At 41.0% G+C, this 144,179-nt stretch overlaps 1 protein-coding gene across 5 annotated transcripts; it reads right to left on the bottom strand.

Annotated features, from left to right (window-relative positions):
• Nucleotides 1–18,630: 18,630 nt before the first annotated feature.
• On the bottom strand, nucleotides 18,631–112,312 carry LOC139462398 (epidermal growth factor receptor kinase substrate 8-like protein 1). 5 transcript variants are annotated; one of them, XM_071244087.1, is made up of 25 exons: nucleotides 112,184–112,312; nucleotides 92,758–92,863; nucleotides 89,159–89,188; nucleotides 87,166–87,302; nucleotides 77,925–78,017; nucleotides 76,945–77,072; nucleotides 71,904–72,071; nucleotides 68,731–68,792; nucleotides 66,793–66,866; nucleotides 64,412–64,506; nucleotides 62,668–62,800; nucleotides 60,277–60,365; nucleotides 59,315–59,553; nucleotides 58,556–58,661; nucleotides 55,719–55,870; nucleotides 54,295–54,387; nucleotides 53,325–53,400; nucleotides 52,785–52,892; nucleotides 48,329–48,449; nucleotides 36,180–36,314; nucleotides 34,833–35,025; nucleotides 33,985–34,120; nucleotides 32,585–32,729; nucleotides 31,566–31,586; nucleotides 18,631–27,360 (listed from the first exon to the last, which is right to left on the bottom strand). In XM_071244087.1, the coding sequence occupies exons 2-25, from the start codon at nucleotides 92,841–92,843 to the stop codon at nucleotides 27,242–27,244; spliced, it is 2,739 nt and encodes a 912-aa protein (XP_071100188.1). In that variant the 5' UTR covers nucleotides 92,844–92,863; nucleotides 112,184–112,312; the 3' UTR covers nucleotides 18,631–27,241. The 5 variants fall into 5 exon arrangements, with proteins under 5 accessions (XP_071100188.1, XP_071100186.1, XP_071100184.1 ...); XM_071244085.1 differs by lacking the exon at nucleotides 31,566–31,586 and adding an exon at nucleotides 30,543–30,557 and having other exon boundaries at nucleotides 58,478–58,661; XM_071244083.1 differs by having other exon boundaries at nucleotides 58,478–58,661.
• Between the last annotated feature and the right edge of the window lie 31,867 nt (nucleotides 112,313–144,179).

The following is a 144,179-nucleotide window of genomic DNA, read 5'->3' on the forward strand; positions in this document are numbered from 1 at the left end:
TAAAACCTCCCGAACGAAAAAAACCCTCATAACAGGTTTTACTTTGAAAGTAAAACCTCACAATAGGTTTCAATGCCTATAGAAAGAACTCTCTTACTTAATAGAGATCCCAATGAATAGGTTTATAAATAGTTATAACAGCAGCCGATCACTTGTTGATAAGGACCGATCCTCACGAACCGTAGTTTGATAAACGTACTTGTGTTACGATTAACCTAGCCTTGCTTCAAGGCTGTACTGAATATAAGTCCATGGATGTATAGTAATTCTAATCTCATACTAGGCAAGTCTAGATAAACGCATGGTAGTTTTTTGTAGGCACATCTACTTATTATTTATATAATATAGGGTTTGTGAATTAAACTATTCCTTAGAGACTTTGTAAGTCTACAATTCACCGCACGTTAGGTACACCACGACATCCCGTGTCCCGATGCCAGAATATCCATTCACATCTTCACGAGGCAAGCGTGTCCACGATCCTATTTCAGAGCCTAGACTGGAAAGCAGACTTCGATAAATTGGCTAGTGGACGCCGTTGCCTCGGGAATATGATCCATCCACCGCATACAAGTATATATATGGGTAACGTGTAAATGGTATGAATATACATAGTAAAATACTAAAACACATTGTGTACAAGGGGTATGGGGCTACTGTTTCACTGAATGACTTAGTTTGCTAAATGTGCTTTAGTTGGACTACTGCTACTGATTTCTTTTGACGACGGAAACATTTCAGTGTCGAGTGTTAGTATTGTTCATCATGTCGCAACGAAGGTTATGGTTACAATACAATGTTTGTTTTCTTGTTTATCCGACATTGTTGGTTGCATGTGATTATGTCGGATTAACGAGTATGTCGGATAAACGAAATTAGTTAGCATCAAACTTCGTGATCGAAAATCGGAAAACTACATGATAGATAGATAGTGAGTGAGTGAGTGAGTTGGGTTTAACGCCGCTTTTAACAGTATTCCAGTTATATCGCGGCGTGTCAGCTTAATGTGGGAGGAAAGCCCGAAGTGATGCAGGTCTCAGATGTTTACCACTTCGGTGAAACCCACGAGCACGGGTATGGTGCTGACAAACCTAGAAACATAATCGGGGCGAACCGGGATTCGAACCCACAATCATAAGTTTCTGGCGTGTCCAAGGGACGCAACTCTGCACAGCGAATCGCGGCGCCTTAGACGACTGGGCCACCCGTGCCCCCTACACGATAGATAACGATTTAAACACGTTATAGTAAAGAAAGAGGAAAAGGGCAATATTCATGTTGTTATGTTACATTGTTAGTGGAATATGTTTTCTAATCATATGTTTCCAATGTATGACTGATTCAAAATACTTTTTAAAGCATGGTCTGGAATGGAAGTCGCCAATTTGAAACTAGTGCCGCAATGTTGAAGAAAGCTGCTTTCTTAGTGGCTTATGTTGACTTCCTGTATGACGACAGCCTGTAAATGATGGATTCTGGACCTGAAAATCCAGTGATTGATATCAGGACCAACGCTCCACGCCGTCGGGGTACGATGACACGCTGTCAACCAAGTCACCGAGGCTGACCAGGTCGCCTCTATACGACTAGCACTGGTTGATGTATTGGGGACCTGCCCTAACCCGGACCCCACACGTGAGCGCTGCAACACATTACAACACTAAAACGTAAAGGAGGGCGACTTTCATTTCAGAATTATCTCCCTTGTCTAACTGCTGGTCAAGCTCCTCACAGCGATAGTACGTTCCCGGAGCTCTCTATACTATCGCTGCCACCAGTCAAAACTCCCCACTGTGAATAGGTGGCCACAACCATGCTTGGAGTTGAACTCGCAACCGAATGACCGTTATGTTTACAAACAAGTGACGACTGTCGTGACGCCGAATACACTTACCCCTGCTAAATTACTTTCTTTGTTTGTCAATTTGAATTTATGTTTCATTATAACTATCGTGTTATTGATATAGTAAGAATGTAAGGGAGAAGTTTTCCGTTAGTCTGCAATCTCGAACCAATCTGATTATTAAAACAACAAAGTAAATTCATCTGGAAAACATGGTCAGTCGTAAACCTTTTCAAAATGAAATATCATGGCATTCCCAAAGACATCAACAAAAGTATCAACGTTACTACATTTGGGGTTAGAGGGCAAATTTCGAGATTCTTGTAATGGCTGCGCCTACACTGGTGGCAGCGATGTTACGAGAGTGTAACGAAGGTATCGTGCTGGGAAGGAGCTTGACTGCGCGTGATGAGGATTCGGATCTTAATTACGTCTGTTGATACTTTACACCAAAGCGGTTTTGCCACAAGCAGGACAATTGTGCAATACGGGATGAAACACGATGCATGAATACAATCTATAACAATACTTAGAAGGGATACCATAGATCCAAAATTGCCATTTATGTAAAGAACGCAACACAGTCACGAAAGCAATTAAACTAGTTTCCATCTTATTTTGCGGAGACGCTAGGGAGTCTCATATTATATGCGATGTCAGTTGGTAAATCGCACTTCTGTTTAGTAGTGATAACGGTTGTGTTTATTGATGCAATGCTGAACAGATGTTCGCTATCAGTGTTATATGGGACGTGAATAATTTTTTTTTATCTCAATATGTATTCACCTCATTGATCTAGGCTGTAGATAACATAGGGCACACTTACAGGGCATATTCTCAAACGTTATACGAGTCAGGGATTGAGCGAGTAATTGTGTCTTGTGCCGCAGTCAGCAAGGCAAAACCACGGCGGCCTGTCAAGGATCGAGTCTGGGCCAGACAGACAGGTGACGGATTACTTGAGCAACGATCCGGGAATCTGTGGCAATGATAAGCGACAACGGAGTCAGTGACCTACTATGACAACGATGAGTATCCATGACAACGACAATGAGTATCCATGACAACGACAATTTGTATTCTTTGACGACAATGAGTATCCATGATAACGATGAGCATCCATGACAACGACAACGAGTATACATGGCAACGACAATGACTATCCATGGCAACGACAATGTGTATCCACTAAAACGACGACGTGTATACATGGCAACGACAATCGTATTTACGTCAAATATTCCCATAACAACAACAATGGTCATCAGCCTTGACAATGACCATATATAACAACTATCATAGCTAAAATGGATAGAATTATCATAAAAACGTAGGGCAGTTAATGGAAGACCTCGGGCTTCTGCAAATGATAATGCCCTGAAAAATAGCGTTACCGTTATATTATAATCATTCATTAACTACTTGTGTAGAACATACATCAAGATCAGAATCAGCATTTTTGTATCTGTGTGTCAGTTATCTCTCATGTAGTATGTAACGTATACGGCCAATGGGATGCCGTTGACAGCACCCGTGAAGATCCGGGGTAGAGAAGGTCTTCAACAACCCATGCCTCCCGTAAAAGGCGACTATGCTTGTCGTGAGAGGCGACTATGCTTGTCGTGAGAGGCGACTAACGGGATCGGGTGGTCAGGCTCGGTGACTTGGTTTATGCATGTCATCGCATCCCAGTTGCGTGGATCAATGCTCACAATGTCAATCACTGGATTGTCTGGTTCCAGACTCGATTATTTACAGACCGCCGTTATATAGCTGGAATATTGCTGAGTGCGACGTTAAACAATATACAAACAAACTGTTGACAATCATCCAAGGAAGGAGAGTTACTCAGATCTGCACGGGACTGACACATCCCTGGGAGACAAGGGGGAAGGAAGCAACCTCTTAAAGCATCCCCTCCCCTCCGTCCCCGCGCGTCCCATGCAGCTGATAACATCTATATGGAGCAGGTCACCCCGCCCTAGGGATGTCACGTGACAGCTCTATAACCAAGACACAGGTTCAATATTACTCGCGCCATATTGCGGCACTCATGCATGTGTATAGCTCATTTAGCATTGATTACAGATTGGACCGACAGTTCTCTTTGTAGGTTGTCATGTGACACGATATTATAGCTGTAGTTCACGATGTTTCTACGGGAATGTTAGCCAGGTAGTACTTGGTAACACTTTGACTAGGATTACTAATAACACGTGTCTGGACTTAGGCCTGTTATGTTTGATGCTTTCAAAGAGTACACCATGTCACTGTGAGTGAGTGAGTTGGTTTAACGCCGCTTTGAACAGTATTCCAGTTATATCACGGGCATAAGCTTATACTGTGGGAGGAAAGCCTGACGTGATGCAGGTCTCAAACGTTTACCACTTGGCGAAACCGACCAGCAAGGGTATATGGTGCTGACAGATCTTGAAACATAATCAGGGGGAATCGGAATTCTACACCACGATCATAGGATCCTAGCGTGCCCAAGGGACACAACTCTTCACAGCGAATCGTGGCGCCTTAGATGACTGGGCCACCCGTGCCCCTACTTGTCACTGTAGTGGCTTCTTTGTGTTGATCATCACCAATACTTCAAACGTGTGAAACATTGACGTTTTGTGTTGATGTGTTGATGAGGGAACATTTTAAATGTGATCATTTTTTACTCAAATGAATAAACATGCTTCAATGTACGAACGTACGCGCGCACACATGCTGTAATAAACACTATATAGACATGTAAGGAGGCTGCACGCTGGACATCTCTTGTGTATGGATGTTACAGGCGATTAGTATGACCGGTATAGTTTGAAATTGACTCAGAAAAACGTGAAGGAAATCAAGCAAAAACAAAGACAAACCCGTGGTTTATAAATAGAGGATAAATCACGAGTGTTTGTTTAATACGGGAAATATCAACCGAGTTTTAGTCAATCGGTATTTGCCGATCATGTTTTAATGTCATAAGATTATGTCATTGATAAATGCTTTAGTTAAATGATAAAATGAACAACGACACCTCCGTCATACCAGACAAACCAGTGGTTGATGACATGAACAACGACACTACCGTCATACCAGACAAACCAGTGGTTGATAAAATGAATAACGACACCGCCGTCATACCAGACAAACCAGTGGTTGATACAATTAACAACGACACTACCGTCATACCAGACAAACCAGTGGTTGATACAATTAACAACGATACCGCCGTCATACCAGACAAACCAGTGGTTGATAAAATGAACAACGACACCGCCGTCATACCAGACAAACCAGTGGTTGATAAAATGAACAACGACACCGCCGTCATACCAGACAAACCAGTGGTTGATAAAATTAACAACGACACTACCGTCATACCAGACAAACCAGTGGTTGATAAAATGAACAACGAAACCGCCGTCATACCGGACAAACCAGTGGTTGATAAAATGAACGACACCGCCGTCATACAAGACAAACCAGTGGTTGATAAAATGAACAACGATCCCGCCGTCATACCAAACAAACCAGTGGTTGATAAAATTAACAACGATACCACGTCATACCCGACTTCAGAAGTTGATAAAATGAACAACGATAGCACGTCATACCAGACAAACCAGTGGTTGAGAAAATCAACAACGACACCGCCGTCGGGTTAAATATCCAGTATCAGCCAGGTCATCTCAACTCAACGGATCATAACACTGAGAAGGACCAGGTTTACTTACTATACTTACCGACCGCCTCCGTGGTCTAGTGGTAGAGCGTCCGCCCGGAGAGCGGAAGGTCCGGGGTTCGATCCCCTGCCGCGTCATACCAAAAGACGTTAATAGATAGTACTTATTGTTACCCTGTCTGACGCTCGGCATTAAGGGACTAAAACAAGGACTGCGCGGCTCGGAGTCAGTATACTGTGTCCGAGTGGGGTATCCATGTTAAACTGCGGCAAGGTGTCTCAGTGGGCTAGCAATATAAATCGGCATCAGTCCGGACTAGTACAAGCAGCCAAACACACACACACACACGTGCATGCACGTCGGTATAGAAGTGCAATAATCTTGGACGCGACGTCAACGGTAAGGACACAATACTGTCACCCAGTCTGTGTTCTTTCCGTTGACAGCCAGTATCGGCTGGTTGTCAGCTTATAGTCTTTTTTCAGCGTACATTATCACGGTATTGCTCAACAGACGTTATGTAACAAACGCCCTGAAGAAATTTATTAGAGGTAATACATCATTATTGAAGGCGCTGAAGTAATTTGCGTGAGTAGAATACATTTGGTTAATGATTTACGACAGATGCGGCATTTGACGTGTTCGGCGTCTGGCGGTCAAACACAATAGCACAATCATGACTAATGATATCTGTTGGAGATAAAAGCATATTTACCCATTCATACAAATGTTTACCCTGGGGTTTCGGGGATTTAGGCATTGGTTTCTTCTTGTTTACCCGAGGTTTTACCCTCACGGAGAGCGGAAGGTCGGGGTTCGATCCTCTGCTCGCGTCATACCAAAAGACGTTAAAAGATGGTACTTGTTGTTACCCTGTCTGGCGCTCGGCATCGAGGTGCTAAGACAAAGACTGGTCGACCCGGAGTCAGAATAATGTGTCTGAGTCGGCTAGTTAAAAAGGGCTAGGACTATAAAATAGGAATCCAGAACCTTCAGCTCTCCAGGTGGACGCTCTACCACTAGACCAAGGAGGGGGTCAAGTGGAGTGGGTGGGGGAGTGGGTGAATGAGTATATATCCGATAGTCAAGTTATTCAATCTTTGACAGGTCAACTAGTTCAACTTTTATCTGTTTCTTTGTTTGGATCTGTTTCTGTTTCTGTTTCTGTCAGGTATCTAGAGTGAGTGAGTGAGTGGTTGAGCGAGCGAGCGAGTGAGTGGTTGAGTGAGTTAGTGAGTGATTGTGTGGTTGAGTGGTTGAGTGAGTGGTTGAGTGAGTGAGTGAGTGGGTGGGTGGGTGCGTGAGTGAGTGAGTGAGTGAGTGAGTGAGAGTGATATCTCGCAGTCAGCGATACATTTAAGACATTTCCTGGGGGCCAGTTCATTATCACGTTGGGACAAGGCATACCAGTGACTGAGAGTACGAGCAGCAATCTACACCATGCGCATTACAATGACATGCACTCAACCAAGCCACAGACCACCCAATTCCCATTTGACTCATACAACAATCATGAGATACTGGGGACCAGAGTTTCCACAGAGTGAGTGAGTGTGATGATACACAGTCAGCAAGGTCATGCGTAGCAGACACCCGATCAACATTCTACAAAATATCGTCGGATCATTGACACACACAGGGACAGCCTCTTGACCCTCGCCGAGGGGTGCCTGATAGCGCCTGGTGTTCATCGTGAGAACAGTACGCGTGTCTTAAAGGGGTATTTACATATGAGCTTGTAAGTTGAAGTATCCATTTTAGTGGGATCTTAAAAAAATATATTGGTCTAAACCACGGAGAGCAGGAATTTCTCAGGGCTTGGCAACGATGTACTTTATAAAAGAGTAAGTGGCAATACTTCCATAAAGAATGGCTAGATTATATCGTGTACTATTTCTGTCAGTGAAAACGCCCAACTTTTCACCGATATATTTACCTACTAAGCTTCTGTATGTCAATGTATGAGTTATGAAACCTTGACACCGAGGCAAACACTCGGGACCTTTACAGCGTCTTTCACATCCATGTCTTGTCTGCATTACCTGGTACTGGAAGTTAATGTACCACCGACTGTAATAAACCCATCCCTAATTCACGAACTATGCGCGTGACAGTATCGGTAGAGTGAGATGGGTTTTACTCCTCTTTTACAATAATACCCAATATCAAAACCCTTTCCGTAGTCATACGAAATATGTGCTGACAGCGGAGTCCGTTGTACGATCCCGATCACCACTGCATGCATGGTCTAACACATCACTGTATGCATGGTCTAACAGATCACTGCATGCGTGGTCTAACAGATCACTGCATGCATGGTCTAACACATCACTGTATGCATGGTCTAACACAGCACTGTATGCATGGTCTAACACAGCACTGTATGCATGGTCTAACACATCACTGTATGCATGGTCTAACACATCACTGTATGCATGGTCTAACAGATCACTGCATGCGTGGTCTAACATCACTACATGCATGGTCTAACACATCACTGTATGCATGGTCTAACACAGCACTGTATGCATGGTCTAACACATCACTGTATGCATGGTCTAACACGTCACTGTATGCATGGTCTAACACGTCACTGTATGCATGGTCTAACATCACTGTATGCATGGTCTAACACATCACTACATGCATGGTCTAACACATCACTGTATGCATGGTCTAACACATCACTACATGCATGGTCTAACATATCACTGTATGCATGGTCTAACAGATCACTGCATGCGTGATCTAACACATCACTACATGCATGGTCTAGTACATCACTGTAAGCATGGTCTTACACATCACTGTATGCATGGTCTAACACATCACGGCATGCATGGTCTAGTACATCACTGTATGCATGGTCTAGCACATCAGTGTATGCATGGTCTAACACATCAGTGTATGCATGGTCTAACACATCACTACATGCATGGTCTAACACATCACTGTATGCATGGTCTAACACATCACTGTATGCATGGTCTAACACGTCACTGTATGCATGGTCTAACACGTCACGGCATGCATGGTCTAACATATCACTGCATGCATGGTCTAACACGTCACTGCATGCATGGTCTAACACATCACTGTATGCATGGTCTAACACATCACTGCATGCATGGTCTAACACATCACTGTATGCATGGTCTAACATGTCACTGTATGCATGGTCTAAAACGTCACTGTATGCATGGTCTAACACATCACTGCATGCATGGTCTATCAAATCATCGCATGCATGGTCTAACACATCACTGTATGCATGGTCTAACATATCACTGTATGCATGGTCTATCAAATCATCGCATGCATGGTCTAACACATCACTGTATGCATGGTCTAACACGTCACTGTATGCATGGTCTAACACGTCACTGTATGCATGGTCTAACACATCACTGCATGCATGGTCTATCAAATCATCGCATGCATGGTCTAACACATCACTGCATGCATGGTCTAACGCATCACTGTATGCATGGTCTATCAAATCATCGCATGCATGGTCTAACACATCACTGTATGCATGGTCTAACGCATCACTGTATGCATGGTCTAACACATCACTGTATTCATGGTCTAACACATTACTGCATGCGTGGTCTAACAGATCACTGCATGCATTGTCTAACCCCTCACTACATGCATGGTCTAACACATCATTGTATGCATTGTCTATCAAATCATCGCATGAATGGTCTAACACATCACTGCATGCATGGTCTAACACATCACTGTATGCATGGTCTAACACAGTACTGTATGCATGGTATAACACATCACTGTATGCATGGTAGAACACATCACTGTATGCATGGTCTAACACATCACTGTATGCATGGTCTAACACGTCACGGTATGCATGGGGAAACACTTTACTGCATGCATGGTCTAACACATCACTGTATGCATGGTCTAACACATCACTACATGCACGGTCTAACACATCACTGTATGCATGGTCTAACACATCACTGTATGCATGGTCTAACACATCACTACATGCATGGTCTAACACATCACTGTATGCATGGTCTAACACATCACTACATGCACGGTCTAACACATCACTGTATGCATGGTCTAACACATCACTGTATGCATGGTCTAACACATCACTACATGCATGGTCTAACACATCACTGTATGCATGGTCTAACACATCACTGTATGCATGGTCTAACACATCACTGCAAGCCTAGAAACGACCTCTGACTTATAGTTCGAATATTGCACAATGCACATTCTGTGTGTGACTTGACCTAAGTGCTTTTCCCAGGTCGTTCCCTTCGAATATCTTCATTTGAAACACAAACAGATTTCTTTTCTGTGTAAAACAGCCAATTCTAATATTTATCAACACCGAACTGTAATTCATTATGTACAAAGTGTTTAAAATAAATATTTGTTTTTAAAGTTTACAAATTCAACAAGAGCTTGATATGAAGGCAATGTACAAGCCCGGGTCACGTTTAAATCTTTGTACAGCAAATCAGTTGACATGGCACACGAAAAAGAAAGTATAACAAGGAGTTGTGAAGAACAAATAATATTTGATTTCTGTCAAGAAGACGCAATTCGCATATTTTCACATTTTAATTGAAGACTTTTAAGTATAAGGAGGACCAAATAGAATTACCATCACCCTATATTAACATGGGTTTTTTCTTTAAAAAAATTTAAATACGTCTTAAAGTATTTTCACAGCGTTATCGACAAACAGGTCAAAGTCCTTCCCTGTAACGCCCAAGCGAAAGTGTTACGGTAAGCAAGGCATGTGAATACCCTGTCAGTGTATTGATGAACTCTGCGGTGCACTGCCTGGGTCTGGGTTTACCGACCGTCTACGGCTGCCTCTATATCCATGAATAGATGTTGACACTGACGCGTTGTGAATGTAAACTGTTTTTCTATCTGCGCTACCGTGGAGTATCTTTTATTTACCAGTCCAGCTTAATGCCGATGTCTATATACCGTCCATACGCGGTTATGTTGAAAGGGACCTAGCGTCATTCGTTGTTTGGTTATTACAGCGCGCTCGTACTGTTATGTGTGGTCGATAGTTACAGCAGTTGGTTTGCTTGCGCCAGAGAATTATTTCATATAGATGCATGCATGCTCACACATATCCCTGCTTCCACGGTCTGACATATTGCTGTGTGCACGGTCTGACATATTGCTGTGTGCACGGTCTGACATATTGCTGTGTGCATGGTCTGACATATTGCTGTGTACATGGTCTCGCATATTGCTGTGTGCACGGTCTGACATATTGGCTTGGTCTGACATATTGCTGTGTGCACGGTCTAACATATTGCCGTGTACGTGGTCTGACATGTTGCTGTGTACATGGTCTGACATATTGCTGTGTGCACGGTCTGACATATTGCCGTGTACGTGGTCTGACATATTGCTGTGTGCACGGTCTGTGATATTGCTGTGTACATGGTCTCGCATATTGCTGTGTGCACGGTCTGACATATTGGCTTGGTCTGACATATTGCTGTGTGCACGGTCTAACATATTGCCGTGTACGTGGTCTGACATGTTGCTGTGTACATGGTCTGACATATTGCTGTGTGCACGGTCTGACATATTGCCGTGTACGTGGTCTGACATATTGCTATGTGCACGGTCTGACATATTGGCTTGGTCTGACATATTGCTGTGTGGACGGTCTAACATATTGCCGTGTACGTGGTCTGACATATTGCTGTGTGCACGGTCTGACATATTGGCATGGTCTGACATATTGCTGTGTGCACAGTCTAACATATTGCCGTGTACGTGGTCTGACATGTTGCTGTGTACATGGTCTGACATATTGCTGTGTGCACGGTCTAACATATTGCTGTGTACGTGGTCTGACATATTGCTGTGTGCACGGTCTGACATATTGGCTTGGTCTGACATATTGCTGTGTGCACGGTCTGACATATTGGCATGGTCTGACATATTGCTGTGTGCACGGTCTAACATATTGCCGTGTACGTGGTCTGACATGTTGCTGTGTACATGGTCTGACATATTGCTGTGTGCACGGTCTGACATATTGCAGTGTACATGGTCTGACATATTGCTGTGTACATGGTCTGACATATTGCTGTGTACATGGTCTGACATATTGCTGTGTGCATAGTCTCACATGTTGCTGTGTGCACGGTCTCACATGTTGCTGTGTGCACGGTCTGACATATTGCCGTGTACGTGGTCTGACATATTGCTGTGTGCACGGTCTGACATATTGCTGTGTGCATGGTCTGACATATTGTTGTGTGCATGGTCTGACATATTGCTGTGTGCACGGTCTGACATATTGATGTGTGCATGGTCTGACATATTGCTGTGTGCACGGTCTGACATATTGATGTGTGCATGGTCTCACATATTGCTGTGTGCACGGTCTCACATATTGCTGCGTGCACGGTGTCACATATTGCTGTGTGTAGTAGTCCCTTTGAGTTCGTTATAATCGTAGTTTATTGTATGTTTATTCCTATTTTAATATAACATAAGTATTTAAACTCAAATGTGTCATGTTCTCATTCCTGATTCTGAAGGTACCACATGCAAATTACAATGTGTTTCACCTTTTGGAATACACACGTGTGCTGTGTGACAGTAGAGGTACTTGCAGGTATGCTACAAAAGCTCTTCGCGCCCTCTTGATCCCCGGCGCAAAGTTACCTTGTCTAAACTAGTCATAAGGCAACTAAATAGTTTAGGTGCATCGTCAGAATCAGTTACTTGCGTGTCACTGTAACCCGACGGCCGACTCGGGACGTGGCTCATTCTATCAATCACGGGTTTGCCTAGTCCCGACTTGATTATTTACAGCCCGGCGTCAAATATCTGCTATATTACTTAGTGAAGTGCTAAACAACAGACAAACAAGCATCCGATTACTGTCTATGTATTTTCCTATATTAAAACGAATATCCAACTATATTAAGTGTTAAATGTGTTAATACCATTTTCCTGAGGCAAAGGCGTTAACTGCCTCGGGAAATGCTTAAATTCATGTTTTAATATGTTGAAAATAACAAATGATATTTATTATGTTTTAAATGAAGTTTAACTAATTTCAAATCTGTCTAAAGCCAATTACTCCCATGTCTATACTAAACTTCCTAATCAAATAATGAAATTGACTTTACTGTTAGTGATACCTTCTTCCCAGCTCGGAGACAAATATCAGTTCAGGTCAATCGGTGGATAGTGTAAACTTCCACGGATCTTAAAGACTCACCCTCACAGTCAGAGAAAAAACACAACATTTATAATCTCATATATTTTTTCTACATCCAAAATTATCGTAATATTTCACACAAGTGACGCACAGTTAAATGCTTTGCCCACGGGCGACAACTGCAGAAAAAATTGAGTTTCCAACTTGTCTAGCTGTCTCACAGTTCCTGAACCATATTATCTTCCCTTCCGGCTAGCCCTTACTGTAATGCTATAGCTCTAAATGAACCAAGTGTAGATTTTCCCGCAAGGTCTGAATTTCCCATCTCACTGGGTCTCCTTTTCAATTTAAAAGAACTTGTTTGTTTCTTACAAAATTCTATATTTAATACTTAAAATTCTATATTTAAGTGTTTATCTACCCTCCAACGACACCGTTCATAGTCGCTGACAACAATCCTCCTGTCAACCTTTACCACTCATCTCGCCCCACAATTGAGGTATTGCGGTAGTACTAAAGGAAGATTAAGCAAGACCTTATTCAAATATTACAGGCCGGCCCAGTAAGCGGTACCGGATTCCCTGGCTGCGATAAGCCACCCGATCGACACCCTCACTGACCTGATATATATATAGCAGCGTCCGGGGCGACTTATATAGCCTTATATGGAAACGCATATCATATACATGAGTAGGGCTGTGCTCGAGGCGACAGGTGGTGTGATCTGTGACCCAATGTGTGCTTTACACACACACACACACACGCACACGCACACGCACACACACACACGGGGGTAGCGGAGCAGTGTGGCAATACAGTACACGTATATGCATGTACATGTTGAAGTCACGCAGTGCGTCTATATGCATATACTTGCAGATACTTCCTGGTGTATGCCGGCTTCTTGTACCCTAGATGGATATTCCTCTTAATGTCAAATAGGCATGCTTGGTTACCTTATATGGGCTAAGCATTTTGCACATGCGTGTGTCACGGCGTGTGACCTGGTGTGTGACCTGTTGTGTGTGTCACAGTGTGTGACCTGTTGTGTGTGACCTGGATGACTGTTTGTCGCAGTGTGTGACCTGGATGATTGTGTGTGACAGTGTGTGGCCTGGTGTGTGTCACAGTGTGTGACGTGGTGTGTGACTTGGGTGATTAGGTGTCGCTGTGAGTGACCTGGTGTGTGACCTGGCGTGTGTCACGGTGTGTGACCTGGATGATTGTGTGTGACAGTGTGTGGCCTGGATGATTGTGTGTGAGTGTGTGTCGCAGTGAGTGACGTGGTGTGTGTCATAGTGTGTGACTTGGCTGATTAGGTGTCGCAATGAGTGACGTGGTGTGTGTCACAGTGTGTGACCTGGATGATTGTTAATTGTCGATGGTGGGGCACGGGTGTCCCAGTCGTCGCAATTCATTGCATCGTACAGAGTTGCGTCCCTTGGGCACCTATGATTATGAGTTCGAATCCCTGTTCGCCCCGATTATGTCTCTAGGTCCGTAAGCACCATACCCATACTTGTGGGTTTCACCAAAGTGGTGAACATCTGAGACCCGCATCACTTTCCTCCCACATTTAGCTGACACGCCGTGATATAACTGGAATACTGTTCACAGAGGCGTTAAACCCAACTTACAACTCACGCACTCATTGTCTGTGGCCAGTAGTCAAGTTCGGATTAGACGAAGTCTCATATAACAAGATAAATTTTTATCCCATCAGTGGAAATTATCGTTCTCATGCACGTGTAGAAATCTCAAACTTCTCGGGAACATTCTGTACGTAACACGAGTGGTGATTAAGGAGAAATGCAGACTGACATTATCATTGCGGAGGAGAAATTAGTTTCCGCCATCGTTCGTATCTCCCCGGAACAAACATCTCCAGCCGACATAATTCCCATGATGCACTACGAGGATAGTGTTAATGCGGTTATCATTAATCATCTCATCTCTCATTTATCAACACTATTATTGTATCCAATATATAAACAAAAATATTTTTTAATTCTTATCTGATTTACGTAATAATCTCACCCCTTCAAGGACGAGTTGTGAGCAGTGTTATGCAACAGTTAATATCAACAGACAAATATAAATAATTATCAGTGGTGTGCGTGCGTGCGTGCGTGTACCGCATCTATCTCTTCATATGACATATTGACATTGTCTCAAATATGGCTTGAGACGTTGGTGAACATTAATTTGGTCCAACATGGCGTAAATATTCTGTATCTCCACTGCCTGGTGTTATATGCAGCTCAGACAACGGATGATCTGGACATAACGTCACATGCTTATAGAAAACAACACAGTGACACGAGAAAGCTGCAACACCACGACGTGATGTCTGCGGGCAACACGAATAGAGATTTTACTGGCGCTTCTATCTCTACCGTGCTTTATATAACTGCAGCTAAAGTAAACCATCTGATCCTATATTGCTTTACACGTGTGCATTATATGCTACACAAAGAAGTTAAAGATAACCCTATCCTTTCAGATTACTACAGTTAATCTCTAGTTAAAGAAAATCCGATCCTTTAATATTACTAAAGTTAATCTCTAGTCAGAGAAAACCCGATCCTTCCATATTACTATAGTTAATCTCTACTCAGAGAAAACCCGATCCTTTCATAATACTACGGTACGGAGTACAGTCGTCCCATCGAGACAATATTGAACAAACGAAATCAACAGGCGTCAATCGATTGAATTTTTCTTACTTATTAGAAACAATCCTCTCTGAGAAGGTGACCTACTGAAATTGCACGAGTAGCTTTCAGATCCCACCTTCTCCTGGGCGTATTGGGTGACGTAAAAACGACGCCAATATCACGGTTACTTTCCCTCCATGTCGGAAGTGCACTTTTAGGCAACATGTCCTTATTCCCCAAGTCGTCTACGACGCCGCAATTCGCTGTGCAGAGTTGCGCGCCACGGGCATGCCAGAAACCTATGATTCGGGTTCGAATCCCGGTTTGCCCTGATTAGGTTTCAAGTTTTGTCGGTGGGTTTCACCAAAGTAGTGAACGTCTAAGACCTGCATCACTTCAGGCTTTGCTCCCACATTAAGCCGACACGCCGTAATATAACTGGAATATTGTTCAAAGCTGAGTAAAATCCATTTCAATCACTCACTGATTGCACTTTATAAATACATGTCATGAAGTATACCGGTAACATTATGTCCGTGTGCCGTTCCCTGTGACTCCATGTCCGGGTAATTCGGTTTCTACCCGGACAATACATTGTATCTACCTCATACAGGAATCTGTGTGAGCCCCCATACTCCCTTCTTTGAAAGAGATAATGTCAGCTGTGGTACGCATTTAGTCATGCGTTGTCTCAAACGTGACACACCGGTCCCGTGAAGACTCCGGGTTAGAATAGGTCTTCAGCAAACCCATGCTTGTCGTAAGAGGCAGCTAACGGGATCGGGTGGTCAGGCTCGCTGACTTGGTTGATGCGTGTCATCGTATCCCAATTGCGTGGACCGACGCTCATGATGTCAATCACTGGATTGTCTGGTCCTGACTCGATTATGTACAGACCGCCGTCAAATAGATGTAATATTGCTGAGAGCGGCATTAAACAAAAAAACAAAAACAAAGTAAAAACTTCTTTGAAAGAGATACTTATAGCTGTATTACGCATGCGTTAATGCGTTGTTTAAAACGTGACACACCGGTTGCACGAGATTATACAAGAGACCATAACATTATTCTTCGTACAAGGCGGAAGAGATTTGAAGAAGTGTCGTGTCTGGTCGAGGAGAGGGTGATGTAACTGACTAGCTGACAAGTACTTCGTAACGCACTTACAAGTGGAACACGTCCGCGGGTCATGGCGTTGCGGAAGTCTCGGATCCGGTGGTGTGAGTACCCGGATGTCATATTGCTCTCACACCATGTCGCATTCGTGACCAACTCGTGTCGACCCGGGACAGGTTACGGAAAGGGGCGAGTGGTGACGAATGGTCGGTGTCCCGAGTCGCCATTGCAATCCGTCGACACCTTAGTTGTGACATTTATAACAGAGGTCAATATTTTGGGGATAACAATTTTGACTGCACATGTGGTGCAAGTGAGTTTGTTCAAAATGTGCCTCTGTTCTCGGTAGGAGTGAGTGAGTGAGTGAGTGAGTGAGTATGGTTTTACGTGGCTCTTAGTCACTTGATGACTCCGGTAAAACAACATGGGCATCACACATCAGGAATATCCTGTTTCAACATGGATTTGGTTTTATTTGGATAAATCAGGAATGCGGTGATAGCAAATTATTGATGATGAAATTTAAACAGAGGCTGTATGACCGTCTTTCTCAAAACTGGCTTCTCTCCACAGAGCTCTCATCTAAATGCAAATATTACTCACAGTACAAATCTCTCCTTAATGTAGAAAAATACTTATTATCATGTGAAATCTCTGCATATTACAAAAGATTAATATGTATGTTCAGGTGTAACAACTTTAAACTTGCAGTTGAAACTGGAAGACATTCTAAAATCCCATATGAAGAACGTGTGTGCGTGTATTGCCACTCCAAAGGTTTAACTCTAACTGAGGATGAGTATCATGTATTGTCAATCTGTGACAGATACCGAACTGCAAGAAGAGAATGCTTTGCTGAAAGTGAAATCAACTTTACCACATTTCAACAGTTTTTAAACCTTATGTCAACAAACTCCACAAGAACTTTAAAACACATTGGACTATTCCTATCTAAAGTTATGAATATATGTAACTCGTGACTGTTCTAACGTATTCTAGAACTATTTGTCTTAACATAACGCCATAGTATATAAGCATGTATGATCTACATTGTGTTAACATGTATTATGGACTGGAGGCCTGATTACTGAATAAATCTGTCTCTGTCTGTCTGTCTGTCTTAGCAATATTCCAGGAATATCACGGCAGGGAAACCAGAAATGGGCTTCACACATTGTACCCAGAGAGATGGGTTAAACGCTCCTTTGAACAGCATTTCATTTATATCACGGTCTGTCAGTTTCATGTAGGTGGAAAACCAGAAGTCTTATACATTACCACTTGTTTGTTTGTTGTTTAACGCCGCACTCAGCATTATTCAAGCTGAATGACCGCGGTCTGTAAATAATCGCGACTGGACCAGACAATCCAGTGATTGACTTCATGAACTTCGATCCACGTAACTGGCATACAATGACACGCAGCAACCAAGTCGCCCAAGAAATGTTTCAGGAAGTCGCTGTTGTGAAAACATATTACTAGTTTTGTTTTCGTGTTTGTTTTCTACTTTTACATGGCATAAATATTTAAACTAAATGTGCCATATTCATGATATTCTCATTCCTGATTATGAAGGTACCACATAAAAATTACAATTTGTTTTACCTTCTGGGGTACCCATGGCCCGTTGTGACAGTACAGGTACTTGCATCAATAGGTAGGTACACTACAAAATGCCTTTGCGTCGTGTTATCTTTCAATATACTAGTATATTTCTTAACATCCTTTCTTAAGCGAGCACTTTTCATGTAACACATTGTGTTCCGGCAAGAGAGTTGTCTCCCTTATATTACAAAATGCACAGCCGTTCCAGGTCCGAACCACGATACTACAATATTTCGACAAGATAGTAAACCTTAAGGGGGTTCACACGAGGAACATCAGTTTGCAAACTCCAAATGTTCACCAAATTGTATTTTCACACGCCAAATGTGTGTTGTTGTTGTTGTTGTTACTTAGGTCCTAAGTAACTCAAACGCCAACGCCAATTTTTTGAAGAAAAGCATGTGATATATTTACATATCTAGTGATATGTAGTTAGGGTGGTGTTGAGTTGGGGAGGGGAAGTTGGGGGGAAATAAATTATTCTAATCAGGTAAGGTTAACAAAATCACACATTCTGAAAGAAAACAACTAGATGTACATGTTAATTAACAGTAGAATATTTATTCGTAAAAATACATTTAACCTTGATATTACAGCTGTCACTGTAACCATGGTAATTGCACTGACTTATCTTAGCAAATTATGCACTTTGAAAAGGTAACAAAATTGGAAGTGATATAAAAACCATCACTTGTCAAACTTATCAAAACAAATAACAATTAATGGAAGAAAGTTATCAGCAGATAAAATTATCAAAAACCATATGACTAGATCACTAGACCCTACAGAATATCAATGTTTTATATCACTACCAGAATTAAATTGACTTGAAACCCAAAGAAGAAAATGACAATTAGCATATTAAAAAACAAACACTTTTCAGTTATATTTATTAAAATATAATATTCAGAAATATTTATTTGTAAACAACTCTGAGACAAGGAAAATGTGAAAATTGAAAACTAAATAGTTCAAATAATTAAATTAATTTTCAATAAAAAAATTACATATTATTCATACAATCTTTATCAAGGTCAAGGAGACTAACCATTCATCAAACAAAGATTATTATCATATTCATTCAATATGGCACAATGGTTGATCATAAATTATAATGTGAAAAGAAATAAACTAAATTCATCATAACCAAATATTAAACATGTTAAAGTGAAATGGAATTTATGGTGATCCCTTGTATGGTGTCCAGTTCAACAAGATTTTCCTATGTATTCAAGTCTAGGCCTGCTAAGACTATGAGGAAGATATTTATGTATCATGTAAACATAACTCATGAAGTTTAAACAATTCACAACCATGTATCAAGTGATCCATTACCAAACTACATCAATAGTTGGTAAAGGGATTGGAGGCTACCTTGTGTAAATCATAGCTTTGGCAGATCAAGTAGCAGCAACATTGTAGCTACATTTGGTGCTCCACTGCAAGTGATTCATGATATAAGATTATATTCACCCATCAAACAAACAATTACTCTCATCTACACCGAGCATGATAGCAGGATATAGGCACTACCCGGCTACCGCACACAGATCAGTTGAACTTTGTTATTTGAACCTACTGTAGTTTATGCAGAAGCTGACAAGAAATTGTGTCTCGTTTTTTGTTCGGTATACAGTAAACTACAGTTATAACGAATTCAAAGGGACCACTAATTTTAATTTGTTATAACCGTAGATCGTTATAAGCAAATGTATGGAATATATACAGCAAAAAGACAGGACCCCAAAAATGGTTCGTTATATCCGTCAGTTCGTTATAAGCGTGTTCGTTATAACCGTAGTTACTGTATTACTAAGTTAGTGCAGTTTACTAACCTCTACAATATGTTCCTCACCATGTGTTGCTGGTAACACACTGACACTCAAGTATCAGATTCTCAACAATATTCATAACTGGTAGTTCCTACAAATGTATGTTACAAGTTCGCTACTAATTACAAATGAATAAAACACTGCATGATGCTGTGAACAAATTCCCAAAGCTCTACTTGATTCTCATTTAGCATGTCAATGTTGAACATTCCCAAATATAACCTACGATCATTAGAATTTGCAAAGACTACCAGTAAATGGGACCAAAGCAAGTCTATCAGCTCCAAGTTCCACAAAGCAATCTTAGCGCTAAGACGATCGAACTTTGACATACTTACAATAATCATAGCGCTAAGATCCCTTTGTGCAATGGGCCAGATATGCTAATATCAAATGCATTCTAACTTGACCTAGTTTAGTCTATTAACAAAATTAAAAAAACTTGTAAATCTTTAATGTGAAAAACAAACAAACTTGTACCCATACTACTATCATACTGTTTCAATGCTTAACACAAAATTTGAATTTGAAAGTGTGATCATCATATGTTAACATAAAATTATTTCCTTGAATAATAAAGTTTCATTACCATGGTGACAAATAATATTCTTTTTTTCTGGTTATAATGAAACTGTATGCAGAATATGTCCTTATGATAAAGTATATAGAACACTCAAGATGTATGTAACAGACATGTTTTATATCAACTTATGAAAATTAAGGAATAAATCTAAAAATGTTTAAAAGAATCATCAACCAACTTTTGTTATGATTTATAGCACTATATTGTCAGATGAGTACTGTCTTGGTCTTAAGTCTATATACTGTTATTGAATACATGTGGTTATTATAATTAATTGATATAAATTTTACACATGAACAACATTTTTTTAAACAATTCTTTACACACAAGGGATTCAAGGTAGAGCCATAGTCTCTGTAGCTCACTTCAATTTTGTGTTTTTAGTAAAATGCTAAGCTTTTAAGAATCATACTGGTTATCAAACATTCAAAACTCAAAATATGCCCAAAGAAATATATGTTCCTGTATTATTGGCAAAATCACTGTTTATCACTCACAAAAACAACAGCTTCATGAAAATAAATTCATAGCTTGATCTATGGCTGATTTACACGGAAGCGCCAAACCTAAATATGCTAATTCACGTAACATATTATGTTAAGGTAGACATACTTTTGGACCTACGCTGCTTTCAGAGAAGATGTTAAAAGTTACGTAATGAGTTGGGCTTTATCAGTATTCCAGTTGTATATCATGCCATGTCAGCTTAATGTGGGAGGAAAGCCTGACGTGATGCAGGTCTCAGACGTTAACCACTTTGGTGAAACCCACAAGCATGGGTATGGTGCTGACAAACCTACAAACATAATATGGGCGAACCAGGATACGAACCCACAATCATAGATTTCTGGCGTGCCCAAGGGACACAACTCTGTACAGTGAACTGCAGCACCTTAGACAACTTGGACAACTGGATCAAGGAGGGACAACATACCAAGACAATAACTCACATGAAAATCTCGTTCAGGTGAGCTGGAAATAGAGTTTTACATTTCCTAAAAACTTCTTATTTGTCTAGACATGTGCAATTTATTCAATAATTCTTGGGTAACGAGAAAACTATCTTGAGAGTACAAATGGATTTGGAAAAAGATGTCCCCATGTCCCCATGTCTGTGTCCTGTCTCAGGTGATTCTTGGAACAAGCTTAACGAGCCACAGAACTGCAGGAAGGGACGACTACCACACTGCTGGGATTTTGTCGGTTAAAGCTTACAAAAGTATAAAAAATCCACAAAAAACATGGCACTGACTATTCTAGTGTAAAGATACAAGAGTATAACTGATTCCTCTAATAAATGCCTCTAATAAGTACACTGTTTGTTAAAAAAAATAATACCTAAAATATAAAATACTTCCTGTTCACTGTTTTTTTCAAATTGGATGAAAATCTAATAATCAAATTTCTATGGCCTAAGGATTCTATTTTCATCTGTCAGTATACTATCGACTGTCAAGACTTAAATACTGAACAAAACAATTAAGTATCAAGAATATTTTTGGGGAATATGTTTTTTAATGTGAAGACTTAACAAAAATATCCAAAAAAATATTTACAATCCTTAACATTCTTTGTTCAGTATATACACCATAGGGTAGCAGCACTAATGATTTATTTCATAGCCATGTGAGGAAAATATTTTTACCAACTCATTCAGTTGTTTTTCTTCTATATGTTTGGTTAAAACTGACTTTTCAATACTCCTGCATTATACACCAGGCATTTATTAGAGGAAGTATGGCATCTGCATGGAATACAGCATAATCTTGTGCAGCTGTGTATGTAATACTATGTGTAACACTGTATTATGCATAGCTCTATTTATATATACTACATGGTCTGTACATATATCACATTCTATATGGGACTACAACGCAGGATTTGGCAACATTGTGTGATCGATCACTGAACACAACCAACGACAACACACAACACTAAACACATTACATAGAAGAATATTTTGAGTAAATTTGTTTGGTTACAGAATTTTCTATAGAATTGTTAGTTTTGCAGGTTAACAGCAGAGAATATGAGAGTTACTCCCCTTTTCGGAAGCAACAGAATATCAAGTCCTGTTGGTAAACAGTACAGAATATGAGAGTTACTCCCCTTTATGCAGCAACAGATGAATTTGTCCTATTGGTTAATGGAATAGATTGTAAGAGTTATTCCCCCTTTTCAAGAACAGAATATCTGTTTCTAAGGGTTAAAAGTACATAATGTAAGAAGTATTCCCCTTTTTAACTAAAGTTACTTTAATTTCTTTAAAGAATTTGTCATCAGGTGTTACAGTAACATCTTTATCAGTAGTATTGTCAAGGTAACTGCAAGAGTCATTAATTCTTGTGGTATAAGCCTGTGTGTGTTAATAAGACTACCCTAGAATATGTAGCCAGCAGACCACCCTCACAGTTAACCCTCTCCTTGTTAAATAGTTCCATGATCAATGAAAAACAGGAGTCCAGGTGCCCCCCATTTTGAAAACCAAATGTTGTGGGCAGTAAAATTATCTGAGGGAGGATTTTGGTATTTTGGACCCCTCCCTTTAACGAATCCTGGATCTGTCCTTGTGCATTCCCCATTCCCCTTTTCAAAATCCAGGACCCGCCTCATTATCATGTGGACATCTGAGTGCTTTGCATAAAACATTTCACAAATATAAAATACTATAATGGGTTAAGCTAGGATAGATGTAGGTATTCTTCTGCTTAAAATTGTCATTGTCACTATAATATTTGTGGCTTTCATTAGTATCAAATTGAAGATGAGCTACCTAACACATGCTTCAGTTATCGTCAACACGATATACACAGTAAATCTGTTTGTAACATCCTATGGTCAGAACCTTATCAAGGAAAGCAGTCTTGGTTTTGCAACCTATTAATGTTAGTTGTAGGGAAGTAGGACTGGAATGAACATAACAAAATTGGGAAAGTATTATCAGGGAAGGATTTCCTCTTTAGCACTGGTATAAAAGAAACAATTCTTCACCTCCGACATGAGGGAGGCATGAAGGGATGCTATTAATAGATCGGATTGTCACAAAACTCCAAAATGAACGGTACAACTTTCTGACATCTTCCTCATGACTTCCTGTGAAACAAAATGACACCACAGGTATACAACATGTTATGTTGGTAATGAGTGAGTGAGTATGGTTTTACGCCACTTTTAGCAATATTCCAGCAATATCACGGCAGGGGACCCCAGAAATGGGCTTCACACATTGTAACCATGTCGGGAATCGAACCCAGGTCTTCGGCGTGACGAGCGAACGCTTTAAACCCTAGGCTACCTGACTGCCCTCTGTTAGTCAGGAAACTAATTGTCATGTACCATGTCAGCTACATTTTCTTCATAATAAACACTAGTCGCAGATTACTGCCCGTGGATCCATGTCAATGTATCGGTCAATAATAAGGCCATTCTGAAGATCATAATGTCTAAACAAGCCTTCCTATCAATCTGGGTAGAGTCTAGTAAAAATATGAAGAGGATTAAAAGATGAGCTGAAGAAAGTATACCAAGTTGATTCATTAAACAATTGTTTTGGCAAAGTATCAATAAACAATTGGTAAGATTGAATACCAGTAAATGTGATTCAGTCCCGACGTTTGATGTCCTATGCCTGGCTGAGGCTATACAGTCCTCTCACCAAAGACATGTCAGATACAGAAAACAGTACATACAACAATTAAAATCTGGTTAAAATAGAAAAGTGCAAAACTTGAATACAAACATGTCTATTTACATTTATTTCTTCAAAAGGGAAAACCTGAATTGTTTTGGGGGCAAGAAGCTAAATGTTGGAACCAGTGTATAAACAAAAAACAAATATATTTGACAAAATTCAAGTCTATATACAAACACCTTTGATTGTCTTTAGGTAAGGAGGGTTGTTGAAGATTTTTAATAATTAGAAAAATTCATGCCGGTAGTTTAGTGGCAACATGTGACGGCAGCCATAGCTACCATTTTGATATTCGGCAACATTGGACGTGTTCACTGCCAGTGATATTTGGTATACTCAGTATTTTGTTTCAACCATCACCATGGTTACAGATATAAATCTCCTATTGACATTTCAAGCAGTTTGAGGTCCTCCAATAGTGGTATTACAAGCTGACTAGGATATTTGTTGATGCAAGCAGTAACGGTTATCTAGAAACTACTTCCCTGTTGACTATTTCTAAACGTCACAGAGACTATAGTGCAGGTGTGAAGAATAAACGGCTAATTTCATTAAATCTTAAAATCTCTCTACCATTTTTACACATGTGAAATAAAATGAATTATTGAGTAGTCTTTTTTTCTGATTCATTAGTCCTTAAAAAATCCCTTGAAGTAGGCCAACATACGAGACAAAATAATCATTTGACTTTTGATTTGAAAACACACTTTTGACACTTATTACTTTGTAAAACAAATAAGAAAAATATATTTTAATAAATATTTTAATAAATTGTTTTGATGATGCACTAACAGACTGGGGACAACTCAACCAGCCAGGCTGTAAAAAATGAGTGTCATTGTTTTGTTTCCAGAGTATACAAGGGTGTTTCTATGGTTACCAAGGAACCACAATGTCCTTATAGCAACAAAACCTCGCAATTCTTTGGCCTTACTTGGTGCTAGCTAGTCTACACGAGTTTGATTAAAACTATACTGATTCTCCAATGCATGTTATTTACATAAATATGACTAAGGCTTAATAAAAATAAAAGAATTGGTTCTCAGGCAATGACTTTTGAAAATATAGTGCAGGCGGGTGATGTTTTTTTTTGTTGCTTGTTGAAACTAGTATGTAACGAAATAAACAGTTGTGTACCATCAACCTGGGAATGGTCCTCCCTACATAAACAAACCTTCAAACTCATTACTACCATGACTATAACACGCGATGCGCAGTAATGCAGTGTGCATGTAAAGGGAAGTAACTGTGTGCTATATTGGATCACATTGTGTTTAGTGAGTGAGTATGGTTTACGCCGCTTTTAGCAATATTCCAGCTATATCACGGCGGGGGGACACCAGAAATGGGCTTCACACATTGTACCCATGTCGGGAATCGAACCCGGGTCTTCGGCGTGACGAGCGAACGCTTTAACCACTAGGCTACCCGACCGCCCTCACATTGTGTTTAAGTATTAGGATTTTTATATTATTTGGAAAATGGAACAACACAACGTAGGGCAGACTTTGTGATGATAGTTGTGGTGCCTGAGAACCAAGACTATTTTTTTTAGCCTAATTGAGTACATTATGAGTGTACCACACCTGTAGTATACAGACTACATTAGCATTACTTTTTGGCAAGTTTATCGCTGAGCAAAACTGAAAACCATATATTATATGAGCAAAGTATTTGAGACAATAATGTCAACATGCCTAATTTTAATCAAAGTTTAAGCAATAAGTTGTCAACCAATCCTGAATAATTATTCACTTAACTTCCTTTTGACAAGACATTTTTAAAGCACATTATACCAAGTCTAAATATTTTCATCAACAGAACAAGTTCATGTATATTTAGATAAAAATGATTCTGAAAGTATCTGAAGCAACTATGCATAAATAGATTCAGGGAGGAGTAGATATGTGTCATCCTTATTTGAAGCATACTAATCATGTTTACCTATAACATACAACTTACAGCTAAATCATCTGGTGGCATTGTGGAAGCAAAACTAAAAATTACTGGACAATATTTGGCGAATAAACACAAATTGTTTCCCGAATTATGTGCTAGGATTTTGGTATTTTAAGTGCACCCCTTTTCCCCTAAAGCTGTACACCCCTCCTTTCAAAATCCATGCTTGCTATATATGCAAATCTGGGGTATTCATGCTATACAAGTATATTGTTATCTAACACGGTATATTGTATTCATACAATGGTTAGATCAAAACTTTTCTCAGAATGGTTCTGAAGCATCCCCTGAACACACAGGTACTCCAGTGATACAAGCATATTATTCATAAAACAAGGTATTTTCTATTTGTACGATGGTTTTCTCAGAATGTTTCTGAAGCAACCATTGTACACATAGGTTTTCATGTGAAAAAGCATAATATTTATATAACAAGGTATTTGGTATCCAAATGATGGTTTTCTCAGAATGTTTCTGGAGCAACCATTGTACACATAGGTTTTCATGTGAAAAAGCATATTATTTATATAACAAGGTATTTGGTATCCAAATGATGGTTTTCTCAGAACGGTTCTGAAGCATCCTTTCTACACACAGGTACTCTAGTGATACAAGCATATTATTTATATAATAGGGTATTTTGTATTCACTGGTACTGGTACTCCTTTCAAACAAATCAGACATATTACACCAACGACCTCACTTTATACAACCATGTTGGTCTTGTCATAAATTGCGCATATGTGCATACAGTCATTATGTCATTATGGACAGGTGTTGTATAGCTGGGTATAAATTATCAACGTAATTAGTATAGTTGTTTATTTCATATTTGGACCAAGGGCAATATTCCAATATGTTTGATACACAACCCAAAAGGTAAAACAAAGATTCATACCATTTGATATAAAGTAAATACATACATGGACATATTCTAAGTAGGAGACTAAATACTTGGGGCATCCCCCCGCACAGGTTTTAACTTGTGTGCGCTGCAACAAACCCAGTCATTAACATTTATATTTTATGCACCATTGGAGAAGAGTTATCTCCCTTCTTCATCCATGCCAGAGTAGCCTCCCCTCAGTGGTGATGTCCCGGGTTGTCGAACACATTGTTTTCCATGATTTTCTTGCGTTGTCTGATCAGCAGATCTCGGAGAGTTTTGCCAGTTTCTGCTAAGTGCGGATCATTGGATGAATCTGAAACAAGACAACCACAATAAATACTGGATATTGTCCACATGCAAAACAAATATTTTTTTATGAGTTAAATATCTTTTATTTTCATGTAATCTCACAATTAATATTTGCTGGAGAAGATAAGGGTACTTATCCTATAAAAAGTGAAATGGCAATAAACTTAAATCATAATAACATGTATTAATAACATAAATCATGGATGTCATGGATATATAGAACAGCTTTGACTCTTTGATAGGCATTTAAAAGTTGGTGAGGTGAAACTGGGGTTAACGTCGTGTCCAAGATTATTGCACTTATATAGCGACCTGCATGCACATGTGTGTGTGTGTGTGTGTGTGTGGCTGCTTGTACTAGTCCGGACTGATGCCGATTTATAGTGCTAGCACACTGAGATACCATGCCACAGTTTAACATGAATACCTCATTCAGACACAGTATACTGACTCCGAGCCGACCAGTCCTTGTTTTAGCCCCTTAATGCAGAGCGCCAGACAGGGTAACAACAAGTATGGTCTTTTAAAGTCTTTTGGTATGATGCGGCCGGGGATCGAACCCCGGACCTTCTGCTCTCCGGGCGGACGCTCCACCTCTAGACAATGGAGGCAGTCTTTAGAAGTTGGTAGAAAAAGAAGAAATGAAACATTAAGGATTTATTATAACTTCATTATTTGAAACAACCTTTCAGAGCTATTTCTTGCCCTGTCATCGTGAATCGTACACCTGAAATATCGTTACAAATAAAAACAGCTTCATTATCCTCAGCTGTTTCATGTAATGATGCAACTAAGTGAATTATCTGATCTGAGTCTTGAGGCCATGTTTATATGACAGTCTTACTGTGCATATCCCACGTCACGTGTCAGAACATACGGCACAATAAACAATGTTCAGCTCTTGAAATCCTCAATAATGCTTTATCTGTACTGTGTATAAAATGTCAAACATTTTTACCTGTTTACCTACCAACTGATCCTAATTTTTTAAGTCAATGTAGTCAGAAATACAACATTTATTTCCATAAAGACAACCAAGTTCCTGTTTCCCATGGCTGGAAGGAAATATTTGATCAATCTCATTAAAATCAGATCCTTACTCTAGGTATGATAGCTCTGTGTGTCAAGACCCCACAACACTTAGAGAAGGTTACGTCAGATGACTACTGAGAGACTGACCAATCGTAATTAAGGATGTGTGGGATTTGGAGCCAATGAGATGTTCACTTTCTAAAAAGATTCTTTACCACCTCGGTTTACAAATATGGAGGTTAGCAAACAGCTTTATGTTTCAGCATTTGGAACTCCCTGATTATATTCATTTTCAAGACATAGGAGAATTAGCTGACTGAGAGGTCACCTGACCCGACCTCCTGTGGAGGTGTGAAATCTTCACATAGAGAGCTATTGTGATGGAGTACAAGATCTGATTGTAATGGATTTGTCTTTTTAGCTTTTAGCTGCTGACTATACACTAGCTATGGCAGTGTGGGTGTTACACTACTGAACTACGGTGAGGCAGTGAAGTACCATCTCCAAATGCTGTGACAGATCTCAGGCTAGCGTGATCTACATCAGTGCACATTAACATTGACACACCAAGAATCCATCATGGGTTAGACCACCCATGCCAGATTATTATGAAATGACTTGCCAGACATCTACACATGCATCCGTGAACAGGCATCCCTTGACAGAAATCTCCATCAGACATTCATGGACAGGCACTTGTCACATCTCTTACGAGACATCCATAGTTGGCCATCCCTAGACATACACGTCTCTAGTCACACATTCCTCGACAGACGTCGATGGACAGCCACATCAAGATAGACACATCTAAACATTCATATCTAGGCATATCCATAGGGGATCCAGGGGGTAGAGACCCACCCCTTTTGAAAACCAAATGTAGTATGTATGCAGTAAAATTGACTGAGAGGATTTTTATATTTTGGACCCCCACCCCCACCCTCCCATTTAAAACTACTTGATCCCCCTTGCATCCACAGACAGACATCAATAGACATACATGTCTGGACACATACTCCAGTCACATATCCACAGACAGACATTTCTAGACATACACGTCTAGACAGACACTCTAGCCACATATCCATAGACAGACATTTCTAGACAAGCAAATCTCCAAACAAACACTCTCATCACACATCCCTAAACAGACATCACTAACACAGACATCCCATGACAGAAATCTATCGACAGACACGTCTAGACAGAAATCTATTGACAGACACGTCTAGACAGAAATCTATTGACAGACACGTCTAGACAGAAATCTATTGACAGACACGTCTAGACAGAAATCTATTGACAGACACGTTTAGACAGAAATCTATCGACAGACACGTCTAGACAGAAATCTATTGACAGACACGTCTAGACAGAAATCTATCGACAGACACGTCTAGACAGAAATCTATTGACAGACACGTCTAGACAGAAATGCTAGAGAGATATCTGCTGTCAGAAACATCAAGAACCCTTTAGGATTCTGGGTAAGAGTTTGTCCCCAGCAACCTATGATTGTCGTAAGAGTCAACTAACTTGGGTGGTCAGGTTTGGTGGCTTGGTTGACTGAGTGTCATAGTTCACTAACTGTGTGGATCAATACTCATGATGATAATCACTGGTTGCCAGGTGGTGACTAGAGTATTTACAGATCGCCTTCATATAGCTGGAATATTGCTGAGTGTGGCATTACACAAAAAACGGACACCTCTTGACAGACATTCCCGATAAACATCAAAAGACAGACACTCTAGACATGTATCTCTAGACAGATAGATTTTAGAAGTAGTGTTATAAGACAACATTCTTGTGGTAAATGTGTTAATGTGTGTTTAAATTATTGAAATGAAAAACAGATATGTGAACTTCAAAACAAAGATAGATTCTAATATTTTTTTATTGTGAAAAACTTGGCAAACCCAGCTAATTATGTGTCATTTCTTATCATGCTTATACAGGTATAAAAATGTGAGTGAAAATTTTCAATTATTTTATTAACAAACAACATTCCAGATGAACGTGTTGCGAGGTGTACAAATAAATAACTTGATATAGTACAACACTGTCTTACAAATATAATCTTTTTCCGGTAGCCTGTTATAAGAGTAAAAATAAAACAGATGAAGAGGAATTCAATTCTACCCAGTAACTCACCATTGTCTGAGTCTTCTGTAAGGCAAGGAAATACATGCAGCTAACACTAGCATCATGCAGTATACCGGCGCCACTCACTCACTCTTGCCAAATACCGGCGCCACTCACACACTCACGATCACTCATGCAGTCCCTTGATGTTGTCTCTAACTCAATCAGCAGAAACACATTGCACTGCCAGACAAGGCTATTGAGAGACAAGTTGCTCCGTTTTCAAATTCTATTCCAGCATCCATGATACATGACAACCAAATACATATTCAACGTATTAACGCCTTTGTTCTTTGAAAACTGAGGTGTACTCGTTTAAACCATACACGATACAAATTTGTGTTCAGCTATTTAGTGAGTGAGTGAGTGAGTATGGTTTTATGCCGCTTCTAGCAATATTCCTGTAATATCACGGCGGGGGACACCAGAAATGGGCTTCACACATTGTACCCATGTCGGTAATCGAACCCGGGTCTTCAGCGTGATGAGCAAACGCTTTAACCACTAGGCTACCCGACCACCCTGTTCAGCTATTGAGCCAGCCACCTCTTCTGTTCTCCATTTCTTCACTCTTGTCTCCAATATCTTACACTCAAACTGCTTTTTAAAGGCCCTCCCCAAAATGTAGTTTCATCCTAAACCCCTCCCCAACCCTGTCATGTTTAATTACCCTCAACCCCTCCCCACTCACAAACCCACCCACGCTCCATCCCCAGCCTATCTGCCTCAAACCTGACTGAGGGCATTGTGGTAGCCTAGTGGTTCAAGCATTACTTGTTATGCCTAAAATCTGGATTCGATTCCCAGCATGAAGCTCATATCTGCCCCCTACCACAATCATGACATGGGTTGACAATTGCAAAAAGTGGCATAAAGCCCAACTCACTCACTAACCCAACTGGGCTCTAGCAGCTATGCTAGTTATTTCCCTAGGGGGCAGTTACGTCTCAACAAGAACCTTGTCTATACCCCACCCGATACCAAGTGTAGCAGCAGGGTTTGCATGTGAACATGATTGTGTGTAAAATTTACCATCGGCGCCATCGACAAACACTGAGAGAAGAGGGGTGAATGTGTAATGTTACCTGTCTTACATGTTGAAATACATACAGACATAGATGTGCAGATAGAGGAGACATGATAGATATCACAAGACATGAGGCCCAATACCTTTTGGCTTGGTTTAGGGATATGCTGACATCGAAACGTCTGACAAAAAATCAAATCAGAATGACAAGGTTTTTTTTCAAACTGCCAAACTTAAAAGTGCTTTGATAATCAAAATAAACAGAATTTTTTCCAATGATAGATCATAATTGCTTTTTATCATTTCACCGATCCAAATAAAAATTTAAGAGGATTTTAAAAATCCTGTATAAATGCATTTCTATATTTAGATATTTTTTCAAACCTACTGATAATTTTTTAACTCTCATAATCCGTAAACCAAAAAGGAAACAATGGTCTGGCCATTATTAAATAAATAAGATGAATAGATGAGAGATAACTGTATCCTGCATTGATTGATTGATTGAGTGAGTATGGTTTTACGCCGCTTTTAGCAATATTCCAGCAATATCACGGCGGGGGACACCACAAATGGGCTTCACATGGGTCATTGGCGTGACGAGCATACGCTATAACCACTAGGCTCCCCGACCGCCCCAGCATTGATTGAATAGTGACACCTGATCACAGAAAGTGTTCATGAAATGACAAACAGAAGCAGTTGAATTCTCATTGGTACAACTGAATCCATGATGGCGTCAAATAAAATATTTATCCCATGCACAATGGTCTCAGAATACCAGTTCTTCATAGGTCTTTCATACAGTACTTGAGAAAATTAATTTTCAATTTTGGGAATGTTAAACTTCAAGTTTACAAATCCTTTTGGTATTTGTGGATATTAATAAATAAAATCTCTTTGCATATATACACAAGACTAAACTACACAACTGATAAACAGGTCAGTATTGTGTACCAAGTCAGCAAATGGCTGCCAAAGACCAACCACAGAAATACACATTATCACATGACTCTGTCCTTACCGTCTGAGTCCTCATCATCCGAGGGTGTGATTGGTCGGAATCCTGGAGGATGCCCCATGGCAGCTTCTTCATTGGCGCTAGTGGCTGCTCGCTCCTTCCGCCGCTGTAGGATATCCCGCAGTTCCTTGCCACCCCGTGTCTCGAACTACACAACATGTTCCAGTGTTACGTACAGTCACACTCATGGACAAACATATTAACAACCAACATGTTCATTAGGAAAAGCAGTGTATCTTTACCTGGAATATCAGTCTGACAGTAAGCTAAGTTATGTGATCCCGGTACTATTTTTTTATGGATCAACGTTTTTAATTTGGGTCTGTCCCAAAGTAGAACTAGGACAAAAATGTTCCAAAATAGGATCTGCAAACCTAGATCCGGGTTAGAAAAGATCTTCAGCAACCCATGCTTGCTGTAAAAGGCAACTATGATTGTTGTAAGAGGCATCTAACGGGATTGGGTGTTCAGGCTTGCTGACTTGGTTGATGCATGTCAACGTGTCCCAATGGCGTGGATTAATGCTCATGACATCAATCACTAGATCGTCTGGTCCAGACTCGATTATGTACAGACAGCCGTCATAAAGCTGGAATATTGCTAAGAGCAGCGTTAAACAACAAACAAACAAATCATATCAATCAGTATCCCATACTTCATTTTCCCGTATGTCATATAACCATTCTATTATGATAAATACCCTGGAGCCATTCACCCCCATAGATTCATTTCAAATCCAGTTAATGCTGTCAGCCATCAAATCAAAATGCACTGAATTTTCGTGAATGAAACGAACAGTGATATCACCAGTCACTCGATTTGCCTTATTGCAGGATGCAACTTAGAATGCCTTGTCGTAAAAGGACTTTGCTCTTCTCTCAAAATTCATGAAAATAACTTTTTAAGGAAAAAATATTCATTTATGTGTTCTGATTCAATTATATATACTTCACAAACAAAGCTAAAGAAACACCCAATTCTTTCATATTATTATAGTTAACGTGTCAGGGCATATATTATTATAGTTAATCTGTCATGGCAAACCTATAGCAATATGAAAGAATTCTGTGTTCTTTAACTTCTTTTGAAGAGTACATATCAAGGGCTTACCTGTACAAGACATATTTATAGAAATCGACATCTACGCCAAATTAGCATTCAGAAGGGCATTAGATTGTTGTTAATTTATAATACATGGGCGAGAGAAATAGTAATACGAGTCTTGAAGAAGGTGATGCTACTTTGGAAAAAATGGCGGTGAGTGTGACTTGGGAATACATCATATTGGATGGAGATAAAATACCCTGAATAATCGAGGACGATCCCCCCACTTCAGTCTTAGGTGCCCTAAATGTGTAGTGTTTAGTCTGACAGTGTTGAGATGAGTTGGTTGTGGCACTTACCCCGGATGTTTTCTTCTGTAAGGTGAGCTGACCATCCAGCCTCACGGCCTCCTCATGTCCGATGAATCTCTCAAAGTCTCGCTTCTTCAGCTGGAACAACTCCTGTGCACTGTAGCCATGCAGAGTCTTGATACATCTGGAGACACAGAAAACATAGGAGCAATGGTTTTAGATGCTGCACAAAATGTAATGAATCATCCTACCCTTGACACTGATACATCTGGAGACACAGAAAACATAGGAGCAATGGTTTTAGATGCTGCACAAAATGTAATGAATCATCCTACCCTTGACACTGATACATCTGGAGACACAGAAAACATAGGAGCAATGGTTTTAGATGCTGCACAAAATGTAATGAATCATCCTACCCTTGACACTGATACATCTGGAGACACAACAAACATAGGACCAATGGTTTTAGATGCTGCACAAAATGTAATGAATGATCCTACCCTTGACACTGATACATCTGGAGACACAGAAAACATAGGAGCAATGGTTTTAGATGCTGCACAAAATGTAATGAATCATCCTACCCTTGACACTGATACATCTCGACACACAACAAACATAGGAGCAATGGTTTTAGATGCTGCACAAAATGTAATGAATCATCCTACCCTTGACACTGATACATCTGGAGACACAGAAAACACAGCAATATCAAATCCATATCACGGCGGGGAACACCAGAAATGAGCTTCACACATTGTACCCATGTTGAAAATGAAACCCTGGCCTTGGGTGTGACAAGCGAACACTTTAACCACTTGACAAGCGCACATGCCGAATTAGATGATGTACCGTAATTACTTCCTAATAAAATTTAATAAGATTCTTCTTACAAGTCTGAGAATCCTTTAGCTTCCAGCCATTCCTTGACCTCACTGGGCGAAGAGCGCCGGGTGATGTAGACATTGGCAGCTTGAGGGCGGAGCTTGAGAGGGGGCACCTGCTGCTGCTGTAGGATACCCTTGGAGTTCATCTTCTCTCTCAGCTCATCATGGAGGATGTCCTGGTGGGTCTTATCTCTCGACCCTGACAGAATCAATGAGCGAGTGAGTTAATAAATAACACCACAGTCTGCAGTATTCCAGCCATATGAAGCAAACCAGTAATTGATCACATGATCAATAATGACACACAACCAGTCCCAGATCCTGACCATCCAATTCTCATTGGTCAGCTCTAAACAAGTATGAGATATGGAGAATCTGTTCTCACCTGGAACCCCACGAGAGGCAAGCCACTGAAATGAGTTTCACGTCAATCAACACTGTAACATACAGATTAATGGCCCTTGGAAAAACAAACCAGTGGTTGACAGCATGACCATCAACCTACATATTTTAACTTGAGTGAGTGAGTATGGTTTTACACCGCTTTTAGCAATATTCCAGCAATATTACGGCAGGGACATTGTACCCATGTGGGGAATTGAATCCAGGTATTCAGCGTGACGAGCGAATGATTTAACCAGAAGGCTACACCGGTGTCATTCTAATGTAAATTAAGGATTTCTGTAACACATGCTTTGGTCAATTACCAGTCAGCCAGCCCAGTAGCATATCCACTAGGACTGGGACGAGTCCAAATTTTCTACCCGGGTACCCACACCCCTATTACCCGACCCTACCCCGGTACCCGCTGTTGGTGGCAAGAGATACAAAAGAGGTACAAAACATCTAATTTGGAATAGTTTGACAGTAGCCCTGGCAAAATGTATTTAGACACGTATACAACGATCAGGTCATGCATACACTGAAGTTGACTGAAGTTTTAGCTTTGTTCAAACATATATAAGTCAGAAGGAACGTGTTCATAGTCATGAAGAAATGAGAACATTAGAGACTTAAAATTGTTGTGTAGCCATTTAGTTATATAGTGGATTTTTGTCATGAAACAATATATCACATGACTAACCACGGGTCCGGGTAGTCCTGTGGGTACCTGGGTCCTACTCAGTACCCACCCGACCTGAGTTCTCGCGTTACCCATCCAAGCCCTCACATCCAGGGATGTTCGTGGGATTTGATGCCCCTCCCCATTCTGGACCCACTACAATTCATCACTTTCCACAATTTTTCGATTCAAAACTCAATGAACCTCCCAAATACACAGTTAATCCTTAATTAATCCTCTTCTTTGCCATATTAAACATATCAATCTTGACATAACGGCTATGTTCTTACTTGGTCGTCCATTTGGCATGGGTGGCTGGAAGGCTGATATCTCCGCGGGCGAGGCCTGCTGGCGGGCGGAGCGGTCGTGTTGGATGGGGGGCGGCGTGGTGTTGTCAAGGTCGTCGTCGTAGTAGTAGTCATCCTCTGGAACAGGGTTAGTACGGTTAGGGTGTTAGCCAGTTAGCTGCTACCTATTGTTAAGAAGGACACTTCACGTTCCTTGTTGCCAGAACCAACATGGTGGACGTAATTAGTGAGTGAATACACGCTTGTGGAGACAATGGTCAAGAGTTGGGCTCGTGACATCTTGTTTTGAACTCGGATGCCGACTTGTAAACTGTGATTCTGTCTCGGTGTACACAGATGTACCCTGAATGAGTGAGTGAGTTATTTCAGTGCCAACATAACGTGAGAGTAAAGCCCCGAGTTCTTGAGGAACTTGAATCCCGGCTAAGTAAATAATCATCTGGGACTTGCCGAACTAGGCTGGAATTTCTGGGCTCGATTGAACAAGGCTGGAAATTCTGAGCTTGATCGTAGCGCCACCAGGGGCTATTGTGGGTTATTTCCCTTCTATGTCCTTCCTATTGACCAAAAGTCATAAGTTCATTAATTTCAGTCTTCTGATTTGATTCAAGATATTGAGGACCTGATGACATAAGACTACAAGTTTGAACACATTTCTATGCTGAACTTGTGTTCAGGGTGATGTTTGAAATAAACTCAAAACTCCAAAAGACCCTTAAGTGTTACTGCCCCCATTCAGACATTATATATATTTAAAAAATGAGAGACAAATCAATTCTTGATTCAGTTGAAATAATGCAAACAATTAATTGAGAATCTACAAGGGGTTATAATAAAACTGAAAACTGACAGAAAAGTTACCAGCCATAGGCTGGCTGGTAGGTGGGCATGTGGACAGGTGGTCAGGTGGTCAGGCGGGCAGGCGGACAGGTGGTCAGGTGGTCAGGAGGTCAGGTGGTCAGGTGGGTAGGCTGGTAGGTGGGCAGGTGGTCAGGTGGGTAGGCGGTCAGGTGGGTAGGCTGGTAGGCGGGCAGGCGGGCAGGCGGACAGGCGGACAGGTGGTCAGGTGGGCAGGCGGTCAGGTGGTCAGGTGGGCAGGCGGTCAGGTGGTCAGGCGGGCAGGAGGTCAGGTGGTCAGGTGGGCAGGCGGTCAGGTGGTCAGGCGGGTAGGCGGTCAGGTGGTCAGGTGGGTAGGCTGGTAGGCGGGCAGGCGGACAGGTGGTCAGGCGAGCAGGTGGTCAAGTGGGTTGGCTGGTATGTGGACAGGCGGACAGGCGGGCAGGCAGGCAGGGGGTCAGGCAGGCAGGTGGTCAGGTGGGTAGGCTTTTAGGCGGGCAGGTGGGCAGGCGGACAGGTGGGCAGGCGGACAGGTGGACAGGCAGGCAGGTGGTCAGGTGGGTAGGCTGGTAGGCGGGCAGGCGGACAGGTGGACAGGCGGGTAGGTGGTCTGGTGGGTAGGCTGGTAGGCGGGCAGGCAGACAGGTGGACAGGCGGGCAGGTGGTCAGGTGGTCAGGTGGGTAGGCAGGCAGGTGGTCAGGTGGTCAGGCAGGCAGGTGGTCAGGTGGGTAGGCAGGTGGGTAGGCAGGCAGGTGGTCAGGCGGGGTGGTCAGGCGGTCAGGCGGGCAGGCGGTCAGGCGGGCAGGTGGTCAGGCAGGCAGGCGGGCAGGCGGGCAGGTGGTCAGGCGGGCAGGTGGTCAGGTGGTCAGGCAGTCAGGTGGTCAGGCGGGCAGGTGGTCAGGCGGTCAAGTGGGCAGGTGGTCAGGCAGGCAGGTGGGCAGGGGGGCAGGCAGCTATTTCAGACACTGGTTCAGAAGATGGATTTTGATTGATCATTGATACCAAGCTGATGAGCAGAAGATAATCTGTGCAAAGTGAGTGATCATCCAGATGTTAATGTCCCTCCCAAAATAAAGCTATGGTGGCGGATAGGTCCTATGTATATAGAAGGAAGACATAACACACTGGATAAAGGAGGATGGGTCATGCAATTAGTGAAAGATGTTGGGTCAAAGCTGCTCTTTATGGTATTAGTCATGGTCAGAAATATTGACATTGTCAAAGGACTGTCATACGTGAAAGAAGTTGTATATATACTGAACAAAAAGGATCTTGATTATTTTGGGGGATATATTGTGTGCTCCCTTATATCAAGGAAAATATCCCTATGACAATGGAGTTGCATATTAACCCTGTGTAAAACGCACAAACGCGGGTTTGGGTTGACAAACCAAGGATCAAGTGCCGGCCAGAAAGTCAACAACTCAGAGCTGTACTAGACATAGTAGGCACTCATTGTGGCCAACTGATGAGTATTTATCTCACATGATTACTTAGTAAACTTCTGTGTCCAACTTGTCTTGAAGGTCATAAAGTCGAATGTCATTGTATAAGTCGTCATTTCTCACGTTACTGTCGTTTGCTTCAGTACATACATCATGACAAGATTAGCACATCACAATGCCCTGGTCTCTAGTTACTGAGTGAGTATGGTTTTACGCCGTTTAACAATATTCCAGCAATATCACGGCGGGGGACACTAGAAATGGGCTTCACATATTGTATCCATGTCGGGAATCGAACCTGGGTCTTTGGTGTGACGAGCAAACACTTTAACCACAAGGCTACCCGACCGCCCCTAGACTGTACTGTCCCCTTATCTAGACTTTCTATTGGGAGGAAAGAATTACGACACATCCATGGACTTTTCTTTCAGTACAGCATGAGGAGCAAGGCTAGGTCTCTAGCCAGCAGCAGGTGGGGCTGTCTCGCCCTATGTCATACACAGTCCTACCTGCAGGGCACTGGGGGATGTACAGCCATCTTCAGCCTCACTCCATGTCACAACACAGTGTAACACTGTAACATACACGCTTACATGCAATACCCACAGGTATATAGGCCAGACAGTCATGCCCTAAAGGGTATATAGCCCACACTGTCATGCCCTTAAGGGTATATAGGAAAAACAGTCATGCCCTAAAGGATATATAGGAAAAACTGTCATGCCCTAAAGATATATAGGCCATACTGTCATGCCCTAAAAGATATGTAAGCCACAGCTGCAGGTCACACAGTCATGCCCTAAAGGATATATAAGCCACAGCTTCAGGTCACACAGTCATGCCCTAAAGGATATATAGGCCACAGCTTCAGGTCACACTGTCATGCCCTAAAGGATATACAGGACACAGCTTCAGGTCACACTGTCATGCCCTAAAGGATATGTAGGTCACAGTCATACCCTAAGGGAAATATAGGCTACAGGTGCAGGTGACACAGTCATGCCCTTAAGGGAAGATAGGTCACACAGTCATGCCCTAAAGGATACATAAGCCACACAGTCATGCCCTAAAGGATATACAGGCCACACTGTCATGCCCTAAAGGATACATAGGCCACACAGTCATGCCCTAAAGGATATACAGGCCACACAGTCATGCCCTAAAGGATATACAGGCCACACAGTCATGCCCTAAAGGATATACAGGCCACACAGTCATGCCCTAAAGGATATACAGGCCACAAAGTCATGCCCTAAAGGATATATAGGCCACAAAGTCATGCCTTAAAGGATATACAGGCCACACAGTCATGCCCTAAAGGATATACAGGCCACAAAGTCATGCCCTAAAGGATATATAGGCCACAGCTTCAGGTCACACTGTCATGCCCTATAGGATATATAGGCCACAGCTGCAGGTCACACTGTCATGCCCTAAAGGATATGTAGGCCACAAAGTCATGCCCTGAAGGATATATAGGCCACAGCTTCAGTTCACACAGTCATGCCCTAAAGGATATATAAGGCCACAGCTACAGTTCAGACAGTTATGCCCTAAAGGATATATAGGCCACAGCTTCAGGTCACACTGTCATGCCCTAAAGGATATATAGGCCACAGCTACAGTTCACACAGTCATGCCCTAAAGGATATATAAGGCCACAGGTTCAGGTCACACTGTCATGCCCTAAAGGATATATAGGCCACAGCTACAGTTCACACAGTCATGCCCTAAAGGATATATAAGGCCACAGGTTCAGGTCACACTGTCATGCCCTAAAGGGAATATAGGCCACAGCTTCAGGTCACACAGTCATGCCCTAAAGGGAATATAGGCCACACAGTCATGCCCTAAAGGATATACAGGCCACAGCTGCAGGTCCCACAGTCATGCCCTAACGGATGTCTATGCTGCTTAATCAGTTCACATTGTCTTGCTCCAAAGGATATAAATACAGCAATTATAGGTCACTGTCATGCCTTGATATCAATGTATATGTGTCAAGTGTATATTGTTCATAATTGTATAATATTGCTGTATGTGTATTGATTGTTTTTTAAAGGCCCATATCAGACAAATAGTATGGAACAGTAAGTGTGAACAGGGTGACACGAAAGGGACATCATGTTGATGTCATGTTATCAGCACACGCTGGCCGGCTCACTGGTATGGGACTGTACAAGATGGCAATGGCTAATCAGATAGCTAGATTCTTTTACAAGCACTGATACACACTTATACAGGCATAATCCTCAGTTTGAATCCAAACCAGACACCAACAGGCCCCCAAGCTCGGAACAAAATTTTGAAAGTCATGTTTGAATTGTATGGACACTATGGGGAAACCTCTGAAGGTTAATCCTGAAACATGAAATCTACACAGAATCTCACCCATGTTTCCTTTGATCTCACATATCAACAAGAGTTGCTAAAAGTATAAAACCCAGACGCTTGCGTTAATGGTGGGCGAAGAGAAATGGGGTCTAATGTTGCACAAAGATTATTTCACTGTATACAGCTAAGTAAGGATGAAATATGTGGATGAACATATTACAATTAGGAGCGACCTTCAGATGAAGGTTCTAACACTGTTATCAAACAATCATAACGGTGTTAGTACCTACACCAAAACGTCGCTCCTAATTGTAATAAAGAAGTTGTTCATCCATATATCTTAACCTTACTTAGTACTCCAACTTCTAAATGCCTATCAAAGAAGTTGTATATAGCAATGCACATGCATGTGTGTGGCTGCTTGTATAAGTCTTTGTAATGCTAGCCCACCAAGATACCATGTCGAAGTCATCAACTTAATGTTGAGCGCCAGACATGGTGACAAGGACCATCTTGTAACATCCTTGGTATGATATGGCCAGGAGATGGAACCACCAACACAATGTGAAGGGCACTAATGAGATGTAGGGCACTAATGAGGTATATCCAATACCTCAGTATCCAATCAGAAGATTGGTAGAAAACACAAGGCGACTAGGAAGATAAGGCATCCCTTGCAATCTGTCATGTGTACACAACTTGACATTCTTATATTGGCAACACATAACGTTACTTCTTTCAGTAAACAAGAGTTTGGACGTACAGTAAACTATGTTTATAAGTGAGTGAGTGAGTAAGTATGGTTTAACGCCGCTTTTAGCAATATTCCAGCAATATCACGGCGGGGGACACCAGAAATGGGCTTCACACATGTTACCCATGTTACATTACTAGTTGTGTACAGGGGTGTTTAGAGCCCACACCTGAATGATTGCACTTCTCGACACTCTTAGGTTTCTCTACGAACCCATTTCCATGACAACCAAGGCAGGTGTAACAAATTGTATAATCTGATATATCAGTGAGAAATGTCATGAAGTGGATCAGGATCACTAGACACAGACAACTTGGTAATATTGTTATTTGAAAATACGTGGACATATGATTCAACTGATTTTTTCTTCCTTAAACTTGCAAGTTTTGAACTTATGAGGTGAGGTGAAATTGGGTTTAATGTCGCGTCCAAGATTATTGCACTTATATAGCGACGTGTGGCTGCTTGTACTAGTCCGGACTGATGCCGATTCATAGTGCTAGCTCACTGAGATACCATGCCACAGTTTAACATGAATACCCCACTCAGACACAGTATACTGACTCCGAGCAGACCAGTCCTTGTTTTAACTCCTTAATGCCAAGCGCCAAAACAGGGTAACAACAAGTACCATCTTTTAATGACACGTCCGGGGATCGAACTCCGGACCTTCCGCTCACCGGGTGGACGCTCTACCACAAGACCAGAGGCGGTCTTTGAACTTGTGACATTACCAAGTACAAACGTTTGCTTAAAATGAGTGCAAAGGCCTATTGTTCCAATTCATGAGGACATCAAACTATGTGCAAGTCTGTGACACAAGATGAATCGTATATCACATGTTTGCACCGACTTCACCAACATACCCTTGGAACATGAAGCTTGGATCAATAGCTTACGTTCAAATGATGGAACCAACTCTTCCTGAAAGTCCTAAATCATGGTTTTGACACATCTCACTACATTCAGTGTTGTACAAGTAGGTAAAATGTAGGGTAAAGGAAAAATTCTAATTCATCTCATTTAAAAAAAGTTGCGTTCATTTCGTAAATTATGCACATTCTTTGGGCAAAAAGACGCTTATCCAACCTGGGGCCATTCCACAATGCATTCTTAATGCTAAAATGATTGTAACTCCCATTCTTTATATAATCTTATGATAGTCTGAGCACTAAGATCGCTTTGTGGAACGGGACCCTGGTCTTTCATTTCCTCAGATGCGCAAATCAAGTTGAACATTGAATCCAGATTTGGATGAAGATCATATAATTAATTTGTGTCCTTATTTGGAATTAACTAAAATGTTGCATTTTGATGTTTCAATCATGGTTTTGACACATCTCACTACATTCAGTGTTGTACAAGTAGGTAAAATGCTTGGAAAAAGAAAAAAATTCTAATTCATCTCATTTAAAAACAGTTGCGTTCGTTTCGTAAATTATGCACATTCTTGGGGCAAAAATACTCTTATTCCACCTGGGGCCATTCCACAATGCAATCTTAATGCTAAGATGATTGTAACTCCCATACTTTAATATAATCTTATGATAGTCTGAGCACTAAGATCGCTTTGTGGAACGGGACCCTGGTCTTTCATTTCCTCAGATGCGCAAATCAAGTTGAACATTGAATCCAGATTTGGATGAAGATCATATAATTAATTTGTGTCCTTATTTGGAATTAACTAAAATATTGCATTTTGATGTTTCCATGGTACCGAGTCAGATGGTGGACTTCAGCTGGCCTCCCAAGGCAACAGTAAGTGACTTCAGATCGTGATGCTGCAAGCAGGGGCAATAACATGTCATAACACCCCCGAGTTATAGTTAGGCTGAAAAAATATAACACTTGGTTCTCAAGCAATGACTTCTGGGAAATTGGTGTGGTTTTAGTGTGAAAAGTAAAACATGAGCAAAATTTATTAGTTATCCAAAAAAGTAAGAAATTGCTGCACCATTTTCTGATGTGCCAGTACCTGGAAACTATGTATGTTTATTTTTTGCCTAATACAACTGATCCTGCAATGGAGTTTAGTTTACACAAGACCATCACGGTGTGTCAGCTGAGGTGGGAGAATGGCCCAAAGCGATGCAGGTCGTTCAGGCTTTGATGTTCACCACTTCGGTGAAACCCACCAGCACTGGTCTGGTGCCGAGAAACCTAGAAACACAGCAGGGCGAATCTGGGATTCAAACCCATGATGATAGATTTCTGGCACACCTAAGGGACGCAACTCTGCAAAGCAAACGGCAGCATATTTGAGGCCTGGGCCCCGACAAAGGATGAAGCATGGTAGCAACGGTCAAAGTAAGCTTTGCATTAATTTCTCTCCTTTTCCCTTGTGACTACAGCTTTGGGTTGTTGAGTGTCATCCTTCTCACCTCCGTCCCATCGTCCGTTTGTCCACGACACACCATCCAGCTCTTAATCACACCATGAGAAATCACCAACAAAGCTTATCTAACAATACTACCTCTGTCATGCATGCCACCATTTATGTTTGTTTTGGGAACAAAATAAAACCGTCCAATTTTGTGAACAAACTACAAACCAACTTTCTCTGAGTACAAATATTGCTTTTTATTTAAATGTTAGCAATAATACATGCAGTAATTATCTTTTGTATATAAATATATTTCAAAATATGTTTGACATTTTCCTCACTTGGTAACACAACTTGATATGTTCTGTCATTTACAGCATAGGAGAGTGATGAAAGGGGGATAACTCTGGTCAGGATTGCAGAAGCCTTGTCAGCCCGAACATGCATGAAACATCAGGCAAAACATGCAGAATACACTGTAATACTGTCACACTCACGAGCAAATTATTTCATAGAAAAATGTACACATACAGACGAAACTGAAGTAATTTTCTCATGCGATTTCTTGAATAAAATCCATTCTGATTAGCGGTTATGTGTATGTGACATGCTGGTGAGTGAGGCTTGATAGGCATAGAGAAACATAGATCAAGTAGATACATGCAAGAATATTCAAAGATGTAAATCGAGCTCTGAGCATTACTGAAGATTTTAATACTGTTCAGAATCATTTTTCATAAAAAAGAAAGACATGTAATACTGTTTTCTTACTTCCCAAAATAATTTGAATACATATTCCATTTTTCATATTACAAACTTATTCGTCTTTACAGTGCAGGCTAGCAATGCAGGAAGTGAACTCAATAACCAGGCATTGTGATGACATGTTTGTGGTGTGGTTATTATACGCAGTTAGGAAGTGTTAACCGAGTTAAAGACAGTGAGTTGAGAAGCCAAGGAATGACCCCTCTAAATGCTGTAAATGGCATGCTTCCATTGCCAAATAAGGGTTTAGTAAAGGTTGTTGCCAAGGAGATGCAGTAATGAGGATTTGGGTTACAAAATTAGCTACTAGAGTAGTTTGTCAGTACGTTATAATGATGAGAGGACACCAGAAAATATATTAAAGAATACAGAAAACCAGACAGATGGGAATAATTAATCAAATCAAATACAGCATCATGACATTTTCGTTACCATAGCAACAAATCACCATGGTAACAAGCTGTCATGGAGGCATGTTTTTGAAACCATGGTAACATGCATGACAAACCGCAAACCTGACCAATGAGTGCCCATTTCCATCACCTCACCATGGGGCAGTTACAAAATTACAAAACTGTCAAAACAATTTACAAATGAGGCGAAATGGAGAATATTTCAAACACCTTAAAAGGAGACAAGATAATAAAATGAATTTATACAACAAATATTTACTTAACAGTACACAGTTAGATGAATAACTTATGGATATATACTTGCGTAGGAAGTACTATCTTAATGAATGCAGAATATTAACTGGTATTAAGTACTCTGAATCAGTCTCCTCTAAAGGTTCGAAGTATTCCCCACTAAATAACCATTTGAACATCAGCATGGTTTCAGATGACAAGAATACTCTATTGTACTCAATACTAACATCAGCCCAGGTGTCTAATTATCTGGCTGGTAATATTTGTCAATAAAATCTATATACACAAATATATTGCAAAGTTGATTTGCTAATCAAATTCTAATTAAAAAGTGACACAAGTCAAGTTGTGATCAAACATCTGTCATATTGCAGATAAGTGATTTGATATTTGTAAATGTGCAGACCAATTATGAGTAGTTGGGAAACATGCCAACTGACACTGTGACCCCAGCAGTAACCTCTTAATACTATGGAATCAGTTGCCTTTAGCCATGTTCAGGGATTTAGTGCAAATCAAAGCAGTTATCTCCTCTCTGTGGAAGAAGAACCTTAGACAGAAAAATTTGGTTGAAATGTGTGTATAAAAAAAGTAACTTTTAAAATAATACAGAAGTGATACAAGCCTGAGGCAATCAGAATACTCAAGGAAAATACCTGAAAGTGACTACAATCAGAGCCATTATCTGTCTACTGTTATAGAAATAGCCATACACAGTGTAAACTTGCCATAGTAACTCAGTTTTAGTTCAGTCATAGATTCACATTTGGATACAAATGTTTACATCGTTGTACAAGTACATGTACAATGGTTTCAAAAATATAATGGATCATAAATTTCCAATAATCATAACAAATATTACCATTATCAATGAGTCAGATATGCTGAATAATGCTAACCATACACGAGGCTAATAACACCTATATCGCCCTGACTGGGGAGTACGGGTTATTACTGTTATATTTTCATGGGTATTATGCTGCTATTTGATAACTGAAATCCTTAACTCATATTTCAACATTTTCAGCATATTACAGTTGGCTCTTTTTTTTGGCCATTTTTTTCTCCAAAAAGAATCATCAAATGTTGATTTCACTGCTATTATGCAAGAATACTGGAGAACACAAAAATTCACATTTTCAAAAAACAAAGCAAACCTGGTGTTACTGAGAATACACTACTGCTTATGCCAAAGAACCATAAACCAAAATGTACAATTTTTACAGATCAACCAAATCAATGTATGTACATTTATTTTTCATTTCTGGGAGGTAGGTGATTTAAATAGCAACTCGTAGTCAAATATTCTTTGACCTATTATATATAGAGACCAACATTCACCACTGCCATTTAACTATACAAGACGCCCCTGCACAACGCTCGGCTGAAGCTTCCTCAACCAGTTAAGTACCAGCATATCAAGAAAAACTATGATAATCCTATTAAAATGTCATTGGAGTAAGAGAACTTCTTTCTGATCAACAACCTATCATGAAGGTTTATCTCTAATATTTGAGAATAATTCTTTTGTTCTTTTTGTTTATTCCAAGCACCAATTAGTGTCAACCTTTTCACTAGCCGGGTACCAGAATTATGTCAACGCTAATGGGTGATCTATTCAGTGCTTTATGATTTGTGATTAAATTGACATGAAATGTTTTCAAATTAAAAACATATCTAATTGATAAAATAACAAAATTTATACAAAAGTTCATAATAAATTCAATCTTCTTTCAAAGCACTTAAGGCCACATTATAAAGCTGCATCAGAAACAAATATGTACAGATCAATTCTTGTTCTGCAGTGAGCAAAATGCTCTAAATTATAACAAGAGGCAATTTTCAGCTGAATGTGAAGCAAATATAAACAGTACACTTTTCTAAATCTAAAATCTTCAAAACATGTTTCCAGAATATACAAATACAATATACATACATATATAATTCAAGCAGGTGTTGCTTTAACCTTCATGTCTCCTACCTCTATAATACTTCACGTGCAAAAGGGAAAGTAGTTGTCTCCCCTGGCATGTAAGAGTTACCTCCCCTTCAATAAATTTCTGTTCAAGCTTCAAGGTTAAAGGACCTTATTGTTCAAAAGGAAATAGACTTTTAGTGAAGGTGATTCTAAAAGGGAAGATACTCTTACTGACCAGTTTCATTGTTTGTACAAAACACTGTTTTTTTGCAAATTGAAACTATAACATTGTATTGGGAATATACATGTTTAATGAGGAATGATATGAACATAATGACAGTCAATGAAATATATATTAAACATCCATTCCCCCCCTCCCTTATAGTTGCATAGATTTGGAAAAAAATAATGATACACAACTGACTTGATATTATGACAAACCAAATAGATATGGACAAGCTTGAAACTCATACCCTCACTTTCCTATTAATCTGTTTCATCGCATCTCATGTTGTCATTTGGTTCCCGCTCACAAAGCAATTGCAGCACTTCGACTGCTGTACGTCTATGAATGAGTCGGAATGGTTTTATGCCGCTTTTCGCAATATTACGGCAGGGGACACCAAAAATGGGCTTCAAACATTGTACCCATGTCGGGAATCGAACCCAGTGTTTGACGTGATGAGCGATTGCATTAACCACTGTGCTATCCACCCGCCCTTTTAAGTCCATGATTAACTGACATAGGAGTAATGACCATCGTGGCACAACTGTTTCTTTGTTAAACCAGCAACTATATCCTCCTACTCCCCAAATTGCACATCATCTAACCTTCAGGAACACAGAGTGATGGGTATTGTTGTATCAAGCCTATCTAATGTGACATTGTTTTTTCTGCCAATGAAGCTGCACGGAAATCTATGTACAATTTCGTCGATTGGATGATAAATTTATTGGCATTTTGTAATAAAATTGAGAATACAGATTTATTGTCCTCACAATCTCGCCAATTTTGGTAGTATTTATGACCTTTGAACAGAACACATAAAACCACACTGGTAAGGGTAGATTATTTCAGCTGATGACCCTAGAAGTATTTAAAGTCACCTCTTTTGGGTTGTCTGCTCCTGCTAATATCAGGGGCGGGAGGTGGCACAGGGGGCGCTGGTGGCTGGTCGTTAGGCAGGAAGTTGTTGTAGTTGCCACTGTTTCGGTCACGGCCCAAGTCCTGAAATGATATTGTATTGTATATTCACCTAAGAACAATCTGATATCCTATTACCTAAAAGGACTTCTATGCATATATAAGTTCAACTGAAATTCTTTACAAGACTTTTTCAACAAACAAATATGGAATGCTATATTCAACAAGTACATTAACCCTACAAAACCAAATTAAAGTCAAATATACTTTCAGCTGTATTATCAACTGTTAAATTAGGAAAGAGAAAAAACAGAAATTGGAAAAAAAAAAAATCCATTCTGCAAGAGTGTAGGTAGGCAAATGAATGAATGAATGAATGAATGAATGAATGAATGAATGAATGAATGAATGAATGAATGAATGAATGAATGAATGAATGAATGCAAGTGTCTGCAATGCTACTGGATAGTGCAATGTCCGTAAAGAAAACAAGTCCGGGCTAGTGAGTGAGTGTTCGGTTTAAGACAGCTTTGAACAGTATTTCAGTTATATCAACTTGAAGTGGGGGAGAAAAGGACATGCACACTTTGGAAAAACCCATGAGCACATGTATGTTGATGACAAACCAAGAAACATAATCAGGGCAAATCCAGGATTCAAACCCACAATCATGCCAAGGGATGCAACTCTGCAGCGAACTGTGGCACCTGGGCCAACTGGGCCACCTTGCCCCGCAGTCCAACCAGCGGTTGATGATGCGAGCAATGATACCAGCTGTGTCAGCATCATGATCAAGCAGGTCACTACAAGAGTTGTCTTCTTTGGCCGTCACCGATCAAGGTGCTGTTTGATTGTGGCCACTGATCCCCATTGGGATGTTAAAACAAACATGGGCACGGAATCTGTTTCGCTCAAAATCCACATGCTATCCAAGAAGACCAGTTTTGTTAATTCTTTGCACCACAAGGGTTAAATCAATGACAAGTTACACACCATGCAAGATATTGATGTTAACAACACCCATCACCAGGCCAAACATATTTGGTTAAAAAGGAAATGATATCTTAATATTCAGTTGAAAGATTCAACATTTATAGAAGGTGAGAACAAAACCACCAAATTAAAAATACTAAAATTTCAAAAGACATATTTTCCCAGCATTAAAAAAGAAAGTAATTGCACATAGCTGTCAATACAAATGAACCAGCCCATGGAAAAAATTTGAGGTGGCTAATCTCTGTATAAGCATGCTTTTTTTAAATAAAATAATTCCAATCAAGATTTGAATTGTGTTAGAAACTCGAATTGAAATGATATAAGACTGAGGGAGCTTGAGAAGAAAGGCTGTGGACCCAGAGACAGGACAGAATGACACACTAACACAAAATAAAGATATCCTATATTTAAGATAAATAGCCTGGTGATGAGTGTTTCTCTGTACATACTCCAACACAAAACCATTGTACATCTCTAACTAACATTTCCACATACTTTAGAAAAACAGTTAATTAAAAACTCAGCCCAAGCCAACAACAACAGCTCTCGTAAAAAAAAAAAAAAAAAAAGAGTTAAAAAAAGAGTTAAAAAAAGAATTAAATGTCTCTCTGATATAAATGGTTCTAAGGAGACCCCCTTGTAAAACTGTAAAAGCCTGTAACTAACACAAAAATCACTTCCTTCTGTTATTGTCATTCTATTCTTCAGACAGGCTATGCTTGATGAGTAAGTCCCCTAACACTTGTTTATTACAATTCAAGGAAGACACGACAAGGTGGCAGTGGACCAATGTAATCCTGACACCTCACAACAATCAGTGAGTGTGTTCAGTTTTATGCTGCTTTTAGCAATATTCCAGCAATATCATGTCGAGACACAAGAAATGGGCCATACACATTGTTCCCATATTGGAAATTAAACTTGGGGTATGACAAGCGAACACTTTACCCCCCACCCTCTTTCACAAGACTGATGCGAGGTTAATGCTCAGAGGTCAAATACAGCAAATCATGAAATAGAGCGCCACTAAATAAAAAAGGTTACAGAACATCATATTAATTGTGTTTTAAAAGATGCCATTTGAAAAAAAATAAATCAATAAATGAAACTTGCATGAACTTATCATTAATTATTTCCTTCTTGCATTAGGAAGACTAACTGGATCTGTTTTCAGCCAATCAGAAATCACAGTGGACTACTCATTTCAAGGACAACACTTAGTTCTAATGACAACTCGGGAACAATGTCCGCTATCCAACACAAGACATGGTAGTAGACCGGGGAACCATTGAGTCCAACAACACTCCACATGCTGTTATTTCTCAGTCGAAACAAGCGACAACTTCTTTCTTCTTGAAACAAACCAATAAAACAATTTAAATTTTGACAATAATTTTGGGGTTAATTTTTTTATATCAAAATACAATATAGGCATACAATAGTAATGTTGTGGCTCTGGCCATGTTTCTTAAGTATATTTTTTAAAGTAAGGTTCTTGCTTAAGAGACAACAACCCCAAACAAAGACAGACCACACAAACAGATACACACATATCTCCCCAACAGACACACCACACACCGACAGGCACACACATCACAATTCTACTGACACTGAAATATTCTCCCTCCAAAACTTATATAAACATGGCAATCAGAACCACAACAAAATTAACGCCTTTTCATAATTTTAGTCTTGACAATTTCCTTGGTTGAATGAAAGAAGTTGTACGGCAAGTATGATGTAAGACAAGACAAGAGACTGTATGATGCAGTGTTTACACACTCAGGGGGTTAATATGGCAAGCTTGTAAATATTCCAGCTGGCTACCTACGGAATCAACGCTGCGCAACTAATTGCGGGGAACCTGAATAAAAGATACAGTCACATGACCAAGACGACAGATGTGATTGGTTGATGATCTCATCTATGACTTCTTGTTGACAAATAAAAGCAAAAAAAGGAGATTTTTCTTCACAACATGTTTTGAATATTTTGACCAATATTCTTATCAGGAAGAAAATGTTGTAATTGTAGAAAGTTGCAGTGACATTTATGACATTTATATACCCCATGACAGGTGCTTCATAATTCAAATGCATTGAAACCTCCTCACAATGAATAATAATATAAAAATTAGGGCACATTTACATGTGCAAAATGTTGACAATATTAAATGGGAAATCTACATTAGGTCATAGGTTAAACCACACAGAGAAGAGTACAATGATTGTCACATGATTGTCATGTGATAATCATGTGATGAACTATTTACTGAAAGAAAGAAAAGATTCATTCTTTGCAGATAGTCATGAACAACAATGGGTGCATGCAGTCTTTCCAGAGTCTGCAAACACGAGTGCACAAGGGCCTTCCATTCACAATATTTAGGTCCACAGAAGACTGCAACACTGCAATAATCATGCAATGAAGCGGACATGCCTCAACACTTATACTGTTGTTATACTGTGTACCTTTGTCTTATCTAAACATGTACGTCAACGTTTATTAAATCAGTATTGCACTGAAACAAAGTAAAACATTCCATGTTATTGATGCTCACAAAATATAGAATATGTCATAAATGGTCCATACAAAATTCAAATATATATAAGCAAACCTTTCAGGCTCTGAGAACTGTCCTGGGCAAGGATTATACTTAGTTTAAAACTTATTTCTTTCTAAGTGTAGTCAGGAGGAGAAACCGCAACTAGGGACCGATCCCACAAAGCGATCATAGCAGCAAGACGAGCTTAAGTCCCATACCCATACACCGATTAATGATAGTTGTAGCGCTAAGATGATTGTAACTCCCATACTTGAACATTGGCTTATGATAGTCATAGCATTAAGATGATCGTAACTCCCATACTTTAACATTGGCTTATGATAGTCATAGCATTAAGATGATCGTAACTCCCATACTTTAACATTGGCTTATGATAGTCGTAGCATTAAGATGATCGTAACTCCCATACTTTAACATTGGCTTATGATAGTCGTAGCATTAAGATGATCGTAACTCCCATACTTTAACATTGGCTTATGATAGTCGTAGCACAAAGACGGTCCCACCGCCATCATGATGGAATGTTTCCAGAAGAACGATTTAGAGAACATGTAAAACACAAGACCACCCAGACAGCCCGCACATCACACGTCAATAAGTCTATTAATTGAATCTGTACGAGGAAGACTATATACGGAGTAAGTTCCATGACATTAGTTTGAAAACTAAATGTGAAGTGTTGATTGCAAATATACAGCTACAAAATGAAAGGCAAGGATTTAGTGGTGAAGCATTGAAAAAGTAAAGGCTATTAATATTCAAAATTCAATTCAAATGATATTTGATTACCACTCTCTTTTACAGGTGAGTTTTCATAAAACGAAAATACATTAAATCTAGTGTCGTGACCAACTAACCGTTCCGTATCCCAAGTCCTTGACCTCGGTCAGTATTGTGTAAGGGGCATAACCCATTTCCCCCTTGTAGTTGCGCACCTTCCACCACTTCCGGCTACTGTCCACCACCTGCAGCAAACAGAAAACAATATTTTGGTCAAATTTGTGAATTAAATGGGGACTAATGCCAGTAACTACTTATAGCAAACACACCAGTGGCCAACCTTACCAGAATAAATCTATTTGGAGTATGATGATGGTGGGACTGGTGAGACTGGTGCTGTCCTAGGGGATACCAGGGGATGGTGGGACTGATGAGACTGGTTTTGTCCTAGTGATACCAGGGGATGGTGGGACTGATGAGACTGGTGTTGTCCTAGGGGATACCAGGGGGTGGTGGGACTGATGAGACTGGTGTTGTCCTAGGGGATACCAGGGGATGGTGGGACTGATGAGACTGGTGTTGTCCTAGGGGATACCAGGGGGTGGTGGGAGTGGTGTTGATACTGAGGGATACCAGGGGGTGGGGGTGGTGGGACTGTGCTGATACTGAACACTCACCTGCAAGATGTCTCCTTTATTCACTGAGATTTCTTTTTGATTTTTGCCCTTTCTTTCATGAAGTGCTTCGTAAACTCTATAAACAAAAACATTTCAATTAATCGTCATATTTTCAAACTGATTAAAAACACATTTGCTTCAACAACTTCAAGCTGCATATCCTCCTCTGCATAAAAGCTTCCTTTTGGCCAAAGAAGATTTTGGCTTTTCTACACTGAAACACTACTCATGGCCAATAAAAACTAAATATATTAGTTTTGTTTCCAAGTAAAACTCTCCTTTTCCATTTTTGGAGTAAATTAGCAGAATTATGAACACACATTTTTGTCAGTGTTCTCAAAACTACATAACATTAAAATCTAGTGGCCACAAGTGGCCCAGTTGTCAAAGTTGCACCCCTTGGGCAAGCCAGAAACCTATGATCATGGATTTGAATCCTGCTTTGCCCTGATTATGTTTCTAGGTTTGTTGCCACCATACGCGTGCAAGGGGTTCCACCAAGTGGTAAACATCAGAAACCTGCATCACTTCAGGTTTTCCTCCCACATTAAGCTGATATGCTGTGATATAACTGGAATACTGTTCGAAGTGGCATTAACCCCAACTCACACACTCCAAATACTGTGTGTATATATATACTCAAAATACTAAAAGGCTATGGTGACTGTGGCTAGTCAAATCAATATCCTAAATTTACCATATTTTTAGCTTCAGATCACCTGATCAAATTTTTCCTCAGCAGCTTGGTAAAAACAAGATATAAAGACGCTATGGCCTTGTGAAAAAATGTCATGCAGCAGGGCTGTGTGGACACTTCCAGCTATATGACGGTGGGACCGATGACATGCATCAAACAAGTCAGCGAGTCTGACCACCTGATCCTGTTAGTCGCCTTTTACGACAAGCAGAGTCACCTTTTACGGCAAGCATGGGATGCTGAAGACCTATTCTACCCCGGAGGGACACTTACTGATGACCACCCCGCCTCAGCTCATCCAGGTAGGCTGCGTTTTCCTCATCTCGTGATGATGTAGGAGACTGACGCCTCATTTCGTGACGATTTCTAGAAATATCAGAACAATCACCACCGTCAAAATGTTACCTGAGAAACAAAATTATTTTCCTCCTTCGTCAAAAAGCAGATGTACATTACTGAAAGCATAACACTTAACAGGAATTAAACAGTAATAATGGAGTCAACTCTACTTGACATTAAAATATTCAAAAATAGTAATATATTACAATATGTTCGACTTGATAGCAGCATTTAAACAGCCATTAAAGGCTGTTAGTTAACCTGTCGGTGCAATGATATTTTAAATATAAATATTTACAAATATATTCAAATAATACTACTAATTATCTGCGAGAAATTTATAGATCAGGCTAAAAATCCCCGTCAAAGTTTTAAACCACAAGTTAGGGTTAACTAAAATAAACACTAAATATGAGTCATCTCGCAGCAAACATGATAAAGTGTTAGTACATTTTTTAGATCAAATCTTGATAAAAAACACCCCAAGTTGTTCCTGAGTCATGGTTGTTGCTTGTTTCAGTATTGCAATGAGAAGAGACTAAAAACTTCTATATTGCGAGGTTCACACATTGTACCCGTTTGGGGAATCCAAACTGGGGCTTCGGTTTGACGTGTGAACGCTTTTACCAATGGGCTACTCCACCCCCCCTTAAGAAATATGAAAATATGAGACTACATTGTTCTCATGAAGCAAAGGCCACTTGATGGCTACAAATTGAAGCAAGCAACTGCAACAAATCAGGAAAGACAACTCTTGCAGGACCAGAGGTAGACAGCACAAGGAGAGGATTCAACATGGAGGAAAGGGACCATCTCAAAATAATTGTGTGAATATTCCCCAGTGTTGGTGGTGGTGGTGGGAGGAGAAAGGAACCAAACATGAGAAGAATTGGAACTGGGAAAATATCCAAGATGCAAAAACATATTATGAGGTTGAAAACGGATTGGTAAAGAAAGGTCATGCATTCCAAAAATACCAACGTCAAACTGTGCACTTTGAACAGTACCCTTCTGCTTTCCCCCTGCTTAAACAATTGCTAAAAGCTCATTAATATCAAATGAATAATTAATCTGTAAAAAAGAAGAATTTTCCACACAATGAAAAAAACCCCAGGTTTCTCAAATTTAAAAAGTAAAATCTCATTCTTTAGCAGCTACTAAACATTTCTTTTCAAAATGTTACCTAAACTACATCAACTAAACTATCAAGATCTTAACTGTCAAAAAGCATTAATGATTGATAAAGCTTGTTTCTAGGACACCCATAGAGATAAAGGCAGCACTGGGCTTTCGCAGACTACAAGCAGGGAAAGTCAAGCCAGGCACACTCAAGTAGATCCTCTGGACATATATCCAACCTCTCTTGGGGCTGTTCTACATATTCTGGGTACACTGCAGAAGTACTCTGAATAGCATGCCTTGGCGGACTCGGCGGCCGTGGGCTTGGTGGGCGCGGTGACGGGCGTGGTGGCTCAAATCTACGCTGATAATCATCCTCTTGGTAGGTAGGCTGTGAGAAGCAAATATTCAACATGAACAAAAAATGAATCTGAAAAAGCTGAAGCAGATATATCTAAATCCTTAGCTCAAATAGTGACTCTGGTTAATTTTTTGTGACGTCTGTATTTCATAGACTTAATAAAGTCCACTTTTTGTAGTTGGTCACTAATCTTTATACACATCAATGGCAGAAATTGCTTAGAGAGGTATTTTTCTAAATTTTAATTCAAGAATTATCAAGGTTATCACATAACATTGTTAATTCAATTACTTCAAAGTTACATGTCAAACTAGCTCTCTAATAAACTTTACTCAAACATTCCTGGAGTATCCACATTCCAACCAATCCTAACCTGAGAAGTATGTCCTTACTGATTCTTTAATTAGATACATTGTATGTTAATGTCCATAGTGCACTCAGCATGACTGTGAGTTGATATTGCAGTTCTATGTGTGAGAGGATACGAGTGCTAGATGTTACCAGAGTGTGTGTTACCAGAACACAGGTTTACAGAAAGTTGCAGGATTACATACTGGTATTAACAATGCTTTCATGAGATACACAGTGGATATAATATGTAACATTGTTAATACAGTGGCATATGGCATAAAATGTTTATTCACTGGTATGTAGGGATACAGTGTAGAGAGATATATGCTGAACAAGATCTAGACTTTACCACAAGACCTTTACTAGTTTTACAGGATCGCAATCTCAATAAAATCAGATCTTAGTTATTGCTACTGCTAAAGAAAGATCTGAGGACATCCCATTACAGGTCACGTCAGCAAGACTTTTTCGCAAACTGTGACCAACCAATGAAATGACTAACAAGAAATTGATATTAGCCAATCAAAAAGTAGCTTTCTAGAGCTTTAAAGCACAAGTTTCAAAATGATGCCATTTCAAATTACGCTTGGAAAAATCTTGATTCTAAATTTGGAAACTGAACTGTCTAATAGATGGCCGAGATTGTATGGCAGTACCTCCATCGGACTATAGAAAGTCTCTTCTGTTTTGAATGTTTATTCCACGGTTATTTTGACGGAATCAGAATATAACCTTGAACTGTGGTTTGGAATGCTCCGTCTTAACCTTTCAGAGATTGCAGAAATCACATTTTGCCACTTTCCCGATCTGGTAACCAACTCTCTGATTTGTTGGTTGATAGGTTGTTCAGACGTGACCCAAAAATGGATGTCCTCAGATCCTTGTTTAGCGGTAGCGATAACTTAGATCTGATGTTAATAAGATTGACAGGATCAAGGATGAAGCATGCATGACTTAACACAGGTGTGTTACACCAAAGGGGAAAGAGACTCCCTTTTCTACTGCCTGATACATAAACAGCTTTATATATATTTGGACTAATGATATAATATTGCTGGGTTACACCATACTTGCAATTCTAATGAATATTTGCAAAACAGTTTATCACTGAATAAAGCACAGAAAAAGAAGTTCTTAAACATCCCCCCCCTCCCCCCCGAAAACCTTACACCTGGGGAAGAAGGCCGACTTACAATTGTGATCCAAGTTTTATCAACATATCCTTATTTGGAAAATCAATCAAGTTGAAAAAATATTTTAGTAGTACTAGCTCAAATCAGATTGTAATTTTAACAAACTGTCATTGAAACAGTATATATCTGGTGGTCAATTAGGCCTGGTATATTAAAATCTATCTTGACTACACACATGCAACTTTGAAATGAGAGCAAGGATGTTTATATCAAGCATATAGTGAACAAGAGGATTACCATGGGTGTCCACATACTGGTTTCACTAGTCACTTCAAACTCATATATTTACAAAATGTAAACGGATAAATTGAAGGGATTTCTAAGGACATACTACAGTAAAATTTTAAGAGCATGCAGACACATGGCAATCACTCTAAACAATTACCAACATGGCAATAACTCTAAACAATTACCATCATGGCAATCACTTTAAACAATTACCAACATGGCAATCACTTTAAACAATTACCAACATGGCAATCACTTTAAACAATTACCAACATGGCAATAACTCTGAACAATTACCAACATGGCAATCACTTTAGACAATTATCAACATATAGCAAACAAATAATAATAATGCAACTGCAGAACACAGTGAAAAAGAGCGATTAGTGTCTGGGTTTCTAAAAGGATTTCTTATTCTGATTTTCAGATTTTATTACATTCATCATTTTAAGAAATATTTTCAGCAATAATTTGCAAAAAATGTTATTTCAGGAAAATGCAAATCAAAACATGTCTTATATAAAGAAATTGAAATTAAATTTGCAATCATTTTAAAAACCCACTGGATCATTTCACGAACTATTTTTGCTTCTATATTTTTCAAAAGCACTTAATTTCAAGAAAATTTTATGTGCAAAAAGTTTATATTTTAATGAAATCAATCAATGCTTGTACTTAATTTCTTATATTTCAAAGAAAAAAAAATGGTTTGAAAAACATCAACACATTCATGAAAAATATTATGTTAAATATCAAAATCATGACATTAGTTGTATATTCAACATGTTCAACAAAACTAACTGTTTCATAACCTGAGCAGCCATTTCGTGAAATGCTCCGGAGAGGAAGGGTTAAATAATATTACCATTGGCCTAGTATCCGACTCATGCGTGTGGTTCATGATTTGGTTGTGGTGGGCAAGAACCGCTGCCTCTAATGGTACCTGAGGTGGAGGAAGGGGAGGAGAATCCTCGATCACACTCGGTGACGGTCGCCAGCCATCGTAGAACACGGGGTTAAACGGGGGCGTGTAGCCTCTCCATTCTTCTCTGGAACAGTATCAACAGAATTAATATATAGATATTATCAAAAAGGCATGTGTGTCATACTGATTTTACGAAACGAGTGTCAGAATTGTTGGATTTCCCAAGTGAGGGTAATACGTGAATTCTTACACAAAGTTTTGTAAAATCAGTATGACACAGGAGTGAGTGTAATAAATTCTTTATTCTCCATTATTTCTTAATCCTTTTGGGCTCCCCTTTAGAAAAATGCAGTATCACCACTCATCCTAGAAAACAACAATTAGTTGATTGACGTCAACAATCTTCAGCTTTGATGTCATTTCTAGTGTCACGCCATGTAAATAATCGAGCCTGGCCCAGACAATCCAGTGATTGACATGAGCATCAATCTACCTAATTGGGATATGATGCAATGCAATAACCAAGTCAGCCGGGTATCACATCAATTGCAAATTCCACATTCAGCAACATTCCAGCTACATGCCGGCGGTCTGTAAATAATCAAGTCTAGACCAGATAATCCAGTGATTGATATTGTGAACAACGACCCACATCACCAAGACACTGAGTCTGACCACTGGATCCACTGCCTGTTACGACTAACAAACAACAACAAGTGGCATAGGTTGCTGGAGATCTATTCTAATCCCCACAGTGACCTGTTTGTTGTATCTGACCTGCTAGTTGTCCATTTTGGCCCCAACGCCTGCCATAGCTCGATCTCCTTGGACGTCAGACAGTTGAGCAACAGTTGTTTAGCTTCATGGTTGACAACAGGAGATATTGCCTGGTCGGCAAGGTCCCGGTTGCCGTGGAACGGATCACGACTGGCTTCGTAGATCAGACTTAAAGGCGTAAACAGGAAGTGAACCAACTCTGGTGCATTGGGATCATGGATGTGCGCCTTTAACTTGGCCTGTAAAGTGAAGATAATATCTCATGACAGAAAGAAAGTTAGTGAGGTTTGTTGTACCCATGTTATGGTTAACTCCCAAAATCAAAGAGAACGGCCGAAGCAAATCTTGGATCAATAGTGAATGCAGAATACATTTCTGGGCGTTTCAGAAAGTGAGTGAGTATGGTTTTAAGCCGCTTTTAGCAATATTCCAGCAATATCACGGCAGGGTACACCAGAAATGGGCTTCACACATTGTACCCATGTCGGGAATCGAACCCGGGTCTTTGGCGTGATGAGCGAACACTTTAACCACTAGGCTATACGACCACCCCTTTCAGAAAGTGATCATAGCTCTATGATCATCACAACTTTAAGCTAACATGTAGAAGTTACGACACAGTCAAACGGCCACAATCGCTTTGTGAAACTGGCCCAGGTCCTTGGGAGTCCTTGTGCTCATTGAACAAGAACTTAGTTCAGATAAATCTCTCTGATGGCTCGAGAGAGGGTGTACATGTCAACTGCACCCTCTGTCAAGTCACATGTAACTTAGCTATTACGTGCATCTCCCTTTTTCAAAGGGGATCAGATCAGCCTCTGGATCTTCAAACTAAAATGACATAATCTCTTACAAATTAACTGTGAAGTAGACGATGGAGGAAAAGATTCTTATTCATATTTCAAGCAAACTTGAATCCTGCTTTTTAGTACTAGCAGACTTGTCATGGTTTTTTAACTTACCAGCAGGTTGAAAGAAAACTTGAACTTCTGGAAAATATCGATAAAATCACTGGCAGGTGGGGGTCGGGCTCTGTGACTCAGCATGCCATCTGGAACAAAGCAGAACAATGTTGAAGCACCATACTCCCCACATACATCTCCATACGTGGGAAAATACTCAGGGCTCAAACTGTCCACACAAAAGTTGAAAAAAAATAAAATTAATATTTGTATTTAGATATTTTGTCAAAGGTGATGCTCTCTGAAATACTCAGGGCTCAAACTGTCCACACAAAAGTTGAAAAAAAATAAAATTAATATTTGTATTTAGATATTTTGTCAAAGGTGATGCTCTCTGATATACTCAGGGCTCAAACTGTCCACACAAAAGTTGAAAAAAATTAAAATTAAAATTTGTATTTAGATATTTTGTCAAAGGTGATGCTCTCTGAAATACTCAGGGCTCAAACTGTCCACACTAAAGTTGAAAAAAAATAAAATTTATATTTGTATTTAGATATTTTGTCAAAGGTGATGCTCTCTGAAATACTCAGGGCTCAAACTGTCCATAAAAGTTGAAAAAACATAAATTTATATTTGTATTTAGATATTTTGTCAAAGGTGATGCTCTCTGCATCTCAATATCTTCAAATGATAACCCTGAAATTTAGAGTGAGTTGTGTTTAAAACCGCTTTGAACAGTATCCAGTTACATCACCGCATGTCAGCTTAATGTGGGAGGAAAGCCAAGAAGTGATGCCTGTAAGTTACCACTTTGGTGAAACCATGGACTTGTATATATAGGCATGTGTAGAGCATGTGTATGGTGATGACAAACCTTGAAACCTAATCAGGGCAGTAACTTAGAGAATAATGGGCTTCAAAAGTGGAACCTATGTAGAGTATTGAGCCTGGGTCTTCGGAATGACAAGCCAATGATTTAAACTCTTGGCTTAATGTTCAGCTGGCTGACTGAAGCTTGTTCAATGCTGCCTCAAGACAGAAGCAATCTGTATGACAAGAGCTGTAGTGCATTGTTACACTCTTGTTAAGGATAACAGTGTGTGGAGCTTGCTCTTGTTAAGGATAACATTGTAGGGAGCTTTCTCTTTTAAAGGATAACACTGTGTGGAGCTTGCTCTTGTTATTGATAACAGTGAACGGAGCTTGCTCTTTTAAAGGATAACAGTGTGTGGAGCTTGCTCTTGTTAAGGATAACAGTGTATGGAGCTTGCTCTTGTTATTGATAACAGTGTACGGAGCTTGCTCTTGTTAAGGATAACAGTGTGTGGAGCTTGCTCTTGTTATTGATAACAGTGTACAGAGCTTGCTCTTGTTATTGATAACAGTGAACGGAGCTTGCTCTTGTTAAGAATAACAGTGTGTGGAGCTTGCTCTTCTTAAGGATAACACTGTGTGGAGCTTATTCTTGTTAAGGATAACACTGTGTGGAGCTTGGGGAAATATGTGTGTGCATAAAACATTGATGTCCTAATTGGTGGTCATCAGTGAATAACAAAGAAAAAAATATTTTGTGTTGACAAAATATTTTATTTCTTAAACTGTAATAAATAATTAAAACATTGACCACACAGCAAATACTTCCCTGCGCCACTTAACTTTCAGTTTTAAGTGAGTATGTGGTGATAAATGAGCACAATCTGTTTACATCTCCATAGAAACATGCTCACATTCATGCACAACATTACTTGGGGTTTTGTTTCAAATTAATAAATGAAATAGGACCATGATCAATAAAAATAAAACATTCAAAATACAAAGTGAACTAAATTTTCCATGCAAATGTCTAACTATTTACATTACACACGTAAAACCAGTGGAAGGGACATCTAGGTTACAATACAAACCCTGTTTTCTGTCTACATTTTCCAGCGAAGCATTAATGTGCATCATAAGTAATGATGTAAGTAATGGTGTCATTGAAATACTGAAAACGAAGTAATGTATCATACGTTGTATTACGAAAAGACCAAACGTAAATTCAGGGCCCTGTTTTATAAAGTGACCTTAATACGACAATATATACGATCTTCGTAAAGTTAAGAATGCTTTGTGTGTGAGTGAATATGGTTTACGCAGCTTTTGAAATATTCCAGCAATATCACAGCGGGGACACCAGAAATGAGATTCCCATGTCGTAATCGAACCCAGGTCTTCGGCGTGACTAGCGAACGCTTTAACCATTAGGCTACTTGCCATGTTTAAATGCAAATACTTCATTTGATTTTTTTCAAATGAGTGCACCACAGAGGTAGACATCCTCATCCATACAATTTTTTAAATCTCTTTTGAAAAATAATGCTCATTTTGAAATCAATATTTGAAAAAAGAAATGATTTCTTCAACCACGAGTATCACTGAATGTGACATTATTGACCAGTGGCAGCTCACCTCCACTCTGTCTCTTTCGTGCCCGGTTGCCTCGCTCTCGTTTCCTACGTTCTAACTCCTTGTATGCTTCAGCTGCCTGCTGTAGTCGCGCCACAAACCGCTCGATGTCGTCAAAACAGTGATTCAGCAATTGCTGAAAGAGGGAAACAGTCAGTACACTTGCTGGTTATTATACACAACAAAGAAAAAATCGTTTAGTCAAAATCAAACAACAAACAAAATTACCAAAAGTTTAAACTGGTTGTCACCAGTGTGGGAAATAGCCGCCTGTCTGTTAAATTCTGAAATGTTCCTTGACGGACTGGCAGCTGAAATCGTAACGGTGATTTATTTACGCACAGTTCTCCCCTTTCTGTAGATTTTATTGACCATCAAAACATAAAAATCAAATATCCTTACTGAATCCATGTTGCGAAGTTACGAGCTCTCAGTTACCTCCCTTCATAATATTTGGCTTATGATTTGCAATTTTTATTGATACCCTTGTAGAATCAAATGTTTTGGAAAATAAGCTGTTGCTCATTCAAGACAGTGAAATTTGAAGCTGGCATATAATGTTTAAGGCTATCTAACCAACCTGGGCTCCATTCCTCAAAGCTATCTTAGTGCTAAGATGATTGTAAGTCTTATACTTTAACAAAGGTTTACGATCATCGTAGCGCTAAGATCACTTTGAGGAACGGGCCCCTGGCCAGAAATATTTTGAGACTATTTCACAATCTGGTTGTCACCAGTAGAAGCGTGTCAACAACGAGCTGCTCACATTTTACCTGCTTGTTGAATCAAATCTGTGTGTTTGTTGTTATGAGCGAATGCTTAAGAAGTCTATTCCACTGATGCTCATGCTATTGAGGGGCAGTAAGGTAGGCTGGTTGTTCACTCGTCAAGCCAAAGGCCTGGGTTTGAATTCCACATATTGGTAAAATGAGAAGCCAATTTCTGGTGTCCCCTACCATGACATTGCTGCAGTAATACTAAAAGTGGCACAGAACAATATCACTAATTCTAAGTGGACTTTGACAAATACATTTACTGATAACATTAAGCATAGTTATTGAACAATTCAAAGGCATCATTTCATCTTCTCCCTTTGTCATCGTTACAGTGCCACTTTGAAGATACATCATGGGGAGGGAGTGAGTGAGTTGGGTTTAACACCGCTTTTAACAGTATTCCAGTTATATAGCGGCGTGTCAGCTTGAAGTGGGAGGAAAGCCTGAAGTAATGCAGCTCTCAGACGTTTACCACTTCCGTGAAACCCACGAGCACGGGTATGGTGCTGACAAACCTAGAAACATAATTGGGGTGAACCAGGATTCGAACCAACGATCATAGGTTTCTGGTGTGCCCAAGGGATGCAACTCAGCACAGCGAATTGTGGCACCTTAGATGACCGAGCCACCCGTGCACCCCACATCATGGGGAGAGAGTCCTTGTCACATGCAGATACTTCATAGTGTTGGGTACAAGACACCACTCGAGTATATACACTACCCAAAAGAGTGAGTGAGTATGTGAGCAATATTCCAGCAATATCACGGCGGGGGACACCAGAACTGGGCTTCACCCCTTGTACCCATGTCGAGAATTGAACCCGGGTGTTCGGCGTGATGAGCGGACGCTTTAACCACTAGGCTACCCGACCGCCCCCTACTTAAAAGAAGTTTGAACCCCTGATGTTTTCATATGACTACCGTTAATGTGTCATGCTGTTGAAGAATCAGAACTGATCTCCCCTCCTTACCACATCTTTCTCTAGGACTTCATTCTGTCCACCATCTTGTATGAATGGAATGTGGTTGCCAGGGCGCCGGGGGCCAGAGGGACCAGCATACTGCTCTGAAAGAATAAAAACATGTAAAATAAAACTTCAAATTTTATTGTCCTTCACATCCATTCTTCCAAACAAATGGACCTAAGGTCACACTTTCTTAATTTTATGTTTCACAGATTTATTGCATCTTTTCCACACTAGGTCAGTCAAAATAAAACAAAATTTAAATGGCTATGTCAATCATTTATTCATATGAAAGTCATTCTGCCATGGTGTCCAAAATGCAGGTGGATTCTAGAATCACTGATAGTGATGGAGACATAGAATTTATACATAACATTTAATATTGTATAAGAGGCCCTTTACTACTAGCGGGAAACATAACATAATAAATATTTTTAGGTTTAATTTCTATTTTTTTCCCCCGCTGCTTTGGTGGCAGGCCTAAAATATAAAATATGTGTGGCCAAATCTTAAAGAGTATGGAATCAGATAATTTGTCATTTTTCAACACATGCATTCTATTTGCATGTCAGGAAACACCTATTTTTCACTTCTTATATCCACTATCTGGTTGCTCAAAGCCAGACAACAAGCAGAGATTATTCATCAAGTGTGTTCCTGGGAATTATTCTATTAGGAATAAAAAAAGTATATATACTACTCAAAAGACGTTAATGAACACCAGATTCTTTCATATTACCATAGTTAACCATCGCCATGACATTTTATTAACTGTAGTAATATGAAAGGATCACATGTTCTTTAACTTCTTTTGAGTGGTATAAATACTACTCAAAAGAAGTTAAGGATCACCCGATTCTTTCATATTGGTAATGTTAATCTGTCATGGCATGAGAGATTAACTATTGTAATATGAAAGAATCAGGTGATCCTTAACTTCTTTTGAGTAGTATATGAGAAATATATTTTCACTGTTTTACGGCTAGCCCAATAATCTACATGGTAACTGAGCTGGTCAGTGACTGGTAATAAATTCTATAACACTCCTGAACAATACAGAGTATAATTTCCTACTACAGTGTAGTCACGCATTGTATTATTGCTCTAACACAGTAAGTCTCAGGCCAAATACATACATATACACACCGCTGTAAACATTGTACACACAGATAAACAAAGTCAATCATAACAACAAATCTCCCATTTGTACTAATCCCCTTCTAAGGCCTCACACTGAAGGCTGACCAAGGTGAAGGTCACATGGCTCCGCTCACTACACTGTAGATGGAGCATAGTTTGTAATTGTAAGGAGGCTGTCAACTTGGCAGGTGTACGAGATCACCAGTGGGTCATGATCAATCTCGGTGTAGTGAGGGCGGGGCTGGTTACTTTGTCTAGCTGACATGGTGAAATTAAGGCCTTGTGTGATGTGACCACACCCATATTTATCCATGTCACGATTTCAAATTGCGTAACAAACTCACAGCACAGAGATGTTACACCATGGACCCTAAATATAGATCGTATTAAGTGTCCATGGTTACACTCAGGCTTTAAGAAAACATGTATTTATATTAAAACATATTGGTAATATGTTATTATGATATTATATAAGTGTATGTAATTCCAGATGAAGGAAAGCCATTCCTACAGTCTTGGTTCTACTTACATGTCAAAATAACAACAATATATATCTTGTCCTGTTCGGATGACTCAGCTCTAAGTACTTATCCCATGGTTTAAGATAACCAGCCAACAATGGATGCTTCTGTATACATGTACTATGTATGAGAAACAATATTTACAAAAACAATTTTGGAATCAACATTTATAGACAAAAAACGAAGGAACAAAAGTTTGAAATATATTTAGGACTTATTAGGACTATACATTAAGGTAAAAACAACACATGCCGGTTCAAAGTTCTTTTTTATATAATGATTGTACAGACACCTGGAATATTAGGATTAATATCGTAAAATGATGCATATTTCATTGAGCACCCACATCTAGATAATTACACGGTAGACAAATACATTTGACTGGGGCGGGTAACAAAACAGGCAGTCTGTCAACACCACAAGGGCAGTGTGACATTACCTCAGCTTCAGTTGCTGTTTACATGGAGTTGTGACGTGCATCTTGAGTTAGTTAGTGAGTGAGTTTTAACAGTATTCCAGTTATATCACTGTGTGTCAGCTTAATGTGGGAGGGAAGCCCGAAAACCCACGATCATGGGTATGGTGCTGACAAACCTAGAAACATAATCGGGGCGAACCGGGATTCGAACTCACAATCGCATGCCCAATTGACTCAACTTTGCACAGTGAATCTTGGCGCCTTAGACGACTGCCCCCCTGTTACACATGATATAATAGAGAACTTACCGACGTTACTCCTCATGCCGTACATTCCTGGGGGTTCTGGGGGGCGCTGTGATGGTGGTGGGGGAATCCTTTGGCTGCAAAGAAATACATAGATTATTCCAGATCATTTCAATGTGGTCCAACTCCTCTTTTCAAGACATCATTCCACAGCCCTACTGAAGACCAAAGCGATCAGAAAAACAATGTCTCTTTTGTTTGTATTTTGTTTAACTTCACCACAATGTTCCAGCTACAATCAAGTCTGGATCAGACAATCCAGTGATTGCCATCATGAGTATTGATCCACATAAATGATAGATGACATGCTGTCAACCAAGTCAGCGAGCCTGGCCACCCGATCCATTAGTCACCTCTTCCAATAAGCACAGATTGCTGGGGGACCTATATTCTTACGCAGGATCCTCACTGGTTTCATACAATAAAATGATCGAATACATTGAAAAATGATAATTTGTATCCTTTTCAACATTTTCCGTGTGATAAGCCTTATCACAATGGCCTAATGAAGTTTGGAGTGCCAATTAAACGTATATTCAACTATTTCATTCTTTGGTTGGCGTGTATATAAGGTCATATTATCATCGAAGACATGGTTGTCTTATCTTGGTCGCTGTTACACATACATATACCACCCTCGTGACAAACGTTAAGAACTAGCATATTGTCCCAGAAACCTATGGCCCAAGATGGAGGCCTTCCACACTGTGACTTGGCTTGTGTTGTCTACTCCACGTAAGGCCCGATATAACCACATCTTTCCCAGCTATTGTAGAAGCAACAAGGTACAAACCATCCTTCCACCTTACAGGACAATCAAACATACATTTCAAGCCAAACAATCACAAAACATCCTCCATCTCTGAAAACACATTCCTCCATCATTGTCTTCTACATCCTTGAGAAACCTTAAGATGAAAACAAATATCAACAGAAAAATGAAAAAAACCCAACCACACACTAACTTCATTATCAGGTCTGAAATAACTGACCTGCACTGGATGTCCTTCAGTCCTACACAGAACTAAGTAAAATCCCCCGGCAACAAGCTGAGACATCTATAATCTTCTGAACCCACTGCACAACATGGCTACCATGACCGATGGCTCATTAAGAAGTGTTGACTATGCTAATCAGACTCGGTGTACCAACCTCACACTTGCCTTGTGAAACGACAACGCTTTACATTAACAAAAGCCTGACAAGTTGATATCTGGTGTAAATAGCTCGCCGTCATGTCAATATTAGCATTAACCGTTACATGGCTGTGTACCACGGTGGTGGATATGAGCGTATATTGCAGGGTGCTGTGACATGCACTGAGCAGCATCGCTAGTGGATGTGACAGTGGGTGGCGCTTCCACAAACACTCAACACACGACGCAGTCACAGCAACCTCTGCCGTAACTACCTGTTGTTGAAACGGGTACTCCTGGAAATACTGTAGAGCGTGTATTGGGTGCCCAGATTGTATCATTGGTTCGTTGCGTAACGCCACACTTAGCAATAATTAAATCATGACAGTGACCTGTAAATAATTGAGTCTGGATCACACAATCCAGTGATTGATATGAGCAACATTCAACACTGGATGTAACATCATACAATGAACAAAGTCACTCAGCCCGGCCACCTTCCCTGTACCCACCTGAAGGCAAGCTTAGATCTACCCTACCCCAAATACCCACAACTGTTAGAACGACAGTGAAAACATGTACCCACCCCAGAGCAAGCTTAGATCCACCTCCCCTAACTCACAACCCTGAGACAGAAATGAGGCTGACATTTACTCGCCCTTGGCCAAGCTTATATCCACCACCCCTAATACCCACAACTGTTAGACCGACAGTGAAAACATGTACCCATCCAAGAGCAAGCTTAGATCCACCACTCCACACATACAACCATGAGACAGAAATGAGGCTGACAACATCCACTCACCTTTGGCCAAGCTTAGATCCACCTCCTCTGGCTGCTAATATTTCATCTACTATCTCTTGAGACTGAAAATAATCAACAACATTTATTAGCAAAGTCTGTGGTTCATTAGTTTATCCCTCTACATATATGCGCATGGACTTTTATTTGATATGGATTAAAATCTGTACACTGCACTTGACCAAGATGTTTAGTCCATGACAGCCTTCAATATTGACCTAGTCCGCCAGCCCGTGACTACTAAATTGTGCTCAGGACAAGTAAAAATCCAAAGATGGAAGTCGTCATTGACCAGTAGCATTTGAGGGCTATGAATCTGAACCAGCTGTCAATGGTTCAATTTCGCTGCAAATTGGAACTGAATAAAACTAACAGAAAATGTAAACATAGTAAACATTATTGTCTCATTTTACCATGAATTTGGAACTTACTCTATTCTGATTAGTCAATCAGAGGCTATGAAATCACAATAAACCCCGTCTGATTGAAACAGCTGGTTTGACGGCAGCTTCACCACGGAAGCTAATATTCATAGAGTCGTACTATTTTCCGTCATTGTCGGTAGGCATATATAAATAATTATATTTACAATTACATGTTACAAAATGCACAGATCCACAAAGGATGTGTGGCAATACATTTTGTGCAGAAAACACGATAGAAATCTACAAAGGGAATGTATTTACGTTTTGGAGACAACAGAGAGCTGCATGTTCCAAATTCAATTTAGCGGGGTTAAATCTACAGGTAACCTAGCTCTACATTGAAAACACAGTATGTTTATCTCCTAATTATAGCAGGACTACCCCCTCTGAGGATCAGTGAATATAGATTTACATAAAACTGTTGAGGTTGCATGATTGAACATGCAATATTTGGGTAAAACTTCATGTGAAGTCCCAAGAATTGCGTCTTCTGCATGGTGAACATCTCCTAACAGATTCCTTATAGCTTAATCCTCACAGACAAATGGCAGATGAAACATCAATATTGTGGAAGGACCAAAATGTGTACTCTGTGTAGCTGCAAACAGCATCAATATGGAGATGCCACAATACACAGGTTACTGACCGGGTGTTTAACTACAGTGTTGCACTGAGTGATATACTGGTCCTAACTACACTGGTCACTGACCGGGTGTTTAACTACAGTGTTGCACTGAGCGATGTACTTACTGGTCGTAACTGCACAGGTCACTGACCGGGTGTTTAACTACAGTGTTGCACTGAGTGATATACTGGTCCTAACTACACTGGTCACTGACCGGGTGTTTAACTACAGTGTTGCACTGAGCGATGTACTTACTGGTCGTAACTGCACAGGTCACTGACCGGGTGTTTAACTACAGTGTTGCACTGAGCGATGTACTTACTGGTCGTAACTGCACAGGTCACTGACCGGGTGTTTAACTACAGTGTTGCACTGAGCGATGTACTTACTGGTCGTAACTGCACAGGTCACTGACCAGGTGTTTAACTACAGTGTTGCAGTGAGCGATATACTGGTCGTAACTGCACAGGTCACTGCCCGGGTGTTGAACTACAGTGTTGCACTGAGTGATATACTGGTCCTAACTACACTGGTCACTGACCGGGTGTTTAACTACAGTGTTGCAGTGAGCGATATACTGGTCGTAACTGCACAGGTCACTGCCCGGGTGTTTAACTACAGTGTTGCACTGAGCGATGTACTGGTCCTAACTGCACAGGTCACTGACCAGGTGTTTAACTACAGTGTTGCAGTGAGCGATATACTGGTCGTAACTGCACAGGTCACTGCCCGGGTGTTGAACTACAGTGTTGCACTGAGTGATATACTGGTCCTAACTACACTGGTCACTGACCGGGTGTTTAACTACAGTGTTGCACTGAGCGATATACTGGTCGTAACTGCACAGGTCACTGCCCGGGTGTTGAACTACAGTGTTGCACTGAGTGATATACTGGTCCTAACTACACTGGTCACTGACCGGGTGTTTAACTACAGTGTTGCACTGAGCGATATACTGGTCGTAACTGCACAGGTCACTGCCCGGGTGTTGAACTACAGTGTTGCACTGAGTGATATACTGGTCCTAACTACACTGGTCACTGACCGGGTGTTTAACTACAGTGTTGCACTGAGCGATATACTGGTCGTAACTGCACAGGTCACTGACCGGGTGTTTAAGTACAGTGTTGCACTGAGCGATGTACTGGACGTAACTGCACGAGGAAAAGGTCGAAGAGGAAGGAGCATTAAAACTTTCTCGCAAAAGGAACAAATGTTCTCAATCTAATGCTTCTTAAAAAACTAGCCCGTGGTTTCCTGGTATCTCAACCTCTGAGAAACCACAACTATGAGATTAAAGGTTCATATGACCGTCATTTGTTAGTGAGTGAGTATGGCTTTACACCCGTCAGTTGTGTTAGTGAGCGAGTTAAAATTTAATGTCACATCGGCAATATCACAGCCATATCGTGACGACCCGTGACATGAGGTTGAAAAACGAGTATTTCAGTCACATCACAACATGGGCATAAAGCTCTAGATTGACCGCTTTGATAAAGCCTATATATGCAAAGTCTGGGTACAGACAAACCAGGTTCTAAGTTCATTATTGGTCACATCTGGGATTCAACCCAGGACCAGCAGGGATGCCATATCTCTATACAGCCAGGAACCTTAAACTTCATGGATCATCTCGCAAGTTGGAACTATGGGGTATATTTGAGATAAAACAATATAACATGAGAATAGTAGGTCCACAAAGCGATCTCCTTGTGGAAGGGGTCCCAGGTTACCCAAATGAGTGAGTGAGTGAGTGAGTGAGTGAGTGAGTGAGTTGTGTTTAACGCCGCTTTTAACAGTATTCCAGTTATATCACGGCGTGTCAGCTTGATGTGAGAGGAAAGCCCGAAGTGATGCAGGTCTCAGATGTTTACCACTTCAGTGAAACCCACAAGCACGGGTATGGTGCTGACAAACCTAGAAACATAATCGGGGCGAACCAGGATTCGAACCCACAATCATAGGTTTCTGGTAGCCCAAGGGATGCAACTCTGCACAGCGAATCGCGGTGCCTTAGACGACTGGGCCACCTGTGCCCCCTTTACCCAACTGAACTGCCTGTTGGAATGGAACAGTTCTATATTCTGCTCCATGAGTGACGAGTTTTATATATTGAAACTACTCACAGCCACACTAATACTCTGGAATATGTGCAGGTCTCCCTGACCGCTCTTCCTACGGTGGTCCTCCACCACCGTGAACAGGATCAGGTTATTGTACACCTCCCGGCGGTCGTTCTTGAACACAGCAGTCGGGTCCACTATACATTCCATAGGAAAACGCTCCAGCTCTTCCTGCAAACACAACAGAGTTGGGACCATCAATTGCCGCATTACAGCACATCGTCAACCAGTTTCTGATACAAGGCACATCGTCGACCAGTTTCTCATACAATACACATCGTCAACCAGTTTCTCATACAAGGCACATCGTCGACCAGTTTCTCATACAATACACATCGTCAACCAGTTTCTCATACAATACACATCGTCAACCAGTTTCTCATACAATGCACATCGTCGACTAGTTTCTCATACAATTCAAATCGTCAACCAGTTTTTTTATACAATGCACATCGTCAACCAGTTTCTCAAACAAAGCCTGAACAAATAAACTCCTAAACAAGTCTACAAAACTTTGGCAAGGGTAGATCTGCCCAAATCTCTGGGCTTCTTTATCTTATATATTTATAAACATTTTTTTAAAAACACCTCTTAAATATTTTAATTTCAGAGAGGAAACATTAGTCTAGTTTGACCTGCAATACATAGGGCTGTTTCATCAACTCGCAGTACACACATCACAGCAAGATAACCATCTTTCAGCTGAGCAAACTTTCAAGCAGAGTGTCCGAAATATGAGGGTTTCCAGGTCCTTGAGATTTGCTCCCTTGCTTGTTCATCAAAGGATTCCTAAATTTTCAAGCTTTCTGCTTATGAGAATGACCCTCTGACTAGCATCCTTACTTTCAAACACTGATGATACAATTATTTGTTTGCATGGAATCCACATAATAATGTCTATTTCAAAAAAAATATTTTGAAAGAGTGAGCGGGGTTTAACGCCATTTTGAACAGAATTCCAGTTATATCACAGCATGTCAGCTTAATTTGGAAGGAAATCCCAAAGTGATGCAGGTCTCATATCTTGAAATAACTTTTTCCCCATAATCATAATAAACAGATGATAATTCAAATAAAAAACTTTAAACATAGTTGCAGACAATCTCTGACAAGCCATCTACAAATGTCTCCACTTACAGTAGACGTCCATCTACATGGTATGGGATCTCCGAGTTCTCAGTCTACACTAAGAGCCTTAAGACCCTACAGTACATTCCTCAATGCACATATCCCTGTCAGTCACCAGCTACTCTGTGGCTGACACACTGCCTGGACACTTTATAGTACAAATCACATCTCTGTCCATTGTCCTACGTACAGGACCCCTACAATCTGCCTGAAGGGATAAAAACAAACTGGTTAGCAGAATATTGTTTGAAGGACTTAAAATAAATGGGTCAGCATCCAGTTGTTGTCAGCACTCAAATCCCTTGAGTATGACAATAGCTTAGAACTACTTAAAATAATGCCACATATTTACTCTGAGGGATTATCACAGCCCTGTTGGGGACTGCTATGTTGTGGCAGCAACAGTGTTGCCAGAAACGAGCCAAGCCCACAGGGAGCTGGAGATTATCCTCGTTAATGCACGAAGGCACCTGGACGTGCACACAGGAGCTTAATAAACAACATAAGGTGTGACGGATTAGGGGTATAACTCATGTCCCTCATCAGTGCTGAAGCTGACAACTCGCAGTGTCAACCCACAGCTCAATGGCCAGTCATGGGTGACAGAGTGGAGAGCTGACCTACATTGATGGTAGTAAAACTGGTGCTGTTTCTCCTTGAGTGAATGTTATCATAAATATTTTGTGGTGTGAGATTACAGAGGGTAATGTAATGATAAAGTTGGATTTATGAAAGCTTATAGATTTCATAGAGAACAGATTTAAGGCTTGGTCTTAAATCTGCTGAGTCGACAGAAAATGACATTCAGTAGATTATTTCATTCAGATGTAAAAACATAAAACTAGTATCAAAGATGATAGAGAATGTTGTGGAGTCTAGCATTTCTGGTGGCTCTGTATTTACGTGTTCTACCTACTGGTGGAGTCAGTCATTTAATATAGTGAGTTAGTGAGTATGATTTTTACGCCCCTTTTAGCAATATTCAAGCAATATTACAGTGGGGGACTCCAGAAATGGGCTCCAGACATTGCACCCATGTCAGGAATCGAACCCTGGTCTTCGGCGTGACGACCGAACACTTTAACCACTAGGCTACATGACCACCCCCATTTAATATAGGGGTTGATCAGCAGAGGAAGGCAGGGTAGGTCTGTATTTCTGTATTCTACCTACTGGTAGAGTCTGTTATTCAATATAGGGGTGGATGAGGTAAGAAATATGGGGTCATGTCAAACCAGAGTTAAAATGAAATGAACTATGTAATTTGGATAAGGATCATGACAAAATTCTTTTTTTTTTTCACAATGAACTAATAATTAATGTTAAATCTCCTACCCATTCACCACAGTCCGATTGTTTAAATGAGACCAGTAAGAGAAACCAAACTTTGGCAACTCATCCTGAAAACCTCTATTGCCCTACTTGTGTCAATGTGGCTGAAACACCACCCTTGCTGATGGTATGTCAATGTATGTGTCAAATTCCTCAGCTAATCTGGACATCAGCTACTCACTTGTACAGACAGGTCTTATTTGACCATGATCAAGGATAATGAATTCAGAATACCATTCAGTGGCTGCCATTAACCAAATTCTGTCAACCTTGAAATTTGTCCCACATGTCAGGCCAACCTTACATTGCAGACTGTGCTACTGCCCTGGTATATAACCCATACACCAGACCAACCTTACATTGCAGACTGTGCTACTGCCCCGGTGTATAACTCATATACCAGACCAACCTTACATTGCAGACTGTGCTACTGCCCTGGTATATAACCCATATACCAGACCAACCTTACATTGCAGACTGTGCTACTGCCCTGGTATATAACCCATATACCAGACCAACCTTACATTGCAGACTGTGCTACTTCCCTGGTATATAACCCATATACCAGACCAACCTTACATTGCAGACTGTGCTACTGCCCTGGTATATAACCCATATACCAGACCAACCTTACATTGCAGACTGTGCTACTGCCCTGGTATATAACCCATATACCAGACCAACCTTACATTGCAGACTGTGCTACTTCCCTGGTATATAACCCATATACCAGACCAACCTTACATTGCAGACTGTGCTACTGCCCCGGTGTATAACTCATATACCAGACCAACCTTACATTGCAGACTGTGCTACTGCCCTGGTATATAACCCATATACCAGACCAACCTTACATTGCAGACTGTGCTACTGCCCCGGTGTATAACTCATATACCAGATTAACCTTACATTGCAGACTGCTACTGCCCTGGTATATAACTCATATACCAGACCAACCTTACATTGCAGACTGTGCTACTGCCCTGGTATATAACCCATATACCAGACCAACCTTACATTGCAGACTGTGCTACTGCCCTGGTATATAACCCATATACCAGACCAACCTTACATTGCAGACTGTGCTACTTCCCTGGTATATAACCCATATACCAGACCAACCTTACATTGCAGACTGTGCTACTGCCCCGGTGTATAACTCATATACCAGACCAACCTTACATTGCAGACTGTGCTACTGCCCTGGTATATAACCCATATACCAGACCAACCTTACATTGCAGACTGTGCTACTTCCCTGGTATATAACCCATATACCAGACCAACCTTACATTGCAGACTGTGCTACTGCCCTGGTATATAACCCATATACCAGACCAACCTTACATTGCAGACTGTGCTACTGCCCCGGTGTATAACTCATATACCAGACCAACCTTACATTGCAGACTGTGCTACTGCCCCGGTGTATAACTCATATACCAGACCAACCTTACATTGCAGACTGTGCTACTGCCCTGGTATATAACCCATATACCAGACCAACCTTACATTGCAGACTGTGCTACTGCCCTGGTATATAACCCATATACCAGACCAACCTTACATTGCAGACTGTGCTACTTCCCTGGTATATAACCCATATACCAGACCAACCTTACATTGCAGACTGTGCTACTGCCCTGGTATATAACCCATATACCAGACCAACCTTACATTGCAGACTGTGCTACTGCCCTGGTATATAACCCATATACCAGACCAACCTTACATTGCAGACTGTGCTACTTCCCTGGTATATAACCCATATACCAGACCAACCTTACATTGCAGACTGTGCTACTGCCCCGGTGTATAACTCATATACCAGACCAACCTTACATTGCAGACTGTGCTACTGCCCTGGTATATAACCCATATACCAGACCAACCTTACATTGCAGACTGTGCTACTGCCCCGGTGTATAACTCATATACCAGATTAACCTTACATTGCAGACTGTGCTACTGCCCTGGTATATAACCCATATACCAGACCAACCTTACATTGCAGACTGTGCTACTGCCCTGGTATATAACCCATATACCAGACCAACCTTACATTGCAGACTGTGCTACTGCCCTGGTATATAACCCATATACCAGACCAACCTTACATTGCAGACTGTGCTACTTCCCTGGTATATAACCCATATACCAGACCAACCTTACATTGCAGACTGTGCTACTGCCCCGGTGTATAACTCATATACCAGACCAACCTTACATTGCAGACTGTGCTACTGCCCTGGTATATAACCCATATACCAGACCAACCTTACATTGCAGACTGTGCTACTGCCCCGGTGTATAACTCATATACCAGATTAACCTTACATTGCAGACTGTGCTACTGCCCTGGTATATAACTCATATACCAGACCAACCTTACATTGCAGACTGTGCTACTGCCCTGGTAATATAACCCAGGCAAGCTTACATTAAATTTGTTGCTTTGTATTCTTTCAAAAGCTTTCCTACATACATGCATGGGCATAAAAAGTCTCTTGTAAATTTCTTGCACAGAAAAACAACAAAGGCTCTTGTAAAATTCCTGCACAGGAAAAAAACAAAGCACTCTTACCCCTGTGCTCTTATCGAGAACAACAAGTGCTCGTCTCTCCACGATGAGGATACAGCGCATGGTCCAAATGCCGGTGGTATTCTCCATCTTACGGAGCCGGTGCAGGCCATCCTCAACACTGATCACTCCTGTAAAACAATGAGGAGAAGATGTTGACGTGTTGTCATCAACATGGAAGCTGTAGGCTTCTGACTAATTAAAAATCTTGCGTAGGAATCTAAATATTTAAGAGTATAGTGAGTAAGTATGATTTTACATTGCTTTTAGCAATATTCCAGTAATATCATGGCGGGGGGACACAAGGAATGGCCTTCACACACTGTACCCATGGGGGAATAGAACTTGGGTCTTGTGTGACAAGCAAACACTTTAACCATAAGGTTACCCTACTACCCTTTAGCATTTGACCTTGATATTAATGTTCGTGAAGAAGTGTTTACTTGAGCTGCAAGTTGAATGCATGACTATATAGACTTTGAACCCAGGAGGTATATACAGCATACTTCCACTGAACAAAAGTTAGGAACCATGAATAGTTTGGGGGAGATTTTTATTTATTTGTGGGCTCAGTCTTCACTAGAAGAAGACATACCCCAAAATATTCATGATCCTTTAACTTTTGTGTTCAGCATAGATGCATGCATATATTTTGAAGTGTTGGCTTATACAAGTTTACAGTTAATTTAGAACATTTAGTAAAATGCACTTTGACCAAATACATATTTGTTCGTTTAACGCCACACTCAGAAATATTCCAGCTATATGATAGCGGTCTGTAAATAATAGTATGGACCAGACAATCCAGTGATTGATATCATGAGCATAGATCTATGCAATTTGGATACAATGACATGTGAGCGAGCCTGACCACCCTATCCCCCAAGTTGACACTTACGATGACCAACTATCTAGATAAGAGTCTATAAGTAGAGTTAGATTAGCAGGAGAGCCCTGATCCTGAGGTACAAGCTTCAACCTACCTGATCGTGTGCCGGCTGTGTAGGTCGCCAAATGGTCCAGCTCAAACACAGGTTCATTTGAATGTTGTGCATAATCTAACAAACTGTTCTGATCTGAAAAAAAGCAAAGAGACACAATTAGAAACATCAAGAATGTAGGTCCATGTGAGGAGAGGAAGGTTCAGGCAATGGATTCTGGGTAAGTGAAATGCCATTACTGGCACAACTAATTGTGGATAGTTGACAGAGAAGAGGACTTTTTTTGAAAATCTGAAGATTTAGTTATAGTGGGAGAGCGAGTTGGGTTTAACACCATTTGAACAGAATTCCAGTTATATCACATCATATCAGCTTAATGAGGGAGCAAATCACAAAGTGATGGGTCTCAGATGTTGTATACCACTTTGGTGAAACCCTATAGCAGTAGAGGATGGATAATGTTGAGGAGAAGAGAAGAGTGAGCAAGCTAAGGTTAGGCTGCTGTCTACATCACTGTAGTATCATCACAGATGGGAACAGCACACAAACTGTAAGGACCTTCAGATTCAAACTAAGCCCTTGTCATAATAATCAAACAAATACTACATGGCCACCCCAACTATCTGCCATTAGGCAGCAAGAAGTCTGATACGTAATTTTGTTAACAAGGTCTCTGTCAGCATTTAGAAGTTGATAGATCAGACACACAAAATAAATGGATTTCAACAAGTAATTCTCATATACAAGTTTTGAGTACTTCTTGCCTCTTCATTTGGTGAATTTCTGATGGAGGGACAAGAATTAGCCTGAAAATATTGTGCTTAGGAATACAGATGCTTAATAAATACATTCTGTCTTAATGTTAATATTCTACTTCTCATTCAAAACAAACAATATATTCTTGCACAACTGGGTAGCATATCGTATCCCTCCCAAAAAAACCCACACCTACAACCATACCCCCCAAGACACCTACCACCATACCCCCCAAGACACCTACCACCATACTCCCCAAGACACCTACCACCATACCCCAAAGACACCTACCACCATACTCCCCAAGACACCTACCACCATACCCCCCAAAACACCTACCACCATACCCCCAAAGACACCTACAACCATACCCCCCAAAATACCTACCACCATACCCCCAAAGACACCTACAACCATACCCCACAAAACACCTACCACCATACCCCCCCAAAACACCTACCACCATACCCCCCAAACACCTACCACCATACCAGCCCAAAACACCTACCACCATACCCCCCCCAAAACACCTACCACCATACCCCCCAAAACACCTACAACCATACCCCCCAAAACACCTACTACCATACCCCCCCAAAACACCTACCACCATACCCCCCCAAAACACCTACCACCATACCCCCCAAAAACACCTACTACCATACCCCTCAAAACAGCTACCACCATACCCCCCAAACACCTACCACCATACCTCCCAAACACCTCCCACCATACCCCTCAAAACACCTACCACCATACCCCCCAAAACACCTACCACCATACCCCCCAAAACACCTACCACCATACCCCCCAAACACCTCCCACCATACCCCTCAAAACACCTACCACCATACCCCTCAAAACAGCTACCACCATACCCCCCAAAACACCTACCACCATACCTCCCAAACACCTACCACCATACCAGCCCAAACACCTACCACCATCCCCCCCCCATTACACCAAATTTCCAAAAGTCTGAACAGTCACTGGCCCGAACAATATGTTTTTATATTCAGCCTTTGCACTAAGGTCACACTTGTGTCTGAATAGCACACCCACGTCACAGGCAACTGTGTAACACAACAAAACATCTCTCACAATCATCAAACTTTGTCGATGTGCCATCCTGATATTATTTACATATCTGTCAAATAACACCAGTTGGTTGACTGAGAGGCCACTACTACACGACAAGTAATTAATATCAAGTGTCTCCGGACCAAAGTTCATCCACAACCCTGGTGAGATGACCCTCCAACAGCAGGCTGGGCTGACTACGTACAAGGAGCAAGAAATTCTACTTGTTGAGACAAACAAGCTGATGACCATGTACACGAACCCACACTTAGACAACACTGTATGTCAACTGTCATGTTGACACAACCCTTCTTCTGATCCAAGCCAGCAAGACGCTTCACAGTGCATTCATATAAACACATACATTATGATTCAAGTATTATAAGCATCTGGTAATATTACCTTTATTTGAGTGAGTGAGTGAGTGAGTGAGTGAGTGAGTGAGTGAGTGAGTGAGTGAGTGAGTGAGTGAGTGAGTGAGTGAGTGAGTGAGTGAGTGAGATCATAGATTATGATTCTTCAAGTATTATAAGCATCTGGTACTATTACTTTGAGTGAGTGAGTGAGTGAGTGAGTGAGTGAGTGAGTGAGTGAGTGAGTGAGTGAGTGAGTGAGATCATAGATTATGATTCTTCAAGTATTATAAGCATCTGGTACTATTACTTTGAGTGAGTGAGTGAGTGAGTGAGTGAGTGAGTGAGTGAGTGAGTGTGATTTTATGCTACTTTTAGCAATATTCCAGCACATATCACGACGGGAAACACCAGAAATGGGCTTCACACATTGTATCCATGTGGGAAATTGAACCCGGGCCTTCGACATGACGAGCGAAGTTTTAACCAACAGGCTGCCCCACCGCCCCTACTTTGATTTGAAATTCAAATATTGATGAACAGAAGAACATAGTATAGTGTGACTGAGGATGGTCTACACCTATTTTGGCAATAATCCAGTGATATAATAGGGGTAAACAACAAGAATGGGCTTCACACACTGAACCTATTATGGAATAGAACCCAGATATTCAGCAAGCCAGCACTTAACCACTAGGCTAAGACACTGTACCAACTTAAAATAAAACTTTATTTACAGTATTTATATTGTGAAATGTACGCACAATCGGTTAAAGTTGGTCTTAATGCCACTTTGAATAGTAATTCAGTGACATCACAGCGGGATACAAGAGGTATACCACTCTAGTAAAACTCACAAGCCTGAATATGGTGCTAACAAACCTGGAACCACAACCAAGGCAAACGAGAATTCAAACCCATGATGAGAAGTTTCTGGCAAGCCTAATGGATGCAATTCTGCCAAGTGAATTCCGGCACCTTACATGACGGGGCCCCCCCAAACAGTTGAAAGAAAGAAATGTGAAGAGTGTTTTTATTTTTAAGATGCAATTGTATTCAAAACATACATCACAACCTGTGACGTATAAAAATGTTATTTCCTCACATTACATAACAAAGTGGGGCTAGGATTTTAACTTTTACAAAATGGCAAACAATCTTGTTAGACAGGTTTTATTTCAACTCTACACCTCAGTCCCTGGCACAGGTATTGTTGTGCCCTCTAACCAGCAACAAACCACAGCAAATACTTGATGCCATGAATGAACACAACCAATCTGTTGGCTTTGTACTGGGCCGTTACTTTGCAGGATGAAAATAGTCATAGCACAAGTATTGGCAGCCCAAGCAATACTGATTCAAGTCTTCATAATTTGACCTTGTTTGTCTGTTATCATGACCTTTATGTGGTACAATACAGCAGTTAATGACTGCCCTTATCAAATGCAGACAACGTCCCAGTTTCACACATTGGACGAAAATGCAATGTCCAGATTGGTATCAGAGCATGAAGCAAAGTCCACTGTGATTTTCAGCTCCAAGTGAAATATAAAGCACCAATGCCATAGAATAACCCATCTTGATTATCCAACAAAACAGACTCCATTGGGCACAAAAGGCAAAATAGCAGTGAAACTTATATGAATGGACCACTTAAAATCAGTGATAACGCCAGTTGTAAGTGAAAACGGTGAACATGTCCTGTCATACTGGTAGCACCTGCCACTCACAACATTTGCAATGCTTGTTTAACAAATCCAACCTGTCATTGTAAACAGCCATCACAAAACAGTATGTGGGAGTTGTATGCTTGTAAAGAAATGCTAAAGTGTCATGACTGTTATGTTTTTCTCCATGTACCACACACAGGTCAATGTGTCCAATATTCCCTGGGTGGCACACACAGGTCAATGTGTCCAATATTCCCTGGGTGGCACACACAGGTCAATGTGTTCAATATACCCTGGATGGCACACACAGGTCAATGTGTTCAATATACCCTGGGTGGCACACACAGGTCAATGTGTTCAATATTCCCTGGATGGCACACACAGGTCAATGTGTCCAATATTCCCTGGGTGGCACACACAGGTCAATGTGTCCAATATTCCCTGGGTGGCACACACAGGTCAATGTGTCCACTATACCCCGGTGGCACACACAGGTCAATGTGTCCAATATTCCTCGGGCAGCACACACAGGTCAATGTGTTCAATATCCCCTTGGTGGCACACAGGTCAATGTGTCCAATATTCCCTGGGTGGCACACACAGGTCAATGTGTCCAAAATTCCCTGGATGGCACACACAGGTCAATGTGTCCAATATTCCTCGGGCAGCACACACAGGTCAATGTGTTCAATATTCCCCGGGTGGCACACACAGGTCAATGTGTCCAAAATTCCCTGGATGGCACACACAGGTCAATGTGTCCAATATTCCCTGGGTGGCACACACAGGTCAATGTGTCCAATATACCCCGGGCAGCACACACAGGTCAATGTGTCCAATATTCCCCGGGCAGCACACACAGGTCAATGTGTCCAATATTCCCCGGGCAGCACACACAGGTCAATGTGTTCAATATTCCCTGGGTGACATACACAGGTCAATGTGTTCAATATTCCCTGGGTGGCACACACAGATCAATGTGTTCAATATTCCCTGGGTGGCACACACAGGTCAATGTGTCCAATATTCCCTGGGTGGCACACACAGGTCAATGTGACCAATATTCCCTGGGTGGCACACACAGGTCAATGTGTCCAATATACCCCGGGCAGCACACACAGGTCAATGTGTCCAATATTCCCCGGGCAGCACACACAGGTCAATGTGTTCAATATTCCCTGGGTTGCACACACAGGTCAATGTGTTCAATATACCCCAGGCAGCACTCACAGGTCAATGTGTCCAATATTCCCTGGGTGGCACACACAGGTCAATGTGTCCAATATTCCCTGGGTGGCACACACAGGTCAATGTGTCCAATACACCCCGGGCAGCACGCACAGGTCAATGTGTTCAATATACCCCAGGCAGCACACACAGGTCAATGTGTTCAATATTCCCTGGGTGGCACACACAGGTCAATGTGTCCAATATACCCTGGATGGCACACACAGGTCAATGTGTTCAATATTCCCTGGGTGGCAAACACAGGTCAATGTGTCCAATATACCCCGGGCAGCACACACAGGTCAATGTGTTCAATATTCCCTGGGTGGCACACACAGGTCAATGTGTCCAATATTCCATGGGTGGCACACACAGGTCAATGTGTCCAATATACCCCAGGCAGCACACACAGGTCAATGTGTTCAATATTCCCTGGGTGGCACACACAGGTCAATGTGTCCAATATTCCCTGGGTGGCACACACAGGTAAATGTGTCCAATACACCCCGGGCAGCACGCACAGGTCAATGTGTTCAATATACCCCAGGCAGCACACACAGGTCAATGTGTTCAATATTCCCTGGGTGGCACACACAGGTCAATGTGTCCAATATACCCTGGATGGCACACACAGGTCAATGTGTTCAATATTCCCTGGGTGGCAAACACAGGTCCATGTGTCCAATATTCCCTGGGTGGCACACACAGGTAAATGTGTCCAATACACCCCGGGCAGCACGCACAGGTCAATGTGTTCAATATACCCCAGGCAGCACACACAGGTCAATGTGTTCAATATTCCCCGGGTGGCACACACAGGTCAACGTGTTCAATATTCCCTGGGTGGCACACACAGGTCAATGTGTCCAATATTCCCTGGGTGGCACACACGTCACAAAGCCCTATAATATTTTATTGATATGGTAAATACAATTGAAACTATCGATATTCCTAACTGAAATTGATACTATTGATCGGAAACTGATTTAACAATCGATTTATTGACTTTAAGTGCTTACCAATAGCAATATATCGATTTATCGTGACACCCCATCTAATTTGGTGCCCTCTAAATCTAGGGATGAGAAAGTTTTTTAACCATCACCAGGGTACAGGGAACTATAAGATATACAGGAATATTGTAATGGTACGTATGACAACAGTGACCCTTGACATAACAAAATCATGGATCTGCGGAAAATTCGCATCCCCGTAGATCCAAACAACATGTGATTATCGAGACACATTGGAAGAGTACTGAAGAGTAAAACTGTTCATGTTGATTCTGCAGTCCCAAACACATTAAAACAAATAAAACTTTAAGATCTGTCAAATCTTTCTGTCACCCCAAGCTCTGCCAAGACTGCAGTAGGTTCAGGCTACACGTTTGAGAGCCAGTTCCTCTAGGCTAAACATTACCCAGTGAAGACTACCAGTTCCCCCAGCTAGTTTACACTGATTGGATGTTGTCCTGTCCCCAGGGTGTAGAGGCCAATCTTCACCTTCTCCTGCACTCTGACACACACACATGGCATGTAACTCCTAAATCATTGACTCCTGTAGCATCTAAACAGGTCTTCTGAAGATTATAACAAGAAGCATCAACTTACATCTAAACCTTAAAGTTGCAGAGTTTCCGGTTTATTGGTCTTAGGAGGAAGTCAGCTGCCAATTTTCCAGATTTCAGGGCATGATTGAAATTATTTTTTACAAGCATGTCACATAAAAAAACAACATGTATTTTAAAGCCATGATAGCTCAACCTTAAATCCTTAAGTCAAAAACTTTCTGGCTTTCCTTTTGCAGATGAAGACAATAACAAAGTTTATTTGATTTCAAGTTCTGACAGTCAAGTGAGACTCTAATCCAACCTTACTTCAGAGAAGAGGTCTGTTTTATCATGACATGAAATTTGACACAGATTAACTGGTCTTCATGAAATATTTGCCAACAATTTTTAAAACCTTGCAATTCTTTCTCAACAAATAACATGAAACACCCTCCCTAAAAAATGTCAGTTCTTAAAAGCTCGACACTTGAGCGGATTTCCTTTGCTATCAACACAGTTCAGCGTCCTGTCCATCTCATCATGTTACTTCAGTGTTGCAACAAGCACCTGCTATCACCTCAACAGGAAGGAAGTGGACACTACCTACGTAGACATTATAACCTGCAGACAAATAGCAAACAGGGATAGAATTAGAACTGGCCCGATAGCCTTAGCCAGTCTCCCTGATATTTAAGATATCTTAAGGGCTGGTAATATTCTAAACATTTTGGGTGGTTCCTATATGTTACCCTATTCAAACTGGAAGATTTTCTTGGTTTGACAAGGAACAAACAATGAGGCTGTTATGGCACAGAATATCATTATACCATGCTGGTTGTTGCTTAAACATATTTTACAACAAACAGTCTGAAGATAATTCCCCATCCTTACAAGTCTTGCAAACATCTTGAGTTTTCCATTCAACAAATCATATAAAAATCACCATCTCCCCTCCCCCACTCGTCACTCCCTATCCCACATCGACATGACTTTCCCCTCCCTTAACTCCCAATCCCACATTTACCTGACTTTCCCCTCTCTTAACTCCCAATTCCACATTTACCTAACTCTCCTCCCTTAACTCCCAATCCCACATTTACCAGACTCTCACTTCCCCCACCCCTTACACCCTATCCCACATCAACATGACTTTCCCCTCCCTTAACTCCCAATCCCACATTTACCTGACTTTCCCCTCTCTTAACTCCCAATTCCACATTTACCTAACTCTCCTCCCTTAACTCCCAATCCCACATTTACCAGACTCTCTCCTTCCCCCTCCCTTAACTCCCTATCCCACATTTACCCTGGCTCCCTTCTCCCACCAATTACTCCTTATCCCACACCCCCTTCCCCTCCTAACCTATGTAACAGGTGCCCCTTTTATCTGAGTGAGTCTCCAACTGAGGACACAAGAACAAGCTACGAAGGCTCCCCAACTACAAGGGGCTCTTTCAAGCAGAGATGAAAGAGTTGTTAACCATGTGATGGTGGTATATCAGATATATCACCCAGAGGAGTGCCTCATTAGACCTGCCTGCCAGGAATGTCAACAATGTAGCAAGGATAGGAATACTTTGGGGTACTACAGGTAACACTGCCGGACTAAGGAAAAAACAATGCCCATCTCATAAAATCCCTTACCTGCTAACATTGAGGGATTAAACACCAATTCCTTCATATTACTATAGTTAATCTGTCATACCATAGGGTGTTCTCTAACTTCTTTTGAGTAGTATATGTCAAGTATATATTGAAATAGAATGCCATATATGATCCCTATCAAAAGTTGAGTAGAATGTATCAAGTTAACTAGGGTTTGAGTGAGTGAGTGAGTGTGTTTGATTTTACGCCGCTTTTAGCAAAATTCCAGCAATATCACGGCGGGGGACACCAGAAAGGGGCTTCACACATTCTACCCATGTCGGGAATCGAACCCGGGTCTTCGGCGTGACGAGTGAACGCTTTAACCACTAGGCTACCCGACCGCCCTAACTGGGGTTTGAAACAAGAAGAGTGCCAATATTATTAATAATAGTTCACAAACAACTGAGTAAGTATGGCTTTAAGTCAATTTAAGTAATATTCCAGCAATACCATGCTAGGGGCACCAGAACAGGGCTTCACACATTACCAAATGTGATTGACAGAAGATAGTGAGTGAATTTGGATTATAAGGGTGTTTTGAACAATATTTCAGTCAAATCACAATGTGAGCTTGGGGGCACAGCCTTGAGAAAGCAGGTCTTAGACGTTTACAACTTTGATGAAACCACTGAGTGAGTGAGTTGCATTTAACACGGCTTTTGAACAGTATTCCAGTTATATCACGACATGTCAGGTTAATGTGGGAAGAAAGCCTGAAGTAATTCAGGTCTCAGACGTATATCACATTGGTGAAACCTATGAGCACAGGTATGGTGCTGTGGCAAACCTGAAAACATAATCAAGTTGAATCTGGGATTCAAACCAATGATCATAGGATTCTAGCATGCCTCAGAAACATATTTCCGCAAAGTGAATTGCAGCAACTGTGCAACCGGCCACCAGCCAAGGAAACAAACTGACATTGTCCTAAATGATCTATCAAGCTAAAGAGTTTGACAAAACAAAGTTTCACTGTATTTGAGCAAAACCAAAGTACCAACCTCCACCAGCGACGTCGTTGAAGCGGCCGTTAGTAGTAGCCACCCTTCCATAGACATCCTCCCTGCGCTGGTAAGGGTTTTCTCGATAAGGGTCTTCTCTGTTAACCCGTCTGTAGGGATCCTCATCCCTAAAGCCACTAAAACGAACCATCATTAGTACAATCTAAATGTCACCAAACTATTCTCCTGACAAGTTATCCTAGGGTCTCGTATCACACACAAACTCTCCTTGCAGTCAGGATATAACACAGTTTCATCACACACCTCTCCTTGAAGCTGGAGTATAATACCATTACATCACCCAGTAACTAAGTTTATCAAGTATTAGCACACAGGGATGACAAATCTGTCAATAATTCTTCTGTATTCTGTCCAGGATCGGATGGTGATTATACTGCAGCCTTATCACAGTTATTTCCGACAGACCAGGCGCAAACTTTCTGCAGTACTCCAATAACCTGTCAATGAATGATGCAAGTCACTGCATCCTCTACATTAGTAAACACAGGTACTTGAAGCTCCTCTCTTTTTCATTAAATCACGATGAAACTGTCAGCGAAATGAAGGCAGCCAAATCACATTCTTTCCTTGCACTTAGGAATTTAAACCTCCTCGATTCACCTGTTCTACTTGTCTACTGGGGTATGTCCGAGGTCGCTAAACATACAAGATGAATCAGAAAGCCCACCTCACAAGATCAGCATTGCTGTCCCAAAGGAAACACACCCATCGTCTATGACAGGATCATTTTCGCAATTCTGTGGCAAAGGGCGTTACAGAGACGATTCTGCCCACAAGTCACTTTTGAAAGGACCTGACTAAAAATAACCTGCTGAAAATTTGCCAGCAGGACTCCGAAACAGGGATTTACTTAAGTCTACAAAGATCTCCAACCAGGAGCTAGCTTTGCCATGAGAACACTGCAAATAGCTGATTCTATACGTTCATCTCATCCCAAAATACAAAGCCAAACATCCTAGTCTACAATCCTTGTTAATTCAATAGCCAGACAAGGGACATTCATACAAACACCACAACACAGTGTATGCATGTAGCCTGTGCCATACTTCACTTTCAGGCACACTATTGTAAGCATGTTTTATAGGCTTGCAAGGCTTTTTACAGCAGGTGAGGCAGTTGTATTGTGAGCAATACCGCCAAGTGTAACTTATGGCTATGACTTTGATCATAAGCAGAATACAATACACCTGACACTTATTATAACATACAACCTATACAACATGGAGATAAATATTTAACAGCTATATATATATTCAAGCATGACTTGCCATGTATGACATAACTTCATTATGAGTCAGTGAGTGACTTGGGTTTAACGCCGTTTTTAACAGTATTCCAGTTATATCGCTGCGTGTCAGTTTAACGTGGGAGGAAAGCCCGTAATGATGCAGGTTTCAGACGTTTACCACTTTGGTGAAACCCATGAGCACGGGTATGGTGCTGACAAACCTAGAAACATAATCGGGGCGAACCAGGATTCAAACCCACGATCATAGGTTTCTGGCGTGCCCAAGAGACGCATCTGTGCACAGCAAATCACGTGCCTTAGATGACTGGACCACCCGTGCCCCCCATAGGTGCCTTTGAGAAAATAAAATGGAGCTTGAGAATTAAAAGTAGAATAGATCTTCAGCAACCCAAGCTTGCCACAAAAGCGACTATGCCTGTCATAAGAGGCGACTTATGGGATCGGGTGGTCAGACTCACTGACTTGGATGATGCACGTCATTGTATCCCAGTTGAGTGGATCGATGCTCATGATATCAATCACTGGATTTTCTGGTCCAGACTTGATTATTTACAGACTGCTGTCATATAGCTGGAACATTGCTGAATGCAGCGTTAACAACAAACAAACTAATCACCAACAAAAAAAAATTAACGTAACTTTGAAATGATGAAAGAAATTTTGATTTTTTTTTTAAACATTATTTCCGAACTTTTCCCCTAACTGAAGAAGGGTTGTGCTTACCTGCGGTAATATTCTTCAGGGTAGGATCCACTGAAACAGAGACGCATGAAGTTAAAGATGTTATCACCATAGTTACCAGGAAAATAGGTTCTACACAAATGATCAGCCACAATCAGAGTGGCCTCTCTTCAACTGCCGACCCTTGAAGGTCTGGATTAGAAAAGCTCTTTTGCAACTCTTGTCGTAAGAGGCAACTGACAGGATTGGGTCGTCAGGCTCTCTGGCTTGGTTGATACATGTCATGGTATCCCAATTGTGTCATGATATCGATGCTCATGATATCAATCACTGGATTGTCTGGTCCAGACTTGGTTATTTACAGGGTGCCATAATATAGCTGTTATATTGCTGAGTGCAGTTTTAAACAAACAAACAAATCTATTGTCAGGCCAGCATCAGGTGGGCCTTCAGCTGGTGGACAACCACAGCACAGTCAATCCTCATGACAAAGAGGTATACCCCAGAGTTAAATCTAATCTCTTCGGAATTAGGGGATTGAGTTAAAGTTATATTCTTAACCTGGATTATCACCATCAAAAAAGCACAGGAGGAATTTGCTTTTGATGAATAAGAGGTCACATTAACAGCTTAACACATGACGTAGGTGAGTATATAGGCTTAGTGGCTGTAATGTGTATGAATACTCAAAGAGAGGGCACTCCTATTTCACTGATACACCTCTGGGGCCCTGTTCCAAAAACCAATCTTAGCGCTAAGGTGATCACAACTCCCATGCTTCAACATTGACCTGTGACAGTTGCAGTGCTAAGAGTTAGGGTGAAAGGCCCTGTTCCACAAAGCAATCTTAGTGCGAAGGTGATCACAACTCCCATGCTTCAACATTGACCTGTGACAGTTGCAGTGCTAAGAGTTAGGGTGAAAGGCCCTGTTCCACAAAGCAATCTTAGTGCTAAGGTGATCACAACTCCCATGCTTCAACATTGACCTGTGACAGTTGCAGTGCTAAGAGTTAGGGTGAACAATGGTGAAAGGCCCTGTTCCACAAAGCAATCTTAGTGCTAAGGTGATCACAACTCCCATCCTTCAACATTGACCTGTGACAGTGGCAGTGCTAAAAGTTAAGGTGAAAGGTACACTGAGGTGATCGTAACTCCCATGCTTCAACAGAAAATTATGACAGCTCAAATCTCTTTGCAGGGCTCGATTTAGCTATACAAAACATGCATATCAAATCATTAAAAAATTATATCACAATACGTTTTGAAAACACCAGTATTTAAAATCAAGTCGAACAGAAAGTAAGAAACTCAGAAATTAGGATCTGGTTCTTGTGATCGAAAAAGTGAATTCTTTGTGACCGGCTTCTTATACATGACCACGCAGTTTTCAAAATGTGGGTTATCTTTATACAGGTAAAAACATGTTACCCATGAAAGAATGCATGCAATATATTTTGGAACATACCACAATACATCAATAATCTCTATTGCAATACGAAAGTCTGACCAATACCCAAGTGTATTGCAGACCTCTTCAGCCACACAAATCCAACAGGGAGAGGAAAACCAAAGAAAAACATGAACATGTGCTTTATTCCCGAGGGACAGTGTTCCTACTACATAATTCAACATCCGCAACAATGGGATTAGTTGTACACAAGCATTATATCAGCTCAAGCTAGCAGCCACACAGGAGAAGATGCTCCGAGAGATTGGACGGTTTTCTATACAGTTTTATACATAAAAAAAATAATGTTACAGAAATACTCTAACAAATCCATATCTCGAATGATATTTACACCATTTGCCTACTTACAACTAATAAATCATTATTTTCACTGGGGAGTGTTATGAATGTGATATCAACTTGATAAACTTTTTATGACCGACATATATGCAGATAAGGTTGCCTAGAAAGAACAATTTTAACAAGCTCCATATACCAATGTTATCTTTCAGCAACAGAGTGAGTGAGTTAGGTTTAATGCCACTTTTAACAGTATTCCAGCGTGTCAGCTTAATTCAGGCGAAAAGCCCGAAATGATGCAGGTCTCAGACATTTACCACTTCAGTGAAACCCACGAGCACAGGTATGGTGCTGACAAACCTAGAAACATAATCTGGGCAAACCGCGATTCGAACCATCATAGCTTTCTGGCGTGCCCAAGGGACGCAACTCTACACAGAGAATCGCGGCTTCTTAGATGACTGGGCCACCCGTCCCCCCCCATTCAGCGACAGAAATATGTCTTAAACTTTGATATTAAGAATGACATCATATGATAAGGAGGTAATTACCCTTGTGTGTTTCCATAGTGTAAATATAGATCAAGGAAAAAAGTATTATGTAAGCCTTTGGCTACTCATGTCACAAATTACATTTCAGTAATTCTTATCCGAGTATTTAAGAGGATTCCATGTCATGTGTCGTGAAGCCTGCCTTCCTACAACACACACGGACATACAGTAGCCTGACAGAGTCACATTCACTGACCAGGGTAATTGAAAATCAAAGGGGATAAATTATTAATGCACCAATCAATAGCGCACAATTGATGTAAATGAAACTGCAGATGAAGATGCCGACATTAATTCCAGGGCTCTAAAGGGGCATGTGCTACTTCATCCGTCAAATTCTACAGAAGACATGCAATACAATTGCCCTGTTTGACATATTTCTTATATGGAACTGTTCTGATTGGTCATGTCATGGTATGAGAGAACAGTGTTTACTGCTGAAGTAGGCAATATGACAGTTATATCCCAGCAGCCTGTATGGATGAGGCAGGATCTGACAAACTAGTGGTTATAGTGGGAACCACAGTGTGTGCCACAGTGGGGTGACAGTTGCTAGTCTCACCTGGTGGTCGTAATACAAGTAGGGGGAGGTGAAATGGGCTTTAGTGTTGAATGCAAAGTTTTTGCACTTATAGCGATGTGTGTGCATGTGTGTTTGTTTGTTTGTTCTTTAAACACCGCACTCAGCAATATTCCAGCTATATGACAGCGGTCTGTAAATAATAGAGTCTGGACCAGACAATCCAGTGATTGACATCACGAGCATCGATCCACGTAATTGGGATACGATGACATGCATCAACCAAGTCAGCAAGCCTGACCACCCAATCCCGTTAGTCGCCTCTTATGACAAGCATAGTCGCCTTTTACGGTAAGTATGGGTTGCTGTGCGTGTGTGCGTGTGTGAGTGTGAGTGTGAGTGTGCGAGTGTGAGTGTGTGTGTAAGTCTGGACTTATGCTGGTTTTACAATGCTCGCCAATCGAGATACCATACATCAACATGGCTACCACTCTTACACACAGTATACTGACGGGGCTGTCGGGTAGCCACCAACCTTCCCCCTCCGGGCAATGCTCTATCCACTACTCTATACAGTGATACTTAGTAATACACAGACAATGGGTGCGTCTGAGTGGAAATAGTAGGGGTGTCGGCGGTGGGGGTGTCAACAGTAGGGGTGTCGGCGGTGGGGGTGTCAGCAGGGGGGTGGAGGTGGTGGTGGTGGTTGGTGTCGGCCAATTTTTACCAATACATGGCCTATTTTACCGGAGAATTACAGGTATTACCCAATAAAACACTGCAGTCATTATGATATCCTGTAAAACTCTGTAAATACTTACTTGGCAACAAACTGTGATCCGCCTCCCCTCATTGGGCCGTTGTAATCACCGTATCCGTTCATGTCACGTGGTGTCAGGCCCGGCATACTCCGCTGGGCACTCTAGCCTGAAACAACAACACAACAGTCACAATAAGGCAACATCGTCAACATACAATTATCAACAAACAAATAATTGGCAAATTTCAGTGATATTGAGTTCAACACCGCCTTCCGCACAATAAGAAATTGATTTTCCAATGTGGCTACCATGGTGGCCATATTTTAGAGGCATGCTGGGATCATCCTTGAAAAGTTAATGTATCATAGGGTTTCAGGGGAAGTGTTGAAAATGTAAAAGTTTATGACAGACGGACATAAGACCACCTGGGCTTTTGGTTCAAGTGAGCAAAAACGGGAAAGAAATATTTAAAACATCATCTGCCAATCGGTTCAGGGTGAGTGAGTATGGTTTTACGCCGCTTTTAGCAATATTCCAGCAATATCACGGCGGGGAACACTAGAAATGGGCTTCACATATTGTACCCATGTCGGCGTGACGAGCGAACGCTTTAACCACTAGGCTTCCCGACCGCCCCCATTCGGTATTTCATTTCAAAAGTATAGGACCACCCAATTCTTTCATATTACCATTGCTAATCTGTGATGACATGATAGATTAACTAGAGTAATATGAAAAACATTTGGGTGGTCCTTAACATTTTTCGACTAGTATACATCACAGAATGTCAGTGTCATGTGTTAAACACTATGAAAATAATGACATTGCTCAACAAGTTTCAGTGACAGACAGCATGGTAAATGATCCTCCCCGTTGTGCCACACTATCAGCCACATTACAAATCGTACCGACTGAATCCCAACTTAGTCAGCTTAAGTGTGGGGCGCTAAGGAATCAACAATACGGGGAAGAGATGATTCACAAATGTAAGCAAATGATGTCATTCTCACGAAAAGTCCTTACCCTCAAACCTAAAAGCTGCTTTGTAGAAACTTCCACTTTTTAAGCCTTTTATGCTAAGAGAATGGATGACTGAGGTCATGCCATACATAAAACTGCGGTGTTCCTGGTCTTGTTGCACACATTTCATTTAGTCACACAGACTATGTCAAAACAGCAGAGAAGAAAGAAATCAAACATGCTACAATACCTATCCTGCAAGCATGTTTGTACAGTACATTTTAAAGGGGCTCTCTCACTCACTTTGATATTGTATAAAGAGTTTTATCACTATAGAATATGGGACAATACTGGAGTTATGATGTAATCTGAGTAAGCTCTTGATATATCCAAGGAGTGACACATACAACTCAGCTTTTGATAGTGAAAGGGAGTATCCCGGTGGGGTCTGAAAGTGACTGATTGCTCGGATATGTTGTCATGTAAATAGTATCTGATATTGCAATGGAACCGAAGAATGTGCAGTTGTATTTCAAGTTGATTAAATACACAGTTCAGTTTGTAGTCTATATTTTTGTGTGGACGTTTTGACATTTTTTGTGGACATTTGGACCATGGGTTGTGGCTGTTTGACCATGGGTTGTGATTGTTTTGACTTTACCTCTGGAGGCCCTTTTGATCTGTTCCCCACAGTTCAATATGTAAACTGTTGTTGTCGCGTGATCAACGTCAAGGTCAAAGTGCCTTGTTATTTTACCTGGTTGTATCCCAAGTCCTTCCTTCTACAGTTAATGGTAGAGGAACAACAGATTCATTACGCATACTTAATCAGGGAGTCTAGGATACAGAGAGCCTACCTCGTCATATCAGCTCTGACTCAAGGGACTTTTGGGAGACAAACCTACTGTTTTAAATTTGAGTGAGATAATGAACAGGAGTTAACACTTTCAACTACTTGTCAGCAATCAGTTCAAAGTTTGATGTCCGATTAAAATCTCAATGGCTTAAGTTTGGGGCAGAAGGGTTAAGAGATCAGAAAGTTTTCATCCAACAAAATCAAATTGTCAGAGTTTTTACAGTCCAAGTCAATAAATAACAGCTTTAATTGTGATGAAACGTTGGGGTATGTCTAGAAAATTAAGGAAATTAGTTGGGTTTTTTCTCAGAGTCAGTGAGTTGGGTTTAACGCCGCTTTTAACATTATTCCAGTTTTATCGCGGCGTGTCAGCTTAATGTGGGAGGAAAGCCCGAAGTGATGCAGGTCTAAGACGTTTACCACTTCGGTGAAACCCACGAGCACGGGTATGGTGCTGACAAACCTAGAAACATAATTGGGGCGAACCGGGATTCGAACCCACAATCATAGGTGTCTGGCGTGCCCAAGGGATGCAAGTCTGCACAGCAAATTTCTGGGCCCCGAGTGCCCATGTGGTGCCTTGGATCAATGAGGAATCTGTGATCCCCTTTCCTGTTTTAATTTAGATTTACTTTTCCAAATATATGATTATGAGACTATGAGTTATTGTGATTGACACTAAACATGTCCTAAACATGGGGTTTCACGTGTTGAGTTTTTCCGTTTCAAATATTTTGATCTAAAAAGAATTATCTACAAAATCGTTGACATTCAAGGCCACATGAAACTAGTAATTTGAACTCATCAGACTTTGAAATCATTATGAAGCAAATGATTACAAATTGTTTAGTTGACAATTACACACTTTAATTCAATGCCACATGAAACTAGTAATTTGAACTCATCAGACTTTGAAATCATTATGAAGCAACTGATTACACATTGTTTAGTTGACAATTACACACTTTAATTCAATGCCACATGAAACTAGTAATTTGAACACATCAGACTTTGAAATCATTATGAAGCAACTGATTACACATTGTTTACTGGCTAACTTCCTGCTTCATATATAATCTGCACCATACCATACTACCTTGTACCTGAGAGAAGATATTTGGTGACACGTGTTGGTCGGGGAAAGGTAGGTTTGAGAATTCCCCCAAAATAAAACCTTATCAAGAACATTCTCCAATAGTGAAGGAGACACCATCCTGAAAGCGAGCTTATCATCCAACAGGTAGCCAGCAGTTGATAAACAACCGTATCACCATCTTTGTTTACCTTTCTCAGGGCCATCAACAAACAAGGCAAAATGTTCACTTTAACCTTAGCTTATAACATAGCATAAGCTTCTCATAAACATAAACTATTATTTACCGAGGACGTGTACACCAAGATCACACGTTCACAGCTGTTTGAGTATCAAAATCACACATCTTCACACATCTGTGGGAACATGGCTAACACACAGATTTGAGAACATGGCTCACACACAGATATAGCCGTGTGAGAAACAGGATCACACAAACACAGCTGTGTGAGAAACAGGATCACACAAACACAGCTGTGCGAGAAACAGGATCACACAAATACACAGCTGTGTGAGAAACAGGATCACACACAAACACAGCTGTGTGGGAAACAGGATCACACACAGACACAGCTGTGTGGGAAACAGGATCACACACAGACACAGCTGTGTGGGAAACAGGATCACACAAATACACAGCTGTGTGAGAAACAGGATCACACAAATACACAGCACTGTGAGAAACAGGATCACACACAAACACAGTTGTGTGAGAAACAGGATCACACACAGACACAGCTGTGTGAGAAACAGAATCACACACAAACACAGCTGTGTGGGAAACAGGATCACACACAAACACTACTGTGTGATAAACAGGATCACACAAATACACAGCTGTGTGAGAAACAGGATCACACAAATACACAGCACTGTGAGAAACAGGATCACACACAAACACAGTTGTGTGAGAAACAGGATCACACACAGACACAGCTGTGTGAGAAACAGAATCACACACAAACACAGCTGTGTGGGAAACAGAATCACACACAAACACAGCTGTGTGGGAAACAGGATCACACACAAACACTACTGTGTGATAAACAGGATCACACAAATACACAGCTGTGTGAGAAACAGGATCACACAAATACACAGCACTGTGAGAAACAGGATCACACACAAACACAGCTGTGTGGGAAACAGGATCACACAAATATAAAGCTGTGTGAGAAACAGGATCACACAAATACACAGCTGTGTGAGAAACAGGATCACACACAAACACAGCTGTGTGGGAAACAGGATCACACACAGACACAGCTGTGTGAGAAACAGGATCACATAAATACACAGCTGTGGGAACATGGATAATGTTTCAGTGAAAACCAGGATCACAAACTCTATTCAGCTGTAGCCCAGGCTCTAGGGTACCCCAAGTACATCTGACAGCAAAAGGATCATTTTGAACATCAGCATACATGTGTACTTACAAGTAAGTTTGTCCATGACACTTGTCACACAGCCTGAAACCCCATCCTATCACTTCTACAATGGAAGACCTACAAGTACACTGTATTTAGCTCTGCTTCAATACCATGACACGTATAATGACATATGTACCTATTCAGCGATCTGCTCAATAAAGCAAAAGTAAGTAAGTCATGCCCTCCGGGAAGACCACAACGAATGTAGAAGTCGGCCATGTTTGGGAACTAAGAACTAGTCTGGTTTAATGCATTTTTTCAATGACATCTTCAGTGACTATATGAAACTTGTCATAGAGCGCAATGGTACGGTTAAAATCATAACATACAGATAAAATATGTTCCCAGATCAATTGTCATAATATTACCTGATTTGTAGGATGGCAGTGATTAATGCACGGATTCACATGTATGATTTTGTTAACCCCTTATATCCTGGACAGACCCAGGTAAATCCCTGCATTGTGGCACAACATAATACATAATAATAATATCACCTTACTATGACATGATTTTAAGGATGCCAGTGATAAATGCACTTCACATGCATGTATGATTTTGTACTCCGAAATATTCCACCTATATAACTCGAAAATAGACAGACCAGGTAATTCTTTGCATTGTACTTGTAGCACAATATTATAAATAACATTTTTCTTACAGTAGATTTGGCTTCATCCAATTATCTATATGCTACTTATTATCTAGCACCTGTTGTCAATTGTAATCTGCTTCTTATCACAACATGTCTGGTATATATACCTCTCATGTCGCTCTTATTTGATAACGGTGTAGGAACCTACAACATATTGATACTGTGTACCAAGAGGGACATCAGCATCCAAGAGTTAACACTTGTTATGTTGACAATGTATCCGATCTACTTGTACACACATTGTGTCAGAGAGGATATCATGTAACGAAAAAGCAGAGTGTGTACAATGGACATGTGATACGTAGGTTAAACCATGGCATGCATCAAGAATGGGTATGCATAAGGTTATACACCAACACTGACACGGACATCCATTGCTATCCCTGTAATATCAAGTCACCAATATACATATTACTCCATACCATGAGTACCAGCCATTTGTCTACCTCGTGCACCTGTATGTGTGTCAGAGTTATGAAAAACAATACCTTTAAGTTCTTCAAACAAACATATCCATTACCAGTTCTCTGGGAATATGTATTACTAGATCAGGGAATGGTCTCTAGTTCCTACATGAACACGTTAATCCCAGCCTATGGATTTGTGACAGCCAGCTAAGGTCTTATGTAGAACTGGTTCAATAAACAGCATGAATACCTAGTTGGTTAATGGGGCCTGGCTAGGATTTGGTGCTCCACTCATGTGAAACACACTCTTCTCTATGTATGTTTAACTGCTTTGCACCGATTTATTACCGATATATCTGGGAAGGCTGATGGTCACAGGCAAACTGAGAACTAAACGAGCTAAGAGCTATATGGGCAGGGGATGTCAAACAGGTTTTGTAAAATCTAATTTCAGGTACTGTCCTCCAGATGATTTTTTGAGCCATTGAGTATTTTCTCACATGTTATCATTTATATTGGGTATTGATGGGTCTCTTTGGGTATTCAACATATTTGTAATCTCTTGAGTTCAGTCTATAAGGTTTTGTAAACCAATGAGTAGAGTTCAAGAAAATCACTACTTCTATGTTGTTCTAGGTTGTTCTAACTAGCATATGTTTGTGTGCTGCCCCAAGTAGGTCACATAACAGTCATACATGTCTAAGTTAAAACAGTGAGTGAGTTGGGTTTAACACTGCTTTTAACAGTATTCCAGGTTAAATGGTTTAAACAGAAAATTCAGAAAAAAAAGTAAAATCAGAATGACAAGGTTTCTCTTAATACTGCCAATGCTAAAGATGGCTTTCACAATAAAAATGACAATGGAATTTCAAATATTTATAAGGTTTATAAAGTTTAATTTTAATTTATCACCTCTCGATTAAAATCAAATTTTAAGATAATTAAGAAAATCCTCTATAATATTTTTTCAATCTACCAACCAAATTGTACACATCAAAACCCCAGAACCAAAAACCACAGAAGAGTCTGGCCTAACAATCCCAACTGGTGTTTAAATAACCATCAGTGAGTGTATCGAACTAGGCTGTCTCTCAAAAAATATTGTAGCTGAACAACAGTCCTAAACCTTAACACTAATATATCCAACAAATATATCCGATACAGACCATGCAAGTATATAACGTTTGTGAAGAAAGTCTCTGGGCTCCTTTTTTATTAAATTTTATAACTATAATTTAACACCTGTTTTTTTTCTGTAAAACATATTCATTTCAGAGACTAGATGTTAGTCTACCTTAACACAGATTACAACAAACTTAGGGCTGCCTTTGTGAAATGAGACCTGATTATATGAGATTCAATTATATGTGTTTTCTATGAGTAAAAAGAACATGCCCAACATTTCCAAGAAACTTCCCAATTGTAATCGATAAAAATAATTTCCCATAATGCCTGCCAAGGGGGCTTAGTTCAAAATCCGACATAAATCCCTGGCAAACCTCACCTTCACCTCAAATTCAACAATTTATAATACAGATTATCGATGTTAACACAGGAAATTTCCTCAAACATATCTTTAAAGAAGACAATGCAGATAAAACTGTTGTCTTAAAGGGAAAAACTTATGACAAATCAATACTGAATACAATATGCAGAGTTTTGACAGGCTCTTTATCCAGAGCAACACTATACCCAGAAACCCCTACACCCGGAATGACAGAATGTCAAGATGTCAAGATAATGCACTAGGTGAGACAACTGCAGAGTCTGGTATCTCCGCTATGAAGGAACTTACACTATCACATGACAACATTCACAGTCTTGTCTGTTATACATGCCAAGGAAACTAGTTGGTATATATGATAGGATTGAAGGGTTGAGCTATTAGTGCAAGTGTTTTCTGCATTGTCAGCTTCAACTTAATACACAAGGTTAAAAGGAGTGAGCTAATGTCGGTTGCTCTTCACTGCAAAATATCAGCATTACAATACCAGAGATTTTGAGGGATGGGTCCGAGGAGCATTTTGACAATATTATTTGTATTTAAATCAATAATGAAGAAAAAAGTTGGGGATCTTGAACTGAGTGAGTGAGTGAGTGAGTGAGTTGGGTTTAACGCCGCTTTGAATATTATTCCAGCTATATCACGGCATTAGGGATCATGAATATTTTGGGGGTATTTTTTTGTAGTGAATTTTGTGCACACAATTTAAGAGTCATAGATAAGCTTTTAGTTATTTGGGTTCAATTTATATTCGGTATCCACATTTTTTTAAGGGCAATTCAAATTTCGTTTACCCACATGTTTCCTTACTTGAAATCCTGTTTCACTACAATCCCTGTAAATCATTTAAAACTCAATGGATAATGGTATACACGTTTTACTGAATGTAACTGTTAAATGAATTTTACTATCAGCTGTCCCTGCAGTCACAGCCCTATACAAATATAGGTCCCCAGCAACCAATGTGTGTTGTACAAGGTAATTAATGTATCGGTGGTCAGGCTCAGAGACGTGTTTGGCTGCATGTCATTGTATCGCACATGCATGGATCCATGCTCATGATATCAATCACTGGATTGTGTGGTCTAACTTTCGTCATGTAGGTGGAATATAGCGGAGCACAACGTTTAACACACAAACAATCCATACAGTCAGGGTACAGTGACCTACAATCAGACCTTTGACACGATTCCCATTCAAAACCATGAGTCGCTGATACGCTACAAATTATGCAACAACGTTTCGGGAATTTTTATAATTCCTGTCATCGTTTAAGAGGCTAAAACAACTGCCACCTATTTCCACCTAACCTCCGGGAGATGTGTGAGAAGCTGCAAGACAACTCCGGCCTGACTCCAGTATGTCGCACCTGCCAGGTCCTGCCTCAAGGACATTCCCAGCCACACCGCTAGTCTGTGGTGGATAAGCTGACACTGGATTTGCGGTTTAAGAAATTAAGTTCTCCATCATTAATTTATGGGAGAGAGTGTTTGTTTTTTTTGTTTTTTTGTTGTTTAACAACACACTCAGCAATATACCAGCTGTATGACAGCAGTCTGTAAATAATCAAGTCTGGACAAGACAATCCAGTGATTGATCATGAACTTCAATCTATGTAATTGAGATGCGATGACATGCATGAACCAAGTCAGCGAACATGCGCCCTGGATCCCGTTAGTCACCTCCTAAGACAAGCATAGGTTGTTGACAACCAATTCTAACTCAGATCTTCATGCAGGGAGACACAAATGGGTTGCTGAAAGACCAATTCTAATCCGGATCTTCACAGGTATTCGAGTGAGTGAGTATGGTCTATGCCACTTTTAGCAATATTCCAGCAATATCACAGCGGCACACCAGAAATGGGCTTCACTCATTGTACTCATGAAATATACGTAAACATCCCCAAAGAAAAATGTGAGTTTATGTTTGTTGCTTGAGTAGGATATAAATAATTTATACACCCTTCCGTCGGCCAATATACCAACAAAGTTGAATAATCCACGATGAATACCATAGATAAGCCAGAGTATGGACCAGTATACTAAACCTCCTTTACTCTCGTTGAACCAACCCGTGGAGCACTTCACAATTTAAAGTAGATTCCAACAATATTCCAACATTATTCCACTGAGTGAGTTTAACATTGACTAGAACAGTATTTCAGTAATTTCAGGCGTGTCAGGAAAGCTCAGGTGGGTTTCACATGGTTACTACTTTGGTAAGCTGATGCATGAGTATGGTGCTGACAGATCGAGTATCAGAGCAAAGCTGGGATTTCAACGTAGCTCTCTTGCCGACTTAGGCACGCACCTTACATACCTGAGTGAGTGAGTATGGTTTTACGCCGCTTTTAGCAATATTCCAGCAATATCACAGCGGGGGACACCAGAAATGGGCTTCACACATTGTACCCATATCGGGAATCGAACCCGAGTCTTTGGCATGACGAGCGAACGCTTTAACCACTAGGCTACCCGACCGCCCCCTTAGACAGCTGAATGCATGTGATGTAAGACATATGAATATCCTGCATTGCATCTGTATGATGCAAGCTCAGGGTGAGCCGAGGCAGCTGGGATTCCAGTGTTGCACCCTGCTGTGTCACTGAACAGGGGCTTTGTGCATGTCCTGCCAACCTCAATGTTGTCACAGGGAATACATATGTATACAGGAACCTACAGATGAAACCTTGTGCGCAATATTCATTAGATGTGGGCACATGACATAATTAACTAGCTGCTACATCAGGTAAATAGTAATATGGCATATGCTTTGAGAATGCTTGTGAAATCATGAAATCTGATGCTATATATTACATTACATACGAAAGATATCATATTATATTATATTATATTATATTATACGAAAGATTGTATTGCATTGCATTGCATTGAACGACAGACTTTGACTAAAAGTCAAAACTCTGTTTGGCCTAATAGGCTTAGTTGATAGTAGTCTATAATAACACTATAAAGCCTACTGAAAATGATGCTAAGAGCCATGTTCAGGCTAGTAGACAAACTTTTGGCACACACTGCTATTATATATTATACATAAAAATAAAAAAAAATATGGTTTTAAAAATACATATAACATCCAACTGTAAAATATTACGTGTTGAGTCAAACATAACTTTTGTATTGCACTTCCACTTACTGATTGGTTCACTGATCCAGTAAGATATCCAGGCTGTTCGATTCAAACTGCATACCACAACCAGAACAGAAGGTACTCCCACTGACTGTGTATGGAGAGTTGGGCATTATTTACCACTGTGATCACTGATCATGAATATACCTAGAGCTAATCAGTCTATACCACGACCACAGCCGTTCAGGGAACCAGGTAAATATTGAGTCTGGGGGCTTAGCAGAAAATCCTTCACCTAGTCTCATCATACGGAGTCCTAGGTTACCCTCTCGTCTCAGGTATTGTTTACCCTTAGGCTGTTTACACGTGTGTTTTTTCCCCTTTTTGTCTCTCACAAACACATGCAGATACACCTAACAAAGAGCATAGCTATGAGATGACATGGGGCTGGCTTAATGAGGTAACTGTCTGGAGAGATCTTAACTTTGCCTTTGACTGGCCAGCATTGGTGACAATGAGGTTTGATTGCCTATTGTATACACTTATAATTGGCCTTGTGCAATACCTAGGGTCATCGTTCTTCAAGTGGGAATGATTTCATCTGCTTTCACACATGACATGACCCCAGGGCAGGTGTAAGGGTTGACTGCTGATTTCCAGTTGTGTAATGGCTGGTGAATATAGGCTGTATCTCATGGAGACCACAGGCATGGGAGGAACTCTCATTGGAACTTAGTTTTACATTGTTGTGCTAAAAATATGGCATGTAAAACAGAACAGAAAAGCAGTGGGCATAATAAAAATTGAATTATCACTTGTGTAACTAACGACAATGTTACCATTGAATAACAGCCATAACATCCTCATACTTTTTGAGAGACGTTTAGATGTTGGAGTACTAAGTAAGGACAAGACATATGGATAAGCTATACTCCTCCTACTGTTGTCAAACTGCATCTCTGAAGATTACTGTCAGTGAAAGTTCCCAAACAACTTGCTGCTGGTGCCCAGCAATTAAAAATTTAACTTAACTGCAATAAAAAAGATTAACACCCAATAAATATCTTACATACTTAACAATCGCACATGAAATTACTCACATTACTAGATCTATACTGAAAAATATGATATGATAGGTAACATTTACACAAAAAAACATTTACAGCAAGGTTCCCTATCATCATGATCATGTGACACTTCAATTAACTATTTCTGTCTGTCTTGTCTTAAAAGAGGAGGTCGGGTAGCCTAGTGGTTGAGGCATACGCTCATCATGCTAAAGACCCGGGTTTGATTCCCAACACGGGTTCAAAGCGTGAAGCCCATTGGTGTCTCCGCCGTGATATTGCTGGAATATTACTATAAGCGGCATAAAACCTCACTCACTGTCTTAAAAGCCATGAAACATAATAAACAGGGATGCAACTAGGCACGAGCCCGCTACTAAGTGTGAAAAGTTTGCCAAATGTTGAAGGTATCCCAATGGCTAGTAGAATGTCAAGTTTCGCAAGGAGGTTTATTGCATCACTCAGTAATAATCCAGTTATATGATGACAGGAATTTTATTACCCTGTCAAAACACTTTGTAAGCTATAAAAAGACGATGTTTTCATATATTTAGATATGTATACATGAATATGATGTTGAACTCTAGATAGACATCCACTGTGCATTGTGATATATATATTACCTTGTATACAAAGTATTTTTGTATATGAGAGGTCTTCAGATAGGCGTTTAGCTTGCTGACAATCTGACTTTCAATATACATGCCTATTTAAAAAAATAATATATTGCTTAAAATATATGATGGCCTGTAACTAAACAAGTTTGGACCTGAAAATCCTGTGATTGATATTGTGAGCAATGACGTATGCCGTTAGGGTACGATGACAGGCCATCAACCAAGTCACAGGGTCTGATCAATCAAGTCACCTCTTATGACCATAATAGGTTACTGGGGACCAATTCTCTCCTTGAATACCCTCAGAGGTCCACAGTCTGACATTTCCACTGGATTAAAATCACCACCCACAGTTAGTCAGCATCAGATATTTCACAAGCCACACATTTCACACATGCTGGATTCTAACAACGGTTAAACTAACAGTTCTGGTGAATAGAACACACAAGCAAACATTCAAACCAGTTCTACAGATAATCCCAGCATTAGTTCAACCAAATAGCTGGTTTAAAAACCAACACAAGCCACTTGATTATGTTGGGGTATTTTGGGACATGAGACTAAATGGGAATATGGATATAGTAATGGTAAGTGACTTTCAAACTGGGCGACGCCCACCCGTTCCAGTCGTAATAGTAAGCATAGCACAAGTAATAGACCCATGGACAATACCACATAATACTATGAATGCTGACTGAAGCTGCTAAATGGGAAGAAATGTCTTTCATGAAAGTTTCATTGACGTATCTGATCAGATCTATTTCATTGATAACGGGACTTGAAGGTCGCCACAAATCGCCACAGCTCCTCCCTTTTTCGTACACCCTACTTGCAAACCTAGCATATACCTGTCACCTGTCGTACTGTCGATTCTGCTTCTAGCAGTGGTTGCTTATGAATATGGAAAGTAGGGCTGGGACGATTTTAAATTTACTACCCGGGTACCCACCTCACTATTACCCGACCCTACCCGGGTACCCGCTGTAGGTCTCAAGAGATAGGTACAAAATGTCCAATTGGGAAACGTTTGACCGTACTCCTGTCAAAATGTATTTAGATACAGGTATAAAATGATCTGGTCATGCATACACTGAAGTTGACTGAAGTTTTATCTTTATGCAAACATATAAAGTCAGAAGGAATGTATTCATAGTCGGAAAGAAATGTAAACATTTGTCACTTATAGCATGTATAGTGCAACCATAAATGATTTTTGCCATTAAACAATATAATCCTGTGACTAGCCACAGGTCCAGGTAGTCCTGTGGGTACCCGAGTTACCCGTCCCAGCCCTAATGGAAGGGTTTTGTCACTTTTATTATTGTTCACTTCATGACTTGTAGTGTGCACCCAACCTTTTTCAAAATCCTGGATAGGGGAAGACAACTGCGAACCTAGCGCAACAAGGGTAAATATTGCATCGTTTACCCAACCAAATTGTGACTGGACACAAAATAATTTACACTGTGAGTCCTTGGAGATGCAGACGAATTTCACTGTGTGAATCACAGGCAAAAACTGTAGATTGCATGTTACAGTGAGGGAGTATGCTTTTTTGTCATGCCCTGGGACACACCCATGTTCACGCCCACCAAAATGTTTACGGGGGTACCCTGGACTCAAATCTAGGGTGAGTGAGTCTAGTTTTACACCACTATTAGCAACATTCAAGCAATATCACGGCAGGGCAATGGCCTTCACACACTGTTCCCATGTGGCGAATCGAACCCGGGTCTTCAGCGTGGGAAGCAAACACTTCAACCACTAGGCTACTCCACCGCCCCAGGAACCCCCCTGGACAATGCAACAGATCACAACTGGACCACCCTGCTGAACCAACTGACTGAGTGATTGATGTCTCGGTGTCAGACCAACTAAGTCTGTTAAGTTGGCTCTCACAACAAGAATAGGATACTGGGGACACATCCTTAACTCGAAACAAACACACTCAAGTATATATCTCTGGTAGAAATCTTGAAGCTGATTGCTTTGGTTGGTTTGTTGTTTAACGCCGCACTCAGCAATATTCCTGCTATATGACGGCAGTCTGTAAATAATCGAGTCTGGACCAGACAATCCAGTGATTAATATCATGAGCATCGATCGACGCAATTGGGATCGATGACATGCATCAACCAAGTAAGCGAGCCTGACCACCCGATCCCATTAGTCGCCATTTACAACGTGCATAGTTGCCTTTTACGCAATCATGGGTTGCTGAAGACCTATGCTGAGATACTACACATATAAATGACTTCTTGTAAAGAATTACAAAAGAAACACTCCAAACTGGTGAGTAACCATATGATAACAGAAAATAACATACAATCAAATGTCTGCCACAGTTACCATGATTACAAGCCACAGGCCAGGCACTCAACACAAAGCTCACTTGTAATAATGTAAACAAGTGGTCATAGTTTACACAACTTGTTACCAAATTAGTGTCATGTCTAGTCAGTAGTTGGTACACATATTTAGCATGTGAAGGTGACTGGTTGTACCAGGTTGTCAGGTTAATAGGCTGGTATGATGCCTCTGCCTGAGGGAATATGAGCACAGCTGATGTCCCGTGTTCAGCATTGACAACCCTACATAAGCCAGTGAATATGGCTATCAGGTTACTGGGGAGGTGGTATACTGCCCATAATACCCGGGTATAATATCTAGCTGGGAAATACAGTTTGTATCACTAAAGCCACATATCATAATCTCTAGAATTTAATGAACATGGCTGTCTTATACAAAGTTTCCCTGGGACAACAGCTGCCATTCTTTAACATACTTAATAAGGTCCTAAACTAAAAGTGACACCTTCCATCAAGTAGTTGAAGCCAGGACCCTCTCCCTCTGCTACACGTTCACGACGGTATCAATTTACCCCATAGGGATACCAGGGTAAAATAGGTCCTCAGTGGACCAAAGAGGGAATCAGGTGTTCACGAGGTGTCACCTGGCTGATTGCGTATTATCCCTCCCAAAGGCAGGGAGGGCCATTACCTAGCTACAAGCCATTGGTTTGTCTGGTCCGGAGGAGCTGACACCTTAACCACTAGGCTACTCAACTGCCAGAGCTACAGAATAATCATGTCAGCATGTTGCAAATGGTTATGTTGGCACCTTAAATAAGGTTCGGTCAGGTTATTGAAACCATATATTGTTTGGGCCATCATATAAACATCAAGAGCAGCATAGAAAAATCATGTTGCACAACACAACAATATAGGCAAAGTATTTTGAGCTTCAGGATGAAGTGTCAAGTTTTTGAAGTGTATACTACATCCTTTTATCCATGAAAGTGTGAAATTCAGCATGTGTAGGGGAAATTCTGTACACGCAAGTAAATTTAGTAAACTCTCCCATCCAGAACAGGTCAGCCTTGTTGCTGCAGGGCTTCATGGAGCTCAACTAGATGACCAATCCTTGATCTCCATGTCAACATGGCAATAATAAAATAACACAAACTACTCGCCGAGTCAACAAGACAGAGAGGAAAGTGACCTCCTCAATACAATAACTTCCTCTCTTGACTATCCTCAAAGCACATTTATAAAGCCCTGAGACTGTAGTGCACCTGACAAGTTGGGTGATGGTTCACAGGCCCTCATCGTACCTTGCCGGCTCCCATTGTTCTGATAACACTGATGTGTAGACCAGCACATTCCACCGGGGCACTCAGGCATGATTAAATCCTTGGGCCGCCTACCTGAAACCTTGCTCGGCAAGTCCTGCTTCTGGACACGAATCTCTCCCAATGCCTCACCCCTTCTCTCTAGGTCACTAAAGGCCCATCACAGCAAACAGTCTTCCATCTAGGATTTGGGTTTACCCAGGACCCCCCCCCCCCTTCTCCCCCGAGGTATTCAGCAATTGTCATCTTGTAACTCTGCACTGCTCTGGGCATATAGGCTCTGGGAACTAGTAAATGTGCTTTTGGACAATATTTTTCTAAAGTACTTCTCAAATAGTCTCTTGGCAAACCTGAGCAGGGGTTTGACCATGATGGCCAGTGAAATACGGACTGGGCTTGAGATGATTGTGTATGTATTACAAGAACTGTATACCTACAGGGGATTGGAATGTTGACATTCTACTGAGGACTGATAAATGTATAGCCTGCCAAAAGTGACTTTGTAAAATGACAAATCAAACATTCTCATCCTGCCTTACTTTGTTTAATGTCAACTGTATAAAAACAAGCTTGTGCTAAACATGTTTATCATATCATGGATGGTATTATTGATGCAATAAACCAATCCAATAAACTTTGTATTACAATACGATAAATATGCAAATGAGTTCACCTGCCAGGAATGACTTTTAAGCCCTATACATAATTGCACAGCGATGCAATGTCTGCTTAATCAATAAATTATTGTCTGCTGTTCTCAGTAGGTTTTGATCGAGTTTTCCAGATGTATGTGTGTTTCTGCAGACAAACATGACTGAAAATCTGTTGGCACAAAATGAAAAATTGGGCGATTTACTCAAACATTGTATAAATGAGCAGTTCAAAAGTTACTGAAAAAAGTCTTAAACATTGGTTGTTTCAAGAATGACATATGATAAGAAGAGATATCCTTGTGTAAGTCTATATCGTAAATATCAGCTATTAGGAAAATATATACGTATTGTACTCATCATGGGCTTGCATAATACAATTTTATTCCCAGCACAATATTATTGATACATAGAGCAATACACTTGCCGTCAGCTAATAATTTCTATGACTATCCAGTGTCCCGCTCACACAAGTAATCTAAGCACTATGCCCATCATAACTAAGATGTTTCTATGACATGTCTTGGTGCAAATGTTGATGTACCAGCAGATAGGCACTGACTATTTTACAGTTGTGTTAGTCAGTTATATACAAGCAAATCATAGTAGAAATATGATAATACCAGTAATGGCAGATGAAAAAACCTTATGAAACTTTTTTTCTGAATCATGAAGATAATTCATTTAATTGAAACAAAAATATATTATCTTCCTCAGTCCCTCTACATCATGACAGGTTTTACCAAGCCATGTAAACTAATTCATATATCATGTTATCTAGGGATAAACATAAAAAAATTGTTAATATGACATAGGCCTTATATCAATATATCTTCATATCACACCAATGGCATATTTACTATATCATTACGGTGGGGGTATCTCATTGTTCAAGGCCAAACTTGACAGGGTCAACTGACTATGATTCATTTCAGTTCAATCTGCCACTCAGATAGACACACAGAGAGAAAAAGATTGATAAGGCTTTGATTGGTTAACCCTTGCATGACATACAACATCTTTGCAGGCTTAAACCGCTGACTTTCCTAATAGCTGTCTGCGGTCTTACAACAGGCTACACTAATTACTTGATGCTCTCCTAGCTTATATTTCAAGATAAACAGGTCACCCCAGATAAACTACTTGTGTTGAGCACTGTCCCTACAACACAACAATAAGGTTGAAATATTTATGACAGCCTTCCATTGCATTATATACTGAACAAAAAATTAGAGATCATAAATATTTTGGGGATATTTATATGACACTCTGTGCTCAGGCTTCACAACAAAATATTCCCCAAAACATTCATGATCCCTCACCGTTTTTTTCAGTATATATCATATCAGATACGATTAATCACTTATCATTAAAGATAATACATTATTTTAGAATCTGCTACAAAATGTCAATAAAAAACATTTTGGAATGTAATTAGCTTCCTGGTCCAAACGAAGTGAAAATACAACATTCCTTGAAGTTCAACATTTATCATATGACATCTATTTCACTTCTGAGCTGGGATGGGCCACATTCCATTTCCAGTAGCAAGTGTATTCCTATCGTCTTACAAGAGAACACTTTGTTCCATACTGTTTCATATCATCTGATTGTGTATCATATATCTCCATGTGATACAGCTCATATTTCCTACATGCAAATCCCATAAATACAACTAAGTCAAATATATGAACACATATACAAACACTTGTAAGAGAAAATACGAAAAAATCTTAAGGACTTTTTAAGGAAAATTAAAGATTTATTTAGATAAGTTATCTAAAACACAAACACCAACATATTAACATGCTACCATATACCATGATATACCATAACGCATACTGAGACTGACCTGTGCTCTGGAAATGGTTATCATGTACCGGTAGGTCAACAAGAAATACAACCAATCAATCAGGGCAATTATACCAGGTCAGAATGACCTGAAGACATGTATAAGCCATCCAGCCCAGTATGTCTCATCATAATAGAGAACCCCCTTTTCCTGTAAGTACCTGTAAGTAGTAGGTGTATATTGATTACATTGAGTATGAAAACTGGATCTAAGAATGCATTAAATCTCAGCTGGAGCTTTACATACAAGTTCTAACTTCTATCATCAGTATCTATACTATGCCCAAAAAGTTAAGGATCATGAATATGTTGGGGTACATTGTTAAGACATTGTTTGCTCAGTCTTCAGTTCAAAAAACATACATCATTTCATATAAGTATTACTTACTAAACTATAATTATATGAAATGATGTATAAATATTACACCATAAGTAATAAAAGCACTTGATGTGGATCTAATTATTGTAGGAAAACTTTGTATAAATATTATATCATGATAACTATAAATATTACACCATGATAATACATACACAGAAATGTATTTGCTAATGAAAAGAAACACTGTTTGTACCAACACATCTAAGTGGGGCGTGGCAGTACACATGGTACAAGGACCATGTCATGTGTTGCACAAGGGTCAAGCACTAAAATCAAATGTAATTTCTCTGTGTGTAACTTACATCTTACTTTCATAAACAAATTCAAATCAGGGGTACCTGTCTTTGCAATAGAGTTTGTATGTTTCACTGTAAACATGTTTTGAGCATCGCTAAAATGGTGACGAAGTCTCTCAAACTATATCTTGCTAAACACTGAATATAATAACCACTGTAGCGCTCCAGGACATATAGGCTGTATCGTCAAAAATATATGCTCTAAAGATACCTTAAAGAGAATCTGATTCTTTCACATTACTAAAGGTAATCTGTCATGGCAGACTAACTTTAGTAATATAAAAGAATTGGGTATTCTTTAACTTCTTTTGGAATTAAAAGTCAACCTAATTGCGGTCAAATAATAATTTCAATATTTGTACTGAACATACTGGGTTAATTAAAAAGCACTTGTGCTGTGACGCTAGTGTAAAGGTTAATTACCTGGCCCCTCTGCCGGACAGTATTCCCCTACAGGTAGTCAACATAGGCACATGGGCTTGTCGTTGCTCAACCAACACTACGGGTTTTCGATGTTGACAGATCGGTCAAAACACACTGATTGAAAACACAGGTCGAAAAAAGGTGACACATATTAAAACAAGGCTGTTTCATCAAATACGAACGCCTGTTTGAAAATTGTGATATGAGATCGCAGCATGTAGTATTGGGTCATACATTTGACTTACTTTCAGTTAAGAGAGACGCTCGTTATAGTTATATCATTGAAATGACGTGTGAGAATACACCTGTTAGTGTTACTGTCCGAAGCCTGGAATTGGGAAAGGGATAACTGTCCGTTATTTCGCCCTGTATATTTAACACTATACTATATTACTTCTGTCCAATATACACGTTGTAAATTCACCGACTACACACTAGTAGCCTCTGGGTGGGATTCCGATAGGACGAAGGCAATGATTCGGTGAAACATGGCGGCCCGTCCCATATGCAGTCACCTCGACTAGGAGAGATATTACAGGCCACACGATACGATCAATTGACAACTGTTACTTACTTGACCACCCTTTTTCCCCCTGTCGGCTGAATTCCAATGATTTAAAGTGTTCTTTCGCAAACAGGCGATCTTTCTACGCCATTCTTGTCTTCGCACCGAATTTGTTTGCAATTGGGCGAGGCTGTGTATTTGGCTGTTCTAGTACATGTATGTCCTCCCTCGGTAATAGGAAGAAGTAACAGCCCCGATAGCATCGATATATAGACTAACCAAAATGTGTAATCGTCTTTATTTTTACGGATTCCTATGTGCTGAAAAAGCGTAGATAATTTACAATGCTATTATTCAATTTTACGACATTTACCTATGTAGGTACACTTGTTGGAACAGCAGTGAATTCCTCGCATCACATGACCAGTTTGTCCGAGGTGAAAGTCAGTTGAGGTTTGCTGTTCGGTTTGGATGGGTAAATAACCCGAACAGAGTTAATTAATCTGTAAACAAACGGAGGCGCGTTTCTCAAAGTTTTCTTGCAAGACGAGGTGTTAGCAAGCTGTATCTAATACGATTCTTTTAAACCCGGACAAGGCGCATGAACGGTGAACATTCTCCTCCTAAGACGCACCTGTCAAACGGGAATCAAGAGACCTCTTGTCAGTGAATCCGTGCCCTCGCGATCGTCTACACCAGCAAGCATTTTGCAACTGAACATTGTTTTTGAGATAATTGCTACAAATATGCCTACTCTGGTGTCCATAAGAAATACGCTTGCCCCTGCGTCTAACTCCGATCATGAGTGAGTGAGTATGGTTTTACGCCGTTTTAGCAATATTCCAGCAATATCGCGGCGGGGGAAACCAGAAATGGGCTTCACACATTGTACCCATGTCGGGAATCGAACCCGGGTCTTAGGCGTGACGAGCGAACGCTTTGACCACTAGGCTACCCGACAGCCCCACTGCGGTCACATGAATCCCGATATGCTTGTCTATACTGTCGGGCAAAATAAAGTATACACTTGAATATCGGATTCGATGAAAACAGTACAAACATGATCAAAGTGTTGTAGGCTGAAAACAGTCGCCGAAATACTGCCAACCTAAGGTCCAAAACACAACTGATCACAATACACGATACCCGTATCAAACACATCACCTTCCTACAGTCCCGTGACGATTCCAGGTTAGAATTGGTCTTTCAGCAACCCATGCTTGTCGTAAGAGGCGACTAACGGGATCGGGTGGTCAAGCTCACTGACCTGGTTGATGCATGTCATTGTATCCCAATTGTGTAGATCGATGCACATGATGTCAATCGTCCCCCGCCGTGATATTGCTGGAATATTGCTAAAAGCGGCGTAAAACCATACTCACTCACTCACTCACTCACTCACTCACTCATGATGTCAATCACTGGATTGTCTTATCCAGCCACGGTTATTTACAGACCGACGTCATATAGCTGGAATAGTGCTGAGTGCGGCGTTAAACAACAAACAAACAAAAACAAACAAACAAACAAACAAACAATACCTTCGTACAGCCATTTCTTGTTTGATAGCCAAACATGGGTGTATACTTTCTTTTGCCCGCAGTGTATAGTGTTTGTTACTCTTTCCACATCAATTGCGTCTAGTGTGGCAGTCTAGTGTATATTGTTTGTCATTTAATGCCCCACACACCAACATTCCAGCTACATTATTTTATAAGCGGGGACACATCATACCCTTGTATCAAAATGAACAAATATACACGCAAGGTTGAAACGCAGTTGTCGGATAAGATGGCGGGTTGCAGACTTCAGTCCACACGGGGCCCACTGCACATGCACTTTGTTCAAAGTGAAAAACATTATACCCTGTGCCCATTGTGTACCGTCGATCGTGAGTGAGTTCGGTTTAAAGACTCTTTTAACAGTATTCAAGTTTTATCGCGGCGTGTCAGCTTAATGTGGGAGGAAAGCCCGAGGTGATGCAGGGGGCAGGTCTCAGACGTTTACCACTTCGGTGAAACCCACGAGCACGGGTATGGTGCTGACAAACCTAGAGGCATAATCAGGGCGAACCGGGATTCGAACCCACAATCACAGGTTTCTGGCGTGCCCAAGGGACGCAACTCTGCACAGCGAATCGCGGCGCCTTAGACGATTATAAATAATAATAGCTAAATACCGCTATACCAACCCCCAACCCTAAAAAACCCCAAAATAATGATATATATATTAAATATTAAAATGTGCTGTACCTATCGAGTGTTCGTCTGTAGGTGCTGTTGGATAATACATACCATGCCGTGAGATGGGGTGTTTGGTTGTCACCGAGAGGGACACCAGAAATGGGTTCGCTCATTGTACCCATATGTGGAATCGAACATGGACCTCGGCGTGACAAGTGAACGCATTAACCACTGGACAACCCTACCGCCCTCAGTGTTTTATGATACAAGTATTATAGTTATGATGGAGATACGATACACTTGATAGTCGAAGATGCTCTCTCTCTCTCTCTCTCTCTCTCTCTCTCTCTCTCTCTCTCTCTCTCTCTCTCTCTCCACTAAATCATATATATATATATATATATATATATATATATATATATATAGTATGTAATAGGTGCTTAAAATAGACTCAGCAATGTCGAAAGTCGAATGACTTTACGTAAGATTAATGCCCCTTTCCATACACACGCTGCGATAGCATATAAATGTTGATACAATTAAAATGGTAAAAGAGAATAACTCCAGGTGCCATTCTACACCACCAGCATGCCCTGCCACCTACGTCAATAGGTACCTCTTTGTACAAGTCGGCTCTGTGGACGACGCGTCCAGGCGATATACAGTGCCTGTTGGCATATTCCCAACTTACGGAAGCAACAACGACCCTACAACAAGGAAGTTCTATATATTTCAAACCATGCACGAAGCAGGTAACTTTTTGCACTTCTGCACTGTAAGCACATTAGCATTCAGTTTTCAATAGACCCACTGAGATCTGTGTTAGAATGGGTCTTTAACAACCCATCCAAGTCATAAAAGGAGACTATGCTTGTCGTAAGAGACGACTAACGGGATCGGGTGGTCAGGCTCGCTGACTTGGTTGATGCATGTCATCCTATCCCATTTGAGTAGATCGATGCTCATGATATCAATCACTTGATTGTCTGGCCCAGACCCGATTATTTACACATGCTGAAAGCACAACTATAGTTGGCGTTAAAGATATATCCTTTGCAGTCAAAGTCAGAATTAGTACAAAATCACAAATGAATATATACGGCCCATAACCATTTTGGGGTTACATCATAAAAAATCTACCATATTGGCTTAATACGAAAATTCCGTATTTCACCTTTCCCTCGAGGGCTTACAAAACCCAAACAACCATATATGTCAGACCCAAAGTGTTGTAATTTTAATTATTACATTATTAATACAATAAACACCAGTTCATCTATCAAATGCATACATTAAAACCCACAGTTAATTTCAAGATGGCAAACACTTCCTTCACTGTAGTTCTATCGTATGCATACGATATAAGATAAGCGAATTAATGTGACAGCGCTGACGAAACTACCAGCGTGTATGAATCTAAAGTATAAATTACTGGCAGATAATTTGTTGTGTGTGTGCACTGTACATAGTCCTTTTGCCGAGAAGGGCAGTATGTTTCACCTCAAGTGTCGTATATCTACACGTGACGAACGATTATCCCCGCAATAAACATCTCAGGTGGGGCTCCACACATGTGGGTGACGCTCGGATCTTATAATGTTCCAAACACGGCACTGAGGTACGCGTGGAGCATAGCGAGCGTGACCACCCGATCCCGCTAGTCGCAAAAAGCATGAGTTGCTGAAGACCAAGTGTAACCCGGATGTTCACGGGTCTATTTTGCCCCGTATTATCCCCAGGACATCATGGTTATGTACTCGTAATTATTTATATTTAAGAACCGTGTTTGTCCCATTGCGACGTATACGTTCGTCATTCCAGTCTTTTCTTGTATTTTTATTCTTGCATCACTGACAAATAATGTTTGATGATGTCATTTATGACCTTCTTAATGTTATTCGTGGGACACTAGAAGGCCATGCTCTGACAGTGCGGTATGCCTTGTTTATGTTTAGTTAATGAGGAGCTGTGTGGTTCACTCACTAATTTATTCGTCTCAGCTACTAGGAAGAAACATATTTTAAAAATTGTTCTTATATGGAACAATGCTACGCACCTTGGAATACTCGAATACTGATTGCATCCTGCTTTACTAAGACAGATGGATAGGAATGCCGTCATGTCCCAGACAAAGAAGTGACGTTTCAGAAAACTCAGAAAGACCGAGCCCAGTTGTCTTGACGCTCCCTTGTTGGTGTAACGTAGACATGCGTTTCTTTACCTGTCGCCATTAGCGTAGGCGCCGTATGCCTTTCCTATGGGTATTTTCCATGGCGACATAAGCAATGTGTAGGATTGTACGGATACGGGCACTATCGGTGCAATGGCTACCTAGCATCGAGATCTGCGCATAAACGTGTTTGTATACATTAACTGGTAGTTTCCCGTGATATAAAACAGGACACACCCAGACACACATCCAGACACCGCCCCCCACCCCCTCCTGCATACTCACACAGATACCCCCTCCCCCCACTCCACACGCACGCATATCCCAAGACACACAGACACATACACCCCCCCCACACAGAGACAACCTCGCTCTCGAACTAAAGGTAGCTCGGTATATCGTAAAGACGTTGTCACTTTATGGTGTCGACAACACTACACTTACTCGAACTACTGATAGCTCGGTACATCTATGGACACTTAATACGATCTATATTTAGGGTCCATGGAATATCGTAAAGATGTCCCTCTTTGGTGTCGATAACACTACGCTTTACTCGAACTAAAGGTAGCTCGGTATATCGTAAAGACGTTGTCACTTTATGGTGTCGACAACACTACACTTACTCGAACTACTGATAGCTCGGTACATCTATGGACACTTAATACGATCTATATTTAGGGTCCATGGAATATCGTAAAGATGTCCCTCTTTGGTGTCGATAACACTACGCTTTACTCGAACTAAAGGTAGCTCGGTATATCGTAAAGACGTTGTCACTTTATGGTGTCGACAACACTACGCTTGATTCGGATAACTCGATATATCAATTAGAGAAGATGTCACTTTATCCTGCCGACACGAACTATCAATAGCGCGATATATCGACTTTGTGGTACAGCATTCGTATGTGTTTTGGACGTCATATCGATATCCCATCTCCAAATAGAAACAATTCGATATATTTTGATACGATTTGAATGGCTTCTTTCTTATCATTTTAAGAAACAAAATCGTTAAACTTAAAATTTACTTATGTAGTAGTGGTAGTAGTAGTAGTAGTAGTGGTGGTAGCAGAAGTAGAAGTAGTAGTTGTTCTCGTCGTCGTAGTAGTAGTATAACCGCCACGATTGGCAGTAGCTGCAGTAGCATGCTATTAGCTTCTTTAGTTGTAGAAGTTGTACCGATGATACGTCATGCGGTGGGCGTTTCACGTCGCCTATGTTACACAATCCTACCTCTCAACCCATGTCCATTGAATCTCACACAGTCTATTTTTACCTCCTTTCTGGAAATATTAATTGGAACTCTCGTAAAAAACGTCACTAAACGAACACAAATAGAGCATTTTTCGACGTGGGAGATAAATTATCATGTGACAGGATCAAGGCAGACAGGTATGCTTGACGGGAGCGGTGTGATGTCAATCACAAGCTACAGTCATTGGGTAATAATAGCACATAACACACACATTGATGATTTTGCCAACTCCCATTGGTTATAGTGTAACCTTTGCCACAAAAGGTGATAAATTGGAACAGGATCTGTTTTGAATTAGCTCCCAGGAAAGCTTTTCGAGGAGACCTGGTATAATCACTATTTGAGAGTGCCTCATAGACACAGGTTTTTGATATAGTCGGAATCGTGCAGTACATATTTCTTGACCCGTGAAGGTCCGGATTGGTATAGGTCTTCAGCAACTCATGCTTCTCGTAAGAGGCGACTAACAGGATTGGGTGGTCAGGTTCGCTGACTTGTTTAATGCATGTCATCGTATCCCATGATGGGTCGATGCTCATGATGTCAATCACTGGATTGTCTGATCCAGAATCGATTATTTACATACAGACCACCGTCGTATAGCTTGAATACTGCTGAGTTAAACAACAAACAAACATATTTCTTATGATTACAGAAAGGTTTTTTTTCGCTTTGAAAGTTGTTATAGAGTTAGTGAGTGAATGTGGTTTTACGCCGCTTTAACAGTGTTCTAGCCATTACGACAGAAGCACCAACAATGGACGTCACAGGTGGTACCCATGTGTTGAATCGAACCTTTTCATCGGTGTAACGAGGCAAAGCTTTAACCACAAGGCTACCCCAGTGACCCTATGCTGTCGTATAGAAAGGAAATGCTGGTACAAGGCCACACAATGAATGATTCAGGAAAAACTTTTGCTTTGACCCCAACCACAACAACACATGAACTGTCTGTACACCCGCTTTGGGCAGTATTTAAGTCACATCACGGCAAACCTAGAAGCATAATCGGGGCGAACCGGGATTCGAACCCACAATCATAGGTTTCTGCACAGCGAATTGCGACGCCTTAGACGGCTCGGTCACCCGTGCCCCTCTGTGCACATGGGACGAATAAGCTGACAATGGAGTTAAACATTCCTATTTTCTTCAGCGAATACGAAACTTAACGAATGTGAACTTCTACATTGTTACAAAGTACACACAATTTATGGATAACAGCTTTTTTTTTCTTCTGTTAAGGCGACGTTTCAGTATAGATCCTTATACCGTTGTCAAGATAGGCGACGTTTCAGTATAGATCCTTATACCGTTGTCAAGCAAGGCGACGTTTCAGTAAAGACCCTTAAACCGTTGTCAAGCAAGGCGACGTTTCAGTACAGATCCTTGTACCGTTGTCAAGAAAGGCGACGTTTCAGTACAGATCCTAATACCGTTGTCAAGATAGGCGACGTTTCAGTACAGATCCTTATACCGTTGTCAAGATAGGCGACGTTTCAGTACAGATCCTTATACCGTTGTCAAGAAAGGCGACGTTTCAGTATAGATCCTTATACCGTTGTCAAGCAAGGCGACGTTTCAGTAAAGACCCTTAAACCGTTGTCAAGCAAGGCGACGTTTCAGTACAGATCCTTGTACCGTTGTCAAGAAAGGCGACGTTTCAGTACAGATCCTAATACCGTTGTCAAGATAGGCGACGTTGCAGTACAGATCCTTATACCGTTGTCAAGATAGGCGACGTTTCAGTACAGATCCTTATACCGTTGTCAAGATAGGCGACGTTTCAGTATAGATCCTTATACCGTTGTCAAGCAAGGCGACGTTTCAGTACAGATCCGTAAACCGTTGTCAAGCAAGGCGACGTTTCAGTACAGATCCTTATACCGTTGTCAAGACAGGCGACGTTTCAGTACAGATCCTTATACCGTTGTCAAGATAGGCGACGTTTCAGTATAGATCCTTATACCGTTGTCAAGCAAGGCGACGTTTCAGTACAGATCCGTAAACCGTTGTCAAGCAAGGCGACGTTTCAGTACAGATCCTTATACCGTTGTCAAGATAGGCGACGTTTCAGTACAGATCCTTATACCGTTGTCAAGAAAGGCGACGTTTCAGTATAGATCCTTATACCGTTGTCAAGCAAGGCGACGTTTCAGTGAAGACCCTTAAACCGTTGTCAAGCAAGGCGACGTTTCAGTACAGATCCTTGTACCGTTGTCAAGAAAGGCGACGTTTCAGTACAGATCCTAATACCGTTGTCAAGATAGGCGACGTTGCAGTACAGATCCTTATACCGTTGTCAAGATAGGCGACGTTTCAGTACAGATCCTTATACCGTTGTCAAGATAGGCGACGTTTCAGTATAGATCCTTATACCGTTGTCAAGCAAGGCGACGTTTCAGTACAGATCCGTAAACCGTTGTCAAGCAAGGCGACGTTTCAGTACAGATCCTTATACCGTTGTCAAGACAGGCGACGTTTCAGTATAGATCCTTATACCGTTGTCAAGCAAGGCGACGTTTCAGTACAGATCCTTACACCGTTGTCAAGATAGGCAACGTTGCAGTACAGATCCTTATACCGTTGTCAAGATAGGCGACGTTTCAGTACAGATCCTTATACCGTTGTCAAGCAAGGCGACGTTTCAGTACAGATCCTTACACCGTTGTCAAGATAGGCGACGTTTCAGTACAGATCCTTATACCGTTGTCAAGATAGGCGACGTTGTTGTCCATCGTACCCTCTTGTTGACTGTAACGCTATAGCCGGGTTCATCAGTATTCATCAGTATGCAACGCTCTGCTTCAGTTACATCTTATCAAACGCCGTGAGTTTGCAGCAAAGACGTTCACACGTTCTGATGAATAGCCACAGCGGTACACAGTGCACTTACAATAGACACTATCTTCCAACTTATACACAACTGAGTAAATAGTTTGACACAAGTTGTAGAGATCAAAACAATTTAAAGAAGAACGATAGCATTTTATATAGCACACCATACAGGCATTTATATGCTTTCTCGCCTGTTCATGGCTTACGGAAGACGTGGTATGATTCTTATGATTTTCAAAACCCAGATCTCTCTGTGTGTTTTGGAAACATACCTCTCTCTCTCTCTCTCTCTCTCTCTCTCTCTCTCTCTCTCTCTCTCTCTCTTGGATTGTGCTCGAAACACTTTTAAGTCATATCATTCTACTCCCTTCTGTTTAAACTGCCATTATATTCTTGATTCAATACTATGATGTGATTTTAGTACACAATAAAACCGGTTCAGAAACTCGTATATCGATTCAGGCTGCGCATTGCTCATGTGTGACATTGATCCAGCCGAATGTGCTGATAATCTCATGGAAACAGCTGGAACATTCTGAGGACGTTTTCACAAGACAAGACACACAGACCATGTATGTTGACGTATATGACACCATGGCTTCAGAAAATAAATTCCTAATTTGGGCATAAATGATCCCCAATGAGCATGTGTGTTTTGGAAACATACCTCCCTCTCTCTCTCTCTCTCTCTCTCTTGCTGAGGGTTAGACGTATCAGTGAGTTATGAAATTGTCAGGTCATGACCCATGCCTACGAACATGGATAAATTAACGTAAAACTGCAAATGATTACGTACCTACCCTGTAGTGTTCGACAAACAACAGACACTTATAAACAAGGTGAGCTGTAGTACTTCCCCCATATAGTTTAGTGTTCAGCAAATAACAGCCATTTAAAAACCAAATTGTGAGATGTAGGTTTTGCCTTATAGCTGGGAGTCTATATAAATAGTCTCCCTGCTTATTATGTTCAGCAAATAACAGGCATTTAAATATCAAATTGTAGGCTGTAGCTTTTGCCTTCTGGTGTTCAGCAAAAAACAATCATTTATAAACTAGCTTGTATGGTGTAGTTTTTGGCTTATAGTGTCCACAAATAACAGGCGTTTGTAGTTCTTGGCTTATAGTGTTCACAAATAACAGGCGTTTATAGACCAGATTGTGAGATGTAGTTTTTGGCTTATAGTGTTTACAAATAACAGGCGTTTATGGACCAGATTGTGAGATGTAGGTTTTGGCTTATAGTGTTCACAAATAACAGGCGTTTATGGACCAGATTGTGAGATGTAGTTTTTGGCTTATAGTGTTCACAAATAACAGGCGTTTATGGTCCAGATTGTGAGATGTAGTTTTTGGCTTATAGTGTTCACAAATAACAGGCGTTTATGGACCAGATTGTGAGATGTAGTTTTTGGCTTATAGTGTTCACTAATAACAGGCGTTTACAGACTAGATTGTGAGATGTAGTTTTTGCCTTATAGTGTTCACAAATATCGGGCGTTTATGGACCAGATTGTGAGATGTAGATTTTGCCTTATAGTGTTCACAAATATCGGGCGTTTATGGACCAGATTGTGAGATGTAGATTTTGCCTTATAGTGTTCACAAATATCGGGCGTTTATAGACCAGATTGTGAGATGTAGTTTTTGCCTTATATTGTTCACAAATATCGGGCGTTTATAGACCAGATTGTGAGATGTAGTTTTTGGCTTATAGCGTTCACAAATAACAGGCGTTTATAGACTAGATTGTGAGATGTAGTTTTTGCCTTATATTGTTCACAAATTAGGAAGAAGGGGATACTTGCCACTTTAGTGTTAAAAAAATAACATATAAACATACATAAATAACAAGAAGTGTTTAGCTGTAATACGTCCACACAAGGACGCTTAACCCATTTACCATATTGGATTACCAACTTATTCAATATATCGTTATCTGGAGACCAGTGGACAGTTTAATCTCGAAACCCCGACACCAAGAGTAGATTCTCCTTGATACCATATTCACGTTCTCATTGATTTTTATGGTTGAAGTGTCGTATCCTGTCACCGACAACGTGTAAAACTTTCGATCAAGAAACTCACACAAACGTCGCCGTCGTGATGTCTATGCCATGACGCAGAAGCCCTTACATGTCGTGGGGTGGGTCGACTAGGACCCTGCAGTCACGTACAACGTTTTACCATCATTGAACCGATTTTTTTCAGTCGCATTTGTAACATGACTGACATATCTAGACGTCTTATATTCTGCCTAGTGAAAGTTTCAGTCATTTTAGTAATTGATTGTAGCATTTATACCTCAATCTATTGAGTTACCTGTTAGGCATTTTGTAAATTGTAAAGTGAATCACACTTTAAATATAGACCGTTACATATGCAAGTTTGCTTTATACAAGTATACATAGATACATATGCAAGAATCACAGTCCATAGTAGTAGTGAATGAGTGAGTGAGTGAGTTGGGTTTAACGCCTCTTTTAACAGTATTCCAGTTAATCGCGGCGTGTCAGTTTAATGCGGGAGAAAGTGATGCAGGTCTCAGACGTTTACCACTTCGGTGAAACCCACGAGCATGGGTATGGTGCTGACAAACCTAGAAACATAATCGGGGCGAACCGGGATTCGAACCAATGATAGGTTTCTGGCGTGCCCAAGGGACGCAACTCTGCACAGCGATTCGCGGCGCCAGCCGACCGACCCCCCACCCCCCATAGTAGTAGTGGCGGTGATGGTGCCACTGAGCATCTAGCCAGCCTAACCTTAGCTTTGTTTGTTTGTTGTTTAACGCCGCACTCAGCAATATTCCACCTATATGACGGCGGTCTGTAATTAATACAATCTGGACCAAACAATCCAGTGATTGACATCATGAGCATCGATCTACGCAATTGAGAGACGATGACATGCATCAACAAAGTCAGGAAACTGACCATTCGATCCCGTTTGTCGCCTCTCACGCCAAGTATAGTCGCCTTAACCCTAGCTAGACTGAGGGTAAGACTCCCTCTCCGTCTCTGGACCAAGGCTTATATAGCCAAGGTCACCTGACACGGATTAAGTCGTAAATATATACAGCGGCAATAATAAGAAGTGACATGGGGATTAACAATTGGCATCCTAAGTAAAATGGCAATTTAGAGATTCTAGACATATACGGGTCATAGCTACATGGTAATTTGCCTTTGGAATTTAACGTTCATGCAGACAAAGGCTGTCCTAAATCGGTCGCCATGACAACTTCTTCTCGACTAACGTTCAGTGTATGTCTGTATTCGCACAGCTGTTTCATCGAACCGTTATACTCCAATCTATCAACATACACATCAGAAAGGTCGTAAATGTCGCAATTCAATTTAATTAATCCCGTAAACTGAGAAGGAAAAAAAACCCAATTTGTCAGAAACTTCAGCAAAACGGTATTGTCACGTATTTTCCCGGTGAGAATTGAGACGAAAAGGTGCCCAGAGGCAATGCTTGTCCTAAGATGCCATCACCATGGAGATAAGGCGGTCAGGCTCCGCGACCAGGCTGATTCTGTGTCATCGTACCCCGACCAGGAATTGTCCTTCATATACATGATTGTGTTTCTTGGTTGGTTAACGCCGAACTCAGCAATATTCCAGCTATATGACGTCTGTCTGTAGATAATCGAGTCTGGGCCATGCAATCTTACGATAAGCCCCTTACGCGAAGCACGGGTTGACCCGGTCTTCTCAAGTATTAGTGTGAGTGAGTCAGAAGGGTTTTACGCCGCTTTGGGCAAAATTCAAGCAATATCACGGCGGGGGACACCAGAAATAGGCTTCACTCAGGGTACCTATGGGGGTTCGACGAGCGAAAGCTTTAACAACTAGTCTACCCCACCCCCCTAACTCTTAGAACATGTACAAACGTCAATAATATATCGATCGTATTCATTTAGACACTCCGCAATAGTTCACAATGCGGGGTTTCCGGGCTGACGGGGTTCCGCTGTGGTCAGCTATCATTACATCTTGCAGTTTCAAGGGGATTCAAGGGGAAATGGCTCGAGTGCTTGTCATTCACTCTGTGGCGTAAAAGAATATTCACTTACCCGTATCCATGATAGACAGCCGAACTCGTGCAATAATAATATGAACTGTGCACCGTAAAGACTGCGTTTTTACAAGTGTTTTCTTTCAGGCATTTCATAATGGTTGTCAAAATCAAAGAACAAACTACGCTAGGCTTGTAAAAAACCTTATATATAAAACACGAAAGCAAAAAGATGCAACACCCAACTTGTTCCTTTCGCCCTTGTTCATCCACTCCTGTCACATTGTTGTCTTTTGAGAGGACGAATATGATTTTAATTAAAAGAAAATACTTTTTTCGGACATCTTGTCATATTCTCCACTCCAGGAACTATTAAATCAAACATAAAAGCTTTGCAGTTTATTATATAACCGACGTCAATGTGTTTACAAGTTTCATTAGTTCTTTCCCATCCAAACAACTTTTTTTTCAAAATGTTTACCACTAAAGGGAATTATGACACACTTGATAAATATGATGCTTCACCTCCGGCGAGGCTATTTCTTCTTGTAAAACGCTCCAGAGTGTGTTTAAATACTCATAAAACTTAAATTAAAATCCAAGCCTATAGCCCGGGGACCCACTGTGGGCGTTACCCTTCACTGTCAATGAGGTAGGTAGCACCGCCACGCCACAGTGATAGATAACTCTCTATAGTTAGATAAATATATCTCTGCCTCATCTCGGGCCTCTTTGTCGTACAGGGAATATCTCCGCTGAATCAGTTGGTGTTATGTCCTCACATGTCATTATCTTTGTGTTCTTGTTTAACCCTAATGCGACCATCCCCTTCCCCCTTTTTCTTTTTACACGAGTGGCCCCGTTTCGAATCCCCACATGCGGGTACAATATGTCCATTTCTGTTTTCCCCCCACGACCACCGATATTGCTGGAATATTGCTAAAAGCGGCGTAAATCCCAACTCATCTTTTCATCTCATTCATTGTTTGAAGGGTACACCAATACACTTTACTGGTGATTACTTTGCCATTAAGTTTGGCTGTTTACACGGCCAGTGAAAAGGTAAATAACTAACAGGGCATGAACTGTGGTTTTATAAAATGTTAGGCTGCTCAGGGATAGTGAGCGAACATAAATTCTCCTCTTTTATTTATGATTTTATTGAAATTTTAAGGCTGTAGTGTCGTCCTATCGTTTCAATTATTTAAAATGCGTCATGTTAATAAAATAACTTGATCACCTGGATGTGTCCTCAATCTGGAGGTAAAGCAGGTGTTTGTGTGTATATGCAACAAACAGTCCTGTCAACAGCCTTCTTTAAAACGCAAATCTCCGAATAAACATTTTATTCTACCCAACGCCTAGTTCAAGTTTATCGCGCATTTAATCAATATTTATAGAATGCTCTAAGGCACGATGTTTTTTGTTGAAAATGTTTCTGAATATTTGTAAAAGTAATTAAATCCGGACGAAGTTCTTCCAAACACAAATCCATTTTTTAAAGGCTCGTGTGCCTGGTATAAATATGTTGTATTCTGGTTGTTAGCAGTGGTAATTGGAACAGCCGCTATTGCAAGCTACGCAAACTAGGTGAACGCTGGGCCTCCATTGTATGTTTATATTGAACAATATTTCAGCTTGCTTTGCAAACATCTTATATGCTTTTGTATTAAGAAATCGAACTAATCGCTCAAAGGAATGGGTCTTCATGGGATGATGTGTTAAACAGAGTCCTCACACTGAGCGTTTTGGTAGTGTAACAATATTGTGTTTTCATTAAGTGTTCATGCATACATTCGTCACTGGCGAGTCAGTTGGGTAGTTAAACTTTAAGATCAACAATATTTCATCTGAACTGCCGGGGAAAAGAGTGTCAACACTTGAAAACTGGATTTGACCAATACACTACAAAAGTTATCAAAACGTTATTATGCTCAGAACAGTCGCCGAAACACTGCAAACTTAGGGCCACAAAGCTATAAGTGAGTGAGTGAGTGAGTATGGTTTTACGCCGCTTTTAGCAATATTCCAGCAATATCACGGCGGGGGACACCAGAAATGGGCTTCACACATTCTACCCATGTCGGGAATCGAACCCGGGTCTTCGGCGTGACGAGCCAACGCTTTAACCACTAGGCTACCCGACCGCCCCAGTGTAGATCTGAAGGAGAGGACTAGGATCTGGAGGTCCAAGCTGTAATTGATAGGTTGCAGCAGTGAGTAGGTCGAGTTTTAGAATATAAATTTGATCAATATTGCAGCACTATTTTGTCTGGAGGCGTCAGAAGTGGGCTTCACATATTGTGCACATATATTCTAGTCCCCTCTGCAGACTTTATCGTGCTCACGAGTGTCTCAGACATGTATTTGAGATGGACTACCCTGGATACACGGGGATGGCGTACAAATGCGAAATGAAGTGAGAGCTAATGCACAGGAGGAGGCTCACACAGCGTTCTTAGCTCTGCGATTTACCATAACTCCTGTACGGTCATTATTGTAGTATAAACTTTCGACAGTCGTAGCCTTTAGAGCTTTCTATGAATATGAATGAGTGAATGAATTAGATTTAACGCCGCTCTGAACAGACTCAGTACTTCAAATTATCACGTCATGTCAACTTGATGTGGAATTAAAGCCTGAAGTGATTCAGGTCTCAGACATTTTATTGTTAATTGTTAAGTGAAACACACAAGCACGGGTATGGTGCAGACAAACCTAGAACATACTCATGGCGAATATGGGATATGCATGCACATCTAGCTTACTGGTCGTCACCCTGTGTCACTATGCATGCACATCTGGCTTACTGGTCGTCACCCTGTGTCACTATGCATGCACATCTAGCTAACTGCTCGTCACCCTGTGTCACTATGCATGCACGTCTAGATATACTGGTCGTCACCCTGTGTCACTATGCATGCACAGCTAGCTCACTGGTCGTCACCCTGTGTCACTATGCATGCACATCTAGATATACTGGTCGTCACCCTGTGTCACTATGCATGCACAGCCAGCTTACTGGTCGTCACCCTGTGTCACTATGCATGCACAGCTAGCTCAATGGTCGTCACCCTGTGTCACTATGCATGCACATCTAGCTCACTGGTCGTCACCCTGTGTCACTATGCATGCACAGCTAGCTCACTGGTCGTCACCCTGTGTCACTATGCATGCACATCTAGCTCACTGGTCGTCACCCTGTGTCACTATGCATGCACAGCTAGCTCAATGGTCGTCACCCTGTGTCACTATGCATGCACAGCCAGCTTACTGGTCGTCACCCTGTGTCACTATGCATGCACAGCTAGCTCAATGGTCGTCACCCTGTGTCACTATGCATGCACATCTAGCTTACTGGTCGTCACTCTGTGTCACTATGCATGCACAGCCAGCTCACTGGTCGTCACACTGTGTCACTATGCATGCACAGCCAGCTCACTGGTCGTCACCCTGTGTCACTATGCATGCACAGCTAGCTCACTTGTCGTCACTGTGTCACTATGCATGCACAGCTAGCTCACTGGTCGTCACACTGTGTCACTATGCATGCACAGCTAGCTCACTGGTCACCACCTCGTGTCACTATGCATGCACATCTAGCTCACTGGTCGCCACCTCGTGTCACTATGCATGCACATCCAGCATACTGGTCGTCACCCTGTGTCACTATGCATGCACAGCTAGCTCACTGGTCGTCACCCTGTGTCACTATGCATGCACAGCTAGCTTACTGGTCGTCACCCTGTGTCACTATGCATGCACAGCTAGCTCACTGGTCGTCACCCTGTGTCACTATGCATGCACAGCTAGCTCACTGGTCGTCACTGTGTCACTATGCATGCACATCTAGCTCACTGGTCGTCACCCTGTGTCACTATGCATGCACAGCTAGTTTAATGGTCGTCACCCTGTGTCACTATGCATGCACAGCCAGCTTACTGGTCGTCACCCTGTGTCACTATGCATGCACAGCCAGCTCACTGGTCGTCACCCTGTGTCACTATGCATGCATAGCTAGCTTAATGGTCGTCACCCTGTGTCACTATGCATGCACATCTAGCTCACTGGCCGTCACCCTGTGTCACTATGCATGCACAGCTAGCTCACTGGTCGTCACCCTGTGTCACTATGCATGCACAGCTAGCTCACTGGTCGCCACCTTGTGTCACTATGCATGCACAGCTAGTTTAATGGTCGTCACCCTGTGTCACTATGCATGCACATCTAGCTCACTGGTCGTCACCTTGTGTCACTATGCATGCACATCTAGCTCACTGGTCGTCACCCCGTGTCACTATGCATGCACAGCTAGCTCAATGGTCGTCACACTGTGTCACTATGCATGCACAGCTAGCTTACTGGTCGTCACCCTGTGTCACTATGCATGCACATCTAGCTCACTGGTCGTCACCCTGTGTCACTATGCATGCACATCCAGCATACTGGTCGTCACCCTGTGTCACTATGCATGCACAGCTAGCTCAATGGTCGTCACCCTGTGTCACTATGCATGCACAGCTAGCTTACTGGTCGTCACCCTGTGTCACTATGCATGCACAGCTAGCTCACTGGTCCTCACCCTGTGTCACTATGCATGCACAGCTAGCTCACTGGTCTTCACTGTGTCACTATACATGCACACCTAGCTCACTGGTCGTCACTGTGTCACTATGCATGCACAGCTAGTTTAATGGTCGTCACCCTGTGTCACTATGCATGCACATCTAGCTCACTGGTCGTCACCTTGTGTCACTATGCATGCACATCTAGCTCACTGGTCGTCACCCCGTGTCACTATGCATGCACAGCTAGCTCACTGGTCGTCACCCTGTGTCACTATGCATGCACAGCAAGCTCACTGGTCGTCACCCTGTGTCACTATGCATGCACATCTAGCTCACTGGTCGTCACCCTGTGTCACTATGCAAGCACAGCTAGCTTACTGGTCGTCACCCTGTGTCACTATGCATGCACAGCCAGCTTACTGGTCGTCACCCTGTGTCACTATGCATGCACAGCTAGCTCACTGGTCGCCACCCTGTGTCACTATGCATGCACAGCTAGTTTAATGGTCGTCACCCTGTGTCACTATGCATGCACAGCTAGCTCACTGGTCGTCACCCTGTGTCACTATGCATGCACAGCTAGCTCACTGGTCGCCACCTCGTGTCACTATGCATGCACAGCTAGCTTACTGGTCGTCACCCTGTGTCACTATGCATGCACAGCTAGCTCACTGGTCGTCACCTTGTGTCACTATGCATGCACAGCTAGCTCACTGGTCGTCACCCTGTGTCACTATGCATGCACAACTAGCTTTCTGGTCGTCGCTGTGCCACTAATGCACTACCTGAGTGCCCCACCGCCTATGGTGCATAAGATAGCATTTAACCACCCCGTCATAAACAACCCAAGATAATTTCAACTTACTCCGTTCACCAGAACACCGAAAATACATCATTCCTTTTCCGCTTGCTCTACCGTAATAGCCAGACAGCGGAGTTGAAACGAACGTGGCGTGTGAACCTGCCTCGGAACACGAGAATGGGAGACACACGACACCTAACTTAGTCGGCGGTAAAGACTAGATTCTATTGTTATTACGTCCCGGTCAAAGTCAAAGTATTCTCTGTATGTATGTCCACGTTTTAGATAGCTAACTTGCAACAATGCAAGCGACGCACTTTAGCGCTATTTCTGGCGATGGCCGAGAGATAAACCCTTTCATGTGACAAATTATGGTCGTATGTTACAACATGGGCGAGGCTGTTTCAACACACTTCCAGCTTGGAGTTCTTTCGTTTTGTTTGCGTCAGAAATCAGGACCAACGTTTTAGAATGAATGAGTGAACGTTGTTTTACACCGGAATCGTCAATATGTTACCAAGGGCGGGGGATCCAGCACTTTTAAAGGGGCGTCCAAAACATTAAAATCACCCCACCCCCCATCCTCACCCCCACCCCCACAACCACAACCCCCCACCCCACCCCTTCTGGATCCGCCAATGTGTCAGCTAATTGAATGAATTATTAATTAGATCTTTACATACAATGCCGGGCAAAAACTTGTATACAATAAAAAATTGGATTTGATCCCAAAATTACAAACGTTATCGAAACGTTGCTATGCCAAGACACTGCACACTTAAGGTCCCAAACTCTACTGCATGTATGATACCCGTATCAAATACATCGCCATCGAAAAGTCATTCGTTGCTTGTTTCAGTTTTATCCACCAGAAAACATCCGTGCATACCTTTCGGTCAGGCAGTTAACTAAAACTCTACGTAGATGGGACTATAGACTGGATGCCGTCCCTTTTTAAAATAAAAAAAAAATTGTTTTCAGCAAATGTGTACAGAAAAAATAGAAAATAGGCCACGTATGTATATATATTCTCTCTTCAAAGAACAATTCATACTTGAAGAATAACCAGTATCTATTATTATATAAAAAAAAAAAAATAAAAAAAAAAAAATGAAAGACTCGCTAATACAATACAATAGATTCGGGTCTCGCTAGCTCAATTCGGGGCAGGTTATTTTGATTTAAAGATCTAGACGGGCATATTTCAAAGGTTAAACAACCCCTGTACGTCTTGTAACCTTAGTGTTGTAGAAAATGAGTATCATGTAATGTGTGTGTGTAAACTCTATCTTCAATTAAAAAACAAATATATTCCAAATATATCCAAATATCAGTTTGTTTTGCGTGTCAACCTCAAATGTTACATTATTACCAAATATTGTATTGTACGTATCGTGTATTGTAAGTCAGAACAAACACCCATACCCTGTAATTATGTTTAACTATGGGCCTAAAGCCTGTCAGTTTGCCATGAATAAGCCACTTGGAATAAAGACTCCGAGGTATAATTTCCCCCCTGTGTGTTCCAAATGCAGAAGACCCGTGAAGACTCGGGGTAGAATAGGTCTTAAGCAACCCATTCTTACCGTAAAAGGCAACTATGCTTGTCCTAAGAGGCGACTTACGGGATCGGGTGGTCAGGCTCTCTGACTTGGTTGAAGCATGTCATCGATCCAATTGCGTGGATCGGTGCTCATGATATCAACCACTAGATTGTCTGGTCCAGATTCGATTATTTACAGACTGCCGTCATATGGCTGGAATATTGCTGAGTGCGGCATTAGACAACAAACCAACCAACCAAATGCATGAATGCATGAAAACCTGTTTCAAATTTTATTTTTGTTGTTTCATTTTGTTTGTTTGCTTGTTAGCTTATGTCATACGTTATTTACATGATATAATACCGTGAGTACTGCACCAATGTAGACTACTTATCGAGGACATGCTTACTGTTGCAATAGTATAGCGATAGTTAGGTGTCGAGGGTGTCCTGTATGTAGTTATGTGTAGTCTAATGACACCCGCGTTAGCGCTATGAACGAGGGTGTCCTGTATGTAGTTATGAGTAGTTTAATGACACCCGCGTTAGCGATATGAACGAGGGTGTCCTGTATGTAGTTATGAGTAGTTGAATGACACCCGCGTTAGCGATATGAACGAGGGTGTCCTGTATGTAGTTATGTGTAGTTTAATGACACCCGCGTTAGCGCTATGAACGAGGGTGTCCTGTATGTAATTATGAGTAGTTTAATGACACCCGCGTTAGTGATATGAACGAGGGTGTCCTGTATGTAGTTATGTGTAGTTTAATGACACCCGCGTTAGCGCTATGAACGAGGGTGTCCTGTATGTAGTTATGTGCAGTTTAATGACACCCGCGTTAGTGATATTAACGAGGGTGTCCTGTATGTAGTTATGAGTAGCCTAATGACACCCGCGTTAGCGATATGAACGAGGGTGTCCTGTATGTAGTTATGTGTAGTCTAATGACACCCGCGTTAGCGATATGAACGAGGGTGTCCTGTATGTAGTTATGTGTAGTCTAATGACACCCGCGTTAACGATATGAACGAGGGTGTCCTGTATGTAGTTATGTGTAGTTTAATGACACCCGCGTTAGTGATATGAACGAGGGTGTCCTGTATGTAGTTATGTATAGTCTAATGACCCCCGCGTTAGCGCTATGAACGAGGGTGTCCTGTATGTAGTTATGTGTAGTCTAATGACACCCGCGTTAGCGCTATGAACGAGGGTGTCCTGTATGTAGTTATGTGTAGTCTAATGACACCCGCGTTAGCGCTATGAACGAGGGTGTCCTGTATGTAGTTATGTGTAGTTTAATGACACCCGCGTTAGCGATATGAACGAGGGTGTCCTGTATGTAGTTATGAGTAGTTGAATGACACCCGCGTTAGCGATATGAACGAGGGTGTCCTGTATGTAGTTATGTGTAGTTTAATGACACCCACGTTAGCGCTATGAACGAGGGTGTTGTAGTTATGTGTAATCTATATACACCCGCATTAGCGATATGAACGAGGGTGTCCTGTATGTAGTTATGTGTAGTCTAATGGAACCCGCGTTAGCGATATGAACGAGGGTGTTCTGTATGTAGTTATGTGTAATCTATTGACACCCGCGTTAGCGATATGAGCGAGGGTGTCCTGTATGTCGTTATGTATAGTCTAATGATATGAGCGAGGGTGTCCTGTGTATATAGCTACATGTTGTTAGAGATATGAATCAGGATCTTCTATCTTTGTGCAGTTGTGTGTACTCAGTAACCCCAGGAGTTTGCGAGATGAAAGAGGGTTAATATTTCTTGCATGCATTTCTGATGTGTGTGAATCATTCATTGCCAAACAAAGTCAGGTCATCTTTAAAGACTGCCCCCAGCTTAACCCGTACCCCTATTTCTGTCCTTGAGTATATACCGTCACGTCGCCTGGCTGTGGTCTCAGGAGGTGGCCTATGGTAAACAACACAATATGTGTTCAGTTAGACATATTTCCAGTTGACAGGGCAACAATACAGCATTCACTTGTAACTGTCCTACGTGTCGACCTACTTGGGAAGTATTCCCACCCTACATGTGTAGTCACACAAATATAGACAGTCGGAAAGCCCTTCGACATTTAATTTCTCGACATGTTTTTTTCATTTTCACCGAGAAGAGAAATGATATGGGGAGGATAAACAAACGTCTCAGCGTCTGAGAACACAATCGAGGTGCAGATAAACACTTCGCATTTAGATGTCGTAATTGAAACCGCTATCAACAACCCACGATCGGGGACCACACTTGAGCTATATTTGTTTCTCCCAGTCTCACAAGACTCAACTGTAAATATTAGATAAGACATTTTGTACTGAACCGGTTTTGTCACTGTGCGCTCGGTATATTGTATGCGCAATGTTGTCTTTCAGGGTTAAACTGTCTGATGCCCAAATCATGTTTATGTCTGGACATTGTAGTTAGTATCTATCATAATTATCTTCGTATAACAACATAACGCAAAGTTGTTTTTTGCTTCTGGGCTCAATCGTAGCTCCGCCAGTGGCTATTACGAGTTATGTCCCTTCTGTGTGCCTCCCATTGACCAATCAGATTCCACCTCTCATATCACTTGCTTCAAACAAATGCAGTCTGTAAGCATGGGCTGTATTGTACTGAATAAATGCAAAGTGTCAAGTTTGTTTGTTTGTTGTTTAACGCTGCATTCAGCAATATTTCAGCGAAACGAGGGCGAGCAAACTGTTAAGGGTGCACTTCTTCCTTGTTAGGTTCAGAACGTTCCAGCCACCCCTCGTATAATCTAGGACAGATTTAGTTTTATCTTTTGAGAATATGACTTATTTGATAACTAGCCCAGTGGCATAGTAGGGATCTCTCGCCATGGCCCCAGTGCGGGTATGGGGGATTAGTCCGAGGGCGATACCATCAATATATCATATGTTATGGCTTCTGGGTCAGTAACAAGTAAATCTATGGATATTTACGATGGATGTAAAGATAATTCGATATCACGATAATATTGACATCTTCAAACAAAATGTGTTGTTACTAGTCTCAAGGTCAAGCGTTGATGCGTTGTGTTTTTCCTTGTGTGGAGATTTGCGCAGTTCCGCTTATGAACCATGAAGACATTAATAAACGCTGATAGAATACAGCCGAACTTTGCTCCTGGGTCGGTCAGTTTTGTTGTTGATGGATTGGGAATTTGTGGTGTGTAACAAAATTATATATAATTATGTTCATGAATATGCTGGTGCCTTTAACATTTTTTAGAGAAATTTCGAGTTTATTATTTTGCAGAATTTCTGTGATGTGATATTTATCGTTCAAGATACTTCCGTACTCTGAATCCTCTTTAGTCCACACCCCGTTAATCCAGACACTCGTCTCCCAGACAATAGCTGTTGGTGACGTCATTTTATAGTCACAGGGACATAACTACTTACTGCTCATTTACACACAGTGAAACCCCCGTTCATCCAGACACCCGTCTCCCGGCCAATTGCTGTTGGTGACGTCATTATATAGTCACAGGGACATAACTACTTACTGCTCATTTACACACAGTGAAACCCCCGTTAATTCAGACACCCGTCTCCCGGTCAATTGCTGTTGGTGACATCATTAATTAATAACAGGGACATAACTACACATCAGCGCTTCGTTAATCCAGACAATTTCACTGGACATGCAGCACGAGCTTATATGTTTACAATGTGTGGAGCCCATTTCTGCCGCCCCCCGACACAATAGTACTGGCATGTTGCAAAAAGCGACGAAATGTATACAATTGATCAAATTATAAATTATCTACAAATAAAATACAAAGGTAATATAACTTTTATTTCTAAAACTTGACCCACTCACTGTCGGATCCTATGAACTACAGCTTGTGCCGCCAGGTCCAAGTCCCCTCCTTCCGATCTGCACTGCCGGGCAAAAGAAAATATACACTCACGTTTGATGGTTGATGAAAGCAAACTACAAATGGTAGGATTTGACACAAGTATCATAGTTGTGTATTGGACCTTAAGTTTGAAGTGTTTCGGCAACTGTTTTAAACCCAGTAAACTTTTGATAACGTTTGTAATTTGTTTGTCAAATCCAACTTTCAAGTGTATGTATTTTTTGCGCCTGTGTTTTGACTAAAAGTGATTACCGTAGAAAGTATCTAGATTTCTTTCGACGAGGAGCCGCTGGTGTTGGTGATCAAATTTGACCTAGACAAATAAAATACAATGGTGTCACGTCAATGCGATTTGAACGCGTTGTAGTTGTACTCTTTACCCCCATTAGAAAACTGCACCTTTGATATATTTACGTTAGAAGGTATTGGTATGCTTATGAACGGGGTAGAAGTCACGTTAGACGATAAGCCAATAAGATATGCATACAGTGCTTAGTGCTGATAATTAAACCTTTAATCCCAGAGCCAATTTCATGGGGTTTCTTATAACGCAACTCTATCAACCGAGGTATTGATAATAGTCAATTGGTCGGAATATCAATACTAATTCATCAAAATAAGTATTGGACTAGTTATTGGTTTACAGAGATCGGTAATGTCTGTGATCAGATAACGCCGTGATCTATTCAGTGGGAGCCAACATCCGACTATACACTAATATCGGACGGCGCGACTTCCGGTTGGTAACTTCTATATTGCATTCCTGGCCAGATAATAATGTCGGAGTGTGTGTATCACAGTGTTGTCATATACGTTACAGGTTTTATAGTGACATAAAAGTAAAATTCTTTGCAGGGGCTGGGATTATGTATGGAGACCAGATATTATTTAAATAGAACTTTGCGCCCTAATAATAATAATAATAATAATAATAATAATAATAATAATATACCCTACTTGCAACTTGCAACAATGTATTTTTTGTGGTAGACAATTTCTAATTTTATCATTTTTATCTATTTTTATCTGAAGCATAATTATCTTTTTCAAGCATTGTTTGGGACAATGTGTTTTCGATAGTGTGAATTCTGTAAAGCACTGGTTTGTCTGGTCGTTCATTTAAGGTTCCCCGTTATATAGCTGGAATATAACTGCGGTGTAAAAGAAACTTCACTTACTCACTCACTCACCCAAGATCAGTCAAACTGTCTCCACACCTGTCTTTGTTTGTTGCTTAACGCAGCATGATCAAAGCACACCTTCAGCTCTTGACTGTCACATTGGTCATTCATACATACTTGATTAACTAAACTGTATTCAGGGATTAACTTTTTAAGCTAGCATGTCATTTCATGTGATAATTGTTCTCGAAATGAATATATCAGAAAAAATAAGTGAGTTATAAAAATATATGATTGAAATGTATATAGGTTTGCTTGAAATGAATGCCATCTTGTGCATCAGTAAATTTCTCTTCGATGTTTAACACCGCACTCAGCAATATTCCAGCTTTATAAGGGCGGTCTGTAAATAATTGAGTCTGGATCAGACAATCCAGTGATTGACATCATGGGCATCAGTCCACGCCGTCAGGGTACGGTGACATGCCGATCCATTTAGTCGCTCTCTGATTGGTTGATCGTATCCCAATTGCGTGGATCGATGTTCGTGATGTCAATCACTGGATTGGCTGGTCCAAACGCGTGTATTTACCACCGTCATGTAGGCGTTATATACCCGAGTGCGGTAAGTTACACAACATTCGCTCATTTACATATGGCAGTCGCCCTCGTAATGTTTGTTTACTGTTTAACGCAACGCTATTTCAGCTATCAGCCTGTAAATAATCGAGTGAGAACCACACAACCCTGAGATCCCGAGAACAACGATCCACACCGATAACATGCATCAGCCAAGTGACCGAAACTGACCAATCCATTAATTCGCCTCTTACGACCAGCATAGGTGCCTGGAGACGTATTCTAACCCGGGGGAATTTTCCACTTATGATATGCAAATGCGTGGAAAGCTTGTCTATGTATAAATATTAAAATATAATTCCGCATGATATCCCAGCACAGCTCAGCACTGACCTAAAAGTGTCAAACTTCAGAATGGAAAAAACCTGTAAAATGTGATTGAATTTCGCATGAGTACTTCCTGGTATGGCGTGATCGATCAGGCCTCGCTTCGACCGCTGTTCACTGCATGATCAACAGCTAATCATTATCGATCGCGCAATTCGACACTGCGCTTTGAAAGCCCCATTCTAACCCGGAATCCCACGAGTTCCTCCTAAGAATATGTAAAGTCTATTATTTGGTGAAGCTACCCATTGTAAACGAACAACGTCAATGGTCTCAAAAACTCCACCCGATGTCGTGACGACAGAGCACATTGAGTGAAATATACACACATCCTCTTGTGTAAACACAGTCTTCTTAGGATACCGCGTATATCCCTAACTGCGACACCAGGCGTGACAGTCTGGATCGAATCGTGACTCTGACGCTAGTCGTACAGTGGATAAATGACGCGCATCTTACTGCGTGGTGATGGTGATATTATGAAACTACGCCCACACGTAGATCATCAGTATAGATTCTGTATACGGTCCGTCGGCCTGTGTACATTGCAAACAAATGATGATGACGAGCAGCATCCTCCTAGACTGTGACAAATTGGGTGGTACCCTTATCAACTGATCATACGATGAAGTTACACAAACATATTGATTGTTGGTTGAATGTACTGACGCATGCGTTGTGTAATATGCCAAGCTATTGCTATATCGTTATGAAGTATTATATACGCAAATATACGCACGACTGAGCTGAGACAGATACGCATATTTTACACGAGCCCCACCCTAAGATAGAGCACGGCGACAATTGAATGTGTGAGAAATGTAATTACATCTTTTTAAGGAAAATGAAATATCAATACACACTAGCGTGGCTTGAGTACAGCTCGGTTAAACTCATTGCCAAAGCGCAGGCGTCAGACCATCAGATGATTAGCAACGAAAACAGGGGACAATGACTCAAGACATGCCCACTAATAGGATGCGTACGCACATGCCTGTGTACATATACGGACTTTCTCACTGTGGTGGTATTCTGTATAAATTACCACCAAAGACAAAAAATAGATCTTAATTGTGCACCACCACCCCACCCACTTTTAAAAAAAGCTGTATCCGCCCATGGAAAGTATACACCCATGTTTGATGGTAGTTCAAATTGAAACAATCAAGAAATGGTTATTTATATACGAGTATCATAGTTATATTTTGGGCCTTAAATTTGCAGTGTTTCAGCGACTGTTTTCATCCAAGTAACGTTTTGTTAACGTTTTGGGTCAATACCAATTTTTAAGAGTATACTTTCTTTTCACTCTTTATTAAATTTTATTATGTTATTGTGTATATATGGTTACCACGATATCATACAGATCCCACTATCCTTTAAGAATTCGTACCACTATATTTGAATTTTTACACATTAGTTATATATGCAACAAGATATTATTTTATGACATTAATTAATGATTCTTCCATGAGTTTGGGAAATATTTGCTCAATTAGAGGAATCAAATAACAATAACCACCTCTGATTGAAACAGCTTATTTGACGACCGAACCATCGGAAAAGAAAGGGTTTTTATCAGTATTATCGGCAGACATGTTTTAATACGTATACGTAGAATAACTTGTACAGGTCGGATTTGCAGTAACTATACATTATTCAAAGGTGAGGTGAAATTGGGTTTAACGTCGCGTCCAAGATTATTGCACTTATATAGCGACGTGCATGTACGTGTGTGTGTTTGTGTGGCTGCTTGTACTAGTCCGGACTGATGCCGATTTATAGTGCGAGCTCACTGAGATACCATGCCGCAGTTTAACATGAATACCCCACTCAGACACAGTATACTGACTCCGAGCCGACCAGTCCTTGTTTTAGCCCCTTAATGCCGAACGCCAGACAGGGTAACAACAAGTACCATATTTTAACGTCTTTTCGTATGACGCGGTCGGGGATCGAACCCCGGACCTTCCGCTCTCCGGGCGGACGCTCTACCACTAGACCACGGAGGCGGTCACATTATTCAAAGTGTGTGTGGCAATACATTTTGCTCAGAATAAAAATATAAGAAACGTTACTAGAATTTCAGATTTCCATTCAAACTTTGACTACTCCCCGTGGTAGACTAGGTGTTCAGCAACTCATGCTTTCCGTAAAAGGTGACTGCTTGTCGTATGAGGCGACTACCGGGATGGATGGTCAGGCTCGCTGACTTGGTTGATGCATCCCAATTGCGTGGGTGGATTTTGTCTTCCACACCCAAATTCTACCCCATCTTCTTACCAGTTTGGGTTAGGGGTAACCGGGTGGTTAAAGTGTTCTCTCCTTTAGCGGAAGGCCAGGATTTGATTCCCCACATAGGTACAATGTGTGAAGCTCATTTCTCGTCTTCCCCCGTCATGAAATTTTTGGAATAGTGCTAGAGGCGGCTTAAAACCACACTCGCTCACTCTTACCATGGACGTAAATGTACATGAAATCGTTTTCTCGCACAGAGTACATTTACATATTATTTGTTTTAATATCATAACATAGATTTTACACACTCTTTGTCATAATATACCTCAGAGACGTCATGTACTCCACCCAAACACGCCACAACATTGCAACATCATCGGTCGTGAAATCGTTTTCCCTGCCCGTGCAACGCTGTGGTTTAGATCGTGACTCGCTCGCCAGCCTCGCACAGCTTTATACAGCTCTATATTTGTGGCTCCCCGTCAAACACTCGCCTCGTCCAATGAACGCTGAGTACTGCAGTAGGCGGGGCCACCACACGACGCCATGTCGTATTAATGGAAGACTAGGAAAACCATTGCGTGTACAGCTGACAAACACCGCGAGGCGCTGTGTAGACATTTTGAAGTATAAGTGATGTGTGGGTGCGTCATTACCGTTCTTACAATTGTCATGCATATACATATATGACGTAATGTGTGTGTTGTATGCAAATATATATTGGCAAGGAGTGACAAATTGTATTCATCTTCATGATTTGCCTGTATATGTTCTGTATGTGTGTATATTTAATGTGTATCTATAGATCATTATACGAGGAGACGCCTGTCTTCAAATAGGTTCACATGGACTAATTTATGTAACGTTTATCCGTTTTACGACGTTGCAATATGGGATCATATCCTATGTGTGAGAGCATAAGTAATAATAACAAACCAATAACAATTTCAAAGATATACTACTACTACTACTACTACTACTACTACTACTACTACTACTACTGGGTGGTCAGGCTCGCTGACTTGGTTGATGCATGTCATCGTATCCCAATTGCGTGGATCGATGCTCATGATGTCAATCACTGGACTGTCTGGTTTAGACTCGATTATTTACAGACCGCCTTCATATAGCTGGAATAGAGCGGCGATATAACGAGTACAGCGTTAGAAACAAACAAACCACTTACGGTTACAGTATTATAGCAACAGCAATGTTTCTAACAGAAAATAACAATAATAATGATAATGTCGACACTCACAACAAAGAATAACGACAATGACAATGTCAATACAAAGCACGCGACATTCACCGGGTATTAAATCATTGCTTTGCCCCCGGATCAAAAACCATTCAAACATACGCGTTACGAGTGTAGTTTCGTCAACCAGTTCAGCTGATAAATACTTAAAGTGGCACTTAACGTAAAGCGAAGAGGCAGATTGCGTGATCGATAATAATTAGCTGTTGGTCTGAGTGAACAACAATCGAAGCGAGGTCTGATCGATCAAGCCCTACCAGGAAGTACTCATGGCTGGGGAAATTCAACCACCTTTTTGCATGTTTTTTCCCGTTCTGCAGTTTGACACTTTTAAAATACACTCTTCAAAAAAAGAAACGCACAGGTAGATTTTTAGTAAATTTATTGTACCTTATAAAGTCGATATATTTAATTTAATATCATAGATACAAATATGAAATTTTGGGGCTCGATAGTCACATGTAGTTGTACAAAGGCATTGAAAACTGTTCATAGTCATGTCACATAAGGCCACAAGGTTGCGCTGAACTCAGTATATCGTGTGACCGCTCCGGGCAGCAATCACGGCTCTGCATCTCCTTGGCACTGACTGGATAAGTGTACGAATTCTGTCCTGGTGAATTCTGCGCTATTCTGCTTTTAACGCGTTGGCCAGTTGTGGGAGTGTCTGCGGCGCGTTCTGACGTTGCCGTACACGTCGAATGAGTTCATCACAGAGGTGTTCGATTGGGTTGAGATCTGGATATGTCGACGACCAGGACAAGACATTGATGTTGGCATTATGAAGGTAGACTACCGTGGCGAGCTGTGTGCGATGGAGGCCTTGTCCTGTTGAAACAGCTCCCTCTGGCGGTCAATGATTGGAAGAAGGTGAGGTTGAAGAATTTGATTCATGTAGCGATTTGCTGTCAAATTTCCCTGAACCTCAACCAAGTCAGATCTCGTGGTGTAGGATGTGGCCCTCCCAACACCATGACACTACCGCCACCGAAATTGTAGAATTCACGTACAAAATGTGGGCCAAAGCGCTCATTTCGACGACGATAAACACGTTGTCTTCTATCTCGCCGGTGAAGATGAAATCGTGATTCATCGCTAAACCACACTCGTCTCCAGTTTCTTTAATGCCAAGGCTGTAAGGTATGGCACCAACGCAAGCGTGGTTGTCGATGGATCTGTTGAGAAACAGGGACGATCACTTGTCTTCTGGGTCGGATTCCAGCCTCGCGAAGAAGGTTCCTGGCAGTCTGGTCCGATATCCTCCTCAAACCAGGGATGTGCCCTGCAGTCTCCGTTTCTGTGGCATTGCGATGACGTAGGTGGAACAGTCGAACGTAGCGATCCTGTGCAGGGCAGGTAACTCTTGGTCGGCCGGTTCTCGGACGGTCTACAGTGGAATTGAACTGTGTGTATCGGTCACAAAGGCGGCAAATGGTGCTGTGGCGGACGTTGAAGTAGCGTGCAACAGAAGACTGCGATTCCCCTCTTTGGATACGTCCTATGGCGATGTTCAGATCGGCGGCATTTTCGAACTTGAGAAATTGAATGACAAATTATTGGCTTATGTTTGCCTTTTTATAGTCACTATCAAGAGTTACGAATGCCATTAGTTTCACGTGCATTTTGCGTTACTGTTTTCCTTCATGACATTTGTTAACAAATGTGAAAACAATGCCGTTTAAGACATTGCAAAACGACAATGGCTGTGTTTTGACGCACCGTTTGTCGAATATCAGGCCCCCAACATTTTACAATGACATATATCCCATTTATATACCGTTTTTTTGTATAGTCGGATTCAGTGTACAAGATAATACCCGTGCGTTTCTTTTTTTGAAGAGTGTATATACAAAGACAACAAACTTTTCATACATCCGCATATCGTAACAGGATAATTCCCCGTGGAGATTCCGGGTTAGAATATTCCAAACCTATATGCTAGTTGCACGAGGCGTCTTGGATTGGATGGTCGTCCTCGGTGACTGGTTGATAGCGTGTCATCGTACCCCGACGGTGTGGATCGTTGCTCGTAATAACAATCACTGGATTTTCTGGTCCAGGCAAAATTATTATTATTATAGAACTCCGTCAAAAATAATTTGTGGAACTGTGCAGAATGCGGCATCAAACAACAAATAAACAAGATAATGATGTGTAAACATTTTTTCAACCAATATCAGAAATGAAAAAACAACAACACATAATTAATTGATCCCGTTGTTTGGTAGTCTGAGGTACACACCTGTGAGTGATTCATGTTATGATTGTCTACTCTATGTCTAGCCTTTCGCTTGATAAAGCTATCACACACGTCATGTAGTCGACTTTGTCCATGCATATGGTCCCTTGTTCCTGTAAAACCTGTTACAATACTGTGGGAGTTGCAGACACTTAAACAGTTGATTAATGATACACACGCCGTTTGGTCCGCACCGGACGGCCATGGTGTGTGTGCATGCATATGTGTGTTTCCAGGCAGTGTGTACACAATGCACTGGGAGCTCTGACACCAGATCACGCAAGGCCAGAATGTTTGTGTTGCTGAGAGAAGATCCGTTATTTAAAACAACCCCAACGCTTCCCTCGCCCCAGCTCCCCCGCCAGCTACTAATGCTGCTGCTGCTGCTGCTGCTAATATTACTGTCGCTACTACCACTACGCCTACAATAACAACAACTACAACAATTACTGGGGCGGTGAGGTAGCCCAGTGGTTAAAGCGTTCGCTCGTCACGCCGAAGGCCCAGGTTCGATTCCCCACATGGGTAGAATGTGTGAAGCCCATTTCTGGTGTCCCCCGCCGTGATATTGCTGGAATATTGCTAAAAGCGGCGTAAAACCATACTCACTCACTGCAACACGTATGACAAGACGCAGTTCGGATGTATTTCTATTGGTTGAAACCATAACGTAACAACCAATCAGATGACATGTTACTTGACGTGCGTTCTTCACTAGTGGTGGCCAACGTGTCACCGCAGCGGATAGGTCTACGTACAGGCTTGATATTCAACATGGCATCTCGAAAAAATAAAGACCATTGATACAAGTCTAACACCAAACATACAGTTTACAGCAACTTAATTCTCGATGTGTGCTTGCTCCTTCTTTACCCGTCTGAATGTAAACATTTATAAGGTAAAATCGATCTGCCGGGCAAAAGAAAGTAAAGAAAGAATACTTTTAAACCTTGGAGTTGAGCAGAAAACTTCAAACG

Source organism: Haliotis cracherodii, unplaced genomic scaffold, assembly GCF_022045235.1.
Source record: "Haliotis cracherodii isolate W230 unplaced genomic scaffold, xgHalCrac1.p SCAF_15, whole genome shotgun sequence".
Lineage (NCBI taxonomy): Eukaryota > Metazoa > Mollusca > Gastropoda > Lepetellida > Haliotidae > Haliotis > Haliotis cracherodii.

Excerpts from the sequence above, each read along its gene's own strand:
- LOC139462398 (XM_071244083.1), bottom strand. The coding sequence starts at position 92,843 with ATGCCGGGCCTGACACCACGTGACATGAACGGATACGGTGATTACAAC. Across the intron at positions 89,189-92,757 it reads GGATCACAGTTTGTTGCCAA|TGGATCCTACCCTGAAGAAT; the intron begins GTAAGTATTTAC and ends TCTCTGTTTCAG. Across the intron at positions 53,401-54,294 it reads CTGAGGCGGGGTGGTCATCA|AGTTTACGAAGCACTTCATG; the intron begins GTAAGTGTCCCT and ends TTTTGTTTATAG.